The sequence below is a fragment of the Dermochelys coriacea genome, chromosome 7 (assembly GCF_009764565.3).
Source record: "Dermochelys coriacea isolate rDerCor1 chromosome 7, rDerCor1.pri.v4, whole genome shotgun sequence".
Taxonomy (NCBI): Eukaryota; Metazoa; Chordata; order Testudines; family Dermochelyidae; genus Dermochelys; species Dermochelys coriacea.
Window position 1 is genome coordinate 80,104,610 of NC_050074.1, and position 122,103 is coordinate 80,226,712.

General features: G+C 41.0%; 1 long non-coding RNA gene across 1 annotated transcript; it reads left to right on the plus strand.

Moving 5' to 3' along the window:
• Positions 1-58,725: 58,725 nt before the first annotated feature.
• On the plus strand, positions 58,726-115,018 carry LOC122460901. The gene is made up of 3 exons (XR_006282512.1): positions 58,726-58,939; positions 109,496-109,651; positions 114,859-115,018. It is a non-coding gene; the product is annotated as an uncharacterized LOC122460901 (long non-coding RNA).
• The last annotated feature ends 7,085 nt before the right edge of the window (positions 115,019-122,103 follow it).

Below are 122,103 nucleotides of genomic sequence, written 5' to 3' on the forward strand. Positions count from 1 at the left end.
CGACCCTACAAAGTGGGAGAGTCCAGAGCTTGGACTGCAGCCCAAGCCTGAAAGTCTTCACTGCAGTTAAACAGCACTTTTACCTGAGCCCCATGGTCAGCTGGCATCAGCCAGCCCCTGATGTCTAATTGCAGTGTAGACATACCCAGAAGGACAGTTAAACTGAGTTACTGTAGTGTTTTTCATGTTCAGTTGAGCATTAAAAACTAGTTGCGTCTTGCACTGAATGACTTATGGAGCTGAATAAGTGCTACTTTTTTTTTCCATAGTAAAGAATGAGAGGAAGGGGATGGTAGTCACTAGGCTTCTTCCATATAGTTGTCAGTTATCAGTGGATGCAAGAAACTGTTTAATGTATAATAAGATGAACCTAAATTATGTTGTAAGATTCCTGGATTCTGCAGTACACACTTGCAGCTGAACAAAAATTTTAACTGCTTCACTTAAATTAAAAAATGTGGAGGGGGTCTCAGTATATTAGACATTGAATAATACATTCAATTTCATAGCCCATGTGTTCCATACTAAATTCAGTTTCATTAACATTGGTCCTACACTTTGTTTGTGATATGTCACAGATTTGTTTATTGACAATGCATAGAAATTTTCAGGAGCAAAGCTTTGGTAGCTGGGCAAGTAGTGGATCAGTTGTTTGTAGATATTGCCTGCATCTCTGCTATCAAGGTATGACATTCTGGGTGCAATCCAGACCAGTGTGTGGCTGCATAACCTCTGCCCTGCAACCTTGGGTGCTTCACAATGCTTTGCTGTTGTAGCTCCCACCTATGCCACTCACAAATAGCTTGTCAGCATGCAGGTAACACTCTGAGTGTCTGTGTATAGCTTCAGCACACTCCAGCTTCTATCAGCCGTTATTATTACTTTCACAGTGACCCCAGCACCCACCCTGTCCTGGATTTTCACCAAAAACATGTGTTTAGCACTATTCTGCCTTCTCCTGGATAGTCCAGATATAGTGGGTCTGTTGCCTCTGTAAGGGGATCAAGGTACAACTGCTTTCCACATTAAATAGAGTTACGCACACAGTTCACAAACTAAATTAATTTTGATTAAAGAATAAAATAAGTTTAACTACAAAGAGATGTTTTAAGTGTTTACAAGTATTAAGGCATAACATCAGAAATGGTTACAAGAAAATAAAGATAAAATGCTTCCTAGTACTAAACTTCACAAACTAGACTTTGTTTCAAGGTGAAATCTCTTACCATATGTTTCCAGTAATATTGCTGACCAAGCTCTCAGGCCAGCATCTGCTCCCAAGATCCAACAGCTGTTTGTTTTGTCTCCTTAGGTGAAAAAAGACAGATGGACAGGGAGCGATAACTTGGGGTGTTTTGTCCCTCACTTTTATAGTTCCGTCACCCTTTTGAAATCCATTTTCCTGAGAGTGACCCCTAGATAAAGTTCTTTCCAGTTGAGAGCAAGGAGATATGGAGTCTGGTGAGGAAGAGGTGTTATGCTGCTGTTTTTCATCTCTGTTTGCTAAAATCCAGATCTGTGTATCTCTTGCCTTCCTCCCAACTTCCATGCCAAAGGTAGGTGATGGTCCATTTGCTTTGATAACTCCTATCTAGGGGCATCAATGTCCTTTGCGAAACAGGTTTACTCACTTCTAGATTTGTCTGGTAAACATGATTTCAGCTTATGTTCATAACTTTACACATAATGCTGCCACATGCATTTCACCATGATGTTACTGACCAGCAAGTATTAGTTTTCAAATGATACCTCAAAAGGCATATTTTGTGCAAAGACTATTACAATTGTGTGTAGGGCATGAGTACAGGGGTGCATTCGGTCACACAAAGCTATCATCTCTTGTGGAGATCTAGCAAATACAGTACAGTGCCAGATTCTGTAGTCATTAGTAAGTCCAGCCAGGGCAAAACTCACACTGAAGGTAATGGGAGATTTGCTGGATTAGGAAGTATTAAATTTGGCTCACAGTAGATCCCATCAGCCACCCTGTTGTTGTAAGGCTGAAAAATTTCCATATATGTGTTAGAGGCTGGCTGGCAAGCTAGGCTGAGCCTTGCATGTGACACATAGCTATCTCCCAGCTGAGAGTGATGGAGACTTAAACAAAGTATCTGATCTCAGCTGCAAGAGCTGAAAAGGACTACTTAAACAGAGCTGTGAACTGAGTCTAGAGAGGAGATACAGGAGAGATTCCTCTCTGGAAAGGGCTTCAGGAAATCAGTCTGGAAGAGACCTATAGGAGGAGCAGGTTAGGCTCTTGAAAGGGAGGTGGCCTGTACGATGCAGGATGGTCCCTGAAGGAAGCTGTCAGATTCTCTAGTGTCAATAAGTGTGGAGGGGGGACCCGTTGGAAGGAAGCAGCATAGGAGAAGTTCTACAGGACCCAGGAGTAGGGGCCAGGAAGCAGGGGACTAAGGTAGCCTTCTGGGTAGCCTAAGAAGAGCAGAAGAAATATTTTAGATATTTATTTGGATGTAGGACCTTTTGTTACCTTGGAGGGGGATTGAACTTTTAAGTGACCTGACCAGTGTTGCAGTGGTAAGAGCAACTGCTTACTATCAGACGCTTACGGCTAAAGTCTAAGCTCAGTTATACTAAGGTAACTCAGTTGCACTCAGGAGTTAATCCAAATTTACTCTGGTGTAACTGAGATCAGAATCTGGTTCTGAATTTGAGAACGTTTCTATCAGCAAGGGCAAAAGTACATTTTTTTTCTCCTCCTGTGAAGGAGGAAAAGATAACAAACTCTTTTAATGTTGTTGCTTTGTAATGATCACTGTTTTCTGAGATGGCATTCACCGCTAATGCTGGATCACATAGTACTGTTTTTCTGAAGGTATGTTTCTGATGGTTATTTAAGAATGGGACTGACTGTTAGAGCAACAGCAGTGGAAGAAGGGGTTGTATATGGCTCAGGCTTGTTTGAGGTTGCAGAAACCGCAGAACCTAGAAAAATGACTTTAGTTAACTTTTTATGCATTTCCTTTAATCATTTCATCCTTCAAAAAACTTAGGTTCCTTGCAATTCAAATTCAAAAAGTTTTGTTCTTTTACTGACTTCAGATATAGTATAAACAAATCTGCAAAGAAAAAAAATCATTTTTCCTGCACATCTGAAAAAGGAAAGATCAAATGTTATGCTGACTTTCTGTTTCTTTTGATTATAACATTACTAAAACAAAAAAATGCTGTTTTTTGAGTTCCTCTTCTTTCTCTTTTGCAGCTCAGTCTTTCCATCATATTCATCAATCCAACCGCACATACCACCAAAAATACATACTGAGGACACTTTCAATTATTTCATTCTAAATGTGATTTGGTGTTGTAGTATTTCTACTATTCCCCTTCTCTCTGCATCACACACTCAAAGTGTATTTCTTTCAGTGGTATGATATTTTAATGCTTTCAAAGCTTGTTCTTCATACATGTGTTCAGGCTTATGATGAAAAGTGGACATGCTGTGGCAAACAGCAGTCAGCTCAATAGCTTTGAAAGTGTTGTTCACAAAATGGATAAACACTGTCTGCAGGTGTAGTTCTAATTAATGGATAAGTGGGCGGAACTGGAAAGTGACCTAGAAACATAATGGCAACTATGACTTCCCTCTAAGCCCCCCATCTGATGTGTACCTTTCATGTGGTGATGAAACTGAACTCGCCACCAGGAATTAAGGTTGTTTATAAGTTTCTCATGCTGACTTCTGTGATGTCTGTGTCTATGGGGAGGATGCTGTGTGGTAAGAGTAACTCCATAACATATCTTTTATTATTGATTTTATTCAAATAAAAGTGTGTGTATAGAATGAGAATTACAGGGGATAAGATCACGCCCTGGCAAATGTGACTGTCAGAAATTGGTGGGGCACTCAGAATCGAAAAAAGTTGAGCAGAAGACTTGGCTGAACAAGTAAACAATTCATCTCTTTTTCAAAATTGTTTGACTACTCCTGGCTTGGGAGCCTGGAAAAGAGTAAAGTAATGGAGAAAACTACTTGAAAATGCTATTAGGGATTCCCATACTCTGCTTGTTTCCTCTTCCACCTACACATGCTGATCTTATTAGAATAATGCACTCACTTCCAAGTGCAGTTTTGTTTGCTTATATAGCACTCCTCCATTATCTTATTTCCACTGCCAGTTTTTGTCACTTGAGGAAAAAAGGGCTTTATAAAAGGGCTTTATAGCTGCACCTTCCCCACCTTTTAAACCTTTCGCTCTGGTAACTCATCTGGTTTCTGGATGTCTCCACCCACTCAAAAACAAAAATCTGAAGAAGACTAAGTAGCTGTATAAGGACTAGCTTTGACTTATGTACTGTGAAGGAAACACTGTGACATATGTTGGTCTGGAATATAATTTTTAAAAACATGCCTAAATGCACTCATTCTAATCTGCTTATCAACCATGAATGAGTCTAATGTTTCTCTCCTGTCTGAGAGCTGACAGATTACTAATAAAGCTCTGGGAGATAGTGGCATGGGAGCTGGATTCAGAAGACCTTGTTTCTATTTCTGTTTTTTTCCGTCTGAATGATCTTGGACCAGTCACATTGTGTCTCGGTGACTCAGTTTCTTTGTCAGTAAAAGTGGGATAATATTTACCTCCTTTGTAAAGTGCATTGAGAGCTACAGTGAAAAGCTCTAAATTGTACAGTCGTATATTCCAGGGCCAGAAGGGACCAGTGCCAAATACAGAGGTAAAATAACCTCCTTACTCCTACTCGACACTTCCCTGTTTATGCATCCCAGGATTGCATTCTCCTTTTGGCCACAGTGTTGCACTGGGAGCTCATGTTCAGCCGACATCCATCCCTCTACCCCAAATCTTTTTTAGAATCACTGCTTCTGAGGATAGAGTCCCCCATCCTGTAAGTACGTTCTTTATATCTAGATGTAGACATTTATGTTTATCTGCTTATCCCCCAGTTTACCAAGTGATCCAGATTGTTCTGAATCAGTGACCTATACCCTTCATTATTTACCACTCCCCAAACTTTTGTATCATCAGCCAACTTTATCAGTGATGATTTTGTTGTTTTTTTTCCAAGTCATTGATAATAAAAAGTTAAATACGTAGGATCAAGAACTGATTCCTGTGGGACCTCACAGGGAGAACACCCATTTAATGATGATTCCTGGTTTACAATTTGCAACCTATCAGAGCTATGTCTTAATATTTCCAGCTGGAGATCTGATTACGTAGATTACATAGAAAACATATCTGACCAGTGAATGCATGATAAAACTGAAGACTTTCAAAGTTGTTAGATAAGTTCTATTAACTTTCTTTTTAGTCAGATAATAGAACTTACATTATGGCAACTTTGAAAGCTGTGTGTTTAGTGATGCATTTAAATTGGATCTGCATGCTCCATGTCCTAATTTACATCACGACTCTTTGTCAAGCATAGAGTGAAAAATATTTTAGGCACTGAGGTGAACACTTTTTATAAACAAAGGGATGCTAGAGTGAAGGTCACATAGCCTTCATCCAACATTTATTTATGGAGTCAGTTGATTAATCACAAAATGAAAAATAAGGTGGCATGATTCCCAGGAGATAAAAACATAACCCTTAGAAAGATAATAGTTATTTAATGATGGTATGATATGCATAGGAAGTCTTTGTATCGAATCATGACTTTTGGAAAGGGATTTCTCTGGACATCCTTAGAGAAGGAGTTCCACAGACATAATTCTTGAACTGAGAAGGCTCACACCACAGCCTGAATGAAATGGTCCCTTCAGACAGGCACCAAGGATAACTCACGCAATCTCAAATACCTTGGTGGGATATAAGGAAAGAAAATATAATATAGGTACCTTTTGGTATTAACTGAGAAGTTTATTTGAACTGGGTCCAGTGGCTTACTGACAACCCATCCATAGTGCAGTGAACTGACAGTAGTGATGATATTGTCCTTATGCATAGGAGTAAAAAGCACCTGCATTCTGAAATTACTATGGTTTTCAGAGCTGTTTCATGGGGAAACACAGGAAGGAACAAACTACAATAACCTAATCCCCTGGTGGCGGCCTGAACGTTATGAGGTCTGCGGAAAGATGAGCTGATTAGCAGTGGCAAGGAAATTGATTTGTTTCCCCTGTGAAAGTTTAAATGTGTCTGTTAAAATGTTTCTATCCAACTTTTTGGGTATGTGTTGGAAAAAACAAAACCTCATTTTTCAGTTTTCAGTAACTGAAAAACTGAATCTTCAGTTGTTAGGGTAAATATTTTGGGTTTACTGAATATTTTTGCCCTACTGTCCAAAATGTTTCATTTTTGGGTGCTGAAAACAAACATTTAAAATTTGATTTTGTTTTTCATTAAAACCCCATTTTTTGTTTAACAATGGACATTTCTTGTGGAAACTTCTGTTTTCATGAAAAAAAGCCATTTTTCATATACAGATTTGCAGGACAATGGCAACTCACAATATAATATGAGCAGGATATAGGCTTCCATGTTGAAAAAGCAATTCAGGGTAACTCTTGCATTCCAGAGTTGTTGCATGTGCAGTAACCTCACAACTTGGTGTTGGGAGGGGGTGAGTATTTTCTGCCCATTGAAGTCAATGGCAAGGTTTCCATTGAGTTTGATAGTGCAAGATCAGACTTTAAATAACCCTCTTTACTGCATATTTGTGGAGAATAGCACTTTCAACTCCACATGGATATCTAAAAAAGTCAGGCACAATGTTAAAATATGTACAAACAATTGTACACTGTGTCTCACCAGTATAAATATCTTCTAAGTAATGACAATTAGAGAACCATGATGATAAGTACATGAGATAAACTATCTTCCTATTTCTCCAGAGAGAACAAAACGTAAGGTGTAGTCGCAGCAGATTGAAACATCAGCAACACACACAGTACACAGACAGCTGTGTTGATGTTTTACCATTGGGTGACAGAGGAAACAAAGAAAAAAATCAGATAAAAGGAACAGCCAACATATGGTAAGCATTAGAAGAATAAAATACCACAGCTTGAGAAGAATGCAATAGTTGACAACTAAATATTAATCAAGCTGAAATAATCACAAAAAAAGAAATTCAGAGATGAGGTTTTCTATACGAACAGAAAAAAATGCCAACTTTTACAAAAATACACAGCAGTTTCAAAGACAATACGTTTGAAGACCTTCAGATAATCATGTTAATCATCAAATGCGATCACTGTTCAAATTATTATTAAAATAATTTCTCCAAATGAGAAAAACGTAAGATTTTTTGACATTAAAATTATACCACATGATATCAGAGGAATGTACAAGTTGAAGGTATCTATAAAAACATGATTTGTTTAGCTACATAAGTAGAGCTTACTTTGACTGTCTGGGTATACCTCACCTAATCGATTCCCTGCCATTGATGCAGCCTCAGGCATTGGTGGCACCTTGGGGTCTCCTGTGCTCTGCTTGAGGCACGGAGTTTAGTCTTCTGCAGACTAAAATGACTTAATCAGTCTAAAGTCTTTCGGCTTAATAGAGGAGTATCTGGATTAAATTTAATGGTCTGTGATAGGAAAGTTAGACTAGAAAATCTAATGGTCCTTTCTGGCCTTAACTCTGAAACATCTTTGTCACTCTCCTCTGAGTTTTTGCTAGCTTGCAAAAGATATATTAAGGGACATAAGATGTCAAAATCATAGAACTGGAAGGGACCTCAATAGGTCATCTAGTCCAGTCCCCTGCACTTAAGGCAGGACTAAGTATTACCTAGACGATCCCCAACTGGTGTTTGTCCATCCTGCTCTTCAAAATCCCCAATGATGGAGATTTCACCAACTTCCTAGGCAATTTATTCCAGTGCTTAACCACTCTGACAGTTAGGAAGGTTTTTCTAATGTCCAACCTAAACCATCGTTGCTGCAATTTAAGCCCATTGCTTCTTGTCCTATCCTCAGAGGTTAAGAACAATAATTTTTCTCCCTCCTCTTTGTAACAACCTTTTATGTACTTGAAAACTTATGTTCCCTCACAGTCTTCTCTTCTCCAGACTAAACAAACCCAATTTTTTCAATCTTCCCCCATAGGTCATGTTTTCTAGACCTTTAATAATTTTTGTTACTCTTCTCTGGACTTTCTCCACATCTTTCCTGAAATGTGGTGCCCAGACATAATAACCCAGTTGAGACCTAATCAGCGCGAAGTAGAGTAAAAGACTTACTTCTCGTGTCTTGCTTACAATACTCTTGCTAATACATTCCCAGAATAATGTTTGCTGTTTTTGCAACAGCGTTACATTGTTGACTCATATTTAGCTTGTGATCCACTATGTGATCCCTTTCCGCAGTACTGCTTCCTTGGTAGTCATTTCCCATTTTGTATGTATCCAACTGATTGCTCCTTCCTAAGTGGAGCACTTTGCATTTGTCCTTATTGAATTTCATCCTGTTTACTTCAGACCATTTCTCCAGTTTGTTCAGATAATTTTGAATTTTAATCCTATCCTCCAAAGCACTTGCAACCTCTCCCATCTTGGTATCGTCTGCAAACTTTATAAGTGTACTCTCTATGCCATTATCTAAATCATGATGACCAAGATAGAAAAAAAAATGAGGAGAACTTTATGTAGCAACAATCAGAAAAGGAGAGGTAAAATCAAAGATAAAGAAGAATAGACCAAGCATATGTGAAGGAAAAAAAATCAGAAGGACAGCCTAAGGAGGACTTAGGGATGACCAGGTAAATCACATTGTTGGATGCAGTGGAAGAGCAGAGGGTGGATCATAGAGAATAAGAACATCAGAGTCGCCATACTTGGTCAGACCAAAATCCAGCCCAGTATGCTGTCTACCAACAAAAAGAAAAGAAGTACTTGTGGCACCTTAGAGACTAACAAATTTATTTGAGCATAAGCTTTCATGAGCTACAGCTCACTTCATCAGATGCATTCAGTGGAAAATACAGTGGGGAGATTTATATATACAGAGAACATGAAACAATGGCTGTTACCATACACACTGTAAAGAGAGTGATCATTTAAGATGAGCTATTACCAGCAGGAGAGCGGGGGGAGGAGGGGGAAGAAAACCTTTTGTAGTGATAATCAAGGTGGGCCATTTCCAGCAATTGTTAAGAATGTCTGAGGAACAGTGGGGGGGGGGGGGAATAAACATGGGGAAATAGTTTTACTGTGTGTAATGACCCATCCACTCCCAGTCTCTATTCAAGCCTAAGTTAATTGTATCCAGTTTGCAAATTAATTCCAATTCAGCAGTCTCTCATTGGAGTCTGTTTTTGAAGTTTTTTTGTTGAAGAATAGCCACTCTTAGGTCTGTAATCGAGTGACCAGAGAGATTGAAGTGTTCTCCGACTGGTTTTTGAATGCTGTAATTCTTGATGTGTGATTTGTGTCCATTTATTCTTTTATGTAGAGACTGTCCAGTTTGACCAATGTACATGGCAGAGGGGCATTGCTGGCACATGATGGCATATATGACATTGGTAGATGCGCAGGTGAACGAGCCTCTGATAGTGTGGCTGATGTGATTAGGCCCTATGATGGTGTCCTCTGAATAGATATGTGGACAGAGTTGGCAACGGGCTTTGTTGCAAGGATAGGTTCCTGAGTTAGTGGTTCTGTTGTGTGGTGTGTGGTTCCTGGAGAGTATTTGCTTCAGGTTGGGGGGCTGTCTGTAAGCAAGGACTGGCCTGTCTCCCAAGATCTGTGAGAGTGATGGGTCGTCCTTCAGGATAGGTTGTAGATCCTTGATGATGCATTGGAAAGGTTTTAGTTGGGGGCTGAAGGTGATGGCTAGTGGCGTTCTGTTCTTTTCTTTGTTGGGCCTGTCCTGTAGTAGGTGACTTCTGGGTACTCTTCTGGCTTTGTCAATCTGTTTCTTCACTTCAGCAGGTGGGTATTGTAGTTGTAAGAATGCTTGATAGAGATCTTATAGGTGTTTGTCTCTGTCTGAGGGGTTGGAGCTCTGTCTGAGGGGTTGGGGTTGTATCGTAGAGCTTGGATGTAGACAATGGATTGTGTGGTGTGATGTGGGTGAAAGCTGGAGGCATGTAGGTAGGAATAGCGGTCAGTAGGTTTCCGTGGTGTTTATGTGACCATCGCTTATTAGCACCGTAGTGTCAGGGAAGTGGCTTTCTTGTATGGACTGGTCCAGGCTGAGGTTGATGGTGGGATGGAAATTGTTGAAATCATGGTGGAATTCCTCAAGAGCTTCTTTTCCATGGGTCCAGATGATGAAGATGTCATCAATGTAGCGCTAGTAGAGTAGGGGCATTAGGGGACAAGATACTTTCAAAGCTGGATGTGGGGGGAAACAAAGGGTTCTCTCTGTCTGTCTGTCTGCATGTCTTTTGCCGGGAGCAGAGCAGGAATGCAGGTCAGAACCCCTGTAAAGGGTTAATAAGCAATCTAGTTAGATATGCATTAGATTCTGTTTTGTTTAAATGGCTGATAAAATAAGTTGTGCTGAATGGAATGTATATTCCGGTTTTTGTGTCTTTTTGTAACTTAAGGTTTTGCCTAGAGGGATTCTCTGTGTTTTGAATCTGATTACCCTGTGAGGTATTTATCATCCTGATTTTACAGAGGTGATTCTTTTACTTTTTCTTCAATTAAAATTCTTCTTTAGGAACCGGATTGCTTTTTCCTTGTTCTTAAGATCCAACGGTTTGGGTCTGTGTTCATCTATGCAAATTGGTGAGGATTTTTATCAAGCCTTCCCCAGGAAAGGGTGTATAGGGTTGGGGGGAGGCATTATAGGGGAAAAGACGTTTCCAAGTGGGCTCTTTCCCAGTTATATTTTGTTAGACGCTTGGTGGTGGCAGCAATAAAGTCCAGGGACAAAAGGAAAAATAGTTTGTACCTTGGGGAAGTTTTAACCTAAGCTGGTAAAAATAAGCTTAGGGGGTTTTTCATGCAGGTCCCCACATCTGTACCCTAGAGTGCAGAGTGGGGAAGGAACCTTGACATGGTGGCAGAGCAGTGGGATTGACTTGAAATCATTTTGAGATCAATTTGAGATTTTTTTGAACCAGAAGCATAGATTTTAAAAAAGGACATTTTTTTTTCCTTTGGGCTGCTCAAAAGCAGGTTTTAAGCTGAAGTTAGTTAAGTTAGTTTTATTTTGTCTCTGCTTGGGGGCCAGAACAGAGACAAAAGGGAATTGTCTTTTGTGAGCTGGAGTTTTCTCTACCTAAAGGCAGGGTAGTTAACCTCCTGCAGGGAAATTCACAAGTCTTCACAGACCTGAAGTTATTGTTTTGTTTTGTTTTTTAACCTAAGAGCAACTAGAGGGGTTTTCTGCCTATTTGCCTGGAGACAAAGGTGTTAGGTTTTTTTTAAGGATTTTTCTGAAGGCTGACAATCACTATCAGAGAACATAAGTATCCGGTTACAGCAGAACCTATATTCTTTTTTTGACAAGCCAAGTTTTGTTTGTTTGTTTTATTTCTAACTCTCGGGTGTAAAGTTAGTTAAAAACAGAGAGGCTAACATGACAGAAACGAAGGCACAACACAAATTGGAGTTAAACAGACTGGAGGCAGCGAAAGAGACAGAAAAAGCCCTAGAGACTGCTCACAGGAGAGCAATGGAGGCAAGGGAAAAGGAACTGGAGGAGAAGGAAAAAGAGAGGAAGCATGCACTGGAGATGGAGAAGGTAAGGGCTGAGCGAAATCTACTGGATAACCCTAACAATCCTTTCCCAACAATCCACAAATGGGAGCGACTGTGTCCACAGTATGATGAATCCCGTGATGTTGCTGAATATTTTCTCACCTTTGAGAGACTGTGCACTCTCCATAAAATTCCTGAAGCTCACAAGGTGACCACATTGGTCACAAAATTGCAAGCCAATAATGGAAACATAGGCCACTGGTTCCTACTCCTGCTTAGCCCTCGTCAGCAGGGACCTTTCCTTAAATCAAAATTGCAAGGAGAGGCGGTAGAAGGATTATAAGTCGAGGGAAAACTAGTCAAACAAAAGTATAATAACAGTGATGGTTTTGATTTTTTCTGAAGCAGAGTTTGATCAGACACTTTACAAGTATCACAAGAGACTTATTGAAAGAATGGAATATTGAAAGTTCCTTTGGAAATGTTTGCACCAAACAACTACCAACCCGAATCCCCTTCTTTTTAAAGCAGGGGGTTTTTTTTATAAAAAAAACATTTTCTAGCCTTTGCTCTGGCTTTTCATGTTACTTTATTTTCCTCTAGTGAATATTATAGCCTGACACTTTCAATGACCTCTTTTAACATCTGATTTTGTGTTAAGAATCTGATACATTAAAAATTAAATGGATTTCCCATTGCACATCCCACTAGTGGAAATGAAACTAAAAGGACCCAAACTCTTAAACCATTGTGTGCCATTCGGTATAAGTAGAGATGGGAAATAGCCAAAACCTTAAATATGTGCTTCCCCCTTTGCTACCACTTTGAAGTGGGATCAGGACATTTGAGTTGGACCCCAAATCTAAATTGCTTCCTCTTTTTTAAGGTCCAAATCAAAATGAAAATCCAGTGGAGGGACAAAGGTGTGGGCTCAGAGCAGGGAAGGAAAGTACTACAATAAGTGTGCATAAAGAAAAGGAGTACTTGTGGCACCTTAGAGACTAACAAATTTATTTGAGCATAAACTTTCGTGAGCTACAGCTCAAGTGTGCATGTGGCATTTCCTCCTCTAGTTTACCACAGGTCTCCTCTGAGCCCCCTCCAAAGGCACCCACCTCTACCTGGCTGATTGTGGGAAGGGGGGCATTATTATTCATATAGAGACCTAAGAGCTCTATTGTGGTAGGTACTGTGCTTAGAGGGGTCACCTCCGGTCCCTATACCACTCCAACAGTAGTAAAGGAGGTGCAAGATGCTGGAGAGTTCCTCCAGTACAGAAACTGTGCAAGCCAATGTAAGTAGTACTAGGCATGTCTGGAAATGTCAAAATAAACCATTTAGACACTATCAAAACACTGTAATTTTTGGTGGGGGTACCAGCCCTGAGCATCAGACACCTCAGCTGGGATGTGGGGGAGACAGAGCTGAATCACTGATCTGGAGCAAAGTCTTGAATTCAGGTCTCCCCCTTTCCCAGGTGAGTGCCCTAACCACCACACTGTAAGGTATGTGGGGAGGGGTCTTTCTCAATCTCTCCTGTTGAAACTGTTCCACTTGGTATAAGTACTTAACTCTTCATTGGAGTGGAGACTGGAACCTGGATGCCCTGCCATCCAAGGTGTGTGCCATAACCACCAGGCTACGCAGTCATGCTCAGTTTCTGGCCAATGATTAGTCAAGTATTGACACACAGTGGAACAGCTTCAACAGGAAAGAGTCCCACCCTATAATGTCCCATAGCTTGGTAGTTAGGGCACTCACCCAGATGGAGGGAGACTTGAATTCAAGTTCCTTCTCCAAAGTAGAGATTCAAACCTGCGTCTCTCACATCCTAAGTGAGTGCCCCAACCACTGGGCATGAGGGCACTGGCACCAGCTCCTTCTGTGTTCTTGTGAATCTAGTCTCTCATTTCCTCAGCTTTTAGCAAAAATACCCAAAATGAAATTTTTGTTCTACCTGAAATGGAACTTTTCTGACTCTTTTTAGAATATTCAGTGAAATTTAAAACTTTGGTCAAACCAAATTGTTTTCCATTTTTTTGTAATGGCCAGCTAACCAAAACAATATCATTTACACAGCAAGGATTTAATCTCTGCTTTCCCAAGATGATGCCACACTGCTCATTTACATGACGGAGTCTGTAATTATCTCCAAATGGCAAACCTGTGGGACAGGATAGCAAACTGTCATCCAGCAAAATTTTAGGGGATGTAATGTTATGAAGAGGATGCTGAGACACCATTAGCATAATTTTATATTTGTCATTAGCAACTTTAAGACAGATCTGATACATGCAGGCCTAGATGTCCTGGCTAGGACCACACAGGGATTGCTATGCCTCTCAGAAGAAATAGAACCTTTATATCTTCTGGCCACTAAGGGATGAGTGAAACAAAAGCAACAGATACTGGATAGTACAGCTGGGCAAATAATTCATAACAAATCATTTATTAGATGACTTAATTTCCTTTTTCTGTTTGTAAAATGGTCAAACAGATCATGATTTTTTTCTCTAATTTATTCATCATTCAAAATTATTTGCTGAATAGCTTCTGTGACAAATTCTTGTAACAATTTCACTGTGAGGATTTGATACTTGAATGCTATCTCTAAAGATGGGCATTCTGTTTCCTCATTGGTTAGAGGCACATCATTATTGGAATCAGGTTTTGATTGAATAACCATGATTACCAATTTTGAAACTTACTGTCTGAGAACGTTATGCAATATTCACTTAAAATGTTGCATGTTTGAATTTAATAATGGTATTAATAACATGAGATATCAGATAATCAGATCAATTGGAATTATTTAATCAGAGATTATTAGATTAATATAACAGAATACAGAAAGAAAGCATACTTTATGAAACCCTCCATAACTGGTGAAGTGATAGCAGGTTGTCCACTTCCATCTTAACTCCCCAAATATTTTCCCTTTTATAGCATGTGGGACAAAGAAATTCCTTTGTGTGGAATAGAAGATACTTTCCCACAATTAATCCCACTATGTGTTTTGTTTTTAGATATTTAAATTTACCTTACCTAACTTTACTTCTAGAACACTTTTATGGTATTTTAATTTACTTGATTGACAAGCTAAAAGGATTTTAAACCATTCATTAGTACTAAAAACAAGCCATTTCTAATGAGTTAAAACATCTCTTAATCATGTATTATTTTATAAATTACAGAAAACATTTTAGTACCAAATATGTCTTAATAATCACAAAACATATTTGGGTTATAAATCCTCCTTATCTATTAACCATTTTGTTCATTACAATACACATTTGTAGTAACAGGCATCCTTTGTTAGTTGCATCTCTGACTCTGTTGACCTCTGGAGAATTTTGTCCAAATGTCCAGAATAAGAGATACAATTATTTTTTATTTGGTCACCTACTATTGTTTAAGTTAAATCCCAAAAAAGACCTCTTCAGTTTGATAGGTACAGAGCACTAGATGTTAAAGATACAATACACTTTGGTTTATACACAGGAAGGATTGATATAAAAATAGTAGGGGGTATATTTACTAACCTCTTCCAGCAAACATTCTTTGTGAAATTATTAGAATAGTGAGGGAAAATAACTCCAAAAGTAGAGTAGACCCAGTCTAGGCACACTTATTTTAAAAATTGGAACTTATTTTCAAATTTTCAGTATTTATCCAGCTCTTCTGAATAGCATATAATCTAAAAGACCCATGAGATAATGCATTCTTTACAGTGTTTGCAATTTCTCCTTGTTATTATTGAATTCAAGTGTGATCAATGTATACGTTTGTACTTCCTGCAGCAATATTAGCATCAACCCCTAGTTATGTGCTACCTAGTTTCTATCCAATCTGATGATCTGCTCATAAATGCCAGAGGACCTTTAGTAGAACACCAGACCAAACACTTAAACATTTTGCAGAAGTTTGGATTTGGATCTAGAACCAGAACTGAATTGCAAACCAATATCAGGCAATTGCTCTTTTGCTGCTAACCTTCCAGTGCTAGACCCACGCCACAGTGTTCTTTTTCCAGTTTTTATCATAAGTACTCTTTTAGAATCCCCATATGGGGCTATATTGAAATTTTACTAAAATCTGGCCAAACTTTCAAAAATAGGTGATAAGGTGCTCCCGGGGTTGGCAAGAGAGGGCTACCATTCTAAGTAAAGGGGAAGACCATAACTGTATCTGCTAAAAGCAGTAATTGTCAACAAATTTGGCCTGTGACTAGTTAGGGCTACCTGATATTAGGAGTTACTGCCTCTGTTAAGGGAAGGAGGAAAATGCTAATTGAATGAAGCGCTCTATTTAAATAACTCAAACAGTGGCTGTGTGAATGTGTTGGTCATTTAGAATCCAGTTTGAAGGTTAATCTTTGAAGGTTAAATTTTTAATTAAAATTCTTGACTATGGAAAGATTGTTTTCATACCAGAGTTTCAAATTGGACTTACAGCCACAGGCAGCCATGTGATAGCTTAAATTGCCTTGTTAACATGAAGGCATTTAAGTTCCCTATAAAAAAGGCACATGCAGATATCCCTATAAAGTTATGTATTCAAAATAGGGAACTTCATGTATGCAAGATGTCAGTTGTAATAAACCTTCATCACTTTTTATTTGAGGTATGTACTTTATGCTCCTGGATTTGCATCTTTTGTCACCATAAAAAAGTGGGGGAGGAGGGAAATGCCACTCTTAACTAACAGTACCTAAAACAGATGGTTTACAAAATCTGTTATAGAAGCTGAACAGCGTTATAGTGTTGACAGTTACCTTAGTGTAACTAAATGGCACTGACCTAAAGAAGACCCATTAATTAATTAATTAATTAATTCAAGAACAGTACACGGGGGACCACATATTCTGGCAGCTCCTCCAAAGGGCTCATCAGGCTTCTATCACTTACTATAAATGCATCTAATTGTACAGCTAAAGAATAATCAGCGGGTTGCAAGAAATCATTAGTCACCTCTGCAGTACATGTGGTAAACTATTTAGCACATTTAAGCAAACCTGCCTCAGTCAGTGCTATGGTGTGACCTACAGTAGCACTCAGATCTTGGTAACAAATCATTAGCAGACAAATGTGCCCATAATTAATGAGCAACCATCTCCTCCAGGAGCTTAGTCAACACAGGGAAAGGAAAAGACAGACTGAAATCACTCCAGTAAATTGGAGTGAGTGCTGGCTGTGAATTGGGCAAAGGAGACCCCTTACTCTGTAGGGCCCTGCAACCTACCTGGTGCCTCCCGCCCATGCCAAACCACTTGGCCTTGGAAGGAGAAAACTGCAGGGAGGAGCCAGCAGCTGCAGGAGCAGCCAAAGTGGGGCCTGTCTGTCAGCTAGAGAACTTTATAGTTTTGACTGGACTTTCTCTGCACTGTACTGATTGCTGTCTGCTTCTAGACCTCTCCTCTCACAGTCTCTTCACATCAGATGTCAGATTGTCTACACCTGTGCCTCTTGCACTCTTCTCCACTGCCCTGTCCCCCTCACCTCCTATCCTTTCCCTGCCCCTTTCTCTCTTTTCATTTATCTTATTTCCCCCACACACTGTCATTTTTAAAGACCCTCTGAACCACTTTTCTCCTATTAAAAAATGTTTGCCTTTCAGTTTCAATGTTTTAAAACAGTGCTAGCCGTCTTAAAACAGACTGTAGAAAATACTAATTGACGGAGTATAGTCAAATCTTCTAAAATATTATCTGAAATAGCTTGAGATATATACAATTTTACTATGTCAGAAGTGGGCAATGTTTTGATAAATCCCTTTTGAATGTATACTCTACTGCAATGTAGTTATTGATACAGCCCTCTTTCCATTTGTTAAAACAATTCTCAAAAATAAACAATGCAGGACTAATTATTCCTAAGAAAAGAACCAAACACATTCTTCATTCATTCACATCATACCCTGGCACTAGATTATTTTACATAGAACATTATAATTTACCTCTCTTTAAGTACATACACTTGTAAAAGCAGATTTCTGATGGGAGCTAGCTTGGGGATGGGGGAGAAAATCATTTTTCACTCACTACAAGTCCCTTCCCAAAACCCTTATAAAATCTATTAACAATCAAAACCAATGGTATTGTTTCCATTTTCTATTTGTCACTTATTTTAAAAGGTTGATTACATTTCCCCACCCACCCCAAGCACATTCATGCATTAGACAATATTTTATGTAATCATTAGTCCAATTGTCAACCCAATTTGCCAGTGTCAAACATTTAGGAAGGAACAATCAGTTGAACACATACAAAATGGGAAATGCCTGTTTAGGAAGGAGTACTGCGGAAAGGTACTACAAGTCCCTTCCCAAAACCCTAATAAAAAAATCCTCTATTAACAATCAAAACCAATGGTATTGTTTCCATTTTCTATTTGTCACTTATTTTAAAAGGTTGATTACATTCCCCCACCCACCCCAAGCACATTCATGCATTAGACAATATTTTATGTAATCATTAGTCCAATTGTCAACCCAATTTGCCAGTGTCAAACATTTAGGAAGGAACAATCAGTTGAACACATACAAAATGGGAAATGCCTGTTTAGGAAGGAGTACTTCAGAAAGGGTTCTGGGGGTCATAGTAGATCACAAGCTAAATATGAGTCAACAGTGTAACATAGTTGCAAACCCCATCATTCTGGAATGCATTAGCAGGAGTGTTGTAAGCAAGACACGAGAAGTAATTATTTTGCTCTACTCTGCACTGATTAGGCCTCAGCTGGAGTATTGTGTCCAGTTCTGGGCACCACATTTGAGGAAAGATGTGGGCACATTGGAGAAAGTCCAGAGAAAAGCAATACAAATTATTAAAGGTCTAGAAAACATGACCTATGCAGAAAGATTTTAAAAAATGGGTTTGCTTAGGCTGGAGAAGAGAAGACTGAGAGGGGACATAACCGTTGTCAGGGTTCCCTCCCCACTCTGAACTCTATGGTACAGATATGGCGACCTGCATGAAAGATCCCCTAAGTTTATTTCTACCAGCTTAGGTTAAAACTTCCCCAAGGCACAAATTCTTTGCCGTTGGAGGGGTAAACTGCCACCACCAAGTGATTTAACAAAGAATCAGGGAAAGGACCACTTGGAATTCCTATTCCCTCCAAATATCCCCCCAAACCCTTACACCCCCTTTCCTGGGGAGGCTTGAACATAATAACCTAACCAATTGGTTACAAAGTGATCACAGACCGAAACCCCTGGGTCTTAGGACAATAGAGAAATCAGTCAGGTTCTTAAAAGAAGGATTTTATTTAAAAAAAAAAGGTAAAAATCAACTCTGTAAAATGAGGATGGAAAATAACTTTACAGGGTAACAAAAGATTCAAAAACAGAGGATTTCCCTTTTGGCCAAACTTTAAAGTTACAAAAAGAAAACCAGAAATACACCTTCCTCTCAGCACAGAGAAAAATCACAAGCCAAAACAAAAAAAAGCTAACACATTCCCTTGCTAGTACGTACTGATTCTAATGGAGTTGGATTGCTTGCTTCATTGATCTGTGTGCGGCAAGCACACAGAACAGACAGACCAAAACCTCCCCCCTACCCCCCCGATTTGAAAGTATCTTGTCCCCTTATTGATTCTTTTGGTCAGGTGTCAGCCAGGTTACATGAGCTTCTTAACCCTTTACAGGTAAAAGGATTTTGTGCCTCTAGCCAGGAGGGATTTTACAGTACTGTATACAGGAAGGTTGTTACCCTTCTCTTTATATTTATGACAACAGTTTTCAAGCACATAAAAGGTTACAAGGAGGAGCGAGAAAAATTGTTCTCCTTTATCTCTGAGGATAGAACAATAAGCAATGGGCTTAAATTGCATCAAGGAGGTTTAGGTTGGGCATTAGGAAAAACTTCCTAACTGTCAGGGTAGTTAGGCACTGGAATAAATTGCCTAGGGAGGCATCATTGAAGATTTTTTAAGAGCAAGTTAGACAAACACCTGTCAGGGATGGTCTAGATAATTCTTAGTCCTGCAATGAGTGCAGGGGACTGGACTGGATGACCTCTCAAGGTCCTTTCCAGTCCTACGATTCAATGAATTTATTTTATTTTCTGCTTCCTAACCCATCAAATGCATCTGATTCACTGCATTTATAGATTTCATGAGATTAACATGATTTAGAAGGGGGAAGAGGTGGTGAAAATCTTCCTTTTTTAAAGAAAAAAATGATACCCACAAAACAAAGACAAATTCAGGATATTTATAAATCCCATTTATAAATCCCAGCTTTTGATAGAAATAGAGCCACCCCCCTTTCCCAAGGATTGTATGTGATTTTCATACTTGCTGTTATTTTTGGTCCAGCCTTTGGATGCACAGCTAGCATGGGGATAGGGTATGCAGGTAGGGTATGGGTACTATCTGGAGAGGCATTATGTTTGGGATTGAAATGAGGAATATGGGGAGAATAGAAGAGACAGGGGAAAGAGGGACACAGACAGTTGCAGGTCACTTACCCACTTGCAGCAAGTTGTCCAGTAGGTGGATGCTGCAGCGGAAGAAAGAGGGTGGCCCAGGCTTCCCGTGGAGAAGAGAGGAATTGCCATGGGTTCTGCAGAAGGGCCCTGCAGGTAGAGTGGGACCTGGTGCTGTCCGGTCTCTCTCTCCTCCAAGAAGGGAAGGAGTGCCTGCCTTGCCCTACCCCCCTTACTCTTCCTGCTGGCTCCAAATATCCCAAAGCAAGGAGAGGAACCACTGTGGGTCCCAGCAAGGGGGATGGGCAGTGCAGGCAGAGCACTCCTAGTAATGAGCCACCTGAGATGCGTGTCCACAAGGTGGGGCTAAAAGGGAACATTTGTTACAATGCTACTCAAATTTAGCCCCACAGTCTTTCTGTCCATCTGTGAAGAGGTTGCGGGGCCAAATTTGACTTGCACTGTGAGTTTTCAACAACAGGGTCACAGTTTGCAAACCCATGGTGGAAATGAAGGGACAAAAGAAGTATGACTTAGTATGGGCCAGACAATTTATTATCAAAATAATGGACTGCTGGCAACCTCAACCCTTTTGAGCTTCCTAGGGCACTCTAAGTTGCATGGGACCCTGTGCACTGGCACCAGCTGGCTAATCCTCTGGCAATGCCCCAATCCTGTGTCTGTCTTGTCTATTTAGTGAGCGCTTCAGGGCAGGGACCCTCTGCTACTCTGGGCTTATACAGTGCCTAGCTTTTTTGTTTTGTTTTGTTTTTTTGGCACTATTGTAATAAACATGATTGATAAAATAATGTGTAATGTCTTTTTAAATAGTCTTGATTATTCTGTTTTGAATGAATATAAACTTATGTTAGGTAAACTGATGTCTTTACTGCTTAAATGTGTATGAACATATAGATCCACCCAAATTTGACATTTTTACTACAGGACAAGGAATTCTGGCTTGGAAACAGAAATAAAGATTCTGCCATGCTTTTTCATATTACTAGAAAGGTTTGTGACATCAATCCCAACAGTGATCGCCTTGCAGGCCCAATCCTCAGAGGTGCTGTGTGCCCTCAGTACTCACTTTGATGGGAATTGAGGGTATATTTCATTCATCAGGAACAGACTGCCAAAATTAGTAATTAAGTGCATGAATGGCTGCATGCACATGCAGTTGTCAATTTTGTGCAAACAAAAGCAAGGTATTTTTATGTGTGCAAATGAAGCTGGCTTGTGTACGTTCTCAGGGTCTGGCTGAAAATGTAGCATAAAGGCCTAAATGTTGGCCTGCATTCATAGGAACTGTAAGGACTTCTTTATATTATGCTTTAGCCCTCAACCAAAGGGTGAAAATTTTATTCTGCACCAGCAGGCTATCTAACTATCCTGTGTGAGCACTGGTGGCGCACACTAAAAATTCCCTTGTACATATTAGCATAATATTATTTGAATGGGAACATTTAGTGCAAACCACCAGGGTCAACGTGGGCCGGTTAGTGCAAGACATGCTGTGCAGACTGAAATTTACACCCTTCTGGTGCCGACTAGAGGGCTGTGTAGACAAATCCTAAAAAGGAAAAGGGAATGTGAAGTTGCAAAGTAGAGCAACATGTGCAGTACAGGTAGATGTGTAAAATGCTGCTTTTGTGCCCAAAGAGGATATGATGTCATCTCTGTCTGCTTATTGCTCCATGGCGCATTTGATGCAGCACTGTGAGAAAAGATGTGAATCTAGAAAACGATTCAACAAGCATATTATTTTGTTAATAGCAGCAGGCACTAGCCAGAAGCAGTTAAATGCAGCATGTTGCTGCTGCTCAGAGAAGCAGTAAACAGTGTCCTGTCCTTACTGTACTGGCTCGATTTGAGGTATCTTGGGCATGGTGGCAATGTATCTTTTATCTTGGACATAGTCAGCTACCACTGTTGCACATACTATGGACCTAATCTCCCACCACTGAAATGATGTTTTATCCCTGATATCAATAGATACAGGACTGGGGCCAGGATGGCTGTCTGCTGATATTGTTGCTGGTTAATGGTATATTTATATAACCTCCCTGGGGGTGTTTGAGCAGCTCCCCAAATTATAAAATGTACACACACAGTTTTTCTCTCCAGTCCAGAACTAGATTGTATTCCATGATATTGTAAGAAGGTGTATTTTAAAAGTATTTAGGCACCCAATTTGATATCAGTGGGAGTTAGATACGTAAATAACTTCAAAAATCTTGACCTAGATCAAAGAAGTGGGTTTAGCATTTTTCTGTGAATATGCTGAAGTTTGTAGTCACAGCTCACTGACACCCTGAACAGCCCCTGGCAACTGACAGCTCTTCACAGGAATCAAGTCACTTTTTAACAAGTTTATAGTCCTTTGATCTAGTAACTCCCAGGTTTGGCAAAACAAGGATTGTAGCTTGTTGGAGACAGGAACTAGGATCCTTGACACTAACAAGTTCCCCCATTGTCTTTCAAGTGTGTGCCCAGGTGTTCTTATCTGGAACCATTGTGTTGCTTTGCTGCTTTCTCCAATTGAATTCAAACATTATAGGCATATTGTAAACATTCACTACCCCCAATATAAGTTACAGTTTAGGTTTCATGTTACTATTCTTAGATTATTATGTGGCAGCTCCACATCAAGCACACTTGGACTGGAAATGTCAGTATTGCATGAAATGGATTGTGAATAATTACACATCTTTCCTGGTAGAACCGAAACTAAGTTATTGGAATAATATTTGGGGATTGTCTACCTCAAGTGCAATCATGCTATGACCATTCCTTATTCATGGGAGTAGGGCTCAGGCCCCATGTAAGGATCCCCTCCTCATACAGAGCCCGGGGAACTGGAGCGCTATTTGTAAATCACCAGATAAGTCATCTAGTAGTCAAATCATCATATAAGTAAGCTAATGGAACAACTTCCAAGTCTGTAAAATACACTTTAAAGAAATTCAGGACATGACTATAATTGTAACTAGTCAAACCTAATATTGTGCTTATGGGTTACTTTACACTTACAATATTGTGTGTTTATAGAAAGGATAGTGTCAGTGGAGCTGGATGAAAAATATTTGGCTGAAATTTTTTTCCATCAAAAAAATCCTGTTTCAAGGACACAACATGTGTTGTGGAGCTGCCTGGTTTAATGAAGAGGTTTCTTAGGTTCAGAATAGAATTTCAGGAGGAGAGGCCCCCCTAAAAGAGCCAAAGGACTGATGGTTGAGGTACTCACATGGTATGTGGGAGACCAGGTTCAAGCCCTTCTTCCAAATTGGGTCTGTGGCTATTATGTGGGTCACAGTCTTTCTCATTTTCATGGGGGGAAAAATTCAGAAGGTTTGGTTCTCTTTGGTTCTACACTGGAACAAAAACAAAGTCTGACCTCACCATTTTTCACAAAACAGAACTGTTGTTTTTTGGCCAGCCCTCACTGTGACACATGGAGTACTGTCTATTTGTTTTCTGTTTCTTGTTTATTTTGGTTGCAGTATAGATGCTGGCATCCTAACAATGAATGGATTTCAACTGGAAAGCCTTTCTTGAGGCACAGGAGGGGCCAGTAATGTGTGGGTGTGCTGGGGTGAGGAAAGAGGGTACAAGGAGTGTATGTCCTTTTGTAACAGAGCCCTACGCTGCTTGTGCCACAAATCAGCCTGAGACCGCTTAGAATGCAAGCACCAGTGCCCTTTTATTTGCAGTGTCACTTCCCACCACCATCATCTTCATCATCATGACATCTTCATCATCTGGACCCATGGAAAAGAAGCCCTTGAGGAATTCCACAATGATTTAAACGATTTCCATCCCACCATCAACCTCAGCCTGGACCAATCCACACAATCAGTCCATTTCCTGGACAATACTGTGCTAATAAGCAATGGTCACATAACCACCACCCTATACCGGAAACCTACTGACTGCTATACTTACCTACATGCCTCGAGCTTCCATCCAGGACACACCACACGATCCATTGTCTACAGCCAAGCTCTAAGATACAACCGCATTTGCTCCAACCCCTCAGACAGAGACAAACACCTACAAGATCTCTATCAAGCATTCTTAAAACTACAGTACCCACCTGCTGAAGTGAAAAAAACAGATTGACAAGAGTACCCAGAAGTCACCTACTACAGGACAGGCCCAACAAAGAAAATAAGAGAATGCCACTAGCTGTCACCTTCAGCCCCCAACTAAAACCTCTCCAGCGCATCATCAAAGATTTAGAACCTATCCTGAAAAATGATCCGTCACTCTCACAGATCTTGGGAGACAGACCAGTCCTCGCTTACAGACAGCCCCCCAACCTGAAACAAATACTTACCAGCAACCACACACCACACAACAGAACCACTAACCCAGGAACCTATCCTTGCAACAAAGCCCAATACCAACTCTGTCCACATATTTATTCAAGTGACACCATCATAGGACCTAATCACATTAGCCACACCATCAGGGGCTCGTTCACCTGCACATCTACCAATGTGGTATATGCCATCATTTGCCAGCAATGCCCCTCTGCCATGTACATTGGCCAAACTGGATAGTCTCTACGCAAGAGAATAAATGGACACATCTGACATCAGGAATCATAACATTCAAAAACCAGTAGGAGAACACTTCAACCTCTGTGGCAACTCAGTAAAAGATCTAAGGATGGCAATTTTGCAACAGAAAAGCTTCAAAAACAGACTCCAATGAGAAACTGCAGAGCTTGAATTAATTTGCAAACTAGATACCTTTAACTTGGGTTTGAATAGAGACTGGGAGTGGCTGGGTCATTACACATATTGAATCTATTTCTTTAAGTTAAGTAGCCTCACACCTTCCTGTCAACTGTCTAAATGGGCCATCTTGATTATTACTACAAAAGTTTTTTTCTCCTGCTGATAATAGCTCATCTTAACTAATTAGCCTTTAACAGTTTGTATGGTAATTTCCAACTTATCTGTATGTGTGTGTGTGTATATATATATATATATATATATCTTACTATATGTTCCATTCTATGCATTCGATGAAGTGAGCTGTAGCTCACGAAAGCTTATGCTCTAATAAATTCTCTAAGATGCCACAAGTATTCCTGTTCTTTTTGCGGATACAGACTTACACGGCTGCTACTCTGAAACCCGTCTGTATACAGCCTGTTCAACACAGCTCCCTGGGGGACAGCTAGCTCCCTCAGCCAGCAAGGACCTACAGTCACAGGCTCCTCCCTTTCCTGTTCTCTCCCCACCGCTTCCTTCCTGCCCCCTGGCTAATAAGGTCTGCAGGTGTTTCTCATGAAGCCCTTAGGCAAGCCATACCCAGCCAGCCCCAATTAATGCCCCATAATTGGAGCTGGGCTAACAGGAGCCTGGCCAGGACTTCCTGGCCAGCACCCTGTTACACCTTTACACTGGCTTCTGATTTTATCTTTTGCAAAGTTACATAATATGTGGGGAGGAGCCTGGCGGGATATGATCCCAGTGCTGCCTTCAGTTTTCTCTCTGTGTGTAAATAACACTCCTTTTGTTGCCCCTTGGTTTCTAAAGAGTTATGATGATGACTTGCGTTCCCAGCTTGCATGCTGCCATTGGCACTAGGTGCTGTAGGAGCACATGCTGTGCTTTTTTGGATCTGCAGTAAAGATCCTAGCAGAACACCTTTGTCCCCAGCCTTCCTGAATCATCTATCCTGTCGAGATAACACACCTCTGGAACTGTCCTCTGAGATCCTGCTGCTTCACTCTGTGAGTCTCTGCAGTACTTTACAAACTTTTACAGAAAGTACAACCTAAACCTTCTTTGAAACTATAAGATACTCCCTCTCTTTTCCTCCTTCCAAAAATATGGCCCTCTTTGTCATATGTCTGAGCGCATGCAAATATATAAAATAGTATTAACAATCTTTCTTCCTTTCCAGCCTGTGGAAGAAACAGCTTGATCAGTTCATTGGCTTTCAGGTACTTATTTATTTGTGTGTGAGAGAGAGTGGTAATGTTGTCTGAGTATGAAGGATCCACATTATTGTATTGCAAAACTGAAAAATCTTCCCCTCAACAAAAGAAACCTTATTCAAACAGGTAGGACAATCATTAGTAGATAAACTCTAAGTTTTGGTCTTCTTGCCCTACATTTAAAATATTTATTCTATATCCTCCATATTTGGCTGTCTAAAGCTGAACCGGAACAACAGTTTTTGGTGGTTTTCACACTATCAAGAGTATTGGATTTTGCAACTAAAATACTGAAATGCTAGATATCACTTAAGCACAATTTAATGTCAGCACAATGCTTCTGAGTGATGTGGTGATGAATATTGGAGCAAAAATGTCTTAGTGAAAATTCATCAAATGATCCTACTTTGCAAAGAAACCCTACACAGATTGCAAGGTTTACCAGATGCCACATTTAGCCTTGGGAACCATTCTTGAAGGAACAAAATAGTATACAATAAGCACTCAAATAATGGTTTCCTCTGGCAGTCTCAGGCATGTGCTTTCAAAATCTAATTCAATATGCATAAATACCAGTCTGGCTTTCAAAATGGTAGCATGTATATATGCTTGAAACCTGTTTTGTCTAGCTTTCTACTATGATGAAGATGATAATATAATGTTGGTATCCCAAAACTGACCCTTTCACTTAGCATTTTTCTTCCTAATTTATTTGTGATTACTGTCATTCTCCAGGATTTCCCTCAATATTTCACACATGAACTGCTACTTATCTCATGTACCAGCCTTGAAAGGTTAATGAGCAATAATCTATGGGGTACTATTTAATAATAATCTATGCCTATCTTTTTAACAACCTGATTACTGGACTGTATGGAAATATGAACAGATGGTAGTGTGGATTTATGATTATTGGAAGTAGCTGGGAAAGGTAATTTACTCCTATCATCAATGTCAAATGCATAAGCAATTAAATCAAGCAAAGATATACATCTAAGTTACCACAGTGAAATCTGTATAATAATTGTTTTGTTATCTTATTCCAAATAAACTGTCTTCTAAAGTTTGAATATGTGCTATATTTTATTCCTTGAAAAGATTTATTATTTACTCTCGTGGACAGGTGTTAGAGAGGGCTAAATATCTGTGGAAAGGTAGAAAGACTGGCAGGCTATTAAATGGAGCTCACAAGTTAGAAATGAAACAGGCTATTACCGTGTAATGTGCTTGTGTGTTCATTTTCTGATGAAAACCAATATGGACAATAGAACAAGTGGTCTTTTAAAAGACAGGAATACTTTTTATCAAGACTGATCATCTTTCTTTTGAACTAAACTCATGCATAATTGATCATGCAGGTCTTTTTGATCACATGGTCACTGGACTGATCCATGATTGATACCCGAGAGTAGAGAAGTCATATTACTTCTGTGTGTCTTATGGGTCTCTGTGACCTATAATTTGTATTGCTTCAATCCTTCTGTAGTCTCTCATTTGCAAAGCAAAACCTTCTCCATCACTACATATGTAATAACATATCTACAACTGTCCACATGACTTTCCTTTTTTTTCTTTTTTTTTTTGTTAAAGGTACTATAGCTAAACTGATACATTAATATAATGAATGGGATATAACTGATTCTCTATCACTCTACTTGGAGATGTTTACGTGCTTTAAATCTAGTAAATCAGATCCAATATCCTATAGGCTGTTCAAGACAAAATGGAAGTCCCAACTCAATCCTGAATTTATAGGGAGGAGTTGGATTGTCTTATTCTGGATACCATTGCTAGCACTGGAAAAAGCCATATGGTCTAGTGTCAATGCATCATCCTGTTTTGACGTTCATCTGAAAGACCACTGGTTAGGTTGGAATCTGACAAACTTCTAAAACTAGTTGAATGTGTTTTGTTGAATAATAAACTCATAAATTAGAGAGAGAACAGAGCTACTGGGTCACTTCATCTCATCCCTGTGGTATATTTCCTCCTGTTTTTACTCATCTAGTTTTACATGTCTCCAAGGATGAGGCTTCTACCACTTCTTATAGCTCTGTATCAGGAAGCTTTTCTTGATATTTAGCATATATTTTCATTCTAGAAGAGCTCTGGTTGAGATTCCACCATAATATTTTTGTTTGTTTGTTTTTTCTGCTAATTCTTTAGAGGAAAAAGTTCTAAGGTTTTGTGAATTCATCCAACAGCATATAGCTAGCAACAGAGAAATATTTGATGTAAATTCAGATATTTCAAGCAATCTCATCAAAACTGTCAATAACTGTCATTAAATCAGATCTCCCAATAGAGTTTATCTCTTTTTCTTTCAACATCTCTATCTCTAAGATCAGCCTTTCTTCTTTGTGAGATAGTTCTCAAGTGACTTCTTTAGTTGCAGCAATCTATTTCTCTTTGTTAACTCAAGTAGCATTGGATGCTTGTATGAATTAGGCTCCACCAAAACCACATATTTCAGGGAGGAAGTGCAAATAACTTTCTCAAGAGTACAAGGTACTTCCCCTTACAAGAAATATAATTTGAGAAATTCAGAAAAGCCTAGGACTTAACAACAGACATGAAGGACAACCTCATTGTTATCAGTGAAAGAATAGTCCTTATATCACAGAATTACAAAATAGAAATGGAGAATATTTTTCTTCCAAACTGTTTTTTGAAAATCTCTGATGACCTGCACTTGAATTCCAAATTTGAGTACAGGCCACAGAATAAAAGCTTTAAATCAACACATGGGCTTTCTTCACTGAGAGATGTCCATTCTCCCAAGCTGGTGGGGCAACTACTACCACCAGAGTTCCTGCTTCATTCTCAGCAGGCAGAAAAGCAGACCCAGGCAGTCCTCCTGCTGTTCCTGGAAAACAAAGAGAAGCAGTGTGAAGTGCAGTTGGATCAGCAGAGGTGACTGATGATATTAGAAGAGCAGCAGCAAGACCTGCTTCGGAACCTGCAAAAGGAAACAATTAGTGGCCACAGTACTAGGTAGGAAAAATATATTGGTGGGGGAGGGCGGAGAAGGCGTGAGGCCTAGACATGAGTGTGCAATGCCTGTGGGCAAGTGGGGCACATAGGGACAACCCTTTCTTACGTAAACTGGGATATGAAGGCTTACTTTGGGGTCCAGAGCACAGGATAAACAACAGAAGCTCAGCCTATTGTTAAAGAGTAGACAAGAGACATAGGTCTTTGGTTTTGTTTGTTGGGAAGTGAGCTTTTAAGAAGTTGCTGCCCTCAACAGAAAGTTAACTGCAGATAGAGAAAAAGAAGCTATAGACAAAGGGAGTGGATCTCCAGCAGCACAAATTCAGTATTTATTTAGCGTGTGCATAGTCATCTAGCCAAGCGATGGCATCTTCAGTGGCATGATGCAGTTCTAGACCACCGCTGAATCTAGTCAGCAGGTATTCATCGACAATATATCATCTGTGTTGTGCCGCAGCTGCGCAAAGGGCTATCACGAAGGCCCCAGGGATACTGGTTGGCTGCACAGAGACCTTGCCTGATCCGGAACCTGTTCAAGAGGGACCATTGGTGACATGGAAAGGTCAAAAGCAGGCGGGCAAATTGTGGGGTCAGCGACAAGGGACTGGTTGGGGTTTGTAAGAGAGATCCATTCCTCTCACCAGAGTGTTTCCGCTCTAACATCCTGGTGTGGCAGATTAGACCATTATGGGCAACATGATGGCAAACGTGCAGTTGGTGGTTTAAAAAGGTCATTGTGCAGCGGCAGGCTTGAGTTGATGCGTACTTTCTCCAGTAACTTGCCAGTGGCAACCTCACATCGGATATGATATTCAGTGGCTTTAAGTAAAGCAGATCTGGTGGTGATGACAATGGTTCTTACAGCTACTCACCCAACAGGAGTCTAGAGAAACATGGAGGAGAGGAGTACTACCCCTGAGACAAACTGAATCAAAATCAGGATGAATACAGATGCTGTACAGTTCACAGTGGAGATGCAGACAATGCCTCAAATGCTGTGGGGGAATGTGTGGATGACTATTTGCTGGGGATTGGACAAGAAGCTGGGTGAAAAAGACAAAGACGTATTGAAGGGGACTGGGACTGAGCATGTGGTCATGATAGCAAAAGTCTGCAAAAGAATCTGGTGGCATTGGACCATGCCTTTTAGCTGACCTTAGAAGCAAAAGAAAAGTGTGAGTTCAAATTCCAGGTGGATCTCCTTGATGATGAGAAAGTGGGGCTTCATATGTGCATAGAGGACATCCAGAATGAAAGAGACCATCTGATCCAATAGTGGGTGAGTGTGATGATGATGAATTGGATGACCATCACAGCTAGGTGTGGCAGCTCTAACCGAGTGTTTTAGCAGGTCAAGTGTAGGTAGGGATCTCTCACTTGCAAACATCTTCTGCAAGGTTATATCGAACAATTGTGTGTCAATCTACTGAATGCAGAGCATAGGAAAATTATATATCCTAGGTGTAGTAAACAGCTGAACAGTAATCATAGAATCAAAGAATATCAGGGTTGGAAGGGACCTCAGGAGGTCATCCAGTCCAACCCCCTGCTCAAAGCAGGACCAATCCCCAATTAAATCATCTGTGCCTGAACAACTGTAGTTGAATTCTGGGGGCAAATTCCCTTTGCCAGTAAGTACAAAGTCATTACACAGTCACCTAAACTTGTCCCCAACATTTTGAGTACATTATTATTGAATTATAACTCACTGCTATTACAACTATTTCTACAGCGTAATCTCATCCCTGCACTTTTTCTTCCTTTCAAGCCTCTCTGAGGAGTCAAAATTAAAGATTCCATATTTTCCAACAGTTACACACAGTGGTATATAAGATTTTCACTTTTTCACCCTATATTTAAAATATCAGATACCAGTGGTAATGCTGCAAATGTTGACTTCCAATGGTTTCTGCTGTGCATAGACTGGATATCAACATGCTAGTTGTGAGCATTTATCCCATCAGATTTCTCTTATGCCCACTACAACATATTCTGTTATTTTGTTTGTTTCCCAGGTTCTTTCATTTGTGGAGAGCCACCTGATTAGGAACAGAATGAATGTACTCTGCATTTTACATCTGGCAACAATTTCCTCTCTGGAATATTGTATGTTGTGGGATTACTGAGGTAAGCAAAATCTTCCCCTGAGATTTTTCTAACACTTCTATACAATCCCTGCTAGACCTGGCTGGCATTGTTTGAATTTCAAAGTCAACATTTTTGAATTCAAAAGCAATCAGAAAAGATTTCAACAACTTTTGCAAAAAAAAAAATCCTTCTGATTCTGCCAACTAGGGAAATAGTAATTTTTTTCTTTTTTAACTTTTGACTTAAAAAATATTTCACATTTTCTCTCTTTTTGGCCAACCAGCTCTAATCTCAGCAAGTTTCTCTTCTTAGAGATTGGGGCCTCATTTATTTTAAATAGAGAATAATGAATTCAAACAGGTTACCAGCATTGCTGTTATTCCAAGCTGCGTTAACTTTCCCCTCTCATTCTGCAGGTGGTGTAGTTATTAATTTCCTAGCACCTTCCTAGATAATTCCTTCCGCCCCCCACTTGCATGAGCTTATCAGTTATATGGTGATTTTGTTCAGAGGTTGTGAAATCCCTCTGGTGGAAAGGGAAAGTGATGGAAAGTAAGAACAGAAATACTTCCCCTCAGTGTGCTTTGATCAGGTCTTGCTTTTTTTCTATCCAGATAATGATTTTTTGGGCTGCGGTGGAAAGAAAAGAAATAGGTACTTGAATATATAATAATACCTTTGATCATGAATTTCCATCCCCAGTGACACATGTACTCTATATAATGAGCTGAGCATCTCATTGTCTATTGTATATGACAATAGGATTAGTAACTGTGTCATTATCAAAGGTTTCCCTATCACCCAAGCAGCTATACTAGGGGTTTTACTGTACTCCTAGTTCTTGGTAGCCCATGATCAAGCCCTCTGTGGCAATAACAGGTAGTTCATTTAGATATCTAGCACTCTCCTCACACTCTCATGCCACTTGGCATAGTATCTCATTTCCGGCCTGAACCCAGCCTACTGAAGTCAATTTGGGATTTTTTCTACTGACTTCAGTCTCTTGATATGAAAGTTTTTTTTTCCACAGTTTCTAATTTATTTCTTTTTCTGAAAAAGCAATTATGTTGTAAATCTTTGATTTTTCAAATAGAAGGAATGAAATGGTGTATGAGAGATGCCGATATTTTAATCGCAAGCTCTTGTTTATGTGAAATTGACATCCTGCATTTCTTTCAATTACTTTTTATTTGCATTATATTGTACTAAATTTTGAGTAGGCTTCTCCGTATAATCCGTTAAAATTTTATCAGCTGCTGCCGAATTCAATTAATATGTACCTGGCATTTATTTTAGAAAAGTAAAGTGACACAAATGAATAATAAGCAGGAGCTGAAATTCCTGGGTCTGAATGTGAGAATAGTGCATCTGATTTGCCAGCATGAGAAACAAATAACGATAATTAGAGTTGGTTGAATTGTTCATTCTGCACTTAACCCTCTTTTTTTATTTTGTGAACCAATCCTGATTTCTCCTAACGTAGAAATTCTTAATCACAATTTGTTTTTAATCTCTCAAATTGTCTCTGAAGGGAGAACTACTCTATACTATTGAGAGCTATTTGAAGATACTCTCTAAAAGATTTAACTTAATTTGATAGTATAAGTACTTGCTGAATAGTTTATATAACAAAGTCCTGGCTATGGGTTGTTCACGTACCATTCTGTTTGGCTTCTTGCTATTACAATATCACACACCACAATAATTAACTGGATGGATAAAACTCTTTGAACTGGAGGAAAAAAATCATACTGAACAGCAAATAATGAAGGATACACATCTGTTATGAATTTTCAGACTATATTTCATGCTAAGATTCATGAAACTTTTGGGATTGGTGAACATGTTCAAAAAGAGACTAGCCGCTATCTGAATACTTGGTAATGGTCTTACAAATTACAGTATAGAGAATGCACTCTTCATTTGCAAATAGCTTTTTGTATTTAATTTCCACAGTTTATCATAAACTTGGCTATTGCAGGGAGATACCAGGGGGAGATGCCACAGGGAAATGTCTTTTGCTGCAAGAAAGGGTATTTCTGTTGAAACTGTGCCTCAGAAGTGGATTTTTTTTCAATATTATGTCTTTAACATTTTCATATAATTTACAGGTAACAGGCATACCAGAAAATATATCATTGAATTGAGAAGAACCCTAACATTTCAAATAGTGTCTCATGAAGTTTCTATAGAATGGAATGGGAATCTGCTTTTCATGCTCTTGCCTAGTGCATCTACTTCAGTGTCCAGGCAATTGACAAATGCTCAGGCCACTGTAATGATAATACTGAAGTGGAACTGAAGAGGGTATGATTATTGCTGTATTATTTCTGTTGTGGTAGTATCTAGAAGCCCCATTCATTGCCCTAGACGCTATATAAACACAGAAGCAAGAGACTGTTCCTGTCCCAAGGAGTCTGATACTGGGATATGAAAACAAAGATTTGGTGACAAAGGATGGGAATACGTATGGGTAAAGCAGAGCTAGCAAAAGGAAACAAAGGGCAAAAATCCTACTGAAATGAATCAGAGCTTTGCCTGTAAAAGAAGTGCAGGGCCAGACCTGAAATGTAAAGTCTATGTTTCCATGTCACTTAGCTGAGGGAAAGTTCTTGATATTTCAGAAACATAGTATGATATATTTAAGATCAAAATTAAAACAAAACAATTGTTAATACTGCAGATTCAATCTAACACATAATTTAAAAAAGAAAATAACCTGATTGATCTTTGCAGCAAAACATCAAGCCATTTACAGCAGCATCCACTGCTGTTTCTAAATTTCCTTTGCACCTTGTCTTCCTCCAGACATTGAAGTGTCTTTATCTACTACCATTTAAGACCTGATGCTACAGGCCCCCCTCTACAGACAGAACACCTTTGGAAACCAAAGGGAGTGAATTGTGTGGAAGGCTTGCAAGCTCAGGATCACGGTCCCTTCCTTCCAAGCAATGTTCCAATGGATAGGACACGGGACTGGGACTCCGACTTGGGTTCTATTCCTAGTCTCTGATCTGTGGCATGACTTAAGCAAATCACTTCACCTCTCTCTACCTGTGTTTCTTTTCCTAGCCTTTGTCTTGGCTGCTTAGATTGTAAGCTTTTCTGCATAGAGACTGTCTCTTATAACCACATGTTTACAGTTCCTAGCACAGTGAATCCCCATCTCAGGTAAGGAGTCTAGTCAGTAGTGTAAAACTGATGATTATGATACGGTTCTTGAAATCTCTTTTCTTTTCCATAGCTTACAATCACCTTTCCTTGTGAAGTATTTCACCTATATATTCAGTGGGTTTTGTTTCAAAAAAAAAAAGCACACTGTAGGCGAACGGTTATTCAACAGTGGTATCTGAAACTCCATATTTTGCTCAGTGTTACCATATTAGGAAATGGTATCTTGCTATTGGAGGGAAATCAAGACTTTTTAATGGAGACTACAATATGAAGGACACTACAGAAAAATAGGAGCTAGTCCTGAAGTCAATGATGGTTTTGACATAGACTTCAAAGAAAAAATGGATCATGATTGTATATTATATGCCTAGAGCCATCCTACCAGGAATACTGTTTTTTCTGCTATCAATCTCAAATGTAATAAATAAATAGACATAAACAGACTCCTACTGCCATTTGCCCTTTCTCTTTCCAGAGCAGTTTTATCATTTCATTTCCAAATCTGATTACTGACTGCTATTCATGTTCACATTAAGAAAACAATCTAATTAAGCATTTCTAGAAATCCATGCAACATCTCTTTATGCGCAGTTGAAGGAGTCAGTGGGGTTTTGATATTTAATTCCATTGGAGTAGCTAAATAAATTGCCTTGTTTTATATAAAGAAATTCAAGTTAGTCTCTAAGGTGCCACAAGTCCTCCTTTTCTTTTTGCGGATACGGACTAACACGGCTGCTACTCTGAAACCTATTTGAACTCAGTTACTCTTTTTAAATCTGTCTTGCCTGATAGCTCTACCTCTAAATTCAGCTTGCAGTAAAATAATACTGTTTTGCACAAGAGAGAGTCCAACACTTCTGGTCAGAATTTAGAACCATCTGAATTAAGAGTTGGCACAGCAGAATAGTAAAGAATGTATTTTAGATGGGAAATAATCCTATTGCTGAGCATTTATCTCCAACCTATTTTTGCATGATGTAGTGATTTAAAACACATTGTGGAATAGAGAGACCTATCTTCCAAAAGCAATTTCTTGTACGTTATTTACACAAAACAATAAAATCCGGCAATTTCCAGTAACTCTATATGCTACAGTGTCAGCATGTTAAAATGTAATGTCATGACTCCCATGCGACCATTCACAATGTAACTAATGGAGTTATGTACGTGCTCTTTGTGGCACTCAAGACTCCCTCTATACAAAAGTAAAAAATAAAAAACTAACAGGAGGGGTCAGCCCAGGAGCAATATGACAGGGAACTATGCGGGAGATGGGATGTCCCATAGGGAACTCTGTTTTTGGGCAGTATTTATATTTACAATCTAATGTTTATACATTGCTTTTATTGTGATGCTCGTTGAATTCAAGTGGTTTGGTTAGCCATTAGCCTAAAACTTCTGCAAGTCTTTCTTAGATCTTTAGAGCGATTACAAGTAATATTTAGAGTGGTTTTAAGGATTCTTGTTCTGGGTAAGGGGTGGACAGGCTACCTTCCTCACAGTCCACATCATTAAAATGGTCAGAAATGAAAATAATTTTTTTCCATTATTCTGATCCAGCACCTCCACACTGAAGTAGGCTGGATAGCTGATACAATTAGTAAAATGCATCTCCACAATTTTCTCCTCTACTAATGCTTCAAAGAGCATGACAGCTTGAACCACAGTCTGCAATAGGTCCCAGTGTCAAACATCTTTTCTTTTGCCTTGTCCAAACAGACAAAAAGGTATGGGAACTCATTAGTTTACATATTTATTCAATGCAAACATCTGCCTTGTAATCCTGGGAGTAGTGAGTAATCGGGATGCCCCTGGTTTACTTGTAGCTTCTTAGAATGGAAATAACCAGAGAGAGTCTTAAAATGGTTGGTGAGCTTCTACTTGAATGCAAACATGAATCTCCTAGGGACTGTTTTAATAAAGCATCCATTGGTACAAGGTTGTAGGTTATGGGCTGTGATGCTTGGGGGACCCATCTATGGTTATGGTTCTGCTTATGATTCTGTCTGGTATTATGAACTATCTATATCAAACTACTAACTCCATCTTGTTTTCTGAGCACTATTTTGAGTATGACTATTCTGTGCCTTCACCTTGGCTCTTTAGCTTCCTTTTAGAACTGAAGACTACATGACATGTTGAGAGATTCTTGCACCTAACAGAGGGTTGGTAGTGAAGGATCATTAAATTTGATGATCATCCATTCCAGAAGAAGTACACTTGGGGAAAGACCTAGTTATGGCCCAGGACAAGCCAGTGTTTCAGGTCTCGACTCTAGATGGGTAGTGACCACTTTGATCACTTGATGGGGATTTGAGGCTCATCAGGAAGGTCATCTGACAGAGGAGATGGAAATCTATAAAAGGAAAGGTTTCTCACTGGCCAGTTGGAGAAAAGACTAGAACCAAACAGGAGGCTGTGCAAGAGGAGAAGGGTGAGAGGAAGGGTCTTGGACTCCCTAGAGGATGCTGACCAGTTTCTAAAGAGTGCTCAAGAGTGGTGAGGAAACAGAAGCAGGGAATTGTATATAGGTATTTCTTATTTTGCATTTATTTGTATATGGCTTGTACTGTCTGACTTAGTGATTATTCTAGAAATCCTTCTGCAAAGTCTGTAGCTGTTTCAACTATCATGTGTCCCTAAACGGGTAATTTATAAATGAGAGTTCCCACTAAGGTGGAGCTTGATATGCTTAAGTTACTGGGAGTCTTGGGGGGGGGGTATCAGCCCTGGTCCTAGGGACTAGGTCAATTGGGCCACAGGATCCACTTCCAAGGAGGAGTACCAAGTAGAGAATCTGTACCCAAGAAGTGTGGTGGAGAGGCTGGAAGCAAAAACTCATAGGAGCCGGCCTACATGCAGGAAAGCTGAAAAAATGCATGGGCCCATCGTTGTAGATCCACAGCAGATCGGTGAGGATCCAACAAGGTGGAGCTTGATCAGGGCAGTGACATGTGTAAAGCACATAAAACAAAACACTTCAGGCATGGAAAGCAATTACTGCATTCATGCTACTGATGTTTTCTCTGAAAATCAGCCTTTTATCAAGTATGCTGAGAAAGGCCACTGATATATTAGTTTCTACATGTCTTCTGTTGAGTACATTATGCAGCAGAAAATCTTATCTTCTTTTAAATCCTCTAGCAATTTAGTGTGCTGTGTTGTTCTTGATATACATATCTCTTGTGAGGAGAGCGGAAAGAATAATTGTTTTGTGTTTTGGTTCAGCCAGCAAACTGAAAAATCTGAACAAATGCTCAGTTCCAAAAATGGTCAGAATTTGTCTATAAATTGAAAAAGTCCAGTCAGCTTCAGAAAAACAGATGCTTGATTTCTGGGTACCACACTTTAGGAAACATATGGCAAATTGGAGAGTCTAGAGGAGAGCAATGAGGAAAGGTTTAGAAAACCTCTGAGGAAAGGGCATGTTTGGTCTTAGATACAAGAAGACAGAGCGGAGACTTGACAAATCTTCATATAATCAACTGTTTTTCTTGTAATCAACTGTTTTGTAGTCAACTGTTTTCCTTGTCCATGGAGATAGGACAAGAAGTAATGGGCTTAATCTGCAGCAAAGGAGATTTGATTAAAAGTGTTTCCTAATATCTAACCATAATTTACTATAAAATAAGCTCTGGAATCGGGTTCCAACGGGGATTGTGGAATCCCCATCTTTGGAGGTTTTTAAGAATAAGTTAGGCAAACAATTGTCAGGGATGGTCTAGGTTTACATGGTCCTGACTCAGGGCAGGGGAATGGATTTGATGACTACTCAAGGTCCCTTCCAACCCTACATTTCTATGATTCTATGAAGGAAAAATAGGTACCACAGTGTACAGCAATAGCTCTGGTAAGGATACTGTAAAACCTCTGGGTCTTTAATGCTTTTCTAAGATGTCTGCTCATGATTTCCTTCTTGGGTGCAAATGAGTTTGTTTTCTTAAATGTAAATTCAGTTTAGTTCTTCTGAAATGTTCTGGATTCTCAACCTGGTGAATGGGTGTCCTTTCCTCAGTCATAGAACAGGTATAGAACAGGCTGCAGTTGTTCAAACTGTTTTCATTCTCAGGGCCAAATTCTCAGCTGGCACTAATCAGCATAGCTCCAATGAAGTCCAAGAAACTCTGCTAATTTACCATGGCTGAGGAGCCCTTGTTGTTTCTTCTTCTTCTTCTTCTTCCTAAATCTCATCTTCATCACTGAAAATTTGCTACCATAGTAGCCCATTCTGTTGGGTCCTCTGCTAATCTCTCTGTGGATGAATAGTTCTTTTGATCCATCTATGATAACACATAGTCCATCCAGCATAATTTTTTATGCCTCATGTTCTTCTTCCATCAGCTTTCCCTTCCAATGCCCGTAAACAGTCATAGCTCACTGAACCTTTTCAAATGTTTGATCTCAGTGCTATGACCATTCAGATTTGACTCCATGAGTAAGGGTTCCTACTATTGTCATATATGGTGTTTGCGGGATTTTTTTTTCTTTTGTGATATAGATTATTGTTTCTCAAACTTTTTGATACCATGGACCAGCTTGCTGCCTTTCTAAACTGTGTGAGGGAGATCTCAGGGACCAGCGCTGGTCCACGGATCGGTCATTGAGAAATACTGATATAGAGAATGCTTTTCTAACAGAAGCTGAACTGAGTCCTCCCAACTCTTTTGACATGGACTCAATATGGTCATTAAATTATAGTACCGTGACTTTTGGTCTTGGATCTAATTTTGCAATAGTGACAGAGGCAAAAGTCATTAAGAATCTTTTTTAAAATGTTTTTGAAGGTACTTTTTTCTTAAAATGGGGCCGTTTGAGTTATAGATGCTTTTTCATCTATTTTTCCAATGTCTGTACTCTTGCCTTTCCTCTCACTGGCCTGCTTGCTATTTCCAGTATTTTGCCAAAAATGAAAGTTACTGCTCAGGAGAGAAGCCCGGAATTAAACCTGAAGAGATGTTGTTGATTATCAGAGATGAATATTGGTTGAGAAGTATAAACAAGATTTCATGGATTCATTCCCTCCTGGAGCAAGGAAACATTATTAGCCCATCTGTTTCATAAACACTGTTTCACTCGAAGATAAATTTAAAATGCAGCAATATAAATAAAATCTGCAAAGGGTTTAAAGTAAAGTAAAATTCTAGTAGGTCATAAGCCAGGTAGTATTTCTGCATTATTTCCTTTAATGGATTTGTGTGGCTAAATCCTGTACAACTGTTCAAAAATTATGAAATTAATTTATAGAAAAAAATACTAGTGAGTATGGACATGGCTGTGGCTTGATTTTATTGTGTCTCTGCCAGAAAAACCTTGGCTTTTGTATTGCAAACACCATTTGGTACCAGACCCTGTACTTAGTCCTTCAGCTTCTGAAAACAAACAAACTATGTTTGTTTTGATATGAAATAGTAGTCATATGGGTCATATTTTATCATTCGTTATCAGTTCCTTCCAGAGTAACTACTAGGACTGGCAGTGCCATCATACAGCTTAACGATATATATTCTTAGCACAACATACCGCTCAACAACTGCAACTTTGCAGCATTATACAATGTCCTAGTATGCTAATCATGTTGATTCTGATTGCTTCTTTTGCACAGATGTCCTTTTAAAATGCACTTAATCTGATAGGTTTCCAAATATTTCCTATTGACATCCTCTTTACAGACATACATTTCAGAAAATATGTGCCAGTATTTCTATAGTCATATTATTTTTCACGCATTCATCCCATTCGAGTATAATAAGGAAAACTCTGATGGTACAAATGCTAAATCACTGACATGTATTGCAAACAAATGCCAACAAGATTTTTTTCATAATGAAGGCATCAATATTTAAATAGTTTCCCAGCATTTTAATATTGAAAGGATATTGGGACAAGCCAAAATATTTGTTAATCCTGATTTAACACTAGTAAAATTAATCACATGATGATGCTGGATCACCCTAATCCAATAAGTAAGAAGTAAGAAAGGATACAGCTGTGGGTAGGAGAATGGATATAAGGAGGAAGGGCAGTGTGGATACCAGTCTAATAGGTTATACTGGCTGTAGAATGACCGTGCCTAATAGGGTACAAAATGTGAGCGAGTCCAAACAGCAAAAATTAAGATGTTTGTACACCAATGTGAGGAGCCTAGGTAACAAAATGGAGGAACTAGAGCTACTGGTGCAGGAAGTGAAACCACATATTATGGGGATAACAGAAACATGGTGGAATAGTAGTCATGACTGGACTACAGGTTTTGAAGGGTATGTGCTGTTTAGGAAAGACAGAAATAAAGGTAAAGGTGGTGGAGTAGCATTGTATAACAATGATGAGGTAGAATGTAAAGAAATAAGAAGCGATGGAAGGGATAAGATGAGTCCGTCTGGGCAAAAATTACATTGGGGAAGAAAACTAGTAGAGCCTCCCCTAGGATAGTGCTTGGAGTGTGCTATAGACCGCCGGGATCTAATTTGGATATTGGTAGAGCCCTTTTTAATGTTTTTAATAAAGTAAATACTAATGGAAACTGCGTGATCATGGGAGACTTTAACTTCCCAGATATAGACTGGAGTGCTAGTAATAATAATAGGGCTCAGATTTTCCTAAATTCAATAGCTGATGGATTTCTTCATCAAGTAGTTGCTGAACTGACTAGAGGGGCTGCCATTTTAGATTTGGTTTTGGTGAGTAGTGAGGACCTCATAGAAGAAATGGTTGTAGGGGATAATCTTGCTTCAAGTGATCATGAGCTAATTCAGTTTAAACTGAAATGAAGGATTAACAAAAATAAATCTGCAACTAGGGTTCTTGATTTCAAAAGGGCTGACTTTCAAAAATTAAGGAAATTAGTTAGGGAAGTGGATTGGACTGAAGAACTTATGGATCTAAAGGTGGAGGAGGCCTGGGATTACTTTAAATCAAAGCTGCAGAAGCTTTCGGAAGCCTACATCCCAAGAAAAGGGAAAAATTCATAGGCAGGAGTTGTAGACCAAGCTAGATGAGCAAGCTTATGCTCAAATAAATTTGTTAGTCTCTAAGGTGCCACAAGTACTCCTTTTCTTTTTGCAAATACAGGCTAATACGGCTGCTACTCTGAAACCTGTCATCTCATAGAGGTGGTTCAGAAAAAGCAGAAAGCATACAGGGACTGGAAGGTGGGAGGGATCAGCAAGGAATGCTACCTTATTGAGGTCAGAACATGTAGGGATAAAGTGAGACAGGCTAAAACTCAAGTAGAGTTGGACCTTCCAAAGGGAATTAAAACCAATAGTAAAAGGTTCTATAGCCATATAAAAAGAAGAAAACAAAGAAAGAAGAAGTGGGACCGCTAAACACTGAGGATGGAGTGGAGGTTAAGGATAATCTAGGCATGGCCAATATCTAAACAAATACTTTGCCTCAGTCTTTAATAAGGCTAAAGAAGATCTTAGGGATAATGGTAGAATGACAAATGGGAATGAGGATATGGAGGTAGATATTACCATATCTGAAGTAGAAGTAAAACTCAAACAGCTTAATGGGACTAAATCGGAGGGCCCAGATAATCTTCATCCAAGAATATTAAAGGAATTGGCACCTGAAATTGCAAGCCCATTAGCAAGAATTTTTAATGAATTTGTAAACTCAGGAGTTGTACCGTATGATTGGAGAATTGCTAACATAGTTCCTATTTTTAAGAAAGGAAAAAAAAAGTGATCCAGGTAACTACCGACCTGTTAGTTTGACATATGTAGTATGCAAGGTCTTGGAAAAAATTTTGAAGGAGAAAGTACTTAAGGACATTGAAGACAATGGTAAATGGGACAAAATACAACATGGTTTTACAAAAGGTAGATCGTGCCAAACCAGCCTGATCTCCTTCTTTGAGAAAGTAACAGATTTTTTAGACAAAGGAAATGCAGTGGATCTAATTTACCTAGATTTTAGTAAGGCGTTTGATACCGTGCCACATGGGGAATTATTAGTTAAATTGGAAAAGATGGGGATCAATATGAACATTGAAATGTGGATAAGGAATTGGTTAAAGGGGAGACTGCAAATGGTCCTACTGAAAGGTGAACTGTCAGGCTGGAGGGAGGTTACCAGTGGAGTTCCTCAGGGATCGGTTTAGGGACCAATCTTATTTCATCTTTTTATTACTGACCTCACCACAAAAAGTGGGAGTGTGCTAATAAAGTTTGCGGATGATACAAAGCTGGGAGGTATTGCCAATTTAGAGAAGGACCGGGATATCATACAGGAGGATCTGGATGACCTTGTAAACTGGAGTAATAGTAATAGGATGAAATGTAATAGTGAGAAGTGTAAGGTTATGCATTTAGGGATCAATAACAAGAATTTTAGTTATAAGCTGGGGATGCATCAATTAGAAGTAACGGAGGAGGAGAAGGACCCTGGAGTATTGATTGATCATAGGATGACTATGAGCTGCCAATGTGATATGGCTGTGAAAAAAGCTAATGCGGTTTTGGGATGCATCAGGAGAGGTATTTCCAGGAGGGATAAGGAGGTTTTAGTACCGTTATACAAGGCACTGGTGAGACCTCACCTGGAATACTGTGTGCAGTTCTGGTCTCCCATGTTTAAGAAGGATGAATTCAAATTGGGACAGGTACAGAGAAGGGCTACTAGGATGATCCGAGGAATGGAAAACTTGTCTTATGAAAGAAGACTCAAGGAACTTGGCTTGTTTAGCCTAACTAAAAGAAGGTTGAGGGGAGATATGATTGCTCTCTATAAATATATCAGGGGGATAAATACCAGAGAGGGAGAGGAATTATTTAAGCTCAGTACCAATGTGGACACAAGAACAAATGGATATAAACTGGCTACCAGGAAGTTTAGACTTGAAATTAGACAAAGGTTTTTAACCATCAGAGGAGTGAAGTTTTGGAATAGCCTTCCAAGGGAAGCAGTGGGGGCAAAAGATCTATGTGGCTTTAAGATTAAACTCAATAATTTATGGAGGAGATGGTATGATGGGATAATTTGATTTTGGTAATTAATTGATCTTTAAATATTCATGGTAAATAGGCCTAATGGCCTGTGATGGGATATTAGATGGGTGGGATCTGAGTTAACCAGGAAAGAATTTTCTGTAGTATCTGGCTGGTGAATCTTGCCCATATGCTCAGGGTTTAGCTGATCGCCATATTTGAGGTCGAGAAGGAATTTTCCTCCAGGGCAGATTGGAAGAGGCCCTGGAGATTTTTCTCCTTCCTCTGTAGCATGGGGCACGGGTCACTTGATGGAGGATTCTCTGCGCCTTGAAGTCTTTAAACCATGGTTTGAGGACTTCAATAGCTCAGACATAGGTGAGGTTTTTTGCAGGAGTGGGTGGGTGAGATTCCGTGTCCTGCGTTGTGTAGGAGGTCAGACTAGATGATCAGAATGGTCCCTTCTGACCTTAGTATCTATGAATCTATGAATAATGTCCTTCGGATTCTGTGATACCTCAGAGGCAATTATTTGTCACACTTAATAGTCTTAGCAGCAAGTGGCAGAGAAGTCTGAAAAACATCATGAAAGAAATTTTAGTCACATAATTCCATACATGAAGAATCCACTCTTGACTGCAGAAATCAGAAACCCTAGTGTTTTACAATGCTATAGCTATAAAATCATTTGCTGTCTATAAGTCAAATTCAATAAAAACTGCCTTAGTAATGGAACACCATGTAAAGCAGAAAAAATATTTTTCAGAGCTTGTTTGGGATTCCACAGGTAAGAAGCCAAACATAGACTTTATTGAATTTGGTCTTTAGCAATTTATCCACAGTGCCTTAGATATATAGCATGCTGTAGCACAACACTACCTTGAAATATAAAATACAATAAGGCATGGCCATAAAACTGCTTTCATCTGCGCATTGTGATGCTAAAGTTGTTAAAAATAAAACACCAGCTTCATACAAAATAGAACTACTGAGTATTCCTTCAGGTTTGTGAGTAACAATACAATTGATACCTCTTGGCCAATCATGTGCAGGCCAATCAATGTTTCATTTTCTATAACTCTAATGACATGACAAGGCATAGAAATGTTGCCAAAGTTAATACTATCTGTGTCTAGGAACAAGTTCATACTGGTGATGAGGGATTTTATAAAGTGTTTCCATCTTGTATTATTGTAGGTTTCTGATTCATTGGCAGGCTGCCATATATTGTGTATCTTGTTCCTGCAGTCTCTCCTTTCTCCCAAGGTTATGCACAGTTTGTCTTCCTTACTTTTAGTGGGAGACATGATACTATTTCTGATACCTTGGGGATATATCTTTCTCACACCTCTTTGTATTATTTTGTTGTCTTCATTCAATATGAAGAAAGGAAATGTGTCAAGAGGCTCTCAAGAAGATGAGGCTATTGTTGTTTGGGATTATTTCCCCAAAGGCTTTTAAGCAACATAATTGTTGTTCAATATCAGTACGAGCACCTAGTAATCTCTTGGCTGATACAATATTTATTGGGAAGGGGGACATAGAAAATAGTCCTTTCAAAAGGATTTTAACCACTTGGTTGCTGATGGTAATATTAAATGTTTGTGACAAAGAAATTTTGGGGTTAAGACAATTTTTTCTTTAATAATTTATCTTCTCTTTGAGATAACAATGGAAGAACTGCCTGATCTTTTCCATAACTCCTGAGCATGTGATTTGTTTTTTTATGGTTACGGTGGCTTTGTAGCTATTGGACCATATGAGCAGGAAGTTCTACCTAGTCTCTACCCAAGATACAGTTATATCCAGTGCTCTCTATCTTTAGCTAATACAAGTGTCAGTCTGGATTTTTCAGATTTCCATGTAACAGTCATGGTATCACTACATTACAGTAGTAGTTAAGCAAGCAAACTCTGCTACTGTACATGGTCTAAAGTCTAATGCCCCTGCACCATGCCATGGTAGTTGATAGCGTGGATGCCAAGTGAGAGAAGCAATGTTTGCCCAGGTTGCAGATGATTTACTCTACAGCTGATTCTGCAGCCTTAGTAGCTCCTTGATTGCTGTGTTCCCGCTCTTTGGATCAATGGTCAGTCAATCTGTTAGGGGGATAGAATTCTACCCTCTGTGCAGATATCCCACCCACCCCCTTCTCCTCTTGCACATAGGAATTCTGAATCTATAGCCCTCGACAAGCTTGGAGGAGGGGGGATTTGCCTCTTAGACTGCATATAATTATGGCACACTTTACTTGCTCACACAGCTTGACTATATGCAGAGCCCTCCTTCAACTTGGAATAATATAAAAAATGCAGCAAACCCCACCTCCTTTTATAGAATTCTTCATTAACTTTATAGAAATGACATGACTAAGTATCATCTTTGAGAAACTGTCTGCCATTGCTGGGACTTTGTCTCCTCTTGTTAGGCTTGTCAGAATTTGATTTTTATATTTTATAATTTTGACAGATATCAGTGTTTATCTTTAATAATTTTTTTCCCATTTTTAACTGTTGAAATTTTCACAGTAGTGGGAAATTATGCTGGGGTCAGACAATGAGGTGGAGGTCACACAATAATTGTTTAATGACAATAAATGCTGAGATTCAAAACGTGAAAGCTTTAATACACAAATACAATTTGTCAACTTTACATGTCAAAACATACAAAGTAAATATTCTTAAATCATACTCTTAAGTTCTCAATCATCATTTTTCTTTCTTTGCCTATCTGTAAATTTCTGTTATCGATTAAACATTTTTTGTTTCTGTGTGTGTACGGTGAAATCAACGTTTACCAACATTTACCACTAAAACTTTAAACTTTCCAAGTGTAAGTAGAATCCTTACCTCCGTACTTAACACAGTTCTTAGTGATTACAGCTGTTAGAAGGGGAGCCTCATTGCTGGTGCACACTGGACAGTCTCTTGCAATAGAGACACTGTACCAAAATGGGTCTAATACTTAGACCTAGGTATCAGTGATTTCAGTTCTGCAGTATGTAACAAGACTCTCAATTGAATCTATATTATCTATCTGTATCTTTTATTGAACAGTGGAGAGAGGAAGGGTCAAATGCTGTCTAGGACCCTTAAACGGGGCCCACACCACCAGGTACAAGTACGTGTCCCCACCCTCTCTCAACTCATTGGGCTTTGGAACCCATGTTCTCTGCCTAGTGAGTGCAATTTGTTACAAGCTTTGCTTTAGGGTATGCTCGTTTTTAGGGTTACTCTTCTGGGGAGAGGGGTTCTGTATTTCTATCAATGTACTGCTTGTATCACTTGTGTTCTTATATTGAGTTCTACTTCTCCCTGCTGCAAGTTCTGTCCTAATGGAGCTATCCTGCAGGACCTACGTTCCCCGGGCTGGATTCTTCCAGCCCCAGAATCAGACGGACACATACACGCAGACATTAACAGAGCATGTCTGAGAGGATTGGGTAATCAGCACTCCCAAGCTGACCCCCTATATGTCCCTGGACTCAGTAGGCTGGGACAAACAGCAGTTCCAAGCTGTCACCCTCATAGGCCCTTGAACGCAGTAGGCTGGGTCAAACAGCACCTCCAAGCTGTCACCCTCATAGGCCCTTGAACGCAGTAGGCTGGGTCAAACAGCACCTCCAAAGCTGTCACCCTCATATGCCTTGGGCACTGCACCTGAGCAGACTGGGTTGAGCAGCACTTCCAGGCTGCCACCCTCATATGTCCCAGGTTCAGCACGTCTCTATCCCCACTTTCATGTTACAATTGTTCTGGTAGTATCCCATTTGGTGAGTAAACCCCACAGGATTTTGGGGCACTGCAGGGATCCTTTAGTGGAGGTACGAGGAGCGTTGCTGCAGAGTGAATGAGGAAACCAAAAAACACCCACCGGGTGGGGGAGAGAGAGAAGCAACCAGCTTAATCATGAAAGTTATTTATTGTCAGGTAATAACTATAGGGGAGCCAAACAAACAAAACAGTTATACTCTTAAATCTAAGTTAAACTTGATTATAAAAGTCAGGTTTAGAAAACTATAACTGATCACACAAGTCAGGGTCAGAAGGCTATACTTAGAGAGAGAGAGCTGGGTTTTCATCACTCAGTGAAGCTTGGATCAATCAGGGGTCACAGTGTTCCCTCCCCACTCTGAACTTTAGGGTACAGATGTGGGGACCCGCATGAAAGAACCCTTAAGCTTATTTCTACCAGCTTAGGTTAAAAACTCCCCAGGCACAAATTCTCCCTTGCACCTTGGGTTTAAATAACACTGCCACCACCAAGTGATTTAACAAAGAACCAGGGAAAAGGACCACTTGGAGTTACTCTTCTCCCAGCAATCCCCCCAGCCCTTACATCCCCTTTCCTGGGGAGGCTTGAGAATAATACCCTAACCAATTGGTTACACAATGAACAAAGACCCAAACCCCTGGGTCTTGGAACAATGGAAAAATCAGTCAAGTTCTTAAAATAGGGTTTCATTTAAAGAAAAGGTAAAAGATGAAGTCCCCATGGAACTGATGCAGATTTTGGATCCAGGCATCAGAACACTTCCTTGAGCATGGATAGGGGTTTTTGTACAGAAACAATAATGCTTCAAGGGAGAACACTAGATTTGTTTATGTGTAAACAAGGGAGTATACCAAAGTTGTTTTGTTCGGGCTAGACCATGGGAGCTGTCAAGGTTCCTTCCCCACTCTGAACTCTGGGGTACAGATGTGGGGACCCATATGAAAGACCTCCTAAGCTTATTTCTATCAGCTTAGGTTAAAACTTTCCCAAGACACAAAATTCCCCGTATCTGGGATTCAGTATGCTGCCACCAACAAGTTATTTAACAAAGAATAAGGGAAGAGACCACTTGGAGACGTCTTCCCCCAAAATATCACCCCAAGCATTACACCCCCTTTCCAGGGGAGGCTTGAGAATAAACAAGATGAGCACAGATTAGCCTTGGGGTTTTAGGACCCTAAAAACTCAATCAGATTTTTTAAAAAGCAGAACTTTATTAGAAGAACAAAAAAAGATAAAAGAAACACTGTAAGATTAGAATGGAAGATAATCTCACAGGCTGTCAGATTCAAAACATAGAGAATCCCTCTTTGCAAAACTTTGTTACAAAAAGACACAAAAACAGGGATACACATTCCCTCCAGCACAGCGAATTTCACAAGCCAAAACCAAAAGAAAATCGAATGTATTTTCTAGCTAGATTACTTACTAACTCGAAAGGAGTTGGATTGCTTGCTTTCTTGATCTGTCCCCGGCAGAGGCATCACACAGACAGACAGACAGACAAAGCCTTCCTCCTCCCCGCTCGCCAAGATTTGAAAGTATCTTGTCCCCTTATTGGTCATTTTGGTCAGGTGCCAGCCAGGTTACTTGAGCTTCTTAGTACTAGTAATAATAGTACTGTATCAGCTTCTTAACCCCTTCTCTTTATATTTATGGCAGGAGCTGATCATTCGTGGCTTTGGACGGTGTTCCTTGGAGGGAGCTCACAGTGCAATTAGGGAGCTTCACTATTTTGGATACCAATAAAAGATTTATTACTAGAATTGATCTGATAACTACTGAGCTCAGTGTGTGTAGGCAGGGTTCATTAACATCTGGAGCAGAGATCCCCCATCATGCAGTGCTTCCCTGCTTTTCTGAGCTGGATTTCAAATTCAAGGGGAAGCTAGTGAAGCATGTAGGTCATGGAGGTGATGTGTGCACTGTAACCTGTTACTCAGCAGATGGGCTGATTCCTTCTTTTCCAGTTGGAGTTTTTTCCAGGAGTTGTAGCTTTGTTCCCAGGTATAAACAATTGCCATTACTGACTCTGGCGGTCACAAATGTGTGGCTCACCATGGCCAGGTCTGTGTCTGATAGGACTGGGTGCAATCATCTCCATTGCTGAAGGAAGTGGGTTTCTTTACCATTTTCCATTTTGGCACCCTACTGGATCTGACACTGTGACTCAGCTTAATCAATGTGCAAATGTTCTAGATAGATGGGGATGTTATTCAGATGAGTTCTTTGAAGCACTTATTCCTTAGCAGCATCACTTCCATTTTCCCTGAGTTATGATTCAACCAGCTGCTCTTCATTCACTCTGTCACATAGACCTTGGGAACATAGACAGCTGATCCTGTCCATGTCTGATGTAATAGGAGCAGATCCTTTAGCTTGAAGACAATAAGAGACTTATAAACCTCTCCAGTCATTTTGTGATCTAGCTCAGTGGTTCTCAACCAAGGGTACACGTACCCCTGGGGGATGCAGAGGAATTCCAGGGGGTACCTCAACTCATCTAGATATTTGCCTAGTTTTATAACAGGCTACATAAAAATCACTACCAAAGTCAGTACAAACTAAAATTTCATACAGACAATGACTTTTTTATACTGCTCTATATACTATACATGGAAATGTAAGTACAATATTTATATTCCAATTGACTGATAAGTATATGGTAAAAATGAAACCGTAAGCAATTTTTCAGTAACAGTGTGCTGTGACATTTTGGTATTTTTATTTCTGATTTTCAAAGTTGTTATTAAGTGAGGTGAAACTTTGGGGTACACAAGACAAATCAGACTCCTGCAAGGCTGGAGTGAGTCACTAGAATCCCAAACCAGTCCCCACTGTTGTTAGATTTTTCAATCCAAAGAGACAAAAATACTTGCTCTTTCCCCTTCCCCCTGATTTAAGACTAGAAGTTTCGTAAAACAAAAGCATTACAACATTATTTATCATGGTTGTTGTTTGTTATTAGGTAGGATAATTAGGTAGGAACCTAGAGGTTCCACTAGCAGGATCCCATTGTTCTAAGCATTTCACAAACACTAGAGTAAAATATGGTCCCTGCCCTGAAGAGCTTACCATTGATTTAAAAAAATATTCACAAAGTTTTAAACTATTTCTGTCTCTGTACAGCCCTAGGCTATTGCCAGAAAGCACAGCATTGTCTTCAAAGCTTCTGATTCAAATTCTCTCTGATGTTTGTAATGTGAACCCTGTGGTCTGTGTTAATAATGGATATATGACAAAGTTAGCTAAGGCAGTGAATGACTTTGAAACTCTGAGTGTCACCTCTTGTCTGACTCTGCTTAATGCCAATCCCCAAAGTACCACCATTCCAAGGCTAAACTTCAGGGAATGGCTTGAAAAGCTGGTCTTCCCTATTTAGAATGGCCAGAAAGTGTAGTGGGTATATTTTGAGTAGTTGGGGAAAGAATTTAAAATGATCTGACTCCTCTTTCACTTTAATTTGGCAGGTTGTCTCTGCTTATGTGAAAAATTGTCCTTTTATTTTCTCTGGAAAAAATAAAGGTTTGTATGCATATCCAGGTTTAGATTTATACGAGATTGAAGTAGTTTTTGAGATAATCATGGTGACAGGTGATGACAGATGGCAAAGTTGGTTGTCATGCTCTCTGGCATTTCTTTCTTGGCAGTGAAACTGTCATAGAGTATGTCCTGGGCCAGAACCAGGGTGGGGCGAGCAGGGCATCCACCTGAGACGCAAAGCCACGGGGGCGGAAAACTGGGGCAGAGTGGGGGAGACAGGCGAAATCGCATGCCTCTCCCAGATTCCTGCCTCCAGTTAGCACAGAGTTTTTCAAAGACACCACCCCTGCCCCGGAGCACTCTTGGCTCTGCTGCTGCTCCTCAGCCCAGAGCTGATGGGTGAACCTAAGTCCAGAACCTTTACATTCTGTCCCCACCCCATTGAGAGTTACGTGTTGTCTCTGAGCTGAGGAGCAGCAGCAGAGCCAGGAGCACCAGGACAGCAGTGAACAAGTGCTTGGGAGCATCTTATGGCAGCCAGGCTCCGCGGGCAGGGTCCACCTCCAGGGGGTGTCACCAGCCAGTGGGAGAGGCAAGAGCATGTCAGGGGTGCAACTCGGAGCTATGCTGTCCACCATGCCTGAGAAGCGTCCGGCCATGCACGGGCAGCCTGACATAGAGAGCAGGTCAGGTTAGGGTGACCAGATGGGAATTGTGAAAAATCAGGACGGGGGTGGCAGGTAATAGGTGCCTATATAAGAAAAAGGCCCAAATATTGGGACTGTCTCCATGAAATTGGAACATCTGGTCACCCTTGTTCAGGGAGAGCTGCCAGGCAGCCAGCCAGCTTCCAGCTCCAATAGAGCAGAGAGCCAGGGGCCCGAGCGGCTCCCACAAGCTTCTGATCCGCTGGCTCCTGGCAGGAGGTGACAGTTTTCAAACTGTGGAGTGTGGCCCCCCTTGGAAAGCCTCTATGATAAATGGAAGGCAGAAATCTGGGAGGGGGACATGTAACCCCACGTACCCCCCCATACATTGCATCTAGGGGATGCAAATATGTTTGCTCGCCCCGGGCACTTAAATGCCTCGTTATGGCTCTGAGTATGTCCACAGTGGAGCTAGAAGTATGCCTCTCAGTCCAGGTAGACAGATGTGCTAGCTTTGCAGTGTGAATATGGTGGTATGAATACTCAGCCACCTGAGTACAAGCCTGCCAAACCTCCAGGGCTGAACGTGAGTGGCTAGCCCATTCCGTCACCCATGTCATAACGTCTACATGCCATCTTTAGCATGCAAGCTCCAGCCGAGCTAGCATATGCCTGTCTACCCAGACTGGGAGGCACTGCCCAATGTAGATATACTATCCAGAGTGGTCTTGATAGTATTTGTCAGTGACTTCAAAGAAGTCGAAGAGATAAAGGAATGGATAAGGGCATTAGAGAAATATACACATTTTGTTTTAAGTTGTAGCATTAAAATAAAGACTACAAGTGTATATTTTCATGGAAAAATCTTGGTAAAGAACTAGTATAACTCAACACATAACAGGTAAGGAATGTTCTAGAGAAAAGAGGGTGGCCTGTAAAATAGGAGCAAAGTAATAAGGAATTTAGTTAATGAGAGGCTGCCAACTGTATTGGCATGTGATGAGAAACTAGATATTGTGAGCGAGATACTGTGCTGATTTATGTGCTGCACAACCTTACTGAAGGAAGAAAGGGGGTGATATTGCAAGAAGCTGCCCTGCTCAAGGGCCAGTCACATTCCTGCATCTGGAAAGTGCAGCAGCTACTCATTCTGTGCACTCCTGGGGATGCACATCTCCCCAAACACTGCCCCTAAGTGCAGGCACTTGTCAAGCTATTCTTGTCTAACTATCTGGATCTTTCCATAAAGCTTCTAAAAGACAGGTTGAAAGTCGTAGCTTTGAAATCCTAACACCTATGGACTATATTGTGCCTCAGAAATTTGCATATGGGATTTGATCCTGCAAGATGCCAAATACTGTGGCCCTGATCCATAAAAGTACTTGTGCATATGATTAACTTCACTGGGGCTACGCACTTTCTTAAAGTTAAACACATGCCTAAGTGCTTTGCTGGATCAGGGTCAGAGTGCTCAGCACCTTTCAGGAGCTACCCTGCCGTGAACCGAGAAAAAAAACGAATGCAGCCTTATGGAATGATTCAGAGGAAATTCAACAAGGCCAGTTAACTTTGGCCAAATGAAAACGCTGGACAATCCAAAAAGTACATTTGTGCCCTAGGAACATAGGCCCAGATCCTCAAACTTGTTTTTGTTTTAATATATAATTGAAGGTGTTGGAAAAATACTCACCCCACCCACATTCTTATAAAAATCTAAACAGTTTTTTGCTCAAACTTCCTAAGAGAATTTACCCTGGAATGATAAAAAAAAAAGTGCAATATTTAAGCCTCAATGGCATAAGATTGACAGAGTTGAAGCATCTGAAAATGACTCTTTAGAGTGAGCCACCTGGACAATCTTTGCTAAAGATGTTACTGTGCAATGTGCCTATAATATTTAATAAATAGATGACTGAGGAATGTTTGTCAAGTAAATAATTGGACATATTATGATGCTGAGGAGGGAAGATGTGGCTGATCTTTTTGGTCCTGATCCTGCACCATTAGGTCAATGGGAGCTTTGACACTGCCTTTAAGTGAGCACAGGATCAAGCTCTTGATTCCTTTGTAAACTAAAGTCACTGGTAAGTTGTTTGTGTTTTCATTTATAAACTTTGGGACTTTTTGACATAAATAGCAGTAATTTTTCAGTAAGCTGAAGTTATCTCTGAATTAATTTCTAACACCACCAATTCACTAGTGGGGTTTGTGGGTGTGTGTGTAGGGGGGAGGAATATCTCCAAGTGCTTAGAATAAAGAATACATTTAGAATCCACATTTTGTAAAGCATTTGTATGTTCTTAATCTTTAGACAAATTTATTTTTGTAGCTACCATATGTGGGGTCTTAACATAATTACCATCTGTGGAAGGAAAGACAATTCAGGCAAAAATTTGCACAGTTGCAAATATTAGAAAATACGGTTCTTATAAAAATTCATACCTACTTTATGCATCTACAATACAAGGGCCAGGTTCTAATCTCACGCATGATGCACAGTAACAGATTTTTTTTAGATATGCTGGCATGCCCACGCTGTGTCTGATATTAGAGCCTGTCCCAAAAATGGATTATGGTGACATGAAAGAGTCAATGAGGAGGAAAATCACAATATTCTGAGCTTTTTTCTCCCACTTTCCATGTGAGATTTAGTTTGATTTAGTTCTTAATCTTCTTAATTTATTAGAAAAGCTGACAATAAAAATAAAGGGGAAATTGGTGTCAAATAAAAATCCCTCTCCCTCTGTCAGGGTTCCCTCCCCACTCTGAACTCTAGGGTACAGATGTGGGGACCTGCATGAAAGACCTCCTAAGCTTATTTCTACCATCTTAGGTTAAAAACTCCCCAAGGCACAAAATCTCCCTTGTACCTTGGATTAGGTAACGCTGCCACCACCAAGTGATTTAGACAAACTCAGGGAAAGGACCACTTGGAGTTCCTATACCCCTCCCCAATATTCTCCCAAACTGCCACACCCCCTTTCTTGGGAAGGCTTGAGAATAAACAAGATAAGCACAGACCAACTTTGGGGTTTTTTAGGACACTAAAAAAAACCCAATCAGATTCTAAAAGAAACATAATTTTATTATAAAGAAAAAAGGTAAAAGAAGCACCTCTGTAAAATTAGAATGGAAGATAATCTTACAGGGCAATCAGATTCAAAAACACAGAGGATTTCCCTCTGGGCCAAACATTAAAGTTACAAAAGGAAAACCAGGAATACACCTTCCTTCCAGCACAGAGAAAATCACAAGCCAAAACAAAAATAAGCGAACGCATTTCCTTGCTAGTACTTACTAATTCTAATGGAGTTGGATTGCTTGCTTCCTTGATCTGTGTCCAGCAAGCACACAGAGCAGACAGACCAAACCTTCCCCCCCCAATTTGAAAGTATCTTGCCCCCTTATTGGTCAGGTGCGAGCCAGGTTACCTGAGCTTCTTAACCATTTACAGGTAAAAGGATTTTGTGCCTCTGGTCAGAAGGGTTTTTATATTACTGTATACAGGAAGGTTGTTACACTTCCCTTTATATTTATGACACCCTCCTTATGAATTACATCATCTGTTTATGGAACAGAAACAATATTATTTGACTAAGGTGACCAGTGAAACAATTTAACTAGCAAATATTGAATCCTTCAGTAATATTCAGAGCAGACAACTGAGAAGCAGTCTGATGGTTGAAATTTGCACAAAAAACTAGTTGAATAAAACAAATTTTTAGGTGAGTTTGACAATTCATAAACAGAAAAATAGGCTAAATTTGGATAAATAAATAGTTGTAAATAATTCACTCAGATCTGATCTAATCTAATCTATATAATATGTATTTGTTTCAGTTCAACAGGGACATTGAATTCCTTTTCTCGTTTGTCTGTTTTGTTGAGGGATCAGGTAAATGGAACCTGGTCCCAAACCACATTCACTCTTGAAAAACCACTCGTGCAGCATTAATTTAAGTGCAAAATTGTGGCCTGCAGCAGCAAGTCAGCCTGCACCTGTGTAAGGCATCAAACTCATGACTTAAACCCCATGACCACGCTTTGCATGAGAAAATGTGCAGCAAGTATAGAAAGCAAAGGTAATGATCTAACAGTCCTGTGCCCAGAAATGTGCATGTCCTACAAATTGAACTGTGAGTAATACTGGTACATGTTCCTTCCTGTGTTCCAAGTCTGTAGCTGAACATGTTCTTTGACTATTGTGGACAGGAAAATCTATAAGCTAGGCATAGTTGCATTTTTCCAGTATACAATTGCCAATATTTTCAAAAATGGGTGTTCGAAGTTTGGAATCTAAACTTATATTTAGGCCACAAATAAATAGCCTGACTTTCAGTGGTGCTGAACACCTGTTGACTTCTTGGGTACTATAGTGTCAGTTCTAAAAATCATGCCCCTTATCTAAATGCCTAAATATGGAGGAAAGGACCTGATCCAGTGATGAATTTAAGCATGTGCTAATTGTTGTTCTGGATTGTGGTCTAGGTCCTTACCTTTTAGATAGCCATGTTTGAAAATAATGGCTTATGAATATTTTTTTCTGAAGTCAAGATTAGAATGTTATTCTTTCTCCCCACACAAATGATTATGCATGGTTGACAATGTGAACTTCCTTATTTTTCCTAGCATATAAATGAGAGCATATGAGCCAGAATTTTGCCAATATGCTGAACTTGATGGAACACTCTCATTGAACATCCAGGATTCCTATTCTCTCTCTGACAAAGGACTGCTAATGCAAACAAATCCTCATTAAAGAGTCAGTGTGTTTAGTAAAAGGAGGACTGTAGGAATGGTCATTTTAGTAATTTGTTCCCACACACTATTTTTCACTAATATTCAAGAGCAATATCCTTAAGTCAATAGCACTGCATTGAGAGCAAGATAATCTCTGTAATTCACAAGTGAAGCAACAAAATTCATCTGCAAAAATATTTCTATGTTCTAAAAAATGTGAAAAATAAACTATTGTTTAGCAATGCAGAACTTCTGTAGTGGCCCTTCATTAGGAGCAAATTAATGTTCATAAAGTACTTGAAACCTAACATAATTTTAATATGTAGTTACATCTTAAATTAACCTTCTAATTGTAAAATGTTAATTTTGTTAGACTAAAATCTGTAGCTTCCTGGTTTGTACTCTGTAAAACAATAATAATTCATTTTACCCAGAAGCCATCTGCCTATCTTTAAGTACTTTGTTCTTAGAAATCTTTTATGAAGCATCTAATAGCAAAATTATTATACACAATTTCCAACCAGATACCACAATACAAAGCTACTTTTGTTTGTGCAATAGATTACTTTTGTAGGTATGTGTGCTAAGATGTATTACATGAATCATTTTACACAAGAAGCTTGAGGAAGAATTCTCCATATGAGAATAACAAAAATTCTTTACACCTACTTCATATCAGAATATAAATCCTCAAACTTCACCTTCATTTTCTTTTTTAAGAGCAAAATAATTTTTATCAGAAATTCCAAGAAAAGGGAACAACTGTAGATTTTAAACTGTGACTTGCTTTGGTCATTGAATAAATCAAATCAAAATTATACAACAGAATTCCAGATTCAAAAGCTATGTCATTGGAAACCAAAAGAACATGTTAATATTTTTGTTTATCCTTTGAGCATGCATATTAATTGTGGAACATATACATAGTAAAAACAAAATCCCAGTTGTATACGTACAGTTAACTAGGCCACTTGATAGGTTAATGAGTATTTCTGTCTGCAGACTGATATTGTGTTTTCATTTTTTTCCAATTTTTATAGACTGTCTCAAACTGGTTGTTTACTGGTGCCCAGGATCAGATCCATGAACAGACTCAGGTGCCTAAAGCTCAGATTTAGGTGCTTAAATCCCAGTTTCAGTTGCCACTGCAATCCACCACCCCCTACTCGGCTGCTGCCTAACTGTGTAGGTGTTTAAACTCAGTTGGCACCTAAATTTTTGCTGTAAATGATCCCTAGGCACCTAAGTCTCTGCCTCTGGGTATGTGCATGGCAGCTTCAGGCAAGCACTTGGATACCTGTCTCCTGCCTGAGGCCTAGCACAACCCATAAACTGAGGGAAGATAGGCATTCCTCCAACTATCTTGCCAGTGGGGCCTGATCCTCTAGGCATGCTGAGAGGCCATCTCACTCCACACAAAATGTCTTGGGAATGGGGGAGGCCTCCGTTATAACCTTTTGCCCAGTGGTTAGGATCGTCACCTAGGATATGGGAGACAGGTTCAGTTCTCCCCCTCCTCTGATGAGAAGGGATTTAAAGAGGGGTTCTCCAATTCTTAGGTGTATGCTCTAACCATTGGACCATAGGCACTGACTCTGTCAGTGCTTTGGAGCTGAAGCACCCATGGGAAAAAATTTGAGGGTGCTCCACACCCACCGGCAGCCATTCTCCCCTCGAGTGTGCCGCATCCCAGCTTCTCCAACTTCCTGCCCCCCCGCTGCCTAACAGCTGTTTGGTGGCACTTAGGACTTTCTGGGAGGGAGGGGGAGGAGCGAGGGGCATGGCACGCTCAGGGGAGGAGGTGGAGAAGAGGCCGGGCAGGGGTGGGGACTTGGGAGATGGGGGTGAAGGGGCGGGTCTGGGGTGGGAAAAGCAGGGTGGGGCGGGGACTTTGGGGAAGAGGGTGGGGCGAGGCGGGAGGGTTAGAGCATCCACTGGGCAGAGGGGAAGTCAGTGCCTATGTACTGGACTATGTGATATCTTGGCGTCAGTTTCTCTCAATCTCTCCTGTTGAAGCTGTTCCACTTTAATGAAATAATGAAATATTAATTGGGCTAGAGAGAGAGTGAGAATCATTCTATGGCCCCACAGTTAGGGCACTCACATAGGAGATAGAAACCCCTGTTCAAAACTCTTTTCCTCATCAGGCAGAGGAGAAATTGAATCAGAGTTCCACATGGCAGCTGTGTGCCCTAACCACTGGGCTGAAGGGGAGTCTCCTTCCATATCCCATTGCAACACCCAAGTCTCTAACTAAACCTTTAAAACTTATCTAAACATGTGATTGATGATATCAGGAATGGTACTGATGTTTTGACTAAGCCCGAAGTAATTAGGATCTCCTCAGCCACTTGTAATGTGAGTTTTTCAGAGGCTAATCAAACCTCAACTCTCTAATCATGCAGGTCTCTCCAGCTGCAGATTGTAGTGCTCAAGTGGGGTATGTGGTCAGTCTTGTATGTGTTCTGTGCATGGCAGTGAGGCTAGGATTAGGCTGGGTTCTGGAGATGTGGGCCCAGAAAATCTGGTACTGTATAGTCCCTGTCAGCCAAAGTAAGGTTTAAGAAGCTGCAGTAAGAAAAGTGTGTAATTTTCAGGCTCAGAGAAATATTCAAATCTGCCCATCAGTGCTGCCAACTCATATGATTTTTCTCACAAGTCTTCCAGTATCTGGTGTTTTATTAAAGTGCCATCTCCCAGATTCATGAGATTATAAGAATCTCAGCCTTCATTTTTTTTAATATTCTGTGCCTTTTGGTTATGAAGAAAAGCTTGATGATATGAACTGAGTGCACTCTAAAGGCTATAAAATGAGAAGATAAAAATAAAAAACAACCAATTTATCTTTTTTTAAAAAAACTCTCATGATTTTTTGGCCTGTAACTGGTGAGGTTTATGTAATGCTTGGGGTTGGTAACACTGCAATCATTGAGGAACAGCCCTACAGCTGTGGCTTGTGAGGTGGTAGGAAATACAGAGCAGGCAGTCCTAGGAAGAATGACTTCTAGTGGGGAATGCACAACTACTCTGTCCTGCTGGGAGAGAACTTAGTTCAAGAAGTCTTGGAAACGAGGACCACACTGAAACATTGGGGAATTGCTGTAAAACCAGGCTTCTGCTGAGGTTGAAAACTATTGAAAATGTGAGACTGCTTAGGCGGAATGGGCTTTGTTTAGTGCTGGAAACAAAGAGTAAGCTCTGCCTGTAACCAAATAAAGAGGGAGACTCTGAGAGCAAGGGACTTGTGTTTAGAAACCCTCCTTTGAGAATGAGGAATTCTGATAGGTTCCTACTTAAGGGACTGACTTTAATTACTCTGAAATGGAGGGATAGATGTGGGAATGTCACTGTGTAATGAGGAAGCTGCCAAAAGTATGGATGGTCTTATGCTTAGTGATCAGAATGAACCATAGATGGGAGGGAGCAAAAAGGCTGAGTTTCTTTGTCAAAATATCAAAACTTCAAAATTGTAAACATTTTTTTTAATTTTTCACTAAACATGTTTACCACTTTCAACCAGCTCTACTTACAAATAAAACTGTATGTATCTATCAGTGTTTGTAGCGATGCTTCTGCCATATTAATTTAGGCTCAATGCTAGGTTGGATTGATTGGCCCATAGAGCTATAGGGTAAGGGGAAGTATGGGTTATCAGTCATGCACGAGATTGCACCACATCATATCCATTTCCACAGCAAAAATTCACCAAATTCGGTTCCTCCATCTCTGCAAATTGCTCTGTATATTATAGACTGGTCACAATATACTAGCCTGGAGAGTTTGCACCTGCCAATTCAGCTAGGCTGTTACTGTTTTTGATTTTGTCATTTAATTTGCATGCTTTACCCTGGTCTCAGTTAAGCACACATCATTTTTGAAGTAAGGTTTATACAAAGTGAAGTTTTTGCAGCTGCTGTTCTTTACAAGAAGATGATTTCTGATATTTGTTGTTTGATCTAACGTCATTTATGGTAGGTCACCTCACATTAAGTTAATAAGGTTTGTTATGTCATATCATTTTGACTTGTAGTAGGATGTAATGCTACACAACAGAATGATTCCAACATGATGTGTGAAAAGAAAAGGAGTACTTTGTGTGGCACTTTTGAGACTAACAAATTTATTTGAGCATAAGCTTTCGTGAGCTACAGCTCACTTCATCCGATGAAGTGAGCTGTAGCTCACGAAAGCTTATGCTCTAATAAATTTGTTAGTCTCTAAGGTGCCACAAGTACTCCTTCTCTTTTTGTGAATACAGACTAACACGGCTGCTACTCTGAAACCTAACATGATGTGTGCTAGACTTTTTCTAGGAGAAAGGACTGAACCAGTAATAAATATTGCTTGTTCTGTTCCTGCTTCTTGATTAAGTCAGAGCAGTTGGGATAAATTAGGTAGGAAACCCCAGCAATTATAATGATTACTGAAAATAATTGTGCAACCTGAGTTTTTGTCCTCCTACTTTAATTCTTATTAATATCACTCTCAAGCTTTCTTTCTATTAACTAATTTCTGTCGTCAACTTCACTCTTTGAGTCATGTGGAGTTAAGGCTTAATTGCCTCTGCTTATACTTTATTACATTTATTGTCAAAAATTAAAATAAAGAAACCCTATAGAAAGAACACATACTGTAATTACTAGGACTGTCAATTAATCACAGTTACTCAGGTGATTAACTCAAATTGATTTTTTTTATCACAATTAATCAGTTTTAATCATACTATTAAACAATAAAATATCAAATGAAATTTAATATTTTTTTTCATTTTAAAATATATTGATTTGTTATAACAACTACAAAGTGTACAGTGCTCACTTTATTATTTTTATTACAAATATTTGCATGGTAAAAATGATAAAAGAAATAGTATTTTTCAGTTCACCTCATACAAGTACTGTAGCACAATCTCTTTATCATGAAAGTGCTACTTACAAATGTAGATTTTTTTTTTGTTACATAACTCCACTCAAAAAACAAAACAAAAATCTAAAAAACTTTAGAGCCTGCAAGTCCATGCAGTTCTACTTTTTGTTCAGCCAATCATTAAGACAAACAAGTTTGTTTACATTACTGGAGATAATGCTGCCCACTTCTTATTTACAATGTCATGTGAAAGAGAACAGGCATGCGGGTGGCACTTTTATAGTTGGCATTGCAAGGTATTTGAATGCCAGATATGCGAAACATTCATATGCTCCTTCCTGCTTTGGCCACCATTCCGGAGGACATGCTTCCATGCTGCTGATGCTTGTGTTTAAAAAAAAAAAAAAGTTAATTAAATTTGTGACTGAACTCCTTGGGGGAGAATTGTGTGTTTCCTGCTGTGTGTTTTACCAGCATTCCACCGTGTATTTCATGTTATAGCAGTCTTAGATAATGACCCAGTATGTTGTTTATTTTAAGAACACTTTCACTGCAGATTTCACAAAACACAAAGAAGGTACTAATGTGAGATTTCTAAATATAGCTACAGCACTCAACCTAAGATTTAAGAATCTGAAGTGCCTTCCAAAATCTGAGAGGGACAAGGTGTGGAGCATGCTTTCAGAAGTCTTAAAAGAACAACACTCACATGCAGAAACTACAGAACCCGAACCACCAAAAAAAGAAAAATCAACCTTCTGCTTGTGGCATCTGACTCAGATGATGAAAATGAACATGAGTAAGTCTGCACTGCTTTGGATCATTATTGAGCAGAACCCACCATCAACATGGACGCATGTCCTCTGGAATGGTGGTTGAAGCATGAAGGGACATACAAATCTTTAGTGCATCTGCACATAAATATCTTGCAATGCCGGCTACAACAGTGCCATGCAAACACCTGTTCTCACTTTCAGGTGACATTGGAAAGAAGAAGCGGGCAGCATTGTCTCCTGCACATGTAAACAAACTTGTTTGTCAGTGATTGGCTGAACAAGAAGTAGGACTTACGTGGACATGTAGGCTTTAAAGTTTGACATTGTTTTGTTTTTGAATGCAGTTATTTTTTGTGCATAATTCTATATTTGTAAATTCAATTTTCATGATAAAGAGATTGCACTACAATACTTGTATTAAGTGCAAGAGTAGTGCCAGATGGTATTTCCTGAGGTACAGTGCTGGGTTCTAGGGGGATTTGGCTCTGGTACCTTTCTCTGTGTGTTTCATTAGTGGCTGTGGGAGCATTCATGCTATCTAGCTGGGTTCAGGGGCTCCACATGCTGTTGTGCTGAGTGATCACAGCTCCTGGAGGGGTTTGCTGCTGGTCACTAGCAAAGCATTGTGAGAGACAGCCCAGGCTGGAGAGAATTCAGGGGGCACAGTGGTTCCATAGTGCCAGGCTGCACCCTGGGGATCCTGTCACACTCACAATTCACTATAATTTACAGCATGGCCATATAGGGATAGGAGAGTACAATGAATGCAAATTAATCTGATATTTTGCTAACTCTTTGGTGCTACAAATGTGATTCTCTGGCAGGCAGCATTTTTGAGTAAGAAGCCTCACTTTGGAGGCAGGATCTATGATACTCAATGGTTTTGAATAGCCCAGAAGGCTATGAATAATATTTACTGAATCCTTAATTAAGAACTAGTGGTGTACAGGCACTAGTTATGACATCTCTCTCAAACAATGTATAGAAATTACCATAGTTTAACTATCATCTGTGCTGTAGTTTCATGAACTCTTTAGTGGAAAATTAACCCAGGACAGAAATGTTTTCAAGTATGAAATATGGTCCATAACTCACCACAGTATGTCAAGGTATTTATAAACTGTATTTACCTGGTTTCACCTTATGTATCTTGGAATTGTTGAAGGGTTTTTATGTGTGTATGTGTGTGTGTGTGTGTGTGTACGCACACATGTGCTAGTACACATAGTGGACAAAATTCAGCTGTTTCGTTAGTGTAAATTAAGTAACTCAAATGAAGCTGGACTTTGAACTTGCACCAAAGTAACTGAGATCAGAATTTGGCACAATGGGCATATATACAAAGACAGGCATGTGTTAATGACGTGCATAAAGCTACAGCTACAAATCAGATAGCATGTGTGTGTGGCACAAAGAATAGTTGAATTAAAAATTGTAATTGCAGAATGGCATAGTCCATTATGTTGGATACATTTCCTTCTGAGGAAAAAAATCACATATGGAAAAAGATTGGTACAAAACTCTGCATATGGCAAATGATGCAGAATTCCAGGCTCTCTTCCACCCAACATTCTGCTTGTTTCATGAACTGCTCTGAGCTGGGAATAAGTAACTTGCAGAGATGGAAGATGTGTGTGCGGAAGATGCACGTAAGGTGACATCTTGGCCCCATTGAAATCAACAGCAAAACTCCCATTGATCTTCAGTAAGATCAGGACCCCTAGTTTTTACCTGGCACACTTAGGGTGCCTACATCTCCAGCCCCTGCTTTCCAGCTCTATGAGTAAAGTAGAATTCAATGTGAGTAAGTATGCCAGCATCTGGCCCTGTATCAGTACAAAGCATTAGCACACACAAAGATTTGTTCTGTCCTTGTTTAAGGGGGAGATAAAGCTGTCCTACCTTTATGCCTATTTCCTTTCATACCTCAGTCTGTCAGGGAATCTCTTTTCACAGGCTTTGCATATATCTGGCCAATCAAATGTTGATCTTTTTCTGTGTGCCTATATAGACAATTTTAGACTGATCACTTTTTTTAAAAAAAGTCTTCAAAGAAAATATTCAGCTAAATTCAATCATATCTTTTCCCCTGTAAGAAAATAAGGTGTCTAAAGGCTCTTGTCCCATTATTATTAGCTCCTTTGGAACAACCCTTTTTTTTCTCCTTGTCTGTCTTCTGTAATCTGTTACAGTGAGTCATTTTTATTCTCACTGTTTAACAGAATAATAATTTAGAAGGGCTAAAGAGAAAGGTCAGTAGCAGAGGCAGATAGACCATGATTCTCATGTTTCACATTAGTCCTTTGTATGCTAGACCACTTTCCCATGGAGATGGGTGAGGGAAGTCATTCATCACTGAATATTTTTGGTCTATTGGTATTATTCATATGTATGCTAAACAATAATGGGCCTGATCATCCCTTCCCATAAAAGGGGCTCTGCGTAGAGGAAAACTGGCTTGTTGACTTTCCCCAAATTGTCTTTGGAATGTGATGGTGGGGAGGATTGCTGTAAAGTGAAATAAAATTGGTGTTTTGATCCTAAATCCTGTTACTTTCAGAAGCCCAGATCTGTCCATGGGGGAGATCTGAGTTTGTGGTTCCCTACACACTCCAATCCTTAGGAAGTTCAGTTCTACTGGAAACATACTGCTACAGCTTCCCTATAAGAAACCACCTTTGTGACCCATCTGCAAGGGCAATGGTTCTAGGTCATGGAGTGGAAAAGCTAAAAAATTGAGGAAGTGTCAGGCTGCATTTAATTTTTTTCAAGTGTTCCCTGTGGATTGGTGAAACAAGTATTCCTGCTCCAGGCCACTCCTGTCACAGGGTGAAGTGACCCTTTAAGGCAGTTGCCATTCTGCCTAACCTGTGCCCAGTTTAATCATCTCCCTAGGAGGAGGAAATGAGTATGGAAGGATCATGTGACAGGAGAATGTAAGAAAGACACAAACCTGCTTAGAAATATAAGGGTAGCTGGTGCTCATCGAGGGAGAGTAGACTTGTGAGGGGGCATTCTACCGAAGAGTTGAAGGATCACAGCCAAGAAAAGACTGGTGCGGAAGCCAGGCTGAGTACTGCAGGAGCGGTCCTGTGAAGAAGAAAAACAGCACAGTTTGTGTTACAGGAGAAGGTAGCCCAATTGTTTAGGGGTTTCAGGCAGGGGATCCACAATAAAGGGTAGTTGTTTGTTCCCCTATGCTACTATCTTGTCACTTGGAGAGTGAGAAGTTGAAGCCAAAAGCAAGGCTGAAGATTGTTGGAACAGGACGGATCCTTGGAAGGAAGTGCTGTGCCCAGCAAAAGTGTGTAGTAGGAAATTGATTTTAATGTTTTACTTTGGACTATGGTGTAAGTCTGGAAGGATTAGATTTTTGTGCCTTAACCAGATGACTATGTCCAACTTAAGTGACCTAGCCAGGCTGGGAGCTGGTAGATGTCTGCTCAGAGGGCATAAGGTGGCAGTGGACAGGCTTGAAGCACACCGAGTAAGTCTCTACAACAAGGGATCAGTCTGCAGAAAAAAGAAATCAAAATAGTATCTAAATTAAGAGGTCTGTGGTTCTCTAGGCCCTTGGTGAAGTGCAAATTCATAATATTTTAACAGTGTAATGGGGGCTAGGAAGGCCAGGAAATCTAGTGATTGGCACACCTGACTTCTAGCCTCTTGCTTCCCGGGTTGAGATGCCTCAGTCTTTAAGGCATTTGGGGTAGGAGAACCCTGGCCCTCTCACTCCAGCCGGAGTCTGCTGGGTCTCGGTGCAGAGCCCTGTGTGTGTCAACCCCTGTATAGGGGACCTCCCAGCGGGAAGTCTATGTCCACTGTCATGGGCTACTTCCTACTGCTGTCCCTTCAGTTTGGGGCATGGACCCTATAGTCAAAGTCACTGTGTTGGCTTGTCTTTAGTAGTGCCCCCTCTTGGACATTGGGTGGCATCCTGCTGCAGTCCTAATTCCTCTGGGTGGGACCAGAACCCCACAAAGTCTCAGTGCTTCAGTCAACCAGTTATCTCTTAGGTCAGGTGCTCCTACGTTTCTTCCACAGTCTCCTTTAGCCAGGGAGATGGTACTTATTTCCTGGTGGCTGCCTTGGCTGGCAGGCTAGTGATCCTTCCCCTCAGGTAGGGGAGGCAGTTAGTGTCTGCCTCTTTGCCAGTCTGCTTCGATCTCCTTTTCTTCCCCCTCCTGGCCTGGCATTGGTTGCAGATATAACAGGGCAGAGGTAGTTTGGCCCAAAGGCTCTCCTTAACCCCTTCTGTGCCGGGGTGCAGGTTTCTGCTTCATAACAAACATATCTCTCTGTACATATCTCAGTAGACATACCATCCTAAAGAATGTTTTAGGATAATGCAAAAATTTGCAGAAATATTATTCAAAAGTCAGGTTTTTAGTGTATTTTCTAAAAAGAACCATATTAGCTTTACTGCTATTGAATGAATAGTACCTCTTCTAATTGAAATTGTTGGTCTGGGTAATATAACCAGCTGAGGCAAGACACAAGGTCAAACACCCATACCTTTGCAAAAATTTCTGTCCCACTAGACTTTAAATGAATGGAAGTAGTCCAGAACCTGTATTGTATATCATTCCATCAGCAACTCCACAATGCTAGGTAAATATTAAGTCAGAGGAAAAGTAAGTCTGTTGAATTGCCAATACTTCCTGCAGCAGTGGGTTTTTCCTAGGATGTATCCCATCTGAGCATAGGACCCTGTTCAACCCTACTTGGCTTATAGGACCAAACAACTTTAGAAGCTTTCAGGGATTCAACACAAGGGCTACTGTCTGTTCTGCAGGGATGATGACCCTACCCCCTACTGGGCTTTGACCCTGGAAATCCTGTTGGCTTGTCTAAATATTTTTTTCTGCATAGAAGGACAAACAAAACTAAAAGTCTCCAGTTATATGTGGTATACATATGCTCATTTCATTATTGCTGAGGTTTTTTGCTTTCTTTTCTGAGTTTGAACTCCTACTAATATATTTGTTACAATTTTGCAAGGTTTTCCAATGAATGATAAACTTCCTGGGGCCTGATCCTGTGAAATACATCTTCAGCTCCCATTAAAGTAAGTAGGGGCTGAGGGTACTTGGTACCTTACACGATCAAGCCCTTGTAGACGTTTTCACATTTCAAGTCAAATTCGCAAAAATTGTCAAGAAATTGTTCAAGAAAATTCTGTAAAATTTTGCAGGTTTCCACTCAAGAACATGGTCACTTTTTAGTGAAAGATCTTTTCTTATTAATATCATCCTGTTTTTAAGCAAACACATCAGGTTTTGAAGTGAGCATTCAATATTTGCTAGATCTGTGTTTGTACTGAAATACATGGAAATTTTTTTTTTGCATATTTCAACATGAAACCCTGAAAATGAAATTTCTTGACCTTTCAGGAGCAAAACTGAGACACGCTTTCATAATCCTTTGCAAAAACATCTGCTATCTCTGTTATACAATATATTATTTGGCTACTATTCATTCCGTTGGACTAGTGAGTAAGGATCTTGCAGAAGTGAACAAGTGTGGATTATTCTCAGTCCTTGTAAGAACTTACTGGAGCTGCGTCTCCACTCTGTCCTGCTAGTTTTATACTGCTGTAATTCCAATTGAATTACAGCTACATAAAACTGGTGTAAAGGAGTAGAGAATCTTCTCTCTCAAAATAGCTGACTGTATTGTCCTAAGCAGTGTTGTTGTAGCTGTGTCGGTCCCAGATTATTAGAGAAATAAGGTGGGTGAGGTAATATTTTTGTTGGACCCACTTCTGTTGGTGAGAGACAAACTTTTGAGCTACACAGAGCTCTTCCTCAGGTCTGGGAAAGGTACTCAGGGCAATCCTCATTTAAGATGCTGCATCGGCACAGCTGCACTACTGTAGCACTTTAATGAAGATGCTGTAAACGAACAGGAGAAAGCTCTCCCATTGGCTTAATTAATGCAGCTCCCCGAGAGGTGGTAGCTATGTCGGTGGGAGAAGCTCTCCTGCTGACATAGCGCTATCTACATATGGGGTTAGGTTGATATAATTTAGGGATTGTCTTCACTTACTGGGGGATTGATGCATGGCGATCAATCCACCAGGGTTCGATTTAGCAGGTCTTCCACCTATCGCTCTCTCAGACTCTGGTACTCCATTGGAACGAGAAGCATAAAGTAAGTTGAGAGGACCATTTCTCCCATTGACCCAGCATGGTGTAGACACTACAATAAGTTGATCTAAGCTACATCGACTCCAGTTACATTATTCACGTAGCTGGAGTTGCATAATTTAGGTCAACTTAACCCCATAGTGTAGACCTACCCTTAGTCACTCAAGAATGTGGATTTTTCACACCCCTGAGAGATGTAGTTATACGGTGTGACAAAGCTCCGACCTTGTCTCAGTGGCTTTCATGCTTCCTGGCGGATTATGCTAGCCTCAGAGCTCACTGTGACCCTCCACGCAGCCCTTCTCTCTCTAGAGGCAAGGATCATAGCCTACTGAGCCATCTTCATCATAAGCCAGCAAGGGAGGTGAGGAGAAACTATCCTCCCTCACACAGTCTCTGTTGTCTCCCAGTCTTAGTGATTAGTTGGGGAGAGGACGGGGGAGCCTAGGCCCGCCCTCTACTCCGGGCTCCAGCCCAGGGACCCTGATAGTAGCACCTCTTGACAGCTGACTTTTTGGAAACAGGACAAGTACGATTCTCTGGGCCACTTCCCCACAACAGCCCCCACTTCCTCAATATCATGGGAGGTATGTGATCATGGGAGACTTTAACTTCCCAGATATAGACTGGAGGACAAGTGCTAGTAATAATAATAGGGCTCAGATTTTTCTGGATGCGATAGCTGATGGATTCCTTTACCAAGTAGTTTCTGAACCAACAAGAGGGGATGCCATTTTAGATTTGGTTTTCGTGAGTAGTGAGGACCTCATAGAAGAAATGGTTGTAGGGGACAACCTTGGTTCAAGCGATCGTGAGCTAATTCAGTTCAAACTAAATGGAGCAATAAACAAAAATAATCTGTGACTAGGGTTTTTGATTTAAAAAGAGCTAACTTTAAAAAATTAAGGAAATTAGTTAGGGAAATGGATTGTACTGAAGAACTTGTGGATCTAAAGGTGGAGGAGGCCTGGAATTACTTCAAGTCGAAGTTGCAGAAACTATCAGAAGCCTGCATCCCAAGAAAAGGGAAAAAATTCATAGGCAGAAGTTGTAGACCAAGCACCTTAGGGAGGTGATTAAGAAAAAGCAGAAAGCCTACAAGGAGTGGAAGATGGGAGGGATTAGCAAGGAAAGCTACCTTATTGAGGTCAGAACATGTAGAGATAAAGTGAGAAAGGCCAAAAGTCAAGTAGAGTTGGACCTTGCAAAGGGAATTAAAACCAATAGTAAAAGATTCTATAAACATATAAATAAGAGGAAAACAAAGAAGGAAGAAGTGGGACCGTGAAACACTGAGGATGGAGTGGAGGTTAAGGATAATCTAAGCATGGCCCAATATCTAAACAAATATTTTGCCTCAGTCTTTAATGAGGATCTTAGGGATAATGGTAGAATGACAAATGGGAAGGAGGATATGGAGGTAGATATTACCACATCTGAGGTAGAAGCCAAACTTGAACACCTTAATGGGACTAAATCGGGGGGCCCAGACAATCTTTATCCAAGAATATTAAAGGAGCTGGCACATGAAATTGCAAGCCCATTAGCAAAAATTTTTAATGAATCTGTAAACTCAGGGGTTGTACCATGTGACTGGAGAATTGCTAAAATAGTTCCTATTTTTAAGAAAGGGAAAAAATGTGATCCAGGTAACTATAGGCCTGTTAGTTTGACATCTGCAGTATGCAAGGTCTGGGAAAAATTTTTGAAGGAGAAAGTAGTTAAGGACATTGAGGTCAATGGTAATTGGGACAAAATACAACATGGTTTTACAAAAGGTAGACCGTGTCAAATCAACTGGATCGCTGCCTTTGAGATGGTAACAGATTTTTTTAGACAAAGGAAACACAGTGGATCTAATTTACCTTGATTTCAATAAGGCGTTTGATACATTTCCACATGGGGAATTATTAGCTAAATTGGAAAAGATGGGAATCAATATGAAAATTGAAAGGTGGATAAGGAACTGATTAAGGGGAAAACTACAGTGGGTCACACTGAAAGGTGAACTCTCAAGCTGGAAGGAGGTTACTAGTGGAGTTCCTCAGGATCGGTTTTGGGACCAATCTTGTTTAATCTTATTACTGACCTTGGTACAGAAAGCGGGAATGTGCTAATAAAGTTTGCGGATGACATGAAGATGGGAGGTAATGCCAATACAGACAAGGACCGGGATATCATACAGGAAGATCTGGATGACCTTGTAAACTGGAGTAATAGTAATAGGATGAAATTTAATAGTGAGAAGTGTAAGGTTATGCATTTAGGGATTAATAACAAGAATTTTAGTTGTAAACTGGGGATGCATCACTTGGAAGTAACAAAGGAGGAGAAGGACCTCGGAGTATCAGTTGATCACAGGATGACTATGAGCCGCCAATGTGATATGGCCATGTAAAAGGCTAATGCGGTCTTGGGATGCATCAGGCGAGGTATTTTCAGTAGGGATAAGGAGGTGTTAGTACCTTTTATACAAGGCACTGGTGAGACCTCATCTGGAATAATGTGTGCAGTTCTGGTCTCCCATATTTAAGAAAGATGAATTCAGACTGGAACAGGTACAGAGAAGGGATACTAGGATGATCCGAGGAATGGAAAACCTGTCTTACGAAAGGAGACTCAAAGAGCTTGGCTTGTTTAGCCTAACCAAAATAAGGCTGAGGGGAGATATGATTGCTCTCCATAAATATATCAGAGGGATAAAAACCACAGAGGGAGAAGAATTATTTAAGCTCAGTACCAATGTGGACACAAGAACAAATGGATATAAACTGGCCATAAGGAAGTCTAGACTTGAAATTAGACAAAGATTTTTAACCATCAGAGGAGTGACGTTCTGGAACAGCCTTCCAAGGGAAGCAGTGGAGGCAAAAGTCATATCTGGCTTCAAGACTAAGCTTGATAAATTTATGGAAGGGATGATATGATGGGATAGCCTAATTTTGGTAATTAATTGATCTTCAACTATTAGCAGTAGATATGCCCGATGGCCTGTGATGGGATGGGATCTGAGTTGCTACAGAATTCTTTCCTTGGTGTCTGGGTGGTGAGTCTTGCCCACATGGTCAGGGTTTAGCAGATCACCATATTTGGGGTCAGGAAGGAATTTTCCTCCAGGGCAGATTGGCTGAGGCACTGGGGATTTTTTTTTTTGCCTTCCTCTGCAGTGTGGGGCACAGGTCACTTGCTGGAGGATTCTCTGCACCTCAAAGTCTTTAAACCACAATTTGAGGACTTCAGTACTTGAGAGATAGGTTAGAGGTTTGTTACAGGAGTGGGTGGGTGAGATTCTGTGGCCTGCATTGTGCAGGAGGTCAGACTAGACAATCATAATGGTCCCTTCTGACCTTAAAATCTATGATTCTATGATCTATGTCACCTTTACCTCAGGACCTCCTTTCTTGTGCCTGATAAGTTTTTTGTACTGCTCAGTTTCTCCAGCAGTGTGTCTTCTACAGCTCCTGACACAAACCCCCACCTGACTAAGTGGGAGGCTTTTAACTAGTTTTCGCCAGCTGCTAATTGCTTCAGGTGTCCCAATCAACCTGGCTGTCTCCACTGCTATCTGGAAGGATCTTAATTGGCCGCAAGTGTCTTGATTAACCTGGAGCAACTGCTATTTGGTTACCATGGTAACAGGGATTTGTTTAGCCCGGGGCTAACATAGGTGTTTCTCACTACTTTCCTATAGCCATCTGGCCTTGCCCTGTCACAACAGATACAGGTGTGAAGTGTTGACCAGACCTCAGAGTGTCACAGCTAAACACAAGCTCAAATAGATAGAATATGTGGTAACTACTTATGCTAAACTAAAGGACCACTCAAGGTGAAGTGGCCTGTTAAATCCCTTAGAATATGTGCTAACTACTTATGGTAAACTATCTGTTGGAACTTGTGTTTAACTGTGACACTCTGAAGCACCTTTCCAAGATCAAAGGAAGATCTCTGTGTAGCTCAAAAGCTTGTTTCTCTCACCAACAGAAATTGGTCAAATAAAAGATATTACCTCACCTACCTTTCCTCTGTTTTGTCCTAGGGCAAACTGACTTAATTAAGCTAATTATTAACAAGCTTCTATACAGTAGCTGTATTTTTTTAAAATGCACCATTGCCTTGTCATTTTACCAAAATTGGTAACTATATGGGGCGAAGAATAACTCTTTACCATTTTGATTCAACATTTGGCACAATGGGGCCATAGGTATAGTTTGACCTCTATATTTGGAGGTGGCGGGCAGAGGCTCCAGTCAGGCCAACGGGACCTTGCATGCGACAGGGTCGGGGAATTTCATGCCTGCCCACAGGGGCTTCATTTCAGATTTGGGAGTCACCATCCTAGCCACTATGGATGTAGAAGCCCTCTGCACCAACATTCCACACAAAGATGGACTACAAGCCATCAGGAACAGTATCCCCGGTAATGTCACAGCTAACCTGGTGGCTGAAATTTGTGACTTTGTCCTCACCCATAACTATTTCACATTTGGGGACAATGTATACCTTCAAATCAGCGGCACTGCAATGGGTACCCGCATGGCCCCACAGTATACCAACATTTTTATGGCTGACTTAGAACAATGCTTCCTCAGCTCTCGTCTCCTAATGCCCCTACTCTACTTGCACTACACTGATGACATCTTCATCATCTGGACCCATGGAAAAGAAGCCCTTGAGGAATTCCACCATGATTTCAACAATTTCCATCCCACCATCAACCTCAGCCTGGACCAGTCCACACAAGAGATCCACTTCCTGGACACTATGGTGCTAATAAGCAGTGGTCACATAAACACCACCCTATATCGGAAACCTACTGACCGCTATTCCAACCTACATGCCTCTAGCTTTCATCCAGATCATACCACATGATCCATTGTCTACAGCCAAGCTCTACGATATAACCGCATTTGCTCCAACCCCTCAGACAGAGACAAACACCTACAAGATCTCTATCATGCATTCCTACAACTACAATACCCACATGCTGAAGTGAAGAAACAGATTGACAGAGCCAGAAGAGTACCCAGAAGTCACCTACTACAGGACAGGCCCAACAAAGAAAATAACAGAACGCCACTAGCCATCACCTTCAGCCCACAACTAAAACCTCTACAACGCATCATCAAGGATCTACAACCTATTCTGAAGGACGACCCATCCCTCTCACAGATCTTGGGAGACAGGCCAGTCCAAGCTTACAGACAGCCCCCCAGTCTGAAGCAAATACTCACCAGCAACCACACACCACACAACAGAACCACTAACCCAGGAACCTATCCTTGCAACAAAGCCCGTTGCCAACTCTGTCCACATATCTATTCAGGGGATACCATCATAAGGCCTAATCACATCAGCCACACTATCAGAGGCTCGTTCACCTGCGCATCTACCAATGTGATATATGCCATCATGTGCCAGCAATGCCCCTCTGCCATGTACATTGGTCAAACTGGACAGTCTCTATGTAAAAGAATAAATGGACACAAATCAGACATCAAGAATTATAACATTCAAAAACCAGTTGGAGAACACTTCAATCTCTCTGGTCACTCGATTACAGACCTAAGAGTGGCTATCCTTCAACAAAAAAGCTTCAAAAACAGACTCCAAGGAGAGACTGCTGAATTGGAATTAATTTGCAAACTGGATACAATTAACTTAGGCTTGAATAGAGACTGGGAATGGATGAGTCATTACACAAAGTAAAACTATTTCCCCATATTATTTCTCCCCCCCCCCACCCCACCCCTCACTGTTCCTCAGATATTCTTGTTAACTGCTGGAAATAGCCTACCTTGCTTGTCACCATGAAAGGTTTTCCTCCTTCCCCCCCCCCCGCTGCTGGTGATGGCTTATCTTAAGTGATCACTCTCCTTACAGTGTGTATGATAAAACCCATTGTTTCATGTTCTCTGTGCATGTGTATATCAATCTCCCCTCTGTATTTTCCACCATCCGATGAAGTGAGCTGTAGCTCACGAAAGCTTATGCTCAAATAAATTTGTTAGTCTGTAAGGTGCCACAAGTACTCCTTTTCTTTTAACCGAGTAACCTATCCTTGCAACAAACCCCATTGCCAACTCTGTCCACATATCTATTCAAGGGACACCATCACAGAACCTAATCACATCAGCCACACCATCAGGGGTCATTCACCTGCACATCTACAAATATGATATATGCCATCATGTGCCAGCAATGCCCCTCTGCCATGTACATTGGCCAAACCGGATAGTCTCTATGCAAAAGAATAAATGGACATAAATCAGAAGTCAAGAATTATAACATTCTAAAACTAGTCAGAGAACACTTCCACCTCGCTGGATATTTAATTACAGACCTAAAAGTGGCATTTCTTCAACAAAAAAACCTTCAAAAATAGACTCCAATGAGAAATTGCAAAACTGGACATCATCAAATTAGGCTTGAATAAAGACTGGGAGTAGATCGGTCATTACACAAACTAAAAACTATTTCCACATGCTAATTTTCCCCCTACTGTTACTCACACCTTCTTGTCAATGATTTGAAATGGGCCATTCTGATTATCACTACAAAAGATTTTTTTTCTCCCGCTGATAATAAACCACCTTAATTGATTTGTCTTGTTAGAGTTGGTTTGACAACCCCCATCTTTTCATGTTCTCTGTGTGTGTGTATGTATGTATGTATGTATGTATGTATAATCTTCCTACTGTACTTTCCACTCCATGCATCTGATGAATTGGGTTTTAGCCCACAAAGGCTTATGCCCAAATGAATTTGTTAGTCTCTGTGGTGCCAGAAGTACTTCTCATTCTTTTAACTTTAACTGTGATTCCAGGGGCTACTTAGACAACTGAAAACTGTAGTGTTTTTGCAGATAATTTAGAAATATCTGACAAGAGCATATTATCTAGTTCCTATATCAAGAAAGAAAATTAAATAAATATTAGAGCCACTCAGCTCTAATACTAACATGTTCTGACATTTTGTGGCAAGTCACTTATGGGACACTACTTAGGTTTAAAATTGCAATGTATATTCTTACTCAGCTATTCTTACTAAAGTCAGAAGGGATTATCGTGATCATCTAGTCTAACCTCCTGCACGTTGCAGGCCACAGAACCTCACCCATTCACTTCTTCTGTAATAGATCCCCTAACCTGTGGCTGAATTACTGAAGTCCTCAAATTATGGTTTCAAGGCTTCAAGTTACAGCGAATTCACCATTTACACTAGTCTAAACTTGCAAGTGGCCCCATGCTGCAGAAGAAGATGGAAAAACCCCCACAGTCTCTGCCAATCTGACCTGGGGGAAAATTCCTTCCTGATACCAAATATGACAATAAGTTAGACCCTGACCATGTGGCAAGACCCACCAGGCAGATACCTGGGAAAGAATTCTCTGTAGTAACTCAGTCTCCAGCTGTTGGGGATTTTTGCTAGAGGCAGTCACCGATGGGCCACACATCATTGTAGGTAGTCCTGTCATACCATCCCCTCCATAAACTTATCAAGCTAAGTCTTACGCCAGTTAGGTTTTTTGCCCCCATTGCTCACCTTGGAAGGCTGCTCCAGAACTTCACTTACTTGTTGAATGCCAGTTTATATGTATTTGTTCTGGGATCCACATTGATACTTAACTTAAATAACTCCTCTTCCTCCCTGGTATTTATACCTCTGATGTATTTCTATAGAGCAATCCTGTTTCCCCCGAGCCTTCTTTTGGTTAGGCTAAACAAGCCAAGCTCTTTGAGCCTCCTCTAATAAGATAGGTTTTCAATTCCTCAGATCATCCTAGTAGCCCTTCGCTGCATCTGTTCCAGTTTGAATTCATCTTTCTTAAACATAGGAGACCAGAATTATACACAATATTCCAGATGAGGTCTCATCGTACTAACACTTTTCTGTCTCTATTGGAAATACCTTGCCTGATACATTGTAGGACTGCATTAGTCTTTTTCACAGTCACGTCAGATCGGTGGCTCATATTTATCCTGTGTTCAACCAATACACCCAGCTCTTTTTCCTCCACCGTCACTTCCAACTGATAAGTCCCCAGTTTATAGGAAGAATTCTTGTTGTTAGTCCTTAAATGCTTGACTTTGCAGTATTAAATATCATCCCAGTTCTCTTACTCCAGTTTACAAGGTAATCCAGATCTTTTTATATGGTATTCCAGTCCTCCTCAGTATTGGCGATACCTCCCAACTTTGTCTCATCTGCAAATTTTATTAGCACACTCCCCAATTTTTTCGCCAAGGTCAGTAATAAAAAAGTTATATAAGGTTGATCAGAAGACTGATCCCTGAGGAACTCCACTAGTAACGTCCCTGTAGCCTGACAGTTCACTTTTCAGTATGACCTGTTATAGTCTTCTCTTTAACCAGTTCCTTATCCACCTTTCAGTTCTCATATTAATCCCACTCCTCTGCAATTTAACTAATAATTTCTCATGTGGAACTAAGTATCAGAGAGGTAGCCCTGTTAGTCTGTATCCACAAAAACAATGAGGAGTCTGAGGAGGCACCTTAAAGACACTAATATTTATTTGGGCATAAGCTTTTGTGGGTGAAAAACCCCACTTCTTCAGATGCATGGAGAGAAAATTAGATACAGGCATAAATATATACACTGGCACGTGAAGAGAAGGGAATTGCCTTACAAATGGAGAACCAGTGTTGACGAGGCCAATTCAGTTAGGGTGGATGTGGTCCACTCCCAATAATTGATGAGGAGGTGTCAATGCCAAGAGAGGGAAAATTGCTTTTGTAGTGAGCCAGCCACGCCTAGTCCGTATTCAAGCCCAAATTAATGGTGGTAAGTTTGCAAATGAATTGTAGCTCTGCAGTTTCTCTTTGAAGTCTGTTTTTGAAGTTTTTTTTGTTGACGGATGTTACTGAATGTCCAGGGAGATTGAACCAACTGATCAGCATCCTGTACAGCAAACAGGAGAATATCAAGAATGAGTTCTCAAAACTAGAGACTCATATACAAAACCAATCTTCCACACAAATTTCCACATGGATGGACTTTACAAAAATTAGACAAGCCATTTATAACGCACACTTCACTTCTCTACAGAGGAAAAAGGACAGTAAACTATCTAAACTCCCACATGCCACAGGGGGCTACAACAGTGGTACCCTTAATTCACCCAACAATATTGTGAATCTATCCAACCACACACTTAGCCTGGCAGAAGAGTCTGTCCTATCTTGCGGACTCTCTTTCTGCCTCACCACCCCCAAACACATGATACAGTTCTGCAGTGATCTGAAAGCCTACTTTCACCTCTCTGACTCAAGGAATATTTTCAACACACCACTGAACAGTGCACTGACCCACAGGAACCCTCCTACAAACACTACAAGAAGAAGAATTCTGTGTGGACTCCTCCTGACGGTCAAAATGACAGACTGGACTTCTACATAGAGTGCTTCCGCAAATGTGCACAGGCTGAAATTGTGAACAAACAGCATCACTTGCACCATAACCTCAGCCATACAGAACGCAATGCCATCCACACCCTCAGAAACAACTCTGACATTATAATCAAAGGGGCAGACAAAGGAGGTTCTGTAGTCATCATGATCACGTCAGTTTATGAACAGGAGGCTGCCAGGCAACTCTGCAACACCACATTCTACAGGCCACTATCCTCCAATCCCACTGAGGAGTACCAAAAGAAACTACACCGTCTGCTCAAACTCCCCATTACAGCACAGGAACAAATCTACACAGACACACCCCTAGAGCCTGGACCAGGGTTATTCTATCTGCTACCCAAGATCCATAAACCTGGAAACCCTGGACCCATCATCTCAGGCATTGGCACTCTTACATCAGGATTATCTGGCTAGTTGGACTCTCTCCTCAGACCCCATGCAACCAGCATTCCTAGCTATCTTCAAGATACCACCGACTTCCTGAGGAAACTACAATGCATTGGTGATCTTCAGAACACCATCCTGGCCACCATGGTTGTAGAAGCTCTTTACACCAATATTCCACACGAGGATGGGCTATAAGCTGTCAGGAACAGTATCCCTGATCAGGCCACAGCACACATGGTGGCTGAGCTTTGTGATTTTTGTCCTTACCCACAACCATTTCAAATTTGGGAACAACTTCTACCTTCAAGTGGTACTGCTCTGGGTACCCACATGGCCCCACATTTTCATGGCTGACTTAGAACAATGCTTTCTCAGCTTTCGCCCCTAGTACTCCGCCTCTACTTGTGCTACATTGATGACATTTTCATCATATGGACCCACAGGAAGAAGGCCCTTGAAGAATTCCACCTGGATTTCAACAATTTCCACCCCACCATCAACCTCAGCCTGGACCAGTCCACACAAGAGATCCACTTCCTGGACACTACAGTGCAAATAAGTGATGGTCACATAAACACCACCTATACCAGAAACCTACTGACTGCTTTACTTACCTACATGCCTCCGGCTTCCATCAGGGACAGATCACACAATCCATTGTCTACAGCCATGCCCTAAGATACAACCGCATTTGCTCCAATCCCTCAGACAAAGACAAACACCTACAAGATCCAGAGTACAAAGAAAAGAACAGAACGCCACTAGCCATCACCTTCAGCCCCCAACTAAAACCTCTCCAACGCATCATCAAGGATCTACAACCTATCCTGAAGGACGAGCCATCGCTCTCTCAGATCTTGGGAGACATACCAGTCCTTGCTTACAGACAGCCCCCCAATCTGAAGCAAATACTCACCAGCAAGCACACACCACACAACAGAACCACTAACCCAGGAACCTATCCTTGCAACAAAGCCCGTTGCCAACTCTGTCCACATATCTATTCAGGGGATACCATCATAGGGCCTAATCACATCAGCCACACTATCAGAGGCTCGTTTACCTGCGCATCTACCAATGTGATATATGCCATCATGTGCCAGCAATGCCCCTCTGCCATGTACATTGGCCAAACTGGACAGTCTCTACGTAAAAGAATGAATGGACACAAATCAGACGTCAAGAATTATAACATTCAAAAACCAGTTGGAGAACACTTCAATCTCTCTGGTCACTCGATCACAGACCTAAGAGTGGCTATACTTCAACAAAAAAGCTTCAAAAACAGACTCCAACGAGAGACTGCTGAATTGGAATTAATTTGCAAACTGGATACAATTAACTTAGGCTTGAATAGAGACTGGGAATGGATGAGTCATTACACAAAGTAAAACTATTTCCCCATGGTATTTCTCCCTCCCACCCCACCCCCCACTGTTCCTCTGATATTCTTGTTAACTGCTGGAATTAGCCTACCTGCTTGTCACCATGAAAGGTTTTCCTCCTTTCCCCCCCCTGCTGTTGGTGATGGCTTATCTTAAGTGATCACTCTCCTTACAGTGTGTATGATAAACCCATTGTTTCATGTTCTCTGTGTGTGTGTATATAAATCTCTCCTCTGTTTTTTCCACCAAATGCATCCGATGAAGTGAGCTGTAGCTCACGAAAGCTTATGCTCTAATAAATTTGTTAGTCTCTAAGGTGCCACAAGTACTCCTTTTCTACCTACAAGATCTTTATCAAGCATTCTTAAAACTACAATACCACCTGGGGAAGTGAGGAAACAGATTGACAGAGCAAGACAGGTCCCCATAAGTCAGCTACTACAGGACAGGCCCAACAAGGAAAAGAACAGAACACCACTGGCCATCATGTACAGCCCCCAGCTAAAACCTCTCCTGCACATCATCAGTCATCAGTGATCTACAACCTATCATGGAAAATGATCCCTCACTCTCACAGACCTTGGGAGCTAGGCCAGTCCTCACTTACAGACAGCCCCCCAACCTGAAGCAAATACTCACCAACAACTACACACCACACCACAGAAACATTAACCCAGGAACCAATCCCTGTAACAAACCCCATTGCCTACTCTATCCCCATATCTACTCTAGCAACACCATCAGAGGACCCAACCACATCAGCCACAGCATCAGCGTCTCATTCACTTGCATATCTACTAATGTTATATATGCCATCATGTGCCAGAAGTGCCCCTCTGCCATGTACATTGGCCAAACTGGACAGTCTTTATGTAAAATAATGGGCACAATCAGACAGACACAAGGAATAGTAATATTCAAAAGCCAGTAGGAGAACACCTCAGTCTCCCTGGACATTCAAAAACAGATTTAAAAGTAGCCATCCTTCAACAAAAAAACTTGAAAACGGACTTCAAAGAGAAACTGTAGAGCTACAATTCATTTGCATACTTAACACCATTAATTTGGCTTTGAATAGGGACTGGAAGTGGCTGGCTCACTACAAAAGCAATTTTCCCTTTCTTGGTATTGACATCTCCTCATCAGTTATTGGGAGTAGACCACTTCCACCGTAACTGAATTGGCCTTTTCAACACTGGTTCTCGACTTCTCTTCATGTGCCAGTGTATATATTTATGCCTGTATCTATAATTTTCACTCCACGCATCTGAAGAAGTGGGGTTTTTTACCCATGAAAGCTTATGCCCAAATAAATCTATTAGTCTTTAAGGTGCCACCGGACTCCTTGTTGTTCATGTGGAACTGTATCGAATGCCTTACTGACATCCAGGTAGATTAGATCTTTTAGAACTTTGTCTAAAACAGCGGTTCTCAAATTTTAGCGACCCAAGGACCCCCATTCTGATTTAACATTTTTATGAGGACCCCCCTCAGCTGGCTTTCTAATTTTCCCTGGGGGTGCTCAGCCCCAGGCTCCACCTCCACCCTGTCATAAATATAATGGGAAGGGTAACCACCTTTCTGTATACAGAACTATAAAATCCCTCCTGGCCAGAGGCAAAACCCCTTCTTCACCTGTAAAGGGTTAAGAAGCTAAGATAAACTTGCTGGCACCTGACCAAAATGACCAATGAGGAGACAAGATACTTTCAAAGCTGGAGGGGTGGGGAAACAAAGGGTCTGTCTGTCTGTGTGATGCTTTTGCCGGGAATAGATCAGGAATGCTCTTCAGAACTTCTGTTAAGTTAGTAAGTAATCTAGGTAGAAATCTGTTAGATTGCCTTTTGTTAAATGGCTGGTAAAATAGGTTGTGCTGAATGGAATGTATATTCCTGTTTTTGTGTCTTTTTGTAACTTAAGGTTTTGCCTAGAGGGATTCTCTGTGTTTTCAATCTGATTACCCTGTAAGGTATTTACCATCCTGATTTTACAGAGGTGATTCTTTTACTTTTTCTCTAATTAAAATTCTTCTCTTAAGATCCTGATTGCTTTTTCCTTGTTCTTAAGATCCAAGGGTTTGGGTCTCTGTTCACCTATGCAAATTGGTGAGGATTTTGATCAAGCCTTCCCCAGGAAAGGAGGTGTACGGCTTGGGGGGATATTTTGGGGGGAAGACGTCTCCAAATGGGCTCTTTCCCTGTTCTTTGTTTAACATGCATAGGGTTCAAGAACAAGGCAAAGTTTGTACCTTGAGGAAGTTTTTAACCTAAGCTGGTAAGAATAAGCTTAGGGGCTCTTTCGTGCAGGTCCCCACATCTGTACCCTATGCTTCAGAGTGAGGAAGGAACCTTGACACACCCCTTCTCCCCCAAGGCCCCATCTCTCCCTGCCCCCACTCCATCCTTCCTCTTTCCGCCCCTTCCCCAAGCAGGCCAATCCCTGCTCCTTCCCCTCCCTCCCAGTACCTCCTGTATGCTGCTGAAAAGCTGTTCTGTGATATGCAGGGGGTACTGGGAGGAAAGGGGAGGAATTGATCAGTGGGGCCAGCAGTCTGAGACTTGACTCACAGATCCCTCTGGAACTAGACATCACTTGCAGACCAGAACAGTATCCCCGATAATGTCACGGCTAACCTGGTGGCTGAACTTTGTGACTTTGTCCTCACCCATAACTGTTTCACATTTGGGAACAATGTATACCTTCAAATCAGCGGCACTGCGATGGGTATGGCCCCACAGTATGCCAACATTTTTATGGCTGACTTAGAACAACGCTTCCTCAGCTCTCGTCCCCTAATGCCCCTACTCTACTTGCACTACACTGATGACATCTTCATCATCTGGACCCATGGAAAAGAAGCCCTTAAGGAATTCCACCATGATTTAAACAATTTCCATCCCACCATCAACCTCAGCCTGGACCAGTCCATACAAGAGATCCACTTCCTGGATACTATGGTGCTAATAAGCGATGGTCACATAAACACCACTCTATGCCGGAAACCTACTGACCGCTGTTCCTACCTACATGCCTCCAGCTTTCACCCAGATCACACCACACGATCCATTGTCTATAGCCAAGCTCTACGATACAACCACATTTGCTCCAACCCCTTAGACAGAGACAAACACCTACAAGATCTCTATCAAGCATTCTTACAACTACAATACCCACCTGCTGAAGTGAAGAAACAGATTGACAGAGCCAGAAGAGTACCCAGAAGTCACCTACTACAGGACAGGCCCAATAAAGAAAACAACAGAACGCCACTAGCCATCACCTTCAGCCCCCAACTAAAACCTCTCCAACACATCATCAAGGATTTACAACCTATCCTGAAGGACGACCCATCACTCTCACAGATCTTGGGAGACAGGCCAGTGCTTGCTTACAGACAGCCCCCCAATCTGAAGCAAATACTCACCAGCAACCACACACCACACAACAGAACCACTAACCCAGGAACCTATCCTTGCAACAAAGCCCATTGCCAACTCTGTCCACATATCTATTCAGGGGACACCATCATAGGGCCTAATCACATCAGCCACGCTATCAGAGGCTCGTTCACCTGAGCATCTACCAATGTGATATATGCCATCATGTGCCAGCAATGCCCCTCTGCCATGTACATTGGTCAAACTGGACAGTTTCTACGTAAAAGAATAAATGGACACAAATCAGACGTCAAGAATTATAACATTCAAAAACCAGTCACAGAACACTTCAATCTCTCTGGTCACTCGATTACAGACCTGAGAGTGGCTATTCTTCAACAAAAAAACTTCAAAAACAGACTCCAACGAGAGACTGCTGAATTGGAATTAATTTGCAAACTGGATACAATTAACTTAGGCTTGAATAGAGACTGGGAGTGGATGGGTCATTACACAAAGTAAAACTATTTCCCCATGTTATCCCTCCACCCACCACTGTTCCTCAGAGGTTCTTGTCAACTGCTGGAAATGGCCCACCTTGATTATCACCACAAAAGGTTTTCTTCCTCCCCCCTGCCCCTTCCTGCTGGTAATAGCTCATCTTAAGTGATCACTCTCCTTACGGTGTGTATGATAAAACCCATTTTTTCATGTTCTCTGTGTGTGTATATAAATCTCCCCATTGTATTTTCCACTGAATGCATCCGATGAAGTGAGCTGTAGCTCATGAAAGCTTATGCTCAATAAGCTCAATAAATTTGTTAATCTCTAAGGTGCCACAAGTACTCATTTTCTTTTTGTGAATACAGACTAACCCGGATGCTACTCTGAAACAAAATTCTGACTCCATGCCTTAGGGGTGCAAGCTGGGAGCAGCACATCTCCTGCAGAACTCTTTACATTGCACACTTAGGCTACCTGCCTGAGGCTTGCAGTTTGGGGTCGCCCTCCTATGCCCCCTTAAACTCTGCCTATGAATGGGCCCTGCTCCCTGCTTGGAGCCTTTCTAGACCATATTGCAATACAAATAGGAACAACATGAAATAGATTCCTGTAATGGAAGCGATATGGATCACTTTTGCTTAAATTGTATGCTCTTGGGGCAGTGATTAGGTATTCCTATGTGTCTGTACAGCTTCTGCTGTAATATAAATAATAATCTCATAGTTTTTTCTCTTTCAGTTTAAGGTTCATTGTCTTTGAAAGAGAGTGATACAACAAGTCTGCCTGTAGATGGGAAACCAGTTACTCTAGAAATTGAGGGGGAGGAGAGAAAATCACTCTTCATCCTTTCACAAGTAGAATCTCTTAGTAAAACAAAACAAAAAAATGAGTCACAGTGAGGAAGTTGAGGGCCAAAGAATAAATTCTGCTTGCTGTGACACATTATTGAACTCAGTCTTAGCCGTATAGCCTGTATTGCTCACAAGAGACGGAACTAGAACATACTGTACTGCCTCTGAGAAATAGTATAAAGAAAGAAATAGGTGAAGTTAGATTTAATTCTCATCCTTGTACTACTGTTCAAAAAAATAGTTCTTGGGTCTAATCTTGTTCTTTCTTTCCATTGACCTATAAAATGGGATGACTGAAAAGTATCTTGGGTTTGTGCGTATGTTGGCTTTTTTTGAGGGGAAGAGGAAGGAGAAGGGCTAAAAGGGAGAAATTTGATTGAAAACACACTGATAGACCAAAAAACCAAACATTTGATGACTGTTAAAGTAGTAAATTACTAAGGTAAATGACTGAGAGATAACTATCATCCATTCTCTAAACAAGTTTCCTCTAGGAGAAAGAGAGAGGCAGGGCAATAGTAGTACATTTATAAATATGTAGAATTATGTAACCAAACGACAAATATAAATGGGTTGTCTCCTTATATTCTTTTTGTCCACTATACTGTGAGTCTCTTATTAACAGAGACCCAAACAATAGTATCTGTTTCCAGGTTTGTCAAACCAATTTTCATATAAAATTGTTTAGTTTAGAGGTAAACAATATCACCTCTCCAAACTCAACCTAGACTCAAATCATGATGATCTTTTTTGCACATATCCAGCAATGAAACTTGAACATATCCAATTAGGCCCTAAGTTATAGCTGTATGACCTCATGCTTTCAATAAAGCATGTTATCTTCAAAGGGTTTGAGGAAGTCAAAGTGACTGGAAAGCATTAAGCAGCTCTGTGCATGATTCACAGGGAGGACCAGAATCCAGATCATTCCCTCTTAGCCACTGAAGAACCAAGATGGCTAACAAACACAGACATGGGTGAGGTTTTTCATAGGAGTGGGTGGGTGACGTTCTGTGGCCTGCGCTGTGCAGGAGGTCGGACTAGATGATCAGAATGGTCCCTTCTGACCTTAGTATCTATGAATCTAAAAAAATATTTTCTGTGAAAAAGCATGCAGAAGACTGAACAAGGGACAGAAGTGTTGAGTTAGAAGCTGTCATTAGTATATGATCATTTTTCAGATTAGAAAGGCCTACAGAAGTTTTCCTCATTTATTGTGAAAACATGCACTAGTTTGTTACTCTAGAGTTATGCATATTTAACAGGGTGAAGGCTGCTGACACAACATTTTTTTAAAGGATTAAAGTAAATGGAAGCATTGTTTTGAATAAAAATGAATTTACTTGTTTTTTGTTTTAAAAAACCCCAGCACCAGCAAAAAATATAGACAAAACCAAACAGTGTCCCTCTAACTTTGATTTTAAATAAGAAAACTACTAATAGAGGGATGCAACAGTAACTTTTCTTTTTAAACCCTCATGGTGTGGCAAAGGGCCAAATCTTTAAAGGTATTAGCTACACCAACCTAAAGATATAGTTTCCCCATACTGCTGATGTATAACTCTTGTTAATGCTTATCAGAGTTGCATGCATATCCTGAGAATAGTATGTTCCTCTAGCAAGAAATACATTGAGATCAAAAGTCTGGACCATCAAGGGAGCCATTACGTTCTAATGTTAAACAAGCTACCTTTGGTTGTATCCTCCTAAGCTTTACAGATTAAAATAAACAGGTTTCTGTGTTGAAGGACAGACAGTAACTTTTGGTATAGTAAAATGGCCCTCCAGGGGTTAATTGGGTTACTTGGAGCAGTGGTTCTCATCCAGGGGTATGTGTACCCCAGGGGTACACAGAGGTCTTCCGGGTGTATATCAACTCATCTAGATATTTGCTTAGTTTTACAACAGGCTACATAAAAAGCAGTAGCGAAGTCAGTACAAACTAACATTTCATACGACTTGTTTATATTGCTCTAGATACTATGCACTGAAATGTAAGTACAATATTTATATTACAATTGATTTATTTTATAATTATATGGTAAAAGGAGAATGTAAGCAGCTTTTCAGTAATAATGTTCTGTGATACTTTTTTGTATTTTTATGTCTCATTTTGCAAGCAAGTAGTTTTTAAGTGAGGTGAAACTTGGGCTACACAAGACAAATCAGACTCCTGATAAGGGTACACTAGTCTGGAAAGGTTGAGAACAACTGAATCAGAGCATTATAGGTTCGAGTCACACTCCACCAGTCTATTTAGCATGTGTTTTCCCCCCCATTCTGTTTGTATGTGGTTGAATATATTGGCAAAAGGAAAAACATAAGAATGGCAATTTATGGGAAAACTGTGGAGTTTAATGAGGAATGGCAGCAATATCTTGAAAAATTGGCCCAATATTTTCTTGCAATTGAGATATAGATTAGGACAAACAGAAAGCAATTTTCCTCAGTGTCAGTGGCATTCAAACCTACTCCCTCTTAAGGAGTTTGTTACAACTTGACGGCTAGTACACACTAACACTTACTTCTGTATAACTTAAATCCTCCCCCCCCCCGCAGCAATGTAAGTTACACTGACCTAAGTGGACAGTGTGGACAGCACTATGTTGGTGGGAGAATCTCTTCTGCCGACATAACTACCACTGCTTGGGGTGTGGGAGAGCTCTCTCCAATTGGCATAGAGTGTCTGCACTAGCAATGCTACAGTGATGCAGCTACACCAGTGCCGCTGTAGAGATTCTAGTGTAGACTAGCCCTCAGAAACCAGGAGAGAAGTTTAGAAGATGGTAACGGAGCACTATATACCAAAGTCAAACATTATTGTGGAACATTTCAAGTTCAACAGAATAAGGAGGCAAAGTGAAAGAATGTTGCGGCACTAAAACCATTAATGGACTAATAATGCTCACTTGGAAATGGTCTAGAGGATATACTGCAAGACAGATTTGTTTGTGGTATTGAGAGAATCCAAAGATGGTTGCCCTCAGAGGGGAGCTTAACTTAGCCCAAAGCAGCAGAATTAGCAACAGCAATGTAAGCAGCAGTTAAAAAGTTACAAGATTTGCACTTAGAATGCAGGGCAAATCAAACTGACTCAATAAATAAAATGCAAAGCAAGCTGAAAAATTCTCAGGCTCCTGAGCAGTGTTGTCGGTGTGGAGGAGCTCATTTTGCATCAGTTCTTAAACTTAAAACAGTTCAGTGTCACAAATGCCTCAAGACTGGACAGTTAGCCAGCAAATGTAAAGGTGACTCTTCAACAGCATCTTAACCCCAGGCGAGCATACCGCAAAAGACCAGAGGGAAAGGGAGAAAGCAGAGTGATTTTTACCCTGAGTGGGAGGAAGACACAGGAGGAGGAGATACACACTATGTAAAAGGAAATAAAGTGGGACCACATGAAGTAACAAAATGGTGAGCTAAACAGTCAGTACAAATGGAAATAGATACAGAGACTTTAGCAATTGTAATCAATGACTATATATTTCAGTAGTGCAAGGCTTGACTGAATAATGAATCTACTATCTACACTGGAGAACCCATACAGGTGGTAGGTTGTGTGCTTGTCCCTGTAAAATTAAAAGCCCAAAGAAAAAGTTGCTTGTCCTAGTGATCTGGAGGCAAAAACAGATTGGATGCAAGAAATTGGGAGGACATTTCCAACTTAGACCCTAGCAAAATACCAGCCCTCAGGAAGGTCTGGATGTTCTGTTTTATTAATTTAGATGGCATAAATGGCCCAAGAATCAAAGGTGTTAGTGTATGGGGACTGTTGCCCCCTTACTAACATTCAGTGGGGGCGTTTTAGTTGCTAGCTCCCAGTACTAAAAAGGGGGAAGGGTCTATGGGGAATCAGGACCCTGAGACTGCCACTCCCCAGAAACAATGGGGAGAGGCCAGTGCTCCAGGTCAGCCTGAATGACAGGGTGGGCAGGCTAATCAGGGAGTCAGGAGGCCAGGGAGGTCCCGTCCTCCATGTGAGCTGGATTTGCCTGGGTCAGACAGAGTGGGGCCAAGCTAAGGAGAAAGCAGGGGCCCAAGCTAAGCTGGGGAGCAGAGCTGTGCCAGATCCAAAAAGAGCAGACCCTGTCCTGGGAGCAGAGATGCAGCCTCAAAGCCAGAGGCTCAGCCCAGAGAGCAGACTTGCCCTGGGAGGAGAGCTGCAGCAACCAGAGCCAAAGGGTCTAGAAAAGCAGCCCACGAAGCAGGTCTGTGCTGGGAGCAGAGTCACAGAAGCAGCCTGCAGAGCAGACCTGTCCTGGGAGCAGAGCTGTAGCAACCAGAAATAGAGGGGCCAAAGAAGCAGCCCAGGGAGCTGGAGGCAGAGCAGCAGCAGCAGCAGTGCTGAGACAGAGTGGTGCAGTTGGGTTTGGAGCAGTCTGGAGCTGGGTGCGGTGAGCAGCTGGGGAGAGTGAGGGGGACCCTGGGCAGCGGGCCCAGCACAGGGAAATGCCTCAGCCAAGAGGCCCTGCAGGCCAGGCGTGGATCGTAACCCCGACAGGGCGGGGGCGACACTGGGGAGAAGGGTCCTACCATTTAGAGCCTGAGAGCATGTAGCCACCACCAGAGCAAGTGTGCAACCCACAGCATCCCTGAAGCACAGCCAAGGCCTGAGAAGAATGCCTGGGACTTACAAGGAACAGACTGAACTGCCCTGACGTTCCAGAGACACTGTTTGTGATGTTCCCTGCCAGAGCGGGTAGATGTGTTTCCTTTAATCTTTTCCATTTTTCCTTATTCTTTTTAAAATGAATTGTTGATTAAATAACTTGCATTTGCTTTAATTTGTATGTAATGGTCAGTAGGTCAGAGAAGTGGCCAGGGCAGAGAGAGTACCCCGGAGTGGGGACACCCTAGCCCTTGTCCTAGGTGACCACAGCAGGGTTGGGGGTCGAGCCCCACAGGAATCCTGGGCCCAGCCTTGTTGGGGTTACGAGGACTCTGCCAGACAGGAGAGTGGAAGGGGAGTTCTCAAGGGCAGGGAGGCCATTGGGTAAAGGAAGTGGGAGTGAGGACTCGGATTCTTTTGCTAGCCCACTTCACTGGGGTAGTGCAGAAGCCAGGAAAGTTCCCCACAATAGCGGGACTATTCCCCCATTTACATTAGCATAACCCAGTCACTGGGTTTTCTGCCTTCTGGCTAACAAGGTGGATGAGGTAATATCTTTTATTGGCTCAACTTCTATTGGTGAGAGAGACAACCTTTTGTGCTTTTTTCCTTCTGGTCATAGTGTTCCTGTCTTGCCAGACTGTTAGACAGAAGGCAAAAGGTTTGGAAAAGAAATAACATGGGGAAGGAAAATGACACTCTGGGGATGGGGGAGGTGTAGGGTGACCAGGTGTCTGGTTTTCGACTGGAACACCCAGTTGAAAAGGGATCCTGGAGGCTCCGATGGCAACCGTCTTTGGATTCTCTCATTCATACCACAAACACGTTTCCTGCAGTGTATCCTCTTGCCAACTTTCTACTCTCACAAAACTGAACGCCTTTGCCCCACCCATGCCCTGCCCCTTCTGAGGCCCCACCCCCACTCACTCCATCCCCTCCCTCTGTCACGTGCTCTCCCTACCCTCACTCACTCGTTCATTTTCACCAGGCTGGCTCAGGGGGTCAGTATTTATACCCAGGATGGGGTCAAACCAAAATATTTTAAAGAAATATAAATTCTTTATGTTCTCAGAGAAAAGAGTGAGACTGGGTTAGAGAGGCTGGAAAAGGATGGCATCATTTCTCCGGTGTCGTTTTCTGAACAGGCCACACCTATAGCGCCTGTGGTTAAATCAGGAAAGACCATCCACATCTGTGGGGATTATGAAATCTCAGGGAATCAAGTCTCCAAGGTAGACAATTACCCCTTTCCACAGACAGAGAACTTGCTGGTAGTGTTAGATGGGGTCAAAAATGTAGTAAGCTGGACATGTTTCAGGCATAGCAGCAGACGAGGCTGGAGGAGGATTATAAGACATTGACCAATATAAACACTCATAAAGGCTTACGCCGGTACAATAGATTGCCATATGGAATATCCTCAGCACCACAAACTTTGCTGAATATCTGTCAACACTGAAGAACATACTTCAAAGGTTGGAGTCAATGAGGTTTGGCTTAAAAGTAAATACTTCTTCTATGAGGCTAAAGTGATGTACCAGGGCTACAGGATAGACAAGGAGGGGCTTTACCCTGTGGCAGACACTATCATGGTGAATGAACGGGCCCCAACACAGCTGAGGTACAAGCATACTTAGGTATATTAAATTATTATCACAGATTTTTCCCAAATGTTTCAGTACTTGTAAAGCCCTTACATCAAGTCCTCAGGAAGGAGACGGCCGGTACAGAGAGAGAGAGACACTGCTTTCCAGGAGTCTAAAAAGCTACTCAAGTCTTTGGAGTTTCTTGTTCATTTTGACCAGTGCAAAGAATTATTCCTATCATGTGATGTTTCATCATATGGGGTAGTGGCAGTTTTGTCACAAGGCATGAGGGATGCTGGAGAATGAACTATTGGATGTTTCCAGCTCATTGACTAACGATGAATGGGGTTATTCTCTGGTAGAGAAAGACGGACAGTCTAGCTAATATTTTTTGGAATAAAAACCCCATCAGTATCTGCATGGGAAACATTTTACCATTCTGACAGCTCACAGACCACTTGTGGGACTCTTCAGGGAAAACAATGGTGTGATGGTCCTGTCAACTGATGAGCTACAGTGTCGGGCTTCAACCTTAGCCATTTATGGATATAGGATAGCCCATAAGGCAGGAGCATCAGCATGCCAGCATAGATGGCCTCAGTTGATTGCCATTACCAGAACAATCTGGTGCTACAGAGCCTCTAGGAGAGATTGCTTTATTCCTGGAATAGCAGGTACCAGTTAAGGTTTCCCAGATAAGGAAGTGGACTAAACAGGACCCTATCCTATCCTGGGTGCAGCAGCACATTCTGCAGGGCTACCAAATCAGCAAGAGCGGGAAAAGTTTCACCCCTTTAAGACAAGGAGTACACAACTGAGCATAAAAAAAGAAAAGGCATACTTGTGGCACCTTAGAGACTAACAAATTTATTTGAGCATAAGCTTTCGTGAGCTCACTTCATCGGATGCATACGGTGGAAAATACAGTGGGGAGATTTATATACACACACAGAGAACATGAAACAATGGGTTTATCATACACACTGTAAGTAATTGTAAGTAACTGTTACTTACTTACCCCACCCCCCACTGTTCCTCAGATATTCTTGTTAACTGCTGGAAATAGCCTACCTTGCTTGTCACCATGAAAGGTTTTCCTCCTTTCCCCCCCCCCGCTGCTGGTGATGGCTTATTTTAAGTGATCATTCTCCTTACGGTGTGTATGATAAAACCCATTGTTTCATGTTCTCTGTGTGTGTATATAAAATCTTCCCACTGTATTTCCCACCGAATGCATCCGATGAAGTGAGCTGTAGCTCACGAAAGCTTATGCTCAAATAAATTTGTTAGTCTCTAAGGTGCCACAAGTACTCCTTTTCTTTTTTGCGAATACAGACTAACACGGCTGCTACTCTTAGAAATGAGCATAGAGAATGGATGCATTTGTGGAGCACAATAATAACTGCCCCCTCAAAGGTGAGAGAAAGTCCTGATGGACTTACTTGAAGTACACCATGGCATTTCAGGTATGAAATTTTTGGGTCAGAGCTATGGTGGCCTGTGATGGGGTATATCAGACCCTCTGTGGCCTCCTGCTGGAGGCCTCATGGCTCTGCCACATCCCACCCCAAAAAAGGCAGTAAAGAGTTCCTCCAAGTTGCCAAGAGTGGCTGTGTGGTACACAGCCAGTCGGGGCCCAGCAGCTTAGTATAAAGAGAGCTGCAAGGCCAGAGGCAGTTCAGTTCCTTACTGGAGCTGTAGGAGTTTGGATGGTGTGTGACTGGATGGCAGAGCTACGGAACCCCGGACAGGGTAACACTACCAGAAGCCGGGGGAGCAAGAAGGACCCCTGAGCGGGTTGCTGGGACTCCATCAGGACAAGGTCCTGAGGTAACGGTGAAGATGGCGTGGGGCCATGGGGAATTTGCCCAGGGAATTAGAGAAGCTGTGCAGTATACTTAAAGGGATACTGCAGACAGCTTCTCTCTACAGGTTCCCTGGGCTGGTACCCAGACTAGTGGGTGGGCCTGGGTCCCCCCCATCACCATTAGCCACTGGGGGGAAGTGGCGTGGACACTGAGGCACCCCAGGGGGGAACTGAACTATAGTGGTCCAGCTGGAGTGCTGTAGCTAGGGAGCCCAAGAAGGGGAACACATTGTCTCCAGGGAGGGAGTCCTTTGGCACTGCTCTATTCCAGAGCAGGGACAATCTGAGAGAAAGAGTGCAGGCATACGCACCTGGCCAAGGGGATGTTCATGAGGGGTGAGTGCACCCTAGTACATAGCCAAACATGGATGAGAACCTGGAAAAAGGAGTAAAAGAATGTCACCAGTGTCAGGTTCACCAGCAGATCCTAGCAATGGCACCCCTTCACCCTCCAGAATGGCCAGGATACCCCAGTTCCATATACAATTAGACTTTGCAAGCCCGTATCTGGGATGAAAATGTTTCTAACATTTGAAGTGGTTAGAAGTGCATGTGGTGACCTCAGTGACATCCACTGGTACTTCTGAAAAGCTCAGACACACCTTAGCCACACATGGCTTACTGGTAGTACTTGTTCCAGACAGTGGGCCAAATTTTATGAGCATGGAGTTTAAAGACTTTCTGGGCAAAAATGGGATTAAATATATTCAAATTTCTTTATATCATCCAACTTCCAAAGGCCTACCAGAGAGAGCTGAGAGGACTATTAAAGAGGGGATAAAGATGATGATAAATGGGAGCTTGGCTCTATTTACTTTGAAATATAGAACCACTCCTCAAAGTAAACTGTGCCTGAACTTGGTCCATCTGTTGGGAAGGGAAGGGAAGAACTCATTTGGATTTAATCCATCTGAGCATAGAGGAGAAAGTGTTAAGGAAGCATGCTTTTCAAAAACAGTATAACTATCTTCCTAAAAATAGAGGGATTGTCTACACTCAGTGCTTCAGCTGCACCTCTATAGCACTTAATGAAGATGCTACCTATGCCAATGACAGAGCTTCTTCTGTTGGCATAGGTATTCCACCTCCCCAAAAGGTGGTAGCTATGTTGACAGGAGAAACCTCCTGTCGACATAACATTGTCTGTACTAGGCATTCAGTTGGTACCCAAGAGTGTGGATTTTCTACATAAGTCTGTAGTGTAGACCAAGCCAGAGTTGGGCCCAAAGGATCTAGTGAATACTAAAAGTTTCAATACTCGCCAGCCAGTGTGGATTCTGTTCTAGAGCACACTGGACCCTTGTCTTTTAAAGTCAGTTTAAGTGATGGTCAAGTCATAAAACGTCAGGCATATCTGCTTGCAGAGTGACGTGCAAGCACCAGAGAGTTTGCCATTTGGTGATGCTTTCCTGGAGGAGCTGAGGCCAACAGAGGACACAGTTTTGCTGGGAATGCCCAAGATGGGTGTGTGTATAGAATTGTGGGACCAAGAGACTGGGGGAAGTGGGTGTCTGCACCTGGAGGTTGCCCCAGCTGCCACTGAGAGGTGCTACCCCATCAAAGCAAGACAAATTCCCGGTTATTTAATAGGCTACATTTGGGCTGAAAAGTAAGAGAGGAGGGATGCAGTGAAGCCCTCATCAAGGGGCTAATTGGGTATAAGAGTATTATGGGTTGGAATCATGCTCCAGCCCTTCCTGTTTAGTGTGTGTTTTCCTCCACTCTGTATATAGTTGAATACGGCAGCACATTCCTAGCCTACAGTACGATAAGTAAAGTGTTTCTTGTCAACTGATTAGTCACTGTGTAGAAGTTGGAACTGGATTATCTATAATACGCAAAAAAAAATGAATGAGTTAATTTGCATGCCTCCATTTTGACTACCTTATTTTATAATACTGGCCAGCTAAATGTAATGAGGAAGAAGGCAATGCTTTTAAAAGGAGTGTCCATCAATTAATTATTAAAATAAATACTAAGCACCTCAAAAATAATATTGTCCAGAGACGGTTTTTTATTATACATTGGCATCAAACACATACTGGAATAGCTTGACAGATGTCTAGATGCACTGCAGATATATGCAACTTACTTCAGGGGCTCTATATTTCATTACAAATGGTTAGAATATTAATTAACTTTTTGTAGCATTTAAGCAATTTACAGTTTAGTTATGTTTAAATCAATTACAAAATAAAGTAATTGTATGTAATATAACTGGTCTAAGCCAAGAATGTGCTGATAACTGTTGCCTTAACGAATAATCTATGGCATTTTGACTAGTGATTAGCTAAACTCAAGATTGAGCGTGTGTAATTATATTAAATTTATCTAAATATATCTAACTTTTTTTGAGAGCCAGTGATTGCTCATCGCTACCTTTCCTTCCTTGATCCTCAGCCTCACTTTGATCCCAAATTTAGTCACTTTTTCCCTGTTCCCTTTCTCTGAGATGCCCGCCTTTCCATGCGAAATGCCCATCAGGTGGGATGGAAGACAGACTCAGAACTGCTGTGGGGACTTTAAAATGTTGACACTATATTAACAACTGCTGTCCAGAAAGGAAACACAGAAACTGATATTTTCAAATGTTGAGTGCACCAAGGATTCCCCAAATCAAGAATGAAGAATAACCAGACTGGTTATTTTTGATATGGGATAGGCACTCTGTATCTGTTGGTCCAGATTCTACACCACTGATGGGCAACCTGCAGCTCATCAGAGTAATCCGCAGGTGGGCCATGAGACAGTTTATTTACATTGACTGTCCGCAGGCACAGCCACCTGCAGCTCCCAGTGGCTGTGGTTCACCATTCCTGGCCAATGGGAGTTGTGGGAGGTGGTGGCTAACACCTCCCCGTGGCCTGCACCTCTTCTCGCAGCTCCCATTGGCTGGGGATGGCGAACTGCAGCCACTGGGAGCCACGGGCAACCATGCCTGTGGAAGATCAATGTAAACAAACGGTTGTGTAGCCTACCAGTGGATTATCCTGAAGGGCCACATGTGGCCTGCGGGCTGCTGGTTGCCCACCACTGTTCTACACTGACTTACTCACCTGCAGCCTCACTGAAACCAGTGGGGTGTGTAAGTCAGGGCAAAACCTGACCCACTGTCTTCGAACATTCATTTTTGGCTGCATGGTTACTCTGTCTTGGAAATGACAACATAATTTGACTAAAAGGCAGTGTACCTACCTTTGCACATCAGATAGACCAATCTTGCTAATTAATAGTCATAGTTAAAGTTTGGTCAAGCTGCTAGTTGTTCATAGTTGCCATCATAGAAGATTAGGGTTGGAAGAGACCTCAGGAAGTCATTTTAGTCCAACCCCCTGCTCAAAGCATGGCCAATCCCAACTAAATCATCCCAGTGAGGGCTTTGTCAAGCCGGGCCTTAAAAACCTTGAAGGATGGAGATTCCACCACTTCCCTAGGTAACCCATTCCAGTGCTTCACCACCCTCCTAGTGAAATAGTTTTTTCCTAATATCCAACCTAGATCTCAGTAAGCTAGTGCATGCTGACCAGATGGATTTCTTTCTAAAGAAAAATCTCTTAGTAGCGTTAGGTAATGGATGTATCTAGTTTAGTTATCTGGTATGTTTCTTCACCCATGCTTTGTCTTAATGCACAGCAAAAACCCATTAGAGTAGTCTGATTAGGATTTCATTCTTGCACTGAAATATAGTCACCTGGGGGGGCAGCATTATTGTATAATTCTTGACATGCATGAATAACCACTAATTGTTTAGAATTTGCCTGTTTCCCTCTAGGCAGGAGAACTGTAGTATGGTTGTCACTTATTATCTTCCTACTTGTCCTGACAATTGAACCCCTGGCAATCGTAGTCCATAAAAATGTAAGCATGCATCTTTCCTCTTCTACATCAAGTTAACTCTATTAAATCCTTACATGAAAGCATTGAAGCAGACATTCATGTCTCAAAGAATAAATCAATTGCAAAAAAACACACTGATGATGTCTGTGGTGTCATCACCAGCTTCCAGAGCAGATGTCTGACCATCTGTTCGCCCCATTAATCCCGAAATGCAAGTAGTAGAGTGCTATCTGACCCTACATTCTTTGAGTGGAATTTAAAGATGTTCAAAGGATTGTTAGAATTCCTAAATATGTATATATTATCACAAAATTTCCCCACATGCCTTTGCAGTTAAATAGGATAATAGGAGATGATGGTAGTCATGACATTAAAGCTGTTTCCAAGGTCATTAATTTAGTCTGCTTTAAAAAATATGACCTTTAGATATTGTTTGTTGATGTTGTTTTTAAATAGATTATGGATTATAGGAGAGCTGTTAGTGACCCTTTTAATAAAGTTAGTAACCTTATTTAATAGCAACTCCCAAATCCACACCCTGTTTACATTTGGTTATAACTTTGCTGTACTGTTTAGGCTGCAATTTTCCATGCTTGGTTTGAAACCTTGGCCCCATTGACTTCAGTGAATTTTGCCATTATCTTCAATGGGGACAGGATCTCCCCTTACTCTGTGCCTCAGGTTTAATTTTTTGTTTTAATTTTCTGCAAAAACAGCTTAGCCATTTTTAAGAATATCAGGAGAAAGGTAAGTATCTTTGCAAATGTTAAAATTTCAAACCATTTTAAGAACTCTAACGGTGGTTTGGAGAAAGCACTTGAAATTTTTCAGGAGGTCAGAAAATGTATTTTGCTGTCCTGAAAATCTAGTCAGACTTTTCCAATGTATAAGACACAGAAAATAGCCAATTATATAGATTGTTAGAATGTTAGGGGCTTACTCAATTTACTGAATAATCCAGCTGCACAATGTGTGTTTCAAAGACTCACTGAATCTCCTGCATAGAGCTAATCAAAATGCAAAATTCCCATTCCCTAGGAGATTTTTAAAAAATCATCTGAAATGGAACAAAGTTGAAATCTTGAAATTTCCTGTTAAATGGGAATTAATGTTTTTTTTAAATAAAACATTTCAAATTCATTATTTTATTTTTAATTGAATAAATATACAGTTACCAAACAAATCTGATATCATTTTTTTGTATTCTAGGGCAGGAGAAAATTTGGGTATTTCAAGTAACACTAAAGCAGCAAAGGCTGTGATTTTTAGGGTGGTGTTCTTTCCTAAACAGAAGTTAGAGTTATCTGCCTTCAAATGAGCTGAGCTCTAGCTGAGTCTTCAGAATGCATTAGTGTCTGGAACTTGGGCTGGAATTTATTGGTAACTTAAAACCAAAAAACACAGCATGGAATTCAGCCTAAGTTTTCTCCCATGCTTGGATGTGCCCAGAGTATTCCTTCAGAACCTCCTTTTGTCCTAACTCTCATTTCCCCTTCCTTGAGCCACTCCCATCTCTGAATCCTACTGTGATCTTCTGCTGGTGGGGGAATGACAGCTACGATGGCTAAACAGCATGTGAACTACAAGGAGTCTGATGGCACCTTAAAGACTAACAGATTTATTTGGGCATACGTTTTCGTGGGTAAAAACCCCACTTCTTCAGATGCATTAAGTGAAAATTACAGATACAGCCATAAATATACTGGCACATGAAGAGAAGGGAGTTACTTTACAAGTGGAGAAACAGTGTTGACAAGGCCAATTCAGTCAGGGTGGATGTGGTCCACTCCCAATAATTGATGAGGAGGTGTTAATACCAAGAGAGGAAAAATTGCTTTTGTAGTGAGCCAGCCATGCATCTGAAGTGGGTTTTTTACCCACAAAAGCTTATGCCCAAATAAATTTGGTCTTTAAGGTACTATTTGACTCCTCGTTGTTTTTGTGGATACAGCCTAACACGGGCTACGCCTCTGATACTTAGCATGTGAACTGTCCATGATGACTAAAATAGATGGTTAGAGACAAAGGCATCATTTAAAAATTGGAAATCTAATCCTACTGAGGAAAACAGAAAGAAGAAAACTCTGGTCAAGTGTAAACATATAATAATGTAGCCCAAGTAAGAATTTGAAGAGTAACCTGTTAAGGATCCAAGAACTAACAGGAATTTTTGTTGAAGTACACCAGAAGAAGGAAGCCTCCAAACTGTCAGTGGGGCCAATGAATGACTGAAGTGTGAAAGGAGCATTCAAGGGAAAAAAGGCCTTTACAAAGAAGGTAAATGAATTCTTTGCATCAGTCTTCACTATAGAGGATGTAGATCTCCACACCCAAGACATTATTTTTAGGTGACAAATCTGAGAAACTATCCCAGGTTGAAGAGGCACTAGAGAAGGTTTTGGAACAAATTGATCAATTAAACAGTAATCATCAGGACCAGATAGTATTCATCCAAGAGTTCTGAAGGCACTCAAATATGAAGTTGCAGAACTACTAAATCAGCCTCTGTACCAGATGACTAAATGGTAGCTAATGTAATGCCTATTTTTAAAAAAGGTTCTAGAGGAGATGCTGGCAATTACAGGCAGATAAGCCCAACTTCAATACCATTCAGATTGGTTGAAACTATAGTAAAGAGCAAAATTATCAGACAGTACAATAAACATGATATGTTGGAAGAAACACAGCTTTTGTAAAGGGAAATCACACCTCACTCATCTATCAGAATTCTTTGAGGGTGTCAACCAGCATGTGGATAAGGGTGATCCAGTGGATATAGAGTACTTGGACTTTCAGAAAGCCTTTGACAAAGTCCTTCACCTAAGTCTCTTAAGCAAACTAAGCAGTCATGTGATATGGCGGAAGGTTCTCACACAGATCAGTAACTGCTTAAAAGATAGGAAACAAAGGGTAGGAATATATCTTCAGTTTTCACAATGAAGAGAGGTGAATAGCGGGTCCCCCAAGGATCTGTACTGGAACCTATGCTATTTCACATATTTATTAATGATCTGTAAAGGAAGTGAATAGTGAGAAGGCAAAATGTCCAGACGATACAAAATTACTCAAGGTAGTTAAATCCAAACCCAACTGAGAAGAGTTACAAAGGAATCTCACTAATCTCAGTGGCTGGGCAACAAAATGGCAGATGAAATTCAGGGTTGATAAGTGCAAAGTAATACACAAGCAAAAAAATAATCCCAACTATACATATACAATGATGAGGGCTAAATTAGTTGTTACTATTGAAGAAAGAACTTGGAGTCATTGTGGATAGTTCTCTGAAAACATCCTCTCAATGTGCACAAGCAGTCAAAAAAAGACAGCAATGTTGGGAACCATTAGAAAAGGAGTAATAACAAAAACAAAAAATATCATATCTATTGTATGCCCACATGTTGACTACTGTGTGCAGCTCTGGTTGCCACATCTGAAAAAAAGATATATTAGAATTGGAAAAGGTACAGAGAAGGGCAGCAAACAATGATTAGGAATATGGAACAGCTTCCAAATGAGATTAAAAAGACTCGTTCAGCTTGGAAAAGAGACAATTAAGGGAGGATATGTTTGAGGTCTTTACAATCATGAATGGTATGGAGAAGGTGAATAGGGAAGTCTTAGTTACCCCTTCATATAACACAAGAACCAGGGGTCACCCAATGAAAATAGGCATCAGGTCTAGAACAAACAAAAGGAAGTACTACTTCACACAACACAGTCAATCTGAGGAACTTGTTGCCATGGAATTCTGCAAAGGCCAAAAGTATAACTGGGTTCCAAAAAGAACTAGATAAGTTAATGGAGGATAGATCCATCAATGCCTATTACCTAAGGTGGTCAGAGATACAACCCCATGCTCCAGCTGTCCCTAAACCTCCAACTGCTAGAAGCTGGGACTGGACAACTGGGGGTGGATCACTCAAAACTACTATTCTCTGCATTCACTCTGAAGCATCTGGCATCAGCCACTGTCAGAGACAAGATACTAGGCTTGACGGACCATTGGTCTGACCCAGTATGTCAATTCTTATGTTTCTATTACATCTTCTTCCATAACTTGGAACTGCTTTATCCATTGTCCCAGCCTCCATCAGTTTTGGACATTGAGCACTCTCCTCTTTGTCTTCCAGTCCTGCATTCATGACCACTAGTCATAATCTTCCTTTGCTAACAAACACTTTCCAGATAGACTATTGTTCTTTGATATTGAATCCAATGTACTTTTGGTAATACATTTCAAATCATGTTTACTAGGCAAATATTTCTATGCAACATGTTCCAAACCCACTAGAAATAAGCTATCATACATAAATTACATAAAAGGTCAGAATCTAATACTAAGTTATAAATCCAATATCCAGATGCTCTGAAACATGACAGCTTGTATCAGGCACATACTACAGAAGAATCTGTAGGTTATACAGAAAATATTTTCCTTTGTAGTTAAGTAATCAAAAATAATGCATTGATTTCCTGATCTTTTAGTCTTTGCTTGAGTCATTAGTGTATTGAAATGAAGTCGGCATATGGTGTCTGCAGATCTCAATGCATATCTATGTAAGACCTGAGGGATTTTACACCACTTGTTAAAGGTTTAACATAAGCTAACTTAACTAAAACGATCCACTATGTTGTGGCAAAACCTACTACAAATCAAAAATCAAACAGTAAGATGATCCAAATGACTCTCTCCCTGTGGTTGGGCTCTACTCTTTCTGGGTTCAAACTGAGAGGGACATGGTTTGCTCAGATTTGGAGTATTTAAACACAAGTAAAGTTACACTAATGCTAGCTTTGATTTATGAAGATGCTTGTTCTACAGTCAAATACTGCAAGCTATTTTTAATATTTGTGAATGACGGAATTTTGAAGAAATACATATAGCCTAATTGATTTTGCAAAAATCTAATTAAATTGTTTTTTCTTCATCTTCACTTTCAAATTCTGTTTAGTATATCCTCATATAGGATTTCTACAGAGAGACATGAATCCTCTTCTTTACTGTAATTTAGAGGTTTGGAACTTCTAGTATATAACTATAGCAATAACAGAATAGAAAGATCTCTTTTCTTTTATTATTATTCAGGATGGTAGCAACAAATTGCCACCAAGATGAAGGAGAACGTCTAATAATTGAGAAAGCAAAGTCGTTAATTGTTGGCTTGTTAAGCCTTTTCCATTTTAAAGGAAAGAGAAATTGACATTGTAGTGGGTTTGAGTGATAGTCTAAACACAACACTCCAGGGCAGAGATCGCTTTGCATGTTCTTAATTTCTTTGTTTATAATGTTCATTTCAGAGGGTATGACCAAACTCTGGACTAGTGAGTCAGTTACAGTTAACAGCTGAATTTAAAAGATTAGAATGTATAAAAACAAAACTTCTCTAATGATCTGAGGCTCTCCTCTAGATTTCATAATTGTATCATGCATATGTATTTTTCAGCTCATTCTAATTGTCTAAAATATATTTCTAGAAATAAAAGGAAATTAGCTAAAAAAGATAGGTACAGAATAGACGCTTCTGTATTACAGTAATCTTAGGAGATTCATTCTCACATATGTACACACACATTATTGCAAGTAGAAAAGGAGTACTTGTGGCACCTTAGAGACTAACAAATTTATTAGAGCATAAGCTTTCGTGAGCTACAGCTCACTTCATCGGAAGTGGTATTTTCCACCAAATGCATCCGATAAAGTGAGCTGTAGCTCACGAAAGCTTATGCTCTAATAAATTTGTTAGTCTCTAAGGTGCTACAAGTACTCCTTTTCTTTTTGCGAATACAGACTAACACGGCTGCTACTCTGAAACCTGTCATTATTGCAAGTGAGACTGAAAACACTTCTCCCTGTCCTGCTGAACTGACCTTTTAAGATCCATGAGGCTGTGGCAGGCTGGCTCAGTGGAAATGCTGCCCAGGCCTCCCCCAGTCTAAGAGTCATGTTGATCAATAGGTCCACAAAACAACAAGCGTGGTATATGCTAATTTCTTGGTGCTGTTCTGGAGAGGGTACAGGCATAGAAGTGACTGTCCAGCTGTGGCACATATAGCCACAACAATGTGCCAACCAGCCTAGAGGGAGAGCTGCAGTTTGTGCCAGTTGTGCACAATGAAGGAGCAACATGCTCTTTGGTGTGAGGTGGAGAGAAAGTAAGAGGAATATGTAACAGGAAAGTGGAAGATCTAGCTGAGGTTGGAGCTGCCCACCTAACTAAATAGAGCTGGCTCTGTGAAAAGGACTACAAAGAGTTTTTTAACTAGAGGTACAGAAAATCTTATCACTGATTGTTTAGGTTGTTCTGGGGATAATGAGCCCCTCCTCTGTAAAATGCTTTGAAATCTAGGGACAAAAGCTCAGTGTTGTTACTATTAGTATTATCCAGCCCAGCTCCCTGAAAGATAGACTAAGGATCCCGCTTGGAACTGACAGTATCTCACAATACCTTCAAAAACATCTCAACTTTGCTAGACCCAGCATTCTCACAGTTACTGGCTTTGAGGCTGCCTGGGAAAGAAGGTCTCAAAAAGCTTGTAACTTTACCTGTCCTGTTGGACAGGGGTGGCTGGATAGTTAGTTCTCCTTCATGAGGCCTTAGAGAGAGGGTCATATTATTGGGCTCAAGAAATTTGAGGAATGAGGTCTCTGCCCCCAACTGATACTGCCTTTCTGGGCCTGTGACAGTATAGCCTTCATAGGTGGTAGAAAATCTTACCAATGGGAATACCTTGTTGCGTTAGCTTTTCTACAGGTCAGAGAAAAATCTGTATATATATGTTGTAGCAGTGACATCCCAAAATGGTTGCAGATGGAGGTGCAAGAGAGGAGCATCTCTGGAGCCTGTTGAAGGTAGAGCCTGGCAGCCTCATCCACTGCTGGTAGTTTCATTACAGTTACTAGTGAGGGACTGAGTAAATGGTACAAGTTTTCCCCTTCCTTTACCTGATTTCCTTCCCCCAAGCCCCAGCTATCAAGAACGACTCAGAGCCTACTCCTGAAAATTCCTGGTGCTGCTGGCAGAAAGGTCAGGTATCCTGATAACAAAGGGAAGGAAACAAAAAGGAAGTAGTTATGGATAGTTTGGATAAGTAAACAAGATTTCAGTTCCTTTCCTGAATACAGCACAATCACTGATCCTTCTAAAGTTTTATCCATCGCTAGACACGTATCCATTTCACCACTGCCAGTAACCCATGACTAGATGGCTGTCCACATCATTATTGCCAATCTCACTGGAAGTCTTAGCAAAGAAGTTAAAGGCAGGTCACAGGTAGTGAAATATTACAGGCACTAAGAATATGGAAGCTGGTTTCTCCTGGCAAAAGCACAGGAGGAGGACCCAAGGTGGGAATGGGCTAAGAAGACACTTACCCTTTTTAATTCCTTCTGACTGTATGTTTATATATAAAACTATTCCACGGTGTAGTAAAGAGACCACCTATGCCACTGCATGAGAGGGTGATTAGAGACTCGAGCAGATGGTTTTCTAGGTAACACAATTTCTTCTCTCCCTAGGTCCACTCTTTTCTCTCACTCTTCTTGATACCTGTGGCTGTCAATACTGAGGAGTTTTCTCTAGGCTATTTTCCAACATGCAGATCACCAGGGATATTGGAGAGAGCACCAAGTACCTTCTTACCTTTCCTGATGTTTCACAGGTGGGATAACCATCACATATCCTCTAATTAATAGGGAAGTTTGCAATTTGATACCAGATATGAGTAGTACCAAGCATACAGGGATGTAGAGGGAAGATGGTGAGTTTGGTTGTTTTGTTTTTTGAAATCTCCAAAGTCTTTGGGGTTGGGGCAGTAAATCCCTGCAGATATTCCAAATTCCCACAATTGCTGTTGTTCCAGGAGATCCTTGTACAATTTCTCACTGTGAAAAAATCTTAGACTTGACTCGTGGCTGAAAAAGTACAAGTATCAGATTATCACCAATGTATCAATAGGCATTAAAGTTAAATATTGTGGTTGTTGGTCATCCTCACCATCCTATACTTTGAGAGGTTACTTGCATTTTTAGCAGAGATGGTGTTGAAGATAAACCCCAGATTTAAACATCCCTAATGTGTGTTTGAAATCTAGATAAAATCTCTGCAGTTAGTCAATCTATATTTTTTAGTAATAAACAAGTATTTTTAAAACTAAAAAATGGATAGGAACATCAGGAAGTCAACTTACATCAATTTGTTAGGGAATGAATGTTCCTTCACATCATTTTTTCCATGAGATGCACAGTTGTTCATATAATCTGTAACCAACAAATAGATTGACATATTGTGAGCCGTATGTTATCAAAAAAGCCACAATGCCTAACCTTATAGCCATCAATTGAAGATAATTATTTGCATTCACATATTAGTAAATTATGCTTATACAAGTAACATACTGATAAAATTCTAACAATTTTCAATGTTTCAAGTTTACTTATCACTTTTATGCACATGTATTTTCATTGCAATTTGTTTAGGTTTGTGACCTGCAAATGTCATGTTAAAGTCTAATCTTTTTTGCATTCGGCAACATTGCTTAAATTCTACATCAAATATTGGGAGTGAATGGTCAATGTGCTAATGAGTAGGGCTGGCTGGGGGGGAAAAATTCAGTTTTTCTGAACGACTTTGAGGTTGCTAAATATTTCTCATTCTGATGCAGAACAGAAACTAGACCTTTCAAATTGTTCACAAGAGGTCCATCCCATAATAGCCTGGTGTTTGGGGACTCATCTAGAATGTCGGACACCCAGGTTCAAGTCCGTTCTCTGCCTGATTCCACTGGGCAATTGGCTATTTGGGAGCAGGGACGTCTTTGACCAGAAATTCTGTATCAGACCTAAAACTTTACTGATGAAAGTTTCATCAAAATCAATATGTTTTTGCAAATAGTTTTGGTTTTGACAGACAGTTGGTTTTAAAAAAAACAAAAACAAAACCCTGAGAAATTCCCAACTTGTTCGGAGTTGATAAAACAGATGTTCAGCTCTTGCTTTATTGTCAGAGCAAACTAGCATTAGTCACATTCTCTTATCTTTGCTCCACATAGCACACTCAAGATTGGCAGTTATGGTTTGCACTCTTCTTCCACAGCTAATTCAGATAACATAAAACAAAACAAATTCATAATGCCATTTTGTCTGGGTCACTTTGGTCTGTTTGCATGTGAGAGGAAAAATGGATTCAAGCTACTGAACTAAGAAATGATATAAAAGTTGAGGAACCTTTGGGTGAAAAAAAGGTATTTCTCAATCCAGAAAAAGACGCTCTAGATGTCTGTTAACTGAGATTGTGGGTCAGATGAGTTAGAGTAGATCAGTATAATCAGTCCCTGGTATTTTTTGTGATAGAACCTCATTAAGAGTGTTCATAAAGTCTCTTGCTGTCCTTCTTTGCTTTTGCCACCTTCACAGGTTTCTTCCCACTCTCAGCTCCTCTGAGACTTAAGATTCCTGCAGAAGCTCTTCTGCTGGAGAGCCACAGGAACTTGTGAGTAGGACACTGTAAACTCCCTGACAGCATCCCCTGCTTAAGCCCACAGCTTTCTAAGTGCAAATCGTATCAGTAATTAATGTTGCTTTGAAACACTAACTTTTACCTGACTGTTTTGTGGCTACTTTGGTGCGGATACTGTGGGATTCAGTCAGTGGCTTCACTGAAGGAACTGTGCTGACAAGGAGGGTCAGTGTTGCAAGCAGATGCCTCTGTCTCTATTGTTCCTCTTCCCACCCAGTGTATCTCCAAGCACTACAGGCTTTGGATGCAACATGCCCTTTTCCCTCAAGGTACCCCCAGAATCTTCTCCCAAAAATAGGCTACTCGGTAAGGATAGCCTTTTCTGGCCCCCTCTTCTTCCCATGTCACTTTTATGGGAAGGGAAAACCTAGCCTGACTTCTTTTGTAGTGAAAACCTTGCTTATATGCTAGTAATCCTGGTAACAACTTTAGTTTGCTTTGGAGACTTCCCTTCTGGGGATATGACTGATTAAATGATTAAATGGAATCTTTTATTAATATTATTGGGTTTAAGTTCAGATGTGTTCTGCCTAGAAAGTGGAGAACTTGCAATTCATCATTTAGAACTTCAAGGGTAGTACATGTGGAGTAAGGATTTTCAACAAAACTCAATGTTTGTAACGCTACTCCCTTTGAAATCAATGTATTTTTACCATTGACTTCTGTGGGATACAAATTCGGTCAATGGGGAGTCTTGCAGAATCTTAAGGTTTGATACTCATTTTGCCTGAAGAGACTTGGGATTGTAAATCTTTTAAATCAACTTGGGCCTGATCCATAGCTCCCTGAAGTCAATTGAGAGGCTCCTATTGCCATCAGTGGGCTTTGGAATTGCATTGCTAATGAACTGGTTGTTAGAAAAGTTAGCACTTGCGGATGAACTAGGTTTCCCTAGGTTAGTGAATTCTGTCTCATCCTACTATTTAAAGTTCACACTCAAAGTCTCCATATAGGAAGCCTGCATCTGAATTTTTCTGTTTATAAAGCACTACATTTAGATTATTCTGATTATTCAGGGACTATAAATCCCCATTCCACTAGCAGCAATATTGAAATTGCTATATTAATGTTATTTAATAAAATAACAAGCTTTTTTCAAAATGAGTCACTCAGATTGGACTCAAGTCATTGTGACTTAGTTTGTTGTTCCAACAAACAGGAAATAAAACCTGAATCATGCCGTGGGTGTATCAACAAACATTTAAAGGTGTTGATGGATTTGTTTAGTTGGCAGATAGTTTAATGCTTCCTGGAAAATAATTACACCACTAAAAAGTAACAACAGGAGCCTTAAATAAAAAAAGAACAAAGATCACTTTCCTACTTAAATCACAAGTAGAAATTAAGTTGGTGTCCTTCGCCTATTGGCAAAAACACCATACTCTGACACAAATACGTATGCTCAATCCTGAATTCTGCAGAACTGGTTTTAAGCTTTGTTACTAGTGCAGACTGAGATACATTGGTCCAACTATTCAGAGAGGTTTGCAGTTGCCACTTCCTAGGCTGGTTTTAGCCAGTGTTAATACTCAGTTGTCATGAAAATGTACAGGGTGTTTTAAAGTTATGATGATTTGTCTCTTCAGTGCATGAAGTCTCTTTACAAAAGATCTTTTAAAATGACTAAACAGAAGGAGCCCGAGCATATGTTAGTAGTAGCAAAGCAATTGCTTCCCATCATGGATAATGTTATCCAGCTTATTTGAACTCTGGTATTAACTATAAATCTCAAGATGTCTCTCCAATCCACTACAGAGTATGAACTTCTGTTACTTTGTGAGAACTTGCATACAGATTTTTGCTAAAGAGAAAACCAAAATGATTACAATTTTATAGAATTGAGTCAGGAGCAGTTCTCCCCATGTTCCCCATGCCCTTCAGAATTTTATAATTATGTATGGACCTTATTTTGCACAAAATACAATGTCATCCCTTTGAAAAATTAATGATAAGTAAACCCTTTTTATGGAGCACTACTGTAAGCCAGTCATCAGAAGATGACTCCTGCCAACCATTGTCTATCTAAACTCTCCTCAAAAGCCGGCAGATTGAGTTTCATTCATTTTGCGCGTTTTGAAGGATCAGTCGCACCACTTTTGAGCCTCTCTTCCATTCAAGTAGCTCAGAGAATGGCTGCTAACAATGCTATTGAAACTGTAAATTCAGAGTTGACTGAATATAGATTTTGAATATGAGATCACCAGTTGTTCATTTGGATAATGAATACAAGGAATTTAGAGAGCTAAATTTTGTTCAGTGTCTGAATACTGATTATTGTATAAGGAATACATTTTACATATTCAGTGTTCATTAAAGGTCAGATTGATACTCTTGCTCACACTGAATGGTATCGTAATTGTCAAGGAATAGTATGTTTTTGTTTCATTGAGGTTTTTGATTATTGGGTACAAGACTAACTTTCATGCAAGGGAGTTGCTTTTTATGAGTGACTTAACCTCAGCAGTTAGAAACTGGCTCAAAGTTCAGCTCTGCATCTGCAGTTCAGGGTGTTCAGATCTGGGGATTTGATTTATTCTTCTAGTAATTAATATAATTGACTGAAAAATAGGTAGACTTCGTATTCAGAGATTATACTTGTGCCTGTTCAGGGAGACCTAGCAGAACTGCAGGATTTTTTTTTCTTCCCATTTTAGTGCTTGTGAAATGTGTCAGGTAGAAGTCTCCAACTCTGTCTTCAATCTGTCTATAGAACGATAACAGCATTAGTTCAATCTAACCAACATTGTGGTGCCATTGTTCCTAAACAATAGTGGGCCCAACTTTAAGAAAGAGAAATGGCAGTTCAGTCCCCATATTTAGATTGTCAGCAAGAGTACAAAGTAATGCCAATGGCAGTGATGGATTTTTTGATGTGGACACTTCGCCACTGGGAACTGGAGACTCATTAAAGATTGACCACCAAATAGGCATCACATTGTAATAATTCTCACTCTCTGCTCATCTGGATTACATTTGAAAGTGACAGAGAGAGATGATCCATTGTTAGAACCTATTAGAAGATTAAAAAAGATTCAAATTTCAGTAACATCTCCTGCAAATTTTTCCTGATATTTTGACCAGTTTTGCCCAGTGCAGGATACCTGAGATGTTAAGTCTCAAAACTGTCCTTAATTATTAACTACTACTAGTAGTAGTTCTGTTTATTTGTATTATTTTAGTGTTTACGAGTCTCAGTCATGGACTAGGACCCCATTTTGCTAGACACTGTACAGACACAGAACAAAAGAAACAGTCCCTGCCCCAAAGAGTTTACAATCTTAGGGCAAGTTATACTTAAAATGTTGCATCGACACAGCTGCAGCTCTTTAATGAGGATGTTCTATGCCAACTGAAGAGCTCTTCCATTGGCATAGTTAATCTACCTGACTGAGAGGTGGTTGCCATGTCGATGACAGAAGCTATAGATGAGTGACAACAGATGAAATCAGACAGATGGGGAAGAAAAAGGAAACAATGAGACAGTATTGATCAGCATGAAAGGCTATGGCCTGATCGCACCAGCAACCTTTCCATTGTTTGTCATTGTTTAATTGTATTGTGGTCTGAGTTTTATAAAGGATACTGTAGAAATGCTATCTGATGTGGGGTGGGGAGAACAGGTTAGTAGGAAGCTAAGTTTTGCCAGTGGTGCTGAGGTTGATACTTGCAGTGTTCCAGTAAATCATTGTGATTTCTATAAGCAAGTATTACAATACAGCTTGTTATTTCTTGCTAAAGGCCCACTTCTGCCATCCTTATGTTGTGGAGGCTCATGGACTTCAGTTGGACTTACATAGTAAGGCACTGAGTTACAGTGGCAGAAATGTGCCCAAATTGGCCACAGTAGTGTTTAATTTCTCTGCCTTACCAATCCCAGCTATCTCATTTAGAAGCCTGTTTCACAAACTGACAAAGAATCTTTTAAATAAATCTTCTCTGATAGCCATCCTAACCCTCTTCTTCTTAATAGTTAAGACTATTCTATAATATCTAGTCAAGTGTGCTATGAAATATATTCTGTGCCATAAATATTTTAAGTTTTTATGAGCTCCAAAATACTGCATAAGTACCATTATTTTCATTCAGCTGAATTGGAGACAGAGTATAGGAAATAAGATAATTTAACTTTAACTGGTCTCATGGCTAAAGGAGCAAGTAAGTAAAAGGGGAGATTATCCAATAATTCAGGCTGTATTTTTCATCACATAGGGGATAGTGTGATAATTCCAGTCTATATACACCTGTTTTTTCTTAATATAAATTTTGTATTACCACTTTATTGGAATAGTCAAATAACATTTGCCCAGGAGAGAAGCTTTTGAAGGCCACAGAATGTGTGTTGAAATGCTTTTATCCCAGAAGATTTGATTTTTATAATATAACCTATCTAGAACTTGGCAAATAGAGAGGATCATACCAAAAACCACACATTCAAGTGTAGGAGTCTTTAGAGGTTTTTAAGTAGCTTCTGATAACTTTTAGTCTTGTGATTCAGGAAAATTGTCTTATCTGCAAAGGAAGATTTTAAGCAGGATCTTAAACCTAATCTGATTAACAGGCAATGTGTGACTGAAGACTGGCTAGTCTTTTTCTGCTTCTGGTAGATTTTGTGCTGAATGAAGAAAATGGCATGGACCAAATAACAGCAAGGAAACCTTTCTGCTTATGAGCACCAACTATCAAACTCACATTTGTGGCAAAGCTTCAACAGAAGGTGATTTAATGATGCAGGTGAATTTACAGATGCTCTCATATCTTTAAATGTCAATATAATATTTTAACCTTAATCTGTACTTATTCTGCAAACCTACTTTTGTTTTTTCAGATCTGACACTAGTAAATATATCAATTTCCCAGCATCCTCTTTTCATTTAAACTTTCTTTGTGTGTAGTGCATGTCCCTGACCCAAGTCCCAAAGGTACACTAACTTAAGATACATCCCTCTTCCTTTCCCATCCCCAGGAGTGTACAACATTCTCTCCCCAATATTTTGGGAAAGAAAGCATACCCAGAGCTGCAAAATTCAACTTGAAATTGATGATCTTTTCTAGAAAAAAAGTTGGGACATACACTTTAATAGCTATGTTTACCATCATTTGCAAAACAGTTTGAAAGGGTAATTTTGTCTCTCTCAAATTTCCAAACATTCAGCAGCTCTGCAAATAACAGAATCATGACAGTCCAATAAGCATATAGGGCCACATGAAAGAAAAATGTGGCCTGTAATTTTGTATAAACAATTTTGCACACTCAGTTAATTGATTATGCAAACAACATTTATGCACAATTTTGTGCATGCAAACACTCATGTGTATTCATCAGTTTTAACCTGATATACTTGGTGAATTATATACCCTGATTGTCACATTGCACATTGAAGCAATGTTTTAATACAACATAGAGCACTGAAATTATGCTAATTTACGATGTTAGTTGCCAGTACTACCAAATCATTTTTACCAATTTAAACCACTTCAGAAAACAGCTGATGTTCAGTTGGACTTAGCAAACCGGGACATTTCTGAACTGACTTCAATTATCTTTCTGTAAACTGGCTTGTAACAAATGAAGCTGACTAATCCATTGATCATGGTTGAAATGGAAACCATACACCTGAAAAATGTCTTAATCTTGTATTTTTATTATATTTGGAGTTATGTTAGTCTCTAAGGTGCCACAAGTACTCCTTTTCTTTTATCTTGAATAATTTTGTTACCTTTCTGTTCAAAACTTTATTATTGAATAATAGACATTGTAAACTCAGTTTCTTCCAAGTACATGTGCTTGTAAAATTCCTTTGCTGACCCTAGGTAACTGGACTTACCTGTCTCTATTTGCATGTCTCTTAAGAAGTTCTCTTCCTCTGAAGCTCAGGCATTCTATCTCCAACTTTCAGCTTTTTCTGATGATTTGCCCCCAGAATAAGTTGTACCTTTCATCTGATTGGTTGGACTGAATTGAATTCAGTGTCATTAAGTTTCATGACAGACTGGCCTCCTATTGTTGAAAGTCTGACCCTCGCGGAGTTTTGAAGAGCTTGTCTACATTTATAGATTTTTTTTTATCTAGTTAAGTACGAAAGAGGAAGTTAAACTTTTCCATTTGAGCTGCTATGCCAACAATTTGAGCTCTTATTTTTAGGATCTTTTTGTTACATCCTTTGCAACTAGGGAGGTTGCAAACAGTAGTTCTCAGAAACTGAAGTCAATGTTTCTATATAGAGAGTCAGTCTTGTTGGACAGAGGCCATTCATGCCTTGTGACAAACTTAACACTCGATATTTTATTTCTTGAAATCTGGCATCTTGGGCAACTTTTTAAATTTTTTAAAGAGATTCAAGATTCACTTTTAGAATATTATTTTTAATAGTGTTCTCGCAAGCCACATTCAAAGCATTCTCACCACAATTAGTATATATAACTTCTGGTTCTTCCTGTTGCAGTCTAGTTGTTACATCTGATACTAAGCTGCCATATTAGCAGCACCATCATAATATTGTCCTTGAGTCCTCACATTTAGATGCAACAATATCTCTCTAATTTGATAGGATTATCTTTGCTTATGCACAGATTATACTGTTCAATCCAAAGAACTCTTTGTGAACATTCACGTCCACATATTGCAGGCATGAAGTTACTTGCTCTTTGTTAAAGTCAGTTTCATCTGCCATAACTGTATATCACTTTACAGAAAATTTCTCAAATATCCTTCATGATTTTTAAAGATATGATTGCCATTATCTCATTTTGAATAACTGAACTTGTGACTTTGTGTCTACTCTCTCTCTTTCACCCATTTTGCAATGTCAGGATTATATTTTGTCTGCAAACAAAGCTATTGAATAAAGTTTCAGTGCATCTTTCCAGACTTAAAGGTGTATTTTTCAGCTTGTTCAGTACCATGGCTGGGGAGGGATAGCTCAGTGGTTTGAGCATTAGGTCTGCTAAACCCAGGCTTGTAAGTTCAATTCTTGAGGGGGGCCATTTAGGGATCTGGGGCAAAATTGGGGATTGGTCCTGCTTTGAGCAGGGGGTTGAACTAGATGACCTCCTGAGGTCCCTTCCAACTCTGATATTCTATGAATGCTAGTCCTTGTCTGTCAAGGACAATATGGACATTCTTGACTTTTTTTTATTCTGAGAACTGAAAAGTTAGCAGGTCACCAGCAGTCTGTGATCTTTTGAAGACTATCTACTGCTTCAGGGTAACATAAAGAAACTAGCTGCCTCTGAAATTCACCTTAAGTATTTTTCCAATTAGAGAATCCAGACTGTCTGAAAGCTTTATATTTATGTGCTTGTTCAAAAGTAGTTGTACAGCTTTTAGGCATGAATTACACTGTGTCAATAGCTTTAGCATAGTGGAGCCATTGAAAATAATCAAAGGAGGATGAGCAAAAAGAACAGCCTTGTTTTCAAAAGTTACACATGTGGAAAGACTTCAGTGATGGTTGTAGCAACCTGTATAGAACTTGGAAAGAGGAACCCAGATTGCAGGTGGGAAAAGTTTGGAGGAGATACAAAAAAAAAAAATCAACTGTGTGGGCACATGGCTGGAACCAGAGGTGACGTGTGTGTGGGAGAATGCAGGGTCACATGCCAGATTTCTGTGGGTGGTAAGCTGCGATTGCAGGGCTTGCTCTGCTCTGCTTGCCGGGAGGGGGGGGGAGGAGAGGGAAGAACTTTGTCCTCCTTCTCCTGCACCTCCCCGCGTCCCCCGGCCTGTTTCTGGCTTACTCATCCCCTGTCCCTGACAGCTGGGCCTAGGCCTGGGCAGGGAGCAGAGGGGGTGGGCAACTGCTGCCTCCCCAGATGGGCGCTGCACAGAGGCAGAAGCAGCTCCATCCCACTCCTTTCACTCCCTGCCTGGGCCCAGCTGCTGGAGAGAGGGGCCGAGTGAGCTGGAAATGTTCAGGGGTGAGGAGAGACAGTGGGAGGAGGACAGAGGCCACCCTCCCACAGGTAACTCTAGCAGGAAAAGCATGGCAGCCCTGGGCCAGGCACAGGCGGGGAGTCACTGGGGAAAGTGCCAGGAGCAGGTTCCCCGTGTTCGAACTGTCCAGAGTTGGGGTAATGCCTGCACTTCTCCCCCTGTGAGGTGTCCACAAGGGTACGGGAGCTCCAGGAACAAACTGTGTTGGAGCCTCCAGCCAACCTGACCCAGAGGCACGTGCTTTCCAATACTGTGGTCCCAACCCCCCAGGAGCTGGCAGGATTGGCTGCCCTGGACCAGGGAGGTGGGGCTGGAAGGTTCCTCCCAGAGGTGAAACATGAGGTGGTCATGTCCCCCTGTAAAGGGGCTAGCCGGGGCTCGACCCTCTCTGGGGTGGTGAGGAGCCACACCAGCTCACCACACACAGCTGAGGACTGGGGAATTCGTTCGGCCACAGAAGTCTTCCCTGGCGGCTCTTGTGGAGGCAGAAAATTAAGTACAGTTATGCCAGGGCCCTAGGTCAGGGCGGGCCAATAATGAGTCAGGAGCTCAGGCCCTCAGGCAGGGCTGAGCAGTGACAGTACAAACAATAGTGAGCCCAGGCCTCCAAACAGTCTGGGAGAGGGGGAGACTGCCACCCACGAGTTGGCTGGCAGGGGGGACACCACTGCGTCCCAGCCCGGGACCCTAGCAGCAGTAGAAGACCCTCTGCTGTGTCAGTTGGGATCCTGGCCGCAACACACTGACATGGGCTGTGGCAGTGCTAAAACCAGACTAGGGTCGGCTGCCCCCGGGCTACTTCCTGACTCCCCCTCTTGTGGTACCCGAGACATGGTGGTGTTCTCTGGGGGGATCCAGCCCCATGGATTCCTCCGGGTAGTGGGCACAGGGCAGGTCTGGCAACTCCTCTGGGTAGCGGGCAAGGGCAGGTCTGGCAACTCCCCTGGGTAGTAGGCACAGGGCAGGTCGGGCCAGTCCTGGCGTGCACCTTAGGCTGCCGGGGCTTCCTAGTCCTAGGCTAGACTGGAGGTGTCTGACCTCCCTGGCAGCTGGCCCTCCAATGAGCTCTGAGGGCAGCCTTTATACTTCCAGCCGCCTGAGGGGTGGGCTCAGAACTCCCTAGCTCCACCCACCGCGGCCTCCGGATGGGCTTGTCTCTCTCTGGGGCGGCGGGGAGCCACACTGCCTCACTACTCCCCCCATCTTTCTATTGTCCCCCCTCCCCTATCAGCAGGTATAAGTTGATTCTGGCTGGAACATTAGCTGCAGTTGCTGCATCTCTGCAAATAGTTATCTTAATAAAAAGCCAGTTTAATTTTAGAAACATGGCATCCTCTCATGTTATTATCCAGCACACAATATGTGAAATGGTTTTTGCTTGAGGTACGTCAGAAATGCTAACATATCAGGCATTTGGTTCCTGTTGCAGGCAATGGTGGAGACAGCTCAGTACTATACCCAGCCGAAGCTGATACCATTGCTGGCTGTTTAATAAGAAGGGAATCCCACTTCCTTATTTTAAGGGATTTCATTTTAGAACCTTGAAAATCCTTTTTTTTTTTTGTACTTCAGTTAGTTACAACTCAGAAAGAATGATGTAGTATTGCAGAATTAAAAACATACACGATAGTGGCATAGGTGGGGGGGTGAGAGAGAGAGAGAGACACGACAGGCTTTTGAGAGTCAGAGCCAGGAGAGATACCTTCTGCCTGCCCTCCAATACCTAAGGACTCTGTGCTTGTAAATACAAACTCATTAAGAAAGAGAATGACTTTCCTTTCCCTCTGTAGTACTGTAGTTGGTGGTTTTCTCTATGGTGGCATCTTTATTAGAGATGTAGGTAAACTGTAACTGACTGCTCTCAGCATTATATTATCTATACTAGGGCACATGAATATTGTTGCTCAGATTTTCTTTGTATATGTTGTGGTCACAGTAGTCATTTTAGCCACGCTATTTACCAACTCTAGAATCATCTTTATTTCTAGGACATAAAATTGTCTGCACATGATGCTTTACAAGAAAGACGAGGCTGTCTGATAAAAGGATCCATATTATCATCTGCCAATTTATTGCATTTCTGTTTTTTATTTGTGTACTCAGAGTTTCAATAAATGTGAGACAAAATGACTTTGGTGACAGAATGACTTATAGGCTGTTTATTTTATTGTCTTAAAGTTATAATTATGTTGTCATTTGTATCTCTAATTTTGATTTCTCTTTCCACATATCCCCGTGAGAAAGATGTAGTTGTAGGTTTTCATAATGTAGTATTAGATCTTCATTTAAGAAGCTGTAGCACAGCTGAGAGCATTTATATAATTTCTGGAAGGAATATGGAAAACTATCATAACTCTCCAGAGACTTTATACAGATTCTTATAGGCAATGCAGTTACCACTCTATACCTTGCAGATTATATTGATTACCCTATGTTACAATTAGGGATGGATGTGCTGGGTCACATAAATAAGATCTCACAGAAACTTTCACTCAAAACTCTCACACCAAACCATATGTAAGTATTCAGTTAACTTATTCAATATTATCAGTAGTCTTGTGATAAATGTTTTGAGTCAGTTGGTTTACCATCTATCCTGTTGTCCACAAAATTTGTGCGAACTTTTGTCTTTGCCCTAAATGGCCTTCATATTACATTACCTTCAATGCAATTGAAGCCACAAGCTGTCAGCAGTTAAGATGGCCACTATTTCCCTACAGCTTTTGCAGAAGTAAGTGAGACTGGCCAGTTAAAGATTACAGATAAAACACATTGTTCCCAATTTGACTGAAGTCAGGCAGCACTTAGTGAAGATGACAATCCTATTCAGAGGCAGGAGACTAAGACTGATGTGGGGGTGTAGGAGTGTACCTATTGGTTTCCGGGAAGTGGGCGGGCAGAAGCCCACCCACTGCTCTAGGATTCCCCCCCCCCCAGCCAAAGGAGAGGATCCACAAGACCTGGAAACCAAATGATTCCAGGGGACAACCAATGAAATAACAGGGACAGGAATGCAGTCAAAGGGTTAAAACAAGGGAGCCTGACGGGGACACTGAGCAGAGAACCCCAGACAGCACCCACTGCTCCTCAAAGGCATCAAGGGAGCCAGGGGATGCTTCCCAGAGGAACTCTGCCCGGATACGTGAACAGACAGAGGATTGGAAACAGGCCCCACAGTCACAGGAGTCTCCATTGGCCAACCTCCTCTACCTGGTTTTATAGATGACTGATTTAGCCAGGGCCAGGAGGAGGTTGACCAGGAGGTCCCGTGACTTTGTGGGGCTACGGATAGGGTCTTCAATCTGGCATGCTCTAAGTAAACATGTGCTAGAGTCTCCCTCACGCCGCAGAAGGGGCAGGTATCCGGGATGGGGTAAACACGCCAAGTACATGCCTGTGCTCACTGACCTATGAAGGAGCCACCAGCTGATATCCCCAGCGGGCCACAGGACGAGGGAGGAGTATAGGCTAGCCCACCGGGGCTCCGCACCTTCTAGAGGTGGCAGGAGGTCCCACCACTTTTTGTCGGGGTGGGACGTGAGGGTGAGGAAGTAAAGGGTGTGGCGCACGAGCGTATATAGGTGTTTCCTTGGCACAGTCTGGAAACAAACCGGCTGCAAGTTGTGCAGCCGGCTCACGGAGAAGGAGCGGGGGAACCGGTTGGGTCCATGGGAGAGGGGCCTGATGAAAAGGTCCGGAGGGCCTGGTGTGGAGGGTAGGCAGGGCATGCCCTCGTGCAGGACCCGGTCGAGGTAAGCTCGAGCAGCAGGCGGCAAAGCGGCCCTCACCTCCTGAAGTACGCGCCGGGGAGTACAAGGCCTGGAGAGCCCCATACGCTGAGCGAGAGTCTGCGGATCCACCCAGTCTCCCCGGTCGTAATCCAGGAGGTCTCCGACTCTGACTTCTGCCAGCACCAACCTCTGGCACACCGAGGAGGACTCTGCCACCTGCACACGGAGCTGGGGTTAGTATAGCAGGGGCTCCGCAAGGAGATCTGCCCCCTCGGTGGCCACAAAGGACCTGGTCGCTGAGAACAGTTTCCAGGTCCACAGGAGGTCCTGGTAGAAGACTGGCAGCCCGGAGAGGTCTCATGGAAGACCTCTCGGATCGAGATCAAGGAGCTGCCGGTCATATCGGAACCCTTGGAAGTGGCGCAGGAAGGCATGCGTCAGTACTCTCCACGCTGGACTACTTGCACCATAAGGAGCCTCTACAAGGCCTGGAGGCGGAAGACATGGACCTGAGTGCGTAGGCACTTCAGACCCTGCCCTCCCTCCTCCATGGGCAGATGGAGGACCCCTACAGAGACCCAGTGCACTTCTGGCCAAAAGAACTCCAGAATTGCCATCTGGAGGTTGGCCAGGAAGCCCGGGGCTGGGACCGGGGTGTTGAGCTGGTACCAGAGCATGGACAGGACTAGTTGATTGAGTACCAGTGCCCTCCCTCAAAGGGAGAGGCACCGGAGTAGTCCTGTCCATTACCAGAGCCGCTCCATCACCCTGCCCTGTAAACTGTGTCAGTTTTCCGGCAGAGACAGGTGCGTGGCAGAAAGGTAAACACCAAGATAGAACAGCGGTGGGAGGAAGCTTGTCTGCCGCCTGTCCCCGACCACCAGGCCAGAGCTGTTGACCCAGTTGACCTGGGCGGAGGAGGCCTGCTTTCTGACTGTAGCGGGATCGTATTGGAAAACCCGGGAAGTGGCGGGCGCAAGCGATGACTGGCAATTGCCAAGACTGAGGCGAGGTGGGGTAGTGGGTGGGGGTTCCCCGGGGAGACCCTCAGGGATTGTTGGGGTTTACCGCCAGGGGTCAGCACCGCAGTGGGAGGCGGATCACCAGAAGGCATAGGGCACTCCAGAGGCTGACTAGCTAATTCCCAAAGACAACCAGCAGGTGGTGCCGCTGAGTGAGTCCAGCTCTATTACAAGGAGGAACACTGAGAAGGTTGCCGGGGAATGTGGGGAACAGAGGAATGTAAGGACAGACTCTAGTGTGTGAAGAGTATGAGACTGTGAGGGTAAAAGCAGGGAGGGAAAATGAGCATGAAGGGGGACAGATGGGAGTGGGGAAAACTTGGAGAGAAAAGTGGGAGGGATGGCTAGGAGAATGATAGGGAGAAAAATAATGCAGCTACCTCCCCAAATTTTATAACTAAATCACAAAACAAAGCACAAAATCTTGACCTCAAAGTCAAAGGCAAAATTTAAATGGGGCCAGGATTTCACCCCAAGTGGTCAAAAGTAAGACTCCCCATCTTGCCCCCTCTCATCCACATTGCCCTCTTTTGCCCCAGAAGAGCCTGGGACAGTGCATAGGTCTAGCAGACTGTCCTTGTGAACATATTTTCTGTATGCAGAACAATGCTCAGAGAAGACATCTAATGTTTAAAAAACAAAATCTGTATTAGAGTTTCTAGGCAGACTTGACTTGCATGACCAATAGTTACTCAGCAGATCATGGTCTGCCTCACTGATCTTTGCAGCATAACATAAGCAATAGCAATTCTTGAAAAAGATTGTGTATATTAGCAAAAATAACGAGGAGTCCTTATGGCACCTTAGAGATGAACTCATTTATTTGGGCATAAGCTTTCGTGGGTTAGAACCCACTTCATTAGATGCATAGAGTGAAAATACAGGAGCAGGTATAAATACATGAAAGGATGGGGGTCGTTTTACCAAGTGTGAGGTCAGTCTAACGAGATAAATCAATTAACAGCAGGATACCAAGGGAGGAAAAATAACTTTTGAAGTGGTAAGAGAGTGGCCCACTACAGACAATTAACAAGAAGGTGTGAGTAACAGTAGGGAGAAATCAGTATTGGGGAAATTAGGTTTGGGTTTTGTAATGACCCAACCACTCCAGTCTCTATTCAGGCCTAATCTGATGGTATCCAGTTTGTAAATTAATTCCAGTTCTGCAGCTTCATGTTGGAGTCTGCTTTTGAAGACCTTTTGTTGAAGAAGTGCCACTTTTAGGTCTGTTATTGAGTGACCAAAGAGATTGAAGTGTTCTCCTACTGGATGTTGAATGTTATGATTCCTGATGTCAGATTTGTGTCCATTTATTCTTTTGCATAGAGACTGTCCAGTTTGGCCAATGTACATGGCAGAAGGGCATTGCTGACACAAGATGGCATATATCACACTGGCAGATGTGCAGGTTGAACGAGCTCTTGATGGTGTGGCTGATGTGGTTAGTTCCTATGATGGTATCCTTTGAATAGATATGTGGACAGAGGTGGCACCAGGGTTTGGTTCCTGGGTTGGTATTTTGTTGTGTGTAGTATTTGCTTCAGGTTGGGGGGCTGTCTGTAAGGGAGGATTGGTATGTCTCCCAAGGTCTGTGAGACTAAGGGATCATCCTTCAGGATAGGTTGTAGATCCTTGATGATGCGCTGGAGAGGTTTTCGTTGGGGGCTGTAGGAGATGGCTAGTGGCATTCTGTTTTTTTCTTTGTTGAGCCTGTCTTGTAGTAGGTGACTCTGTACCCTTCTGGCTCTGTCAATCTGTTTCTTCACTTCACCAGGTGGGTATTGCGGTTTTAAGAATGCTTGATAGAGATTCTATAGGTGTTTGTCTCTGTCTGAGGGATCGGAGTAAATGCGGTTGTATCTTAGAGCTTGGCTATAGACAGTGGATCGTGTGATGTGGTCTGGATGAAGCTGGAGGCTTGTAGGTAAGTATAGCAGTCAGTAGGTTTCCGGTATAGGGTGGTGTTTATGTGACCATTGCTTATTAGCACTGTAATGTCTAGGAAACAGACCTCTTGTGTGGGCTGAGGTTGATGGTAGGGTGGAAATAATTGAAATCTTGGTGGAATTTGCACAAACGGGATTTTATTTTTACGGTTGCAGTGAAATGAGTAGTCTTTTACTCTTAGTCTTAACATGATCAAAAAAGTTAATTCCAAAGTTGTGGTACATTGTAAAATTCCCCTCTAATCATAACACTTAGGTTAGCCATCCCATCTTCCTTATGGACAGAATAAAATAAAATAATAATAATAAAATAATAAAATAAATAAAATAAAATAAAATAAAATAATAGAGCAAAAAGATACAAATTGAAGGGTGATAATGTCAACTATAGCAAGGCTTCCCCTGATAACAGTTCTACAGTCTGATGTGACTGAATCCTCTTTACCGTCCCGCCACCCCACCTCCCAAAAAATTTTATCAGCAGGGCTGCAACAATAGTCATGGTAAATGTACCCCCTCCCTTCCACCTCACCTTACTTAGTTCGCTTCCCGTGAATATACACAGTTTGTGAACATACTTGTCCTTGCCCTGCCACTCTACCCTCTCTCTCAACAACTTTCCTTACACCTACCTCTAGACTGAGCCATGATAGCGCTTTGCTCCTAGTGTACTTTGGGCTTCAAAAGCCCTCATGCAGCCTCTCTGCTTGTCCTCCCATGCACTGCAGAATTACAAGAGTTCTGGTGCATTTTGGTACTTCTATTACTGCTTGAGGGGTAAGGCCAGGATCTCACCCTCATTAAATTGATTAGTAACACGGAACTCCATTTTGCTATAGGTCTGACACTAAGTGGAGCATAATGGGCCAATTAATTTTCCATAAATGGACTGATTACAAATCAATTTGTTGCGCAGAAATCCTTACATCATGATAAAACTAAACTACTCTCAAAGATGGTCCAGTATGTGAATTTAGACCCAAATCAATCTTTCTGACATATTTGGTGGTAAGAATGGGAATTTGGATCAGACCTTCCAGTTTGGGCTAATTGCTAACTACTCTACTAAGTGCTAGCTTCTTTTTTGTAACATCTTATATTAAAAGATATTCTTGCCATACTCAATGATAGTCTATAGTTTAGCACTAGGGCAGCAATCAACATCTAGAAATTGCAGCATTAAGTTCATGTCCAGATCTTTGTCTCTGGCTGCCTGCAATATACTGTGAACATTCTCACCATCGAATTTTCAGGACATGCAGCAGAACTCTGACTCTCTCTGTAAAGCAACTGTTTGATTGACTAATATTTTGAGAATATGTTGGGGGGGGTGAGGAGAGAAGAGTGGCTGTAATTTCTAGTGAGTTGTCAGAGTATAAACCTCTCTCTCGATTCCTATAGACTCCCAGAATACTTTGCTCTATTTTCCATAATCTACTGCATCAGAGAGCTATCTTGGGAATTATGAAATAAGTACCCAAATGCAGAGCAACTGCAACATTTGATTCAAGTGCTATGTGTGGTGGAACTGGTTCAGAAACAAGATATATAGTATGGACATATTTCAGAGTAGCAGCCGTGTTAGTCTGTATTCGCAAAAAAAAGGAGTACTTGTGGCACCTTAGAGACTAACAAATTTATTTGAGCATAAGCTTTCTGAGCTACAGCTCACTTCATTGGATGCATTCAGTGGAAAATACAGTGGGGAGATTTATATACACAGAGAACGTGAAACAATGGGTGTTATCATACACACTGTAAGGAGAATGATCACTTAAGATGAGCTAGTACCCTCGGGGGGGTGGGGGGAGGAAGAAAACCTTTTGTAGTGATAATCAAGGTGGGCCATTTCCAGCAGTTGACAAGAACCTCTGAGGAACAGTGGGGGGGGGGAATAACATGGGGAAATAGTTTTACTTTGTGTAATGACCCATCCACTCCCAGTCTCTATTCAAGCCTAAGTTAATTGTATCCAGTTTGCAAATTAATTCCAATTCAGCAGTCTCTCGTTGGAGTCTGTTTTTAAAGTTTTTTTTTGTTGAAGAATAGCCACTCTTAGGTCTGTAAAGAGTGACCAGAGAGATTGAAGTGTTCTCCGACTGGTTTTTGAATGTTATAATTCTTGACATCTGATTTGTGTCCATTTATTCTTTTACATAGACATACTGCACCAAGGTAACTTGCACCAGTACAAATCCATCATTTCAGTTTGCATTGGTACAGTTCTACAGTGTAGTCAGGACACTCCAGATAAAACAGTGTGGGTCAAATTCTGCTCTCAGACCCACTGTTTCAACATAAATCGGAGAAGAATTCAGCTTTCTCTATGGCAAAAAAAATCGGTATACTATAAACATGCTCACATTCAGAAATGTGAACAAGTTCTGTTGATAAGGAATTGTCTTCTGAATAATTACAAGAACTTTGGGTTCAGAATTTTTGAAACCATTATACCCCAAGTGTCACCACCTGATAACCTGAAACTGGCAAAATCTGCTTCTAGCTCTCCTACTCCTACTCCTACCCCTTCCCTT